The sequence below is a fragment of the Salvelinus alpinus genome, chromosome 8 (assembly GCF_045679555.1).
Source record: "Salvelinus alpinus chromosome 8, SLU_Salpinus.1, whole genome shotgun sequence".
NCBI lineage: Eukaryota > Metazoa > Chordata > Actinopteri > Salmoniformes > Salmonidae > Salvelinus > Salvelinus alpinus.
Window position 1 is genome coordinate 65,053,044 of NC_092093.1, and position 105,513 is coordinate 65,158,556.

General features: G+C 44.5%; 1 protein-coding gene and 1 pseudogene across 1 annotated transcript; both read left to right on the forward strand.

The window, feature by feature from the left end:
- The first annotated feature begins 6,314 nt into the window (after positions 1-6,314).
- LOC139583517 (TRAF2 and NCK-interacting protein kinase-like) lies at positions 6,315-74,049 on the forward strand (annotated as a pseudogene).
- Positions 74,050-74,706: 657 nt separating this feature from the next.
- LOC139583518 (eukaryotic translation initiation factor 5A-1-like) lies at positions 74,707-86,264 on the forward strand. The gene is made up of 5 exons (XM_071414690.1): positions 74,707-74,986; positions 82,085-82,273; positions 82,563-82,667; positions 84,719-84,850; positions 84,939-86,264. Exons 1-5 carry the CDS (start codon positions 74,855-74,857, stop codon positions 85,005-85,007), a joined length of 627 nt encoding a protein of 208 aa, XP_071270791.1. The 5' UTR covers positions 74,707-74,854; the 3' UTR covers positions 85,008-86,264.
- Positions 86,265-105,513: the final 19,249 nt, after the last annotated feature.

Here is a 105,513-nt window from a genome sequence, read left to right on the forward strand (position 1 = left end):
AGGCTAGCTTTTTCAAACAGAAATTTGCATCCTGAAACACAAACTCAAAAAAGTTCTGGGATACTGTAAAGTCCATGGAGAATAAGATCACCTCCTCCCAGCTGCCCACTGCACTGAGGCTAGGAAACTCTGTCACCACCGATAAATCCACTATAATTGAGAATTTCAATAAGCATTTTTATACGGCTGGCCATGCTTTCCACCTGGCTACCCCTACCCCGGTCAACTGCCATGCACCCCCCACAGCAACTCGCCCAAGCCTCCCCATTTCTCCTTCACCCAAATCCAGATAGCTGATGTTCTGAAAGAGCTGCAAAATCTGGACCCCTACAAATTAGTCGGGCTAGACAATCTGGACCCTCTCTTTCTAAAATTATCTGCTGAAATTGTTGCAACCCCTATTACTAGCCTGTTCAACCTCTCTTTCGTATCGTCTGAGATTCCCAAAGATTGGAAAGCTGCCGCGATCATCCCCCTCTTCAAAGGGGGAGACACTCTAGACCCAAACTGCTACAGACCTATATCTATCCTACCCTTCCTTTCTAAGTTCTTCGAAAGCCAAGTTAACAAACAGATTACCGACCATTTCGAATCCCACCGTACCTTCTCCGCTATGCAATCTGGTTTCAGAGCTGGTCATGGGTGCACCTCAGCCACGCTCAAGGTTCTAAATGATATCACAACCACCATCGATAAGAGACATTACTGTGCAGCCGTATTCATCGACCTGGCCAAGGCTTTCGACTCTGTCAGTCACCACATTCTTAACGGCAGACTCAACAGCCTTGGTTTCTCAAATGACTGCCTCGCCTGGTTCACCAACTACTTCTCTGACAGAGTTCAGTGTGTCAAATCGGAGGGCCTGTTGTCCGGACCTCTGGCAGTCTCTATGGGGGTGCCACAGGGTTCAATTCTCGGGCCGACTTTCTTCTCTGTATATGTAACGGATGTGAAATGGCTAGCTAGTTAGCGGGTACGCGCTACTAGCATTTCAATCAGTTACGTCACTTGCTCTGAGACTTAAGTAGGGTTTCCCCTTGCTCTGCAAGGGCCGCGGCCTTTGTGGCGCGATGGGTAACGATGCTTCGTGGGCGACCGTTGTTGATGTGTGCAGAGGGTCCCTGGTTCGCGCCCGTGTCGGGGCGAGGGGACGCCGTAAAGTTATACTGTTACATTGATGCTGTTGACCCGGATCACTGGTTGCTGCGGAAAAGGAGGAGGTTGAAAGGGGGGTGAGTGTAACGGATGTGAAATGGCTAGCTAGTTAGCGGGTACGCGCTAGTAGCATTTCAATCAGTTACGTCACTTGCTCTGAAACCAATATGTAGTGTTGCCCCTTGCTCTGCAAGGGCCGCGGCTTTTGTGGAGTGATGGGTAACGACGCTTCGTGGGTGTCAGTTGTTGATGTGTGCAGAGGGTCCCTGGTTCGCGCCCGTGTCGGGGCGAGGGGACGGTCTAAAGTTATACTGTTACATTGGTGCCGTGACCCGGATCACTGGTTGCTGCGGAAAAGGATGAGGTTGAAAGGGGGGTGAGTGTAACGGATGTGAAATGGCTAGCTAGTTAGCGGGTACGCGCTACTAGCATTTCAATCAGTTACGTCACTTGCTCTGAGACTTAAGTAGGGTTTCCCCTTGCTCTGCGAGGGCCGCGGCCTTTGTGGCGCGATGGGTAACGATGCTTCGTGGGCGACCGTTGTTGATGTGTGCAGAGGGTCCCTGGTTCGCGCCCGTGTCGGGGCGAGGGGACGCCGTAAAGTTATACTGTTACATTGATGCTGTTGACCCGGATCACTGGTTGCTGCGGAAAAGGAGGAGGTTGAAAGGGGGGTGAGTGTAACGGATGTGAAATGGCTAGCTAGTTAGCGGGTACGCGCTAGTAGCATTTCAATCAGTTACGTCACTTGCTCTGAAACCAATATGTAGTGTTGCCCCTTGCTCTGCAAGGGCCGCGGCTTTTGTGGAGCGATGGGTAACGACGCTTCGTGGGTGTCAGTTGTTGATGTGTGCAGAGGGTCCCTGGTTCGCGCCCGTGTCGGGGCGAGGGGACGGTCTAAAGTTATACTGTTACATATACATCAATGATGTCGCTCTTGCTGCTGGTGATTCTCTGATCCACCTCTACGCAGACGACACCATTCTGACGACACCATTCTGTATACTTCTGGCCCTTCTTTGGACACTGTGTTAACTAACCTCCAGACGAGCTTCAATGCCATACAACTCTCCTTCCGTGGCCTCCAACTGCTTTTAAATGCAAGTAAAACAAAATTCATGCTCTTCAACTGATCGCTGCCCGCACCTACCCGCCCGTCCAGCATCACTACTCTGGACGGTTCTGACTTAGAATATGTGGACAACTACAAATACCTAGGTGTCTGGCTAGACTGTAGACTGCATCCTTCACTCATGCTGCCAAATATACCCTCCTAAAACTGACCATCCTACCAATCCTCGACTTCGGCGATGTCATCTACAAAATAGCCTCCAACACTCTACTCAACAAATTGGATGCAGTCTATCACAGTGCCATCCGTTTTGTCACCAAAGCCCCATATACTACCCCCCACTGCGACCTGTACGCTCTCATTGGCTGGCCCTCGCTTCATATTTGTCACCAAACCCACTGGCTCCAGGTCATCTACAAGTCTTTGCTAGGTAAAGCCCCTCCTTATCTCAGCTCACTGGTCACCGTAGCAGCACCCACCCGAAGCACGCACTCCAGCAGGTATATCTCAATGGTCACCCCCAAAGCCAATTCCTGATTTGGCCGCCTTTCCTTCCAGTTCTCTGCTGCCGATGACTGGAACGAATTGCAAAAATCACTGAAGCTGGAGACATATCTCCCTCACTAGCTTTAAGCACCAGCTGTCAGAGCAGCTCACAGATCACTGCACCTGTACATAGTCCATCTGTAAATAGCCCATCCAACTACCTCATCCCCATACTGTATTTATTTATCTTGCTCCTTTGCACCCCAGTATCTCTACTTGCACATTCATCTTCTGCACATCTATCACTCCAGTGTTTAATTGGTATATTGTAATTACTTCGCCACCATGGCCTATTTATTGCCTTACCTCCCTTATCTTACCTCGTTTACACACACTGTATATATCCTTTTTCTACTGTATTATTGACTGTATGTTTGTTTATTCCTTGTGTAACACTGTGTTGTTGTTTGTGTCGAACTGCTTTGCTTTATCTTGGCCAGGTCGCAGTTGTAAACGAGAACTTGTTCTCAACTAGCCTATCTGGTTAAATAATGGTGAATTTTTTAAAATAATTTTTTTAAATCCCCTTACAGGGCTAGAGAGACTAGTGGGTCATAAACTGTCTCCCCAAACTCCAGTGACCTCTGTGACCAGGCCACTGATAGGTTTCTGGGGTCAGGTGGTTGGTAGGGGGCTGGACACCTGATAGTCCTCTTGCCTGCTCAGGTCAGATCTGCCTCAGTCTCTCTCCAAGTGGACATGTGTGATGGGGTGAGTGGACAGAAGTGAGTTGGTGTTAAGAGTCAATGTGCAGCGGGTGGGACGGAGTCAGGCGCAGGACACAGAGAATGAGTAATAACGGACTTTACTCAACAAAACAACAAAATATTCCACGCAGGGAAAATATACCAGCTCACAAATATAAGCGACCGCTTAACACAGAACAAACACGCACAAAACCATGGGGGGAACCAGAGGGTTAAATAAGGAACATAATTATGGGAATGGAAACCAGGTGTGTACAATGAAGACAAAACAAAGGGAAAATGAAAAGTGGATCGGTGGCGGCTAGAAAACCGGTGACGTCGACCGCCGAACGCCGCCAGAACAAGGAGAGGGACCAACTTCGGCGGAAGTCGTGACAGTTGGTGCTACTTTTGTAACTTGTGCATTTACTTTGTACAGTTACAATCTCAGTGTTGTTGTTCATAGTCGTTGGGCTTTGTCTTATACAGCCCTTTGCTTATGCCACTATCACTTTATACAGTCCATATTATTATTGCTCTTCCACTATCGTATCTGGTTAACCATGCATTGCCATGCTATGTTTATTATGTATAGTATTTTCATTCATATCACTCTTTGTAGGTTGGCAGTTATTGTCATGAATCTTGTTCTGGAGGCAGTTCTGCAGAGTGGTCACTAGCTGGCACAGCCACAGTCATAAAATCTGATTTTAAACCTAACCCTAATCTTAACCACACTGCTAACATTAACATTACATTTTGACTTTGCAGCTGGCCCAGCTAGCTGAAATCGCCCAGTTCTGCCTCCAGCGCAAGATTCATGACAATAAACGTCAACATGCGAACCACGTCCATATCATATGCCCTCTGGAAATAAAGTTCCTTCTTGTGTGTAAATTCTCTGTGGGGTTACCTTGTTCCTCTGACGGGGAGAGTTGTCGGTGAGTCACAGACCAGCCCAACTGGAGAGCCGCTCTATTTTAGATTAGTTGGCGTTATTCTTCACAGGTGCTAATAGACAATCAGCTCTCGTCTCTTTCACGGTCCCTCTCCCCCTCTGGGCTAGCTGGCCCAGTTTGACAGATTAAGCATTGGTTTCTGAATTAATGCTCCGGATTACATAACTCTGACTAGAAATTAATATACAGTATAAAGGATGTCACACAGACACATATATCCTTAACAACCACAGATCTAGGGTCAGGGTTTACTGTCATTTCTAATCATGGGAGGTGATCAAATGGACTTCTGATCTGCTGTGTGGGGCAATTGCTAGCCAAGCATGGCTTCAAATCCCATACCCTGTCTCTTTCTCTATTCTTCCCTCTTGTTCTTCTCCTGTCCTTCATCTGTTTCTTGCTCTACTAATTATTTATTGTTTATATCTTTTATTTATTACACAGGTATACAGAACCTAAATAAATAAATAAAATAACATGATAATGGACTTCAGAGCAAACTGTAACAATTTACTCTATAGCTGTAGACATTGATATTGTGTACCTGAAACTCCCTTTAAATTTCCTTATATACCCCTCTCTCCCTCCCCCTAATTACTATGCCCATATGGATTTCCTGCTAAGCCCTCACTCCAACAAGAATTCTACATGACCCAGCTGTGCCCATATTTGCAGCTCCTACCAGATTAAGACACAGAAATTGACTCATACATACACACACTCACAGACACACCTGATACAGTCACTCCTCTGGAATATCCCTCTCCGTGTGTGTGTGTGTGTGTGTGTGTGTGTGTGTGTGTGTGTGTGTGTGTGTGTGTGTGTGTGTGTGTGTGTGTGTGTGTGTGTGTGTGTGTGTGTGTGTGTGTGTGTGTGTGTGAGTGTGACTGAACACTGACAGTGTACTGACTGTTCCTCTCAGGAGGATCTTGTTCAACCTCTCTCTTCAACATCTTATCTCTGCTTTGCATCTAATTCCCAACATTTCTCACTCATCCACTCAACCTCACTCTCTATTTCACCCTTTTACTCTCAGCTCTATTTGTGGCCTCTTCTCTCTCTCTCTCTCCCTCTCTGCCTCTCTTTCTCTCTCTCTCTCTTTCCTCTCTCTCTCTCTCCTCTCTCTCTCTCTTTCTCTCTCTCTCTCTCTTTCTCTCTCTCTCTCTCCTCTCTGCCTCTCCTACTCTCTCTCCTCTCTCTCTCTCTCCTCTTTCTCTCTAACTCTCTTTCTCTCTCTCGCTCCCTCTCCCTCTCTCTCTTTCTCTCTCTCTCTCCATTCTCTCTTGTCCCACTTTCCTCTCCTACTATTTCTTCTCTCCACCAGAGGATGCCAGTGAACATCTATCTAGTTCATGTAGCAGGATATTCCATTCAGTTTATCATCTTTCATAGGAAAATAATTTTGCATAAAGAAAGACCTGCTCACAGTTAATGCTGCTTTATTCCTGCACAGCAATGAACAAAGTGTTTTTGGCCAAGCATTATTGTGGTTATTTAGGACTAGAATTCGTTTTACAGTCAGGAATTGAGAATACAGACTTCAGCAAACAAGACACAGTTGATTGATGATAATGGTGAAGATTGTGATGCTGTTACTACTATTTAGGATGAACTTGATGAAGATGGTGGGTGTGATGGTGATGATGATACACAGTGATGATGATGATGATGCCCTAGGTTACCATGTGAAGAGATGCAGCAGGTCATTAAGTACTTATAGAATATAAAGACATTCTTCGTTTTATGGCACTTTAGCCTGAAGATACACTAACACTTAACCTAACCTTGGATGGAGTATTTTTTTTCTCTCACTCACACCAAGTGTGCGTGCGCGTGTGTGACATTGTGGGCGTCCCTGTTTCCAGGAGAACCGCCCGCCGCTCGTGCTGCTAGGCCACTCCCGGGGAGCGCGAGACTACACTGTTTCGGGCGCTTTGCTTGGCTCTCTCAGTGTGTATGCGAATGTGCTCACTGCTCTCTCGTGGAGTGTGTGTGCGTTTTCACCATTCGCCCGTGCAGGGGGCCACTATAAAGCATGTAGTACCTGGATCACCTCGGGGTCTCGAGAAGTATTCCCACCGGGATCAAACGGAAAAACGGATTATATTACCCATTGTGGAATAGTATTAATGGACGCCTAACAGGGATATAACGGGGGACTTTAACGGCCGGAGGGGAGAGAGGATTTCTCTTCTCGGTAAATGATCGGAGAGGAAGCTTCCATTTTGAGAGAGAATCATGGCGAGCGACTCCCCTGCCCGGAGCCTGGATGAGATAGACCTGTCAGCGCTACGGGTAAAGAGAGCGTGTGTGTTGAATGAGTGTATGTGTGTGTGTGTGTTCGTGATAAAATGGAGACTGTATGAATGAGACACGGCGTCTCGAGCACCTGCCCCATCCCCCGTTAACGACAGCCTCTCTTCACCTTACCGACTGTGTGTGTGTCTGTGTGTGGTTGGCGTCCTCGAGCCATCGTTAACGGCCATGCACGCGACATCCGCTGATCAGATATAATTAATCTGGATCAACCGACGTCTGCTATAGTCTACTACGGCGATGCGACATAACAGCGATGCGACATAACGAGGGGAGGGGGGATACAGGGGTATAGAAAAGGAGTTGATCATTTGATCCTCGTCTCTCCTCGGTAATGGCAACTCCCTCCCACGGGCTTTAGAACCTCGGAAAGCTTTTTTTCTCAACAATTGGAACGTGATGTAATGGAGCCCTGGGCCTGTGTACTGTAGTATAGCCCCCTCTGTATTTGAGGCAGATGTTAAACTGTCAGTCGTGCAGCCTCACGCTGCCCCTGACACACACACACAGCCTGCCTACACACACACACGGTTGAATAATATTAGAGATATCAGCAGAAGCGGTTTCCGCCATTTCGTGACATTGTGGGGAGTCAGTGACAGCGGCCTCATAGCACTAGTGTCTGTTGACAGCCTTTAGTCTTGCTGGGTGAGATGAGAGGCTCATTACAGGCAGGTCATTACACAACATGATCATACCTGCAGTACCTGGATCAAGCCCCAACATGACCATGGCAATGCTGTGTGTGTCTGTATGTGTGTTTGCTTGCATTTTCCCTAATATGGCAATGGCTGTGAATGATGCACATACTATGCAAATACATACACATTTGCGGAATCTTTGGACTGTGGAAATCTGGCACATCCAACAGCACATTGACTCATTCATCCTCTCTCTTGAGAAATGTAGCCAAACAATTTGCAAAGCTCTCTTTCTCCCAGCCTGTCTCCCTCACTAGTTATCTCTCTATCTTCTCCATCTACCTCTGATAGATGTATGACAGTTATTACACACGCACACACACACACACACACACACACACCTGGCCTCTCTCTCTGAGCTCTTGTCCAGAGTCTGCGGCGCGACTGGAAATTAGGTCACAGAGAGGCAGAAAGCTGGGGAGGATTTCAGTGTTGTGCACACTACCCATGATAGATGGACATTTACTCTTCCTGTATGCCCTGGTCGGTCTCACTTCCCCTTAGACCAGGGATGTCAAGCAAGACCTGATGAGAAGCCCTAGACAACCACGCAAAGGCACTATGGAGTTATTTTCCCTGGTTGACACAGACATGCTCAGGAAAGTGATATCACAACTTAAGCCTTTTACCTGCCTTCTCAATTCTATCCCCAAAACTGTTTTTCAAAACTGTTCAAAACTGTTTTTAATTGCATATCTGAAGAAGTGCACGCTATTATTATTATCTGACCCTGCTGGTCGTCTATGAACGTTTGAACATCTTGTCCATGTACTGTTATAATCTCCACCCGGCACAGCCAGAAGAGGGACTGGCCACCCCTCAGAGCCTGTTTCCTCACTAGGTTTCTTCCTAGGTTCTGGCCTTTCTAGGGAGTTTTTCCTAGCCACCGTGCTTCTACATCTGCGTTGCTTGTTTGGGGTTTTAGGCTGGGTTTCTGTACATCACTTTGTGACATCGGCTGATGTTCAAAGTGCTTTATAAATACATTTGATTGATTGTTAACTAATCCCTTTTCACAGGCACTTTCCCCTCTGCACTAAAAACGGCTTTGGTGAAACCAGTTCTGAAGAAAAGTAATCTAGAGTCTTCAGATTTTAGCAATTTCTGGCCAATCTCCATCCAATCAGTTCAGTTTATATATATTACCCCTTAGTAGCGTTATCAGAAAGCACAGCATTGGCCTCCCGAGTGGCCGAGTGGCCTAAAGCACTGCATCACAGTGCTTGAGGTGTCACTACAGACCCGGGTTTGATACCAGGCTGGTTCACAACTGGCCGTGACCGGGAGTCCCATAGGGCGGCGCACAATTGGCCCAGCGTCGTCCGGGTTAGGGGAGGCTTTGGCCGGTGGGGCTTTACTTGGCTCATCGCGCTCTAGCGAGTCCTTGTGGTGTTTTCTTCAACACATTGATGCAGCTGGCTTCTGGGTTAAGCGGGCAGGTGTTAAAACTTCTTAGTTATAGCCCTTTTTCTTTAAATTTTTGCCTAAATGACATACCCAAATCTAACTGCCTGTAGTTCAGGCCCTGAAGCAAGGATATGCATATTCTTGGTACCATTTGAAAGGAAACACTTTGACGTTTGTGGAAATGTGAATTGAATGTAGGAGAATATAACACAATAGATCTGGTAGAAGAAAATACAAAAGAAAAAAACAACCAGTCTTTTTCAACCACCATCTTTGAAACGCTATCCAGCACTCTGGTTGTAATTCCGATAGTGTCCACAAGATGGCAGCGGTGTATGTGCAAAGTTTCAGATGGATAATTTGAAGTATGGGTGAACTACAATACTTTTAGTGTTAAGTCCTCAGGTACATTTGGGCAAATCGTGAAGGAGACATTCACATTCATATTACATTTTCCTGCAAGGATATCGTCAAATCTGTATACTTGGACTTTGATTTAGCTTTCCAAGTATTAGTAGCCATATTATAAATTCAACATTTGCAAAACAACCAGTTTTCATAAATTCATAACTGAATTAGAGGTCGACCGATTATGATTTTTCAACACCGATACCGATTATTGGAGGACCAAAAAAAAGCCGATACTGATTAATCGGATGATTTTATTATATATATAATATTTGTAATAATGACAATTACATCAATACTGAATGAACAATGAACACTTTTATTTTAACTTAATATAATACATCAATAAAATCTATTTAGTCTCAAATAAATAATGAAACATGCTCAATTTGGTTTAAATAATGCAAAAACAGAGTGTTGGAGAAGAAAGTAAAAGTGCAATATGTGCCATGTAAAAAAAGCTAACGTTTAAGTTTCTTGCTCAGAACATGAGAACATATGAAAGCTGGTGGTTCAATATTCCCAGTTCTTCAATATTCCCAGTTAAGAAGTTTTAGGTTGTAGTTATTATAGGAATTATGACGCGTCAACTATTTTTCTCTATACCGTTTGTATTTCATATACCTTTGATTATTGGATGTTCTAATAGGCACTTTAGTATTGCCAGCCTAATCTCGGGAGTTGATAGGCATGAAGTCAAAAACAACGCTGTGAAGCAAGCATTGCTAAGAGCTGCTGGCAAACGCAGTAAAGTTTGAATGAATGCTTACGAGCCTGCTGCTGCCTACCACCGCTCAGTCAGACTGCTCTATGAAATACCAAATCATAGACTTAATTATAATATAATAAACAAAGAAATACGAGCCTTTGGTCATTAATATGGTCAAATCCGGAAACTATCATTATCGAAAACAAAACGTTTATTCTTTCAGTGAAATACAGAACCGTTCCGTATTTTATTGAACGGATGGCAGCCCTAGGTCTAAATATTGCTGTTACATTGCACAACCTTCAATGTTATGTCATCATTATGTAAAATTCTGGCAAATTAGTTCGCAACGAGGCAGGCGGCCCAAACTGTTGCATACATATACCCTGACTCTGCGTGCAATGAACGCAAGAGAAGTGACACAATTTCCCTAGATAATATTGCCTGCTAACATTAATTTACTTTAATACACTTTCTTTGCAAATTGAACGAGTGGAAATACAAAATCGATCGTGCATGCTATATGGACCATTTTAGGATATGAAAAATGATTTTATCTAACAAAACGACCCTTCATGTTTTCTCTGGAACCCTTTGGATGATAAATCAGAGCAAGAATTCAGAATGTACATTTGAAGTCGGAAGTTTACATACACCTTAGACAAATACATTTAAACTCAGTTTTTCACAATTCCTGACATTTAATCAGAGTAAAAATTCCCTGTCTTAGGTCAGTTAGGATCACCACTTTATTTTGAGAATGTAAAATGTCAGAATAATAGTCGAGAGAATTATTTCTTTCAGCTTTTATTTCTTTCATCACATTCCCAGTGGGTCAGAAGTTTACATACACTCAATTAGTATTTGGTAGCATTGCCTTTAAATTGTGTAACTTGGGTCAAATGTTTCAGGTAGCCTTCCGCAAGCTTCCCACAATAAGTTGGGTGAATGTTGGCCCATTCCTCCTGACAGAGCTGGTGTAACTGAGTCAGGTATGTAGGCCTCCTTGCTCGCACACGCTTTTTCAGTTCTGCCCACAAATTTTCTATGGGATTGAGGTCAGGGCTTTGTGATGGCCACTCCAATACCTTGACTTTGTTGTCCTTAAGCCATTTTGCCACAACTTTGGAAGTATGCTTGGGGTCATTGTCCATTTGGAAGACCCATTTGCGACCAAGCTTTAACTTCCTGACTGATGTCTTGAGATGTTGCTTCAATATATCCACATAATTTTCCTCCCTCATGATGCCATCTATTTTGTGAAGTGCACCAGCCCCTCCTGCAGCAAAGCACCCCCACAACATGATGCTGCCACCCCCGTGCTTCACAGTTGGGATGATGTTCTTCGGCTTGCAAGCCTCCCCCTTTTTCCTCCAAACATAACAATGGTCATTATGGCCAAACAGTTCTATTTTTGTTTCATCAGACAAGAGGACATTTCTCCAAAAAGTACGATCTTTGTCCCCATGTGCAGTTGCAAACTGTAGTCTGGCTTTTTTATGGCGGTTTTGGAGCAGTGGCTTCTTCCTTGCTGAGCGGCCTTTCAGGTTATGTCGATATAGGACTCGTTTTACTGTGGATATAGATACTTTTGTACCTGTTTCCTCCAGCGTCTTCACAGGGTCCTTTGCTGTTGTTCTGGGATTGATTTGCACTTTTCGCACCAAAGTACGTTCATCTCTAGGAGACAGAATGCGTGGTCCCATGGCCTTGGCTGATTTCTTTTGATTTTCCCATGATGTCAAGCAAAGAGGTACTGGGTTTTGAAGGTAGGCCTTGACATACATCGACAGGTACACCTCCAATTGATTCAAATGATGTCAATTAGCCTATCAGAAGCTTCTATAGCCATGACATCATTTTCTGGAATTTTCCAAGCTGTTTAAAGGCACAGTCAACTTAGTGTATGTAAACTTCTGAACCATTGGAATTGTGATACAGTAAAATAATCTGTCTGTAAACAATTGTTGGAAAAATTACTTGTGTCATGCACAAAGTAGATGTCCTATCCGACTTGCCAAACTATAGTTTGTTAACAAGAAATTTGTGGAGTGGTTGAAAAACAAGTTTTAATGACTCCAACCTAAGTGTGTGTAAACTTCCGACTTCAACTGTAAGTATACATTTCACCTTCAGAGGTGAATTTATCAAACTTATCGCAGTGAAAAAAGTGTTTTGTTGTTAGGAGCTTTCCTCAAACAATAGCATGGAATTTTTCCACAGTAATAGCTGCTGTAAATTGGACAGTGCAGTTATATTAACAAGAATTTAAGCTTTCAGACGATATAAGACACTTATATGTACCGACGTTTGTTGTTTCTCTAAAATCTGCGATCTTGACATAACGTGCTGAATGATTTACATTCATTTTTCGCAATTGGATATCACGAAATTAGGGAGAAAAAGGGGGTAAAAAAATAAACACAGCATTAATTATCACTGCTACGCAGCTGATACACTACTTTGCATTTCTGTGTCACCAGAGGATTTTAGCTCCATTGATAAATGATTAGACTGTATTAGTGAATGAAATACTTAGATGGCTCACAACTTCAGCTAAATCAAAACAAGACCGAGATACTTATTGTTGGAGTGAAAGCACAGAGAGAGATTCTGGCCACACATTTTAATTTGTGGGCAATAAAGATAAAACGCCAAGCAAAAAACCTAGGTGTCATTTTGGATTCTGAACTCAATTTTGAATCACACATAAGGAATTTTTCCAAAATAGCTTTTTACCACCTGAGGAGCATTGCAAAGGTGCGTCTGTTTGTCTCTCAGGCTGATACAGAGAGACTCATCCATGCTTTTATTACAAGCAGGCTTGACTACTGTAATGCTCTCCTGTCTGGTCTGCCCAAGAAAGCCATTGGTCAACTGCAAAACATACAGAATGCTGCAGCATGGGTACTGACCAAGACCAGACGGAGAGCACACATTACACCGGTTTTAAGGTCTCTGCACTGGCTGTCTGTTAGTTTTAGAATTAATTTTAAGTTTCCTCTATTGGTTTAAATCCATGATTGTGCACCCCAAAACATATCAGACATACTTTTAAGTTATGTACACAGTAGGTCCCTCAGGACTTCTGGCACTGGCCTTTTAACTATCCCGAAGCCTAGGACCAAGAGGCATGGAGAAGGCAGCGTTTAGTTACTACGCCCCCAGCCTCTGTAATAGCCTGCCAGTGAACCTGAGGGAGGCCGAAACTGGACATATTTAAAAGAGATCTTAAAACACACCTTTTTAGCTTGGTTTTTCTTAGGGTGCATTTTAGTCGTTCAGTTTATATTGTAAATCTTTAGTTTTCTATCCTATTATGTTTGTTGTGTCGTAAACATTTTTATTTATAGTTTTTATTTATTTTCCTGGGTGTGTCGAGTTTTGGCCCCTCACTGCCCAATCAGAACGTGCTCCATGGCCAAGTGTGGTTGCTTTAAGTTGTGTATTTACAGTCTTTTATGTATTGTCTTGGAATCAACTTCAATTCTAAGTTTAGTCCATTATAGTTTACAGAAATTAAGTATCAAAATGTAGACCTATCTTTGCTAAATATGTTAACTTGAACCCATTTGCAGTCTACGTAATTGCATGGCTTCAATAGTCCTACTGTACATTACATTATGGCTGAGCAGGGACATGACAAACATTGTCAATAAGCAAGATTACGGGCCTCCCGGGTGGCGCAGTGGTCTAGGGCACTGCATCGCAGTGCTAGCTGCGCCACCAGAGTCTCTGGGTTCGCGCCCAGGCTCTGTCGCAGCCGGCCGCAACCGGGAGGTCCGTGGGGCGACGCACAATTGGCATAGTGTCGTCCGGGTTAGGGAGGGTTTGGCCGGTAGGGATATCCTTGTCTCATCGCGCTCCAGCGACTCCTGTGGCGGGCCGGGCGCAGTGCGCGCTAACCAAGGGGGCCAGGTGCACGGTGTTTCCTCCGACACATTGGTGCGGCTGGCTTCCGGGTGTTAAGAAGCAGTGCGGCTTGGTTGGGTTGTGCTTCGGAGGACGCATGGCTTTCGACCTTCGTCTCTCCCGAGCCCGTACGGGAGTTGTAGCGATGAGACAAGATAGTAATTACTAGCGATTGGATACCACGAAAATTGGGGAGAAAATGGGATTTTTATTTTATTTTTATAAATAAATAAAAAATAAGCAAGATTACATTCATTATTAATAAGGCCTAAAAAGAGAACAAATAATTAGAATTAAATTCTTAACAAAACAACTTTTAAAAAATAGGCTATGTCACACTTACAGGTACCATAATTTCTCCCCGTGGGCATATAATATTAAAACAACGCAGACTATGGAGGGTTTTACGCACATCCAAACTTTCACAGTAGCTGGACAAAGATCCAATATAAATAAAATGGGAGAATGTCCACACACCGTTATACTGCTTCCAAATAGGCCTATGTTTATTAACATAATCTGAACCATATTACAGATCACGTTCACACATCTCCAGAAGTTGCATTGCAAGAGCGCCGCGGACGTTGTCACCATAATACCAGGAAGGGGAATCATTCTAATAAGTTTGGTTGTAATGAAATTAAACGATTTTTTATTTTTTATTTTTTAACGACAATAAATACATTTTAAATGTAATGATATCATTAAACCGGCAGGATAAAAAAGACAGTCATTGCTGTTGAACCAGCCATCTTTATTGTAGGCCTAAGGGAGGGCTTGGGTTTTGAACATATGAAACGGAAAACAAGCCTTTTTTTTTTCTTTTTTACATGTTATAGATAATTTATAAATAAGGTTCTCATCTCTCCTTTCATGATGGGCATTGACACGTAGCCTACATCATGGTTTGGGGGGATTTATGCATATCCGAAACGGGACCTCGCTGGCTGAAATAATGTGGGGCTGCCTATAATGGACAGATAAAAAAGGAATGTCGGCTCACTGTTTTACTCCTCTCAAACTTTATATTTTAATAAAGCTTTGGTGATGAACAGTTATTTCCAAGCGGTCTCAGGAGCCAAACCCTTTATCAACAGTCTTGACTATACTTCGCGATTGCATTGGGCAGACAAAAAAAAAAGCCTTCATTGGGCCTCCAGAGTGGAGCAGGGGTACAAAATTAATGAATAAAATAAAAGCCTTCATTGAGAGGGGAGACTATGCATGGTTTTTAATCAAATAAAATACAAAAAAATCTAATACCATGTACATCAGGCTACTATAGTTATATGGGCAGTGTACGTCACAGCAGGTTAGGCTGCGTTTCCTCTGTCAAAATTGACCTCTAAAACCAGATTTTGGTTGGTCTTAAACATCCCCATCAGCGCTGCCTGAAATTACCACTTTGGATCATGTTTTTAAGGACAAATATTTCCGAGCTGATATAAGACAGGTAAATTAACAAACCTGGCATTAGGGCTAGAAAATGCCAGTGCGGCAGTTTTTACATGACGAAATTGTAAACTAACGTGCGTTTGATGCTAGCGCCGCCTTAACGCCAGCCGAAAATAGCACCCATAATCTCATATTTACGGTTTAATATCTAATGCTCTCATCTAGAGGGGTTAGTGACCATGTCCTATGGGAAGTGTCTGGGGCTTCACTCCCTGATAGTTGTTTATATCTTGAGACATATAGAGATCAAAGATTAAATGAGGAGACTAATACATGAATCAACTTCCAGACACCCTCATAACTTGAGTGGTATGAAGCAAGAAAATTTGCACAATATTCATATTGACATTGCTATTAACGTACACATACACACACATATGCACATACACTCACGCCAACCCATGACTCCAATGCTTTCTCCTTTCTCACACACACGTGTGAGGAGACATCTATGTGTGTGGTGGTGCTAGTTAAAAGACAAAGAGGTTGTGTGTAGATGTCAACCTGTCTCTAGAGCAGTGTTCTAGGTTTAGAAGTGCTTCTGTTTGACCTTGAATAAAAAGGAATGTCACTTTTTTTTTGCAAATCCCATCTGGGAGTATGTGGCTGATTTTCAACACCACTATTCCCTGCTCTACCCCTATCTCTCTCAATCTCTCTCTTGCTCTCTTCCCCTCTCTCACGTTCACATACACACACTCTCTATGAGTCTATGTAGTCACAGTGTAGCGCTATAGATCTCAAGTCCTACTGTGTGTGTGTGTGTGTGTGTGCGCTCTTACTGTGTGTGTGTGGGGGGGGGGGGGGGGGGGTCAGATTCCACAGGGTCTGAATTCTTGAGTAAAGAGTTTCAATGCTTGACTAACTTCTCTCTCTCTTCTCTCTGCCCTCTCTCTCACTCTCCCTCTCTCCCGCTCTCTGCTCTCTGCTCCCTCCAGGACCCTGCTGGTATATTTGAGCTAGTGGAGTTGGTGGGAAATGGAACCTACGGGCAGGTCTACAAGGTAAGACACACCCCTCACCACACTCTCAACCTACAGTGTGCCTGAGGACTCCTCCCACTTGGGCTCTGTCACCAAAGACAGTATAGTATGAAGATAGGCACAAACTGATTTCCAATAGAAATCCCAGATCCCACTTGTAGGCGATGTTATGGCAATGTTGGCTAACTAAGCTCGTCCGTAGAAACTAGATGTCGACCGATTATGATTTTTCAAAGCCGATACCGATTATTGGAGGACCAAAAAAAGCCGATAGCGATTAATCGGTCGATTTTTATATATATATTTGTAATAATGACAATTACAACAATACTGAATGAACGCTTATTTTAACTTAATATAATACATAAATATAAATCAATTTAGTCTCAAATAAATAATGAAACATGTTCAATTTGGTTTAAATAATGCAAAAACACAGTGTTGGAGAAGAAAGTAAAAGTGCAATATGTGACATGTAAAAAAAAAAAAAATAACGTTTAAGTTCCTTGCTCAGAACATGAGAACATATGAAAGCTGGTGGTTCCTTTTAACATGAGTCTTCAATATTCCCAGGTTAGAAGTTTTAGGTTGTAGTTATTATAGGAATTGTTGGACTATTTCTCTCTATACCATTTGTATTTCATATACCTTTGAATATTGGATGTTCTAATAGGCACTTTAGTATTGCCAGCCAGATCTCAGGAGTTGATAGGCTTGAAGTCATAAACAGCGCTGTGCTTCAAGCATTGCGAAGAGCTGTTGGCAAACGCAGGAAAGTGCTGTTTGTATTAATGTTTAGGAGCCTGCTGCTGCCTACCACCGCTCAGTCAGGCTGCTCTATCAAATATCAAATCATAGACTTAATTATAATATAATTAGCACACAGAAATGCGAGCCTTAGGTCATTAATATGGTCAAATCCGGAAACTATAATTTCGAAAACAAAACGTTTATTCTTTCAGTGAAATACGGAACTGTTACATATTTTATTGAACGGGTGGCATCCATAAGTTTAAATATTGCTGTTACATTGCACAACCTTCAATGTTATGTCATAATTATGTAAAATTCTGGCAAATGACTACGGTCTTTGTTAGGAAGAAATGGTCTTCACACAGTTCGCAATGAGCCAGGCGGCCCAAATTGCTGCATATACCCTGACTCTGCTTGCACTGAACGCAAGAGAAGTGACACAATTTCCCTAGTTAATATTGCCTGCTAACATGAATTTCTTTTAACTAAAGATGCAGGTTTAAAAATATATACTTGTGTATTGATTTTAAGAAAGGCATTGATGTTTATGGTTAGGTACATTGGTGCAACGATTGTGCTTTTTTCTCGAATGCGCTTGTTAAATCATCACCTGTTTGGCGAAGTAGGCGCATCGATTATATGCAACGCAGGACACGCTAGATAAACTAGTAATATCATCAACCATGTGTAGTTAACTAGTGATTATGTTAAGATTGATTGTTTTTTATAAGGGAAGTTTAATGCTAGCTAGCAACTTACCGTGGCTCCTTGCTGCACTCGCGTACATTGCGCTCCTCGTGGAGTGCAGTGTAATCGGCCATAATCGGCATCCAAAAATGCAGATTACCGATTGTTATGAAATCGGCCCTAATGAAATCGGCCCTAATTCATTGGCCCTAATTAATCGGCCCTAATTAATCGGCCATGCCGACCTCTAGTAGAAACCCGTTATCTGGTCTAATGGTCGTCTCACGTCAATATGTTAAGCTGTCTGTCCTGCAGCCTTATGCTGACACACACAGCCTGCACACACACACGGTTGAATAATATTAGAGATAACAGCAGAAGCGGGTTCTGCCATTTTGTGTGTGTGTGTTTTGACAGCCTTTAGTCTTGCTGGGTTAGATGAGAGGCTCATTATAGGCAGGTCATTACACAACATGATCTTACCTGCAGTACCTGGATCAAGCCCCAACATGACCATGGCAATGCTGTGTGTGTCTGTATGTGTGTTTGCTTGCATTTTCCTCATATTCCTCATATCATGAATGATGCACGTACTATGCTATACTAAACTAAAGTTTTAGAACGCCTACTCATTCAAGGGTTTTTCTTTATTTTTACTATTTTCTCCATTGTAGAATAATAGTGAAGACATCAAAACTATTAAATAACACATATGGAATCATGTATTAACTAAAAAAGTGTGAATCAAATCAAAATATATTTTATATTTGAGACTCTTCAAATAGCCACCCTTTTCACTGATGACAGCTTTGCACACTCTTGGCATTCTCTCTATCAGCTTCATGAGGTAGTCACCTGGAATGCATTTCAATTAACAGGTGTGCCGCCTTAAAAGTTAATTTGTGGAATTTCTTTCCTTCTTAATGCGTTTGAGACAATCAGTTGTGTTGTGACAAGGTAGGGTTTGTATACAGAAGATAGCCCTATTTGGTAAAAGACAAAGTCCATATTATGGCAAGAATAGCTCAAATAAGCAAAGAGAAACGACAGTCCATCATTACTTTAAGACATGAAGGTCAGTCAATACGGAGCATTTCAAGAGATTCTAAAGTTTCTTCAAGTGCAGTTGCAAAAACCATTGAGCGCAATGATGAAACTGGCTCTCATGAGGACCGCCACAGGAAAGGAAGACCCAGAGTTACCTCTGCTGTAGAAGATAAGTTCATTAGAGTTACCAGCCTCAGAAATTGCAGCCCAAATAAATGCTTCACAGAGTTCAAGTAACAGACACATTTCAACATCAACTGTTCAGAGAAGACTGTGTGAATCAGGCCTTCATGGTCGAATTGCTGCACAGAAACCACAACTAAAGGACACCAATAATAAGAAGAGACTTGCTTGGGCCAAGAAACACAAGCAATAGACATTAAACCAGTGGAAATTTGTCCTTTGGTCTGGAGTCCAAATTTGAGATTTTTGGTTCCAACCGCCGTGTCTTTGTGAGACACAGTGTGGGTGAACGGATGATCTCCGCATGTGTATTTCCCACCGTAAGCATGGAGGAGGTGGTGTTATGGTGTGGGGGTGCTTTGCTGGTGACTCTGTCTGTGATTTATTTAGAAATCAAGGCACTCTTAATTAGTATGGCTACCACAGAATTCTGCAGCGATACACTATCTCATCTGGTTTCCGCTTAGTGGGACTAAGTGGGACTATCATTTGTTTTTGAACAGGACAATCACCCAACACACCTCCAGGCTATGTAAGGGCTATTTTACCAAGAAGGAGAGTGATGGAGTGCTGCATCAGATGACCTGGCCTCCACAATCCCCCGACCTAAACCAAATTGAGATGGTTTGAGATGAGTCGGACCGCAGATTGAAGGAAAAGCAGCCAACAAGTGCTCAGCATATGTGGGAACTCCTTCAAGACTGTTGGAAAAGCATTCCAGGTGAAGCTGGTAGAGAGAATGCCAAGAGTGTGCAACGCTGTCATCAAGGAAAAGGGTGACTACTTTGAAGAATCTCAAATATAAAATATATTTTTGTTTGTTTAACACTTTTTTAGTTACTACATGATTCCATATGTGTTATTTCATAGTTTTGATGTCTTCGCTATTATTCTACAATGTAGAAAATAGTAAAAAATAAAGAAAAACCCTTGAATGAGTAATTGTTCTAAAACTTTTGACCGGTAGGGTACCGCTAATACAAATTAGCGGTATCTTTTGGAGTGTGGAAATCGAGAAAATGAGTAACTAAGGAAGACTTTTTCACTTCTCTCATTGACTTCTCAAACCCCAAACCACTGTTTTGTCTTCTTTGCAAGCATTCCCGGAAGTATTGCGATGTTGCACCTGTGGGTTTACAAACTTTGTGGTGCCACCTTCCACTGACCTGTTAGAGCTTAACAGTGAGGAGCTGAGAGCTGATGAGTTTTATTTGCCGACATGTTTTTCACTTCAGGGCCCCTGGCCCCTAAACCCAAGCACTTGTGTAGATCTGAAAACACAAAGTGTAGCTAGTATTTCTTACCTCTTCAACCTCCAAGAAACAATGGGTTTGGTGCTAGGGTTTGTTTTTGGACAGGGCCCAGGTATCGATGCACTCGGTTGCACTTTAAAAAAAATTATACCTTTATTTAACTAGGCAAGTCAGTTAAGAACAAATTCTTATTTACAATGACGGCCTAGGAACAGTGGGTTAACTGCCTTGTTCAGGGGCAGAACGACTGTTTTTTACCTTGTCAGCTCGGGGATTCGATCTTGCAACCTTTCGGTTACTGGCCCAACGCTCAAACCACAAGGCTACTTGCTGCCCCAAAAGTATTTGCTTTCTCTGCCAGTGACTTTTCACGTCAAATCGCTCTGATGCACTTGTTGTAAGCTAACTTGTGGGATTACAGCCAGGGTTGGCTGTACAGGGAGTCTGTTGCACACTGTTTGTCAGACAGAGATGGGTAGGTTTGTGTGAAGCTGTAGGCCTATTTGTTTCCATGTTATCTATCTTTTCACTGGAAGACACATTTGTAGGTCTTCAGTCCTTCTCTCTTCCTCTATCTCTCCATCTCTCCATCTCTCCATGTCTCCGTCCGTCTGTCCGTCTGTCCGTCTGTCCGTCTGTCTGTCTGTCTGTCTGTCTGTCTGTCTGTCTGTCTGTCTGTCTCTCTCGTGTGTTGGGTCTAATCAGTAGAGTAAATGTACTCCAACAGATCAGGAATGCGAGGCATGTCTGCACCAATGAGTGTTTTTATGCCTCAGGACACCTATAAAGGGAGTATTCTGTCCTTTTCTCTCCACACACACATATCCCTACACACACATATACCTACACACACACATACATACCGCTACACACACACACACACACACACACACATTACCACTCTATCCAGTTCAATTCTGTTTTATCCATTTCGATGTCTATTGATTCAAGTATTATTTTATCTGTGTTATACACTGAGTGTACAAAACATTAGGAACACCTGCTCTTTCCATGACATTGACTGACCAGGTAAATCCAGGTGATGCCTTATTCATTTCACTTGTAATATCCACTTCAGTCAGTGTAGATGAAGGGGAAGAGACAGGTTAAAGAAGGATTTTTAAGCCTTGAGACAATTCAGACATGGATTGTGTATGTGTGCCATTCAGATGGTGAATGGGCAAGACAAAAGATTGTGCCTTTGAACGGGGGTATGGAAATAGGTGCTAGGCGCACCGGTTGCTGGGTTTTTCACACTCTACAGTTTCCCATGTGTATCAAGATTGGTCCAACACCCAAAGGACATCCAGCCAACTTGAAAGAACTGTGGAAGTCAACATGGGTCAGCATCTCTGTGGAACACTTTCAACACCTTGTCGAGAACAGAAGAGTGACTTTTAACAGTTTGGTTCAGCTTCTCTGCCTGTCAAATACATTCAGTGTGTCTGATGCAATACTAGGAAACAGATACGGTGTTTGTGTGTGTTGTAACCCCAGCTCACATGTCTGTCTGTCTGGACCACAGTGTAAAAATCCCTGTGACTAAACAACGTGCCAGGCCTGTTGCTAGGCTACCATGAGGAAGTGTTTCTATGTGTTATGGCAGTGATGTGGGAATTCTTCCTCACTATAAAGGCAAACATTCAATCCGCATCTTATCTTACGTGATGTTTTTTGTATTATTTAACTTCCCTACTGTAAAGTAGCTGCCTCTGCTGGCAGCTGATATACAGCAGATCTAGATGGAGCCTTGTCAATGCGCATCAGAGGCAGGGGTTTGTGTCGGCCTGCTGGCGGTCAGCCATCTTGGTCAGGCTGAGAGCTGGGTGACAGGCTGAGAGCTGGGTGACAGGCTGTGGCTCTGGGACCAAAACACACAGATTACAGGATGGTAATGTTGGCAAAACTGATTTATTTCAGATTCTCTCTCTCTCTCTCTCTTTCAGGGTCGGCATGTCAAAACAGGCCAGCTTGCGGCGATCAAAGTTATGGACGTCACTGGCGTAAGTCACATGCACGCACGTGCGCACACACACACACACAAATATAAAGAAAGCTATCCCAAATTGTTTTCATCTGTGTTTGTATCACTATAAGGTGTGTGTGTGTTCCAGGATGAGGAAGAGGAGATTAAAGCAGAGATCAACATGTTGAAGAAGTACAGCCACCATCGGAACATTGCTACCTACTACGGTGCCTTCGTCAAGAAGAACCCACCTGGTATCGACGACCAGCTATGGGTACGTACGTGTTTGCATGTGTGTATGACTGTCAGTTCTGTTCAGTTTGGTGTGTGTTCATCTCTCTCTGTCTCTGTAGTTGGTGATGGAGTTCTGTGGGGCGGGCTCGGTGACAGATCTGATTAAGAACACCAAGGGGAACTCTCTGAAGGAGGAGTGGACTGCCTACATCTGCAGAGAGATCCTCAGGGTACCACCCTCTATATAGAACTCATGCAATCAACACATTTGGAATGAGACCTACTGAAATAATGTCTTCTAATTACCAACCTCTATTTCTCTCTATTGCTAGGGTCTGACCCATCTCCACCAACACAAGGTCATCCACAGAGACATCAAGGGTCAGAACGTCCTGCTGACAGAGAACGCAGAGGTCAAATTGGGTGAGACAGACTTGCAGGCAGACAGACAGGCAGACAGACAGCAAGCAAACTGTTTAAACGTGTGTGTGTGTGTGTGTGTTCCAGTGGACTTCGGTGTGAGTGCTCAGTTGGACCGTACTGTGGGGAGGAGGAACACGTTTATAGGAACGCCCTATTGGATGGCTCCTGAAGTCATCGCCTGCGACGAAAACCCTGAGGCCACCTACGACTTCAAGGTACCGTAGCAGACTGTGTGTGTATATGAGTGTGTTTGTTTCAGGGTTTAGGGTATTTTCCCTTGTCATCTCCTCCGTCCCTCCTAACTTCTCTCTCTCTCTCAGAGTGACCTGTGGTCTCTGGGTATTACGGCTATAGAGATGGCAGAAGGAGCACCGCGTAAGTACCAGCGCCAACCACAACACAGGCTGGCACAACACCGTGACATTAGACACTATCAGACGTTGTGTGCGTTGGTTGGAGGTGTTGTGGTTTGTTATTGGGCTATCTTGAGATGTGTGTTTGTGTCAAAGCTCTGGTGTTAACCCTTTCTTTTCCTCTCTGCAGCACTGTGTGACATGCACCCAATGAGGGCTCTCTTCCTGATCCCCAGGAACCCCGCCCCCAGACTCAAGTCCAAGAAGTGGTGAGTTACCAAAAACACACACACACACACACATTCACACAAGCATTCACTATGTTGTCACTGTGTGCGTTCAGGTCTAAGAAGTTCCAGTCGTTCATTGAGAGTTGCTTGGTGAAGAGTCATGGTCAGAGACCCAACACAGAACAGCTGTTGAAGCACCCCTTCATCAGAGAGCTGCCCAACGAACGACAGATCCGCATCCAGCTGAAGGACCACATCGACAGAACCAAGAAGAAACGCGGAGAGAGGGGTGAGACATACAACAAAGGGCTCAGATCCCACTCTGTCTGCCATTGACGTGTGTTTGTAACTGCTTAATGTGTGTGTTTCTAACCGTGTGTTACAGATGAGACAGAGTATGAGTACAGTGGCAGTGAGGAAGAGGAGGAGGAACGGGACATGGGGGAGCCAAGGTAGGGTTGTTGTGTTTATTTTCTGAGCTTGTGCCTACATGCGCTGGTGTGTGCATGCGTTTTTGCTTCCAAATGAGATTTACGCTCATCAACCTTCCCTCTCCTATCTCTTCTCTCATTCGTCCTTGTCCAGCTCCATCATCAACATCCCTGGGGAGTCGACGTTGAGGCGGGACTTCCTGCGGCTGCAGCTAGCCAATAAGGAGCGTTCTGAGGCTCTGAGGAGGCAGCAGTTGGAGCAACAGCAGAATGAGGAACACAAACGCCTCCTGTTGGCAGAGCGGCAGAAACGCATAGAGGAGCAGAAAGAACAGAGGAGGAGACTGGAGGAGGTAGAGCGCTGTTGGGAAGAGCAGCATGATCTATGATGCACACCTGAACCGTACTCTGCTAACTCAGATCCTTTCTGTTCACGTTGCATTTTCCAGCACAGCTCAGCTTGATAACATATCTGGTGCCAGCTTTGAAAACATATATAAAAAGATGCTGACCCTATACCATTCATTCATTCTCTGTCTGTCTCTCTCTGTCTCTCTCACTCCCTCCATCTCTCTCTTTCTCCAACAGCAACAGCGTAGGGAACGTGAGATGAGGAAGCAACAGGAGAGAGAACAAAGGAGACGCTATGAAGAGATGGAACAACTACGGAGAGATGAGGAGAGGAGGCACGCGGAGAGAGAACAGGTACACACACAGGTAACACTCAGGTGCGCACACACCCTCTCTCTCGCTCTCTCGCTCTCTCGCTGTTTCTCTCTCAAACACACACACACATTAAATACACACATCAACTAGGATTCACCCCATTCTGCCAGAGCTCTTTTGCAGACCAGATATAGACTTAACATAGACCAGTCATGAGGCTGACGTTTAGGTGTTATGAAGCTACATGTCCCAGGTGTAGGAAGGGTCTGGGTCAAGGATCCGGATGGTTCTGTTTCACTCTGTGTAATTCTCAGTCTCTAAAACATCTTGTTTTTCTATCTTACACACTTGATTCAATACTAAATACTAAGTTTCTTTTTTTGGTAATGCCATTTTCTTTTCTTACTGCTCTCTCTCACCCTCTCTCTTTTCTCCCTTTTCTCCCTCTCTTACCACGTCTCCTCTCTTCTATGTTGGTTTTAATCTTTACTGCTGGTTCTTTCTCTCTTTCAGAAAATCTTCTCCTTAATCTGTCTGTGTACAACCTCTCACTCTTTCTTTGTCCCTCTTCTTTTCTCTCCTTTCTCCTCCTCTCACCACGTCACTCTATTTCTGCCTCCTCCGACTGCTCTGATGACTTACATGGCTGCTCTCCTACTGCTCTGATTGGCTGATATCCTGGCTATCTGGCCTGTGATTGGTTAGGAGTATATCCGTAGGCAGCTGGAGGAGGAGCAAAGACAGCTGGAGATTCTACAGCAACAACTACTCCAGGAGCAGGCTCTACTGATGGTAACCTCTCACCCTTGGTCTCAGCCTATCACTGCTAACCCTTCACTCAGTGGCGTGTCCAGAACATTTTAAATGGGGTGGCCAAGGTGGGGCACAGACCCAGTTTAGGGGGGCCATAACATTTTGAACCTTAATCAATGCGAGGTGGATTTTTTCCAATATAATTAGAATGGTTCAACACCAGTCGAGGCAGGTGAAAAATTGAGCAGGACGCAACTCACAGACTGCAAAGCTTGTTTGAAAAACTGTCTAAGACAAATCATTTTAACCTAAAACATTTATTAACGGCATTTATAGTAAAATATTTTGGGGAATGGGATAAGGAAAGTTTGTCTAGGGAGTAGCAGTGCAGGACAGGCTCATCATGGATGGTGATGAAGACGAGCTCAACTCTTCCACTTATGACAGGGCCGTGGGCCTCCCTCTAGACATGCCACTTCTTCACTATGGCTATCTAGCTCTCTACTCCTACTCCACATCTCTGTGTAGCCTCCACAGCAACCCCATAGCTCTCTGCTCCACATCTCTGTGTGGCCTCCACAACAACCCCATAGCTCTCTACTCCACATCTCTGTGTAGCCTCCACAGCAACCCCATAGCTCTCTACTCCACATCTCCGTGTAGCCTCCACAGCAACCCCATAGCTCTCTGCTCCACATCTCTGTGTAGCCTCCACAGCAACCCCATAGCTCTCTGCTCCACATCTCTGTGTAGCCTCCACAGCAACCCCATAGCTCTCTACTCCACATCTCTGTGTAGCCTCCACAGCAACCCCATAGCTCTCTACTCCACATCTCTGTGTAGCCTCCACAACAACCCCATAGCTCTCTACTCCACATCTCTGTGTAGCCTCCACAGCAACCCCATAGCTCTCTACTCCACATCTCTGTGTAGCCTCCACAACAACCCCATAGCTCTCTACTCCACATCTCTGTGTAGCCTCCACAGCAACCCCATAGCTCTCTACTCCACATCTCCGTGTTGCCTCCACAGCAACCCCATAGCTCTCTACTCCACATCTCCGTGTAGCCTCCACAACAACCCCATAGCTCTCTACTCCTACTCCACATCTCCGTGTTGCCTCCACAACAACCCCATAGCTCTCTACTCCACATCTCCTTGTAGCCTCCACAACAACACCATAGCTCTCTACTCCACATCTCCTTGTAGCCTCCACAGCAACCCCATAGCTCTCTACTCCACATCTCTGTGTAGCCTCCACAGCAACCCCATAGCTCTCTACTCCACATCTCTGTGTAGCCTCCACAACAACCCCATAGCTCTCTACTCCACATCTCTGTGTAGCCTCCACAGCAACCCCATAGCTCTCTACTCCACATCTCTGTGTAGCCTCCACAACAACCCCATAGCTCTCTACTCCACATCTCTGTGTAGCCTCCACAGCAACCCCATAGCTCTCTACTCCACATCTCCGTGTTGCCTCCACAGCAACCCCATAGCTCTCTACTCCACATCTCTGTGTAGCCTCCACAACAACCCCATAGCTCTCTACTCCTACTCCACATCTCCGTGTTGCCTCCACAACAACCCCATAGCTCTCTACTCCACATCTCCTTGTAGCCTCCACAACAACACCATAGCTCTCTACTCCACATCTCCTTGTAGCCTCCACAGCAACCCCATAGCTCTCTACTCCACATCTCTGTGTAGCCTCCACAGCAACCCCATAGCTCTCTACTCCACATCTCTGTGTAGCCTCCACAGCAACCCCATAGCTCTCTGCTCCACATCTCTGTGTAGCCTCCACAGCAACCCCATAGCTCTCTACTCCACATCTCTGTGTAGCCTCCACAGCAACCCCATAGCTCTCTGCTCCACATCTCTGTGTAGCCTCCACAGCAACCCCATAGCTCTCTACTCCACATCTCTGTGTAGCCTCCACAACAACCCCATAGCTCTCTACTCCACATCTCTGTGTAGCCTCCACAACAACCCCATAGCTCTCTACTCCACATCTCTGTGTAGCCTCCACAACAACCCCATAGCTCTCTACTCCACATCTCTGTGTAGCCTCCACAGCAACCCCATAGCTCTCTACTCCACATCTCTGTGTAGCCTCCACAGCAACCCCATAGCTCTCTACTCCACATCTCTGTGTAGCCTCCACAACAACCCCATAGCTCTCTACTCCACATCTCTGTGTAGCCTCCACAACAACCCCATAGCTCTCTACTCCACATCTCTGTGTAGCCTCCACAACAACCCCATAGCTCTCTACTCCACATCTCTGTGTAGCCTCCACAACAACCCCATAGCTCTCTACTCCTGCTCCACATCTCTGTGTAGCCTCCACAGCAACCCCATAGCTCTCTACTCCACATCTCTGTGTAGCCTCCACAGCAACCCCATAGCTCTCTACTCCACATCTCTGTGTAGCCTCCACAGCAACCCATAGCTCTCTACTCCACATCTCTGTGTAGCCTCCACAACAACCCCATAGCTCTCTACTCCACATCTCTGTGTAGCCTCCACAGCAACCCCATAGCTCTCTACTCCACATCTCTGTGTAGCCTCCACAACAACCCCATAGCTCTCTACTCCACATCTCTGTGTAGCCTCCACAGCAACCCCATAGCTCTCTACTCCACATCTCTGTGTAGCCTCCACAACAACCCCATAGCTCTCTACTCCACATCTCCGTGTTGCCTCCACAACAACCCCATAGCTCTCTACTCCTACTCCACATCTCTGTGTAGCCTCCACAACAACCCCATAGCTCTCTACTCCACATCTCTGTGTAGCCTCCACAGCAACCCCATAGCTCTCTACTCCACATCTCTGTGTAGCCTCCACAGCAACCCCATAGCTCTCTGCTCCACATCTCTGTGTAGCCTCCACAGCAACCCCATAACTCTCTACTCCACATCTCTGTGTAGCCTCCACAGCAACCCCATAGCTCTCTACTCCACATCTCCTTGTAGCCTCCACAGCAACCCCATAGCTCTCTACTCCACATCTCCGTGTAGCCTCCACAGCAACCCCATAGCTCTCTACTCCACATCTCCGTGTAGCCTCCACAGCAACCCCATAGCTCTCTACTCCACATCTCTGTGTAGCCTCCACAGCAACCCCATAGCTCTCTACTCCACATCTCTGTGTAGCCTCCACAACAACCCCATAGCTCTCTACTCCACATCTCCGTGTAGCCTCCACAACAACCCCATAGCTCTCTACTCCACATCTCCGTGTAGCCTCCACAGCAACCCCATAGCTCTCTACTCCACATCTCCGTGTAGCCTCCACAGCAACCCCATAGCTCTCTACTCCACATCTCCTTGTAGCCTCCACAACAACCCCATAGCTCTCTACTCCACATCTCCTTGTAGCCTCCACAACAACCCCATAGCTCTCTACTCCACATCTCCTTGTAGCCTCCACAACAACCCCATAGCTCTCTACTCCACATCTCCTTGTAGCCTCCACAGCAACCCCATAGCTCTCTACTCCACATCTCTGTGTAGCCTCCACAACAACCCCATAGCTCTCTACCCCACATCTCCGTGTAGCCTCCACAGCAACCCCATAGCTCTCTACCCCACATCTCCGTGTAGCCTCCACAACAACCCCATAGCTCTCTGCTCCACATCTCTGTGTAGCCTCCACAGCAACACCCTAGCTCTCTACTCCACATCTCCGTGTTGCCTCCACAGCAACCCCATAGCTCTCTACTCCACATCTCTGTGTAGCCTCCACAACAACCCCATAGCTCTCTACTCCACATCTCCGTGTAGCCTCCACAGCAACCCCATAGCTCTCTACTCCACATCTCTGTGTAGCCTCCACAGCAACCCCATAGCTCTCTACTCCACATCTCCGTGTAGCCTCCACAGCAACCCCATAGCTCTCTACTCCACATCTCTGTGTAGCCTCCACAGCAACCCCATAGCTCTCTACTCCACATCTCCGTGTAGCCTCCACAGCAACCCCATAGCTCTCTACTCCACATCTCTGTGTAGCCTCCACAACAACCCCATAGCTCTCTACTCCACATCTCTGTGTAGCCTCCACAACAACCCCATAGCTCTCTACTCCACATCTCTGTGTAGCCTCCACAACAACCCCATAGCTCTCTACTCCTGCTCCACATCTCTGTGTAGCCTCCACAGCAACCCCATAGCTCTCTACTCCACATCTCTGTGTAGCCTCCACAGCAACCCCATAGCTCTCTGCTCCACATCTCTGTGTAGCCTCCACAGCAACCCCATAGCTCTCTACTCCACATCTCTGTGTAGCCTCCACAGCAACCCCATAGCTCTCTACTCCACATCTCTGTGTAGCCTCCACAACAACCCCATAGCTCTCTACTCCACATCTCCGTGTTGCCTCCACAACAACCCCATAGCTCTCTACTCCTACTCCACATCTCTGTGTAGCCTCCACAACAACCCCATAGCTCTCTACTCCACATCTCTGTGTAGCCTCCACAGCAACCCCATAGCTCTCTACTCCACATCTCTGTGTAGCCTCCACAGCAACCCCATAGCTCTCTGCTCCACATCTCTGTGTAGCCTCCACAGCAACCCCATAACTCTCTACTCCACATCTCTGTGTAGCCTCCACAGCAACCCCATAGCTCTCTACTCCACATCTCCTTGTAGCCTCCACAGCAACCCCATAGCTCTCTACTCCACATCTCCGTGTAGCCTCCACAGCAACCCCATAGCTCTCTACTCCACATCTCCTTGTAGCCTCCACAACAACCCCATAGCTCTCTACTCCACATCTCCTTGTAGCCTCCACAACAACCCCATAGCTCTCTACTCCACATCTCCGTGTAGCCTCCACAGCAACCCCATAGCTCTCTACTCCACATCTCCGTGTAGCCTCCACAGCAACCCCATAGCTCTCTACTCCACATCTCCTTGTAGCCTCCACAACAACCCCATAGCTCTCTACTCCACATCTCCTTGTAGCCTCCACAACAACCCCATAGCTCTCTACTCCACATCTCCTTGTAGCCTCCACAACAACCCCATAGCTCTCTACTCCACATCTCCTTGTAGCCTCCACAGCAACCCCATAGCTCTCTACTCCACATCTCTGTGTAGCCTCCACAACAACCCCATAGCTCTCTACCCCACATCTCCGTGTTGCCTCCACAGCAACCCCATAGCTCTCTACTCCACATCTCCGTGTAGCCTCCACAACAACCCCATAGCTCTCTACTCCACATCTCTGTGTAGCCTCCACAGCAACACCCTAGCTCTCTACTCCACATCTCCGTGTTGCCTCCACAGCAACCCCATAGCTCTCTACTCCACATCTCTGTGTAGCCTCCACAACAACCCCATAGCTCTCTACTCCACATCTCCGTGTAGCCTCCACAGCAACCCCATAGCTCTCTACTCCACATCTCTGTGTAGCCTCCACAGCAACCCCATAGCTCTCTACTCCACATCTCCGTGTAGCCTCCACAGCAACCCCATAGCTCTCTACTCCACATCTCTGTGTAGCCTCCACAGCAACCCCATAGCTCTCTACTCCACATCTCCGTTTAGCCTCCACAGCAACCCCATAGCTCTCTACTCCACATCTCTGTGTAGCCTCCACAACAACCCCATAGCTCTCTACTCCACATCTCTGTGTAGCCTCCACAACAACCCCATAGCTCTCTACTCCACATCTCTGTGTAGCCTCCACAACAACCCCATAGCTCTCTACTCCTGCTCCACATCTCTGTGTAGCCTCCACAGCAACCCCATAGCTCTCTGCTCCACATCTCTGTGTAGCCTCCACAGCAACCCCATAGCTCTCTACTCCACATCTCCTTGTAGCCTCCACAGCAACCCCATAGCTCTCTACTCCACATCTCCGTGTAGCCTCCACAGCAACCCCATAGCTCTCTACTCCACATCTCCTTGTAGCCTCCACAACAACCCCATAGCTCTCTACTCCACATCTCCTTGTAGCCTCCACAACAACCCCATAGCTCTCTACTCCACATCTCCGTGTAGCCTCCACAGCAACCCCATAGCTCTCTACTCCACATCTCCGTGTAGCCTCCACAGCAACCCCATAGCTCTCTACTCCACATCTCCTTGTAGCCTCCACAACAACCCCATAGCTCTCTACTCCACATCTCCTTGTAGCCTCCACAACAACCCCATAGCTCTCTACTCCACATCTCCTTGTAGCCTCCACAACAACCCCATAGCTCTCTACTCCACATCTCCTTGTAGCCTCCACAGCAACCCCATAGCTCTCTACTCCACATCTCTGTGTAGCCTCCACAACAACCCCATAGCTCTCTACCCCACATCTCCGTGTTGCCTCCACAGCAACCCCATAGCTCTCTACTCCACATCTCCGTGTAGCCTCCACAACAACCCCATAGCTCTCTACTCCACATCTCTGTGTAGCCTCCACAGCAACACCCTAGCTCTCTACTCCACATCTCCGTGTTGCCTCCACAGCAACCCCATAGCTCTCTACTCCACATCTCTGTGTAGCCTCCACAACAACCCCATAGCTCTCTACTCCACATCTCCGTGTAGCCTCCACAGCAACCCCATAGCTCTCTACTCCACATCTCTGTGTAGCCTCCACAGCAACCCCATAGCTCTCTACTCCACATCTCCGTGTAGCCTCCACAGCAACCCCATAGCTCTCTACTCCACATCTCTGTGTAGCCTCCACAGCAACCCCATAGCTCTCTACTCCACATCTCCGTGTAGCCTCCACAGCAACCCCATAGCTCTCTACTCCACATCTCTGTGTAGCCTCCACAACAACCCCATAGCTCTCTACTCCACATCTCTGTGTAGCCTCCACAACAACCCCATAGCTCTCTACTCCACATCTCTGTGTAGCCTCCACAACAACCCCATAGCTCTCTACTCCTGCTCCACATCTCTGTGTAGCCTCCACAGCAACCCCATAGCTCTCTACTCCACATCTCTGTGTAGCCTCCACAGCAACCCCATAGCTCTCTACTCCACATCTCTGTGTAGCCTCCACAGCAACCCCATAGCTCTCTACTCCACATCTCTGTGTAGCCTCCACAACAACCCCATAGCTCTCTACTCCACATCTCTGTGTAGCCTCCACAGCAACCCCATAGCTCTCTACTCCACATCTCTGTGTAGCCTCCACAGCAACCCCATAGCTCTCTACTCCACATCTCTGTGTAGCCTCCACAACAACCCCATAGCTCTCTACTCCACATCTCTGTGTAGCCTCCACAGCAACCCCATAGCTCTCTACTCCACATCTCTGTGTAGCCTCCACAGCAACCCCATAGCTCTCTGCTCCACATCTCTGTGTAGCCTCCACAGCAACCCCATAGCTCTCTGCTCCACATCTCCGTGTAGCCTCCACAGCAACCCCATAGCTCTCTGCTCCTACTCCACATCTCTGTGTAGCCTCCACAGCAACCCCATAGCTCTCTACTCCACATCTCTGTGTAGCCTCCACAACAACCCCATAGCTCTCTACTCCACATCTCTGTGTAGCCTCCACAGCAACCCCATAGCTCTCTACTCCACATCTCTGTGTAGCCTCCACAGCAACCCCATAGCTCTCTGCTCCACATCTCTGTGTAGCCTCCACAGCAACCCCATAGCTCTCTGCTCCACATCTCCGTGTAGCCTCCACAGCAACCCCATAGCTCTCTGCTCCACATCTCTGTGTAGCCTCCACAGCAACCCCATAGCTCTCTGCTCCACATCTCTGTGTAGCCTCCACAGCAACCCCATAGCTCTCTGCTCCACATCTCTGTGTAGCCTCCACAGCAACCCCATAGCTCTCTACTCCACATCTCTGTGTAGCCTCCACAGCAACCCCATAGCTCTCTACTCCACATCTCTGTGTAGCCTCCACAACAACCCCATAGCTCTCTACTCCACATCTCCTTGTAGCCTCCACAACAACCCCATAGCTCTCTACTCCACATCTCCTTGTAGCCTCCACAACAACCCCATAGCTCTCTACTCCTACTCCACATCTCTGTGTAGCCTCCACAACAACCCCATAGCTCTCTACTCCACATCTCTGTGTAGCCTCCACAACAACCCCATAGCTCTCTACTCCACATCTCCTTGTAGCCTCCACAACAACCCCATAGCTCTCTACTCCACATCTCCTTGTAGCCTCCACAACAACCCCATAGCTCTCTACTCCACATCTCCGTGTTGCCTCCACAACAACCCCATAGCTCTCTACTCCTACTCCACATCTCTGTGTAGCCTCCACAACAACCCCATAGCTCTCTACCCCACATCTCCGTGTTGCCTCCACAGCAACCCCATAGCTCTCTACTCCACATCTCCGTGTTGCCTCCACAGCAACACCCTAGCTCTCTACTCCACATCTCCGTGTTGCCTCCACATCAACCCCATAGCTCTCTACTCCACATCTCCGTGTTGCCTTCACAACAACACCATAGCTCTCTACTCCACATCTCTGTGTAGCCTCCACAACAACCCCATAGCTCTCTACTCCACATCTCCTTGTAGCCTCCACAACAACCCCATAGCTCTCTACTCCACATCTCCTTGTAGCCTCCACAGCAACCCCATAGCTCTCTACTCCACATCTCTGTGTAGCCTCCACAGCAACCCCATAGCTCTCTACTCCACATCTCTGTGTAGCCTCCACAACAACCCCATAGCTCTCTACTCCACATCTCCGTGTTGCCTCCACAGCAACCCCATAGCTCTCTACTCCACATCTCCGTGTAGCCTCCACAACAACCCCATAGCTTTCTACTCCACATCTCTGTGTAGCCTCCACAGCAACCCCATAGCTCTCTACTCCACATCTCTGTGTAGCCTCCACAGCAACCCCATAGCTCTCTACTCCACATCTCTGTGTAGCCTCCACAGCAACCCCATAGCTCTCTACTCCACATCTCTGTGTAGCCTCCACAGCAACCCCATAGCTCTCTACTCCACATCTCTGTGTAGCCTCCACAGCAACCCCATAGCTCTCTACTCCACATCTCCGTGTAGCCTCCACAGCAACCCCATAGCTCTCTACTCCACATCTCTGTGTAGCCTCCACAACAACCCCATAGCTCTCTACTCCACATCTCTGTGTAGCCTCCACAACAACCCCATAGCTCTCTACTCCACATCTCTGTGTAGCCTCCACAACAACCCCATAGCTCTCTACTCCTGCTCCACATCTCTGTGTAGCCTCCACAACAACCCCATAGCTCTCTACTCCACATCTCTGTGTAGCCTCCACAGCAACCCCATAGCTCTCTACTCCACATCTCTGTGTAGCCTCCACAGCAACCCCATAGCTCTCTACTCCACATCTCTGTGTAGCCTCCACAACAACCCCATAGCTCTCTACTCCTACTCCACATCTCTGTGTAGCCTCCACAGCAACCCCATAGCTCTCTACTCCACATCTCTGTGTAGCCTCCACAACAACCCCATAGCTCTCTACTCCACATCTCTGTGTAGCCTCCACAGCAACCCCATAGCTCTCTACTCCACATCTCTGTGTAGCCTCCACAGCAACCCCATAGCTCTCTGCTCCACATCTCCGTGTAGCCTCCACAGCAACCCCATAGCTCTCTGCTCCACATCTCCGTGTAGCCTCCACAGCAACCCCATAGCTCTCTGCTCCACATCTCTGTGTAGCCTCCACAGCAACCCCATAGCTCTCTGCTCCACATCTCTGTGTAGCCTCCACAGCAACCCCATAGCTCTCTACTCCACATCTCTGTGTAGCCTCCACAGCAACCCCATAGCTCTCTACTCCACATCTCTGTGTAGCCTCCACAACAACCCCATAGCTCTCTACTCCACATCTCCTTGTAGCCTCCACAACAACCCCATAGCTCTCTACTCCACATCTCCTTGTAGCCTCCACAACAACCCCATAGCTCTCTACTCCACATCTCCTTGTAGCCTCCACAACAACCCCATAGCTCTCTACTCCACATCTCCGTGTTGCCTCCACAACAACCCCATAGCTCTCTACTCCTACTCCACATCTCTGTGTAGCCTCCACAACAACCCCATAGCTCTCTACTCCACATCTCCGTGTAGCCTCCACAACAACCCCATAGCTCTCTACTCCACATCTCCGTGTAGCCTCCACAACAACCCCATAGCTCTCTACTCCACATCTCCGTGTAGCCTCCACAACAACCCCATAGCTCTCTACTCCTACTCCACATCTCCGTGTAGCCTCCACAACAACCCCATAGCTCTCTACTCCACATCTCTGTGTAGCCTCCACAGCAACCCCATAGCTCTCTACTCCACATCTCCGTGTAGCCTCCACAGCAACCCCATAGCTCTCTACTCCACATCTCCGTGTAGCCTCCACAACAACCCCATAGCTCTCTACTCCACATCTCCGTGTAGCCTCCACAACAACCCCATAGCTCTCTACTCCACATCTCTGTGTAGCCTCCACAACAACCCCATAGCTCTCTACTCCTACTCCACATCTCCGTGTAGCCTCCACAACAACCCCATAGCTCTCTACTCCACATCTCCGTGTAGCCTCCACAGCAACCCCATAGCTCTCTACTCCACATCTCCGTGTAGCCTCCACAGCAACCCCATAGCTCTCTACTCCACATCTCTGTGTAGCCTCCACAGCAACCCCATAGCTCTCTACTCCACATCTCCGTGTAGCCTCCACAACAACCCCATAGCTCTCTACTCCACATCTCCGTGTTGCCTCCACAGCAACCCCATAGCTCTCTACTCCACATCTCTGTGTAGCCTCCACAGCAACCCCATAGCTCTCTACTCCACATCTCCGTGTAGCCTCCACAACAACCCCATAGCTCTCTACTCCACATCTCCGTGTAGCCTCCACAACAACCCCATAGCTCTCTACTCCACATCTCCGTGTTGCCTCCACAGCAACCCCATAGCTCTCTACTCCACATCTCCGTGTTGCCTCCACAGCAACACCCTAGCTCTCTACTCCACATCTCCGTGTTGCCTCCACAGCAACCCCATAGCTCTCTACTCCACATCTCCGTGTTGCCTTCACAACAACACCATAGCTCTCTACTCCACATCTCCTTGTAGCCTCCACAGCAACCCCATAGCTCTCTACTCCACATCTCTGTGTAGCCTCCACAACAACCCCATAGCTCTCTACTCCACATCTCCGTGTTGCCTCCACAGCAACCCCATAACTCTCTACTCCACATCTCCGTGTTGCTTCCACAACAACCCCATAGCTCTCTTGTGGCGCCAGCATATACATTGTGTCATTGCGTTCCTCCCCTTGTAAACCGTGTGTGTGTGTAACTACAGGAGTACAAGCGTAAGCAGATGGAGGAGCAGCGGCAGGCGGAACGTCTCCAGAGACAGCTGCAGCAGGAGAGAGCCTACCTGGTGTCCTTACAGCAGCAGCAGCAGGAGCCACGGCCACAAGACACCAAACAGCTGTACCACTACAAAGACACAGCCCCCAATAACGACAAACCTGCCTGGGCCAAGGAGGTACTGTTGATACACACAGCACTTGTACATGGGTTCAGTTCATGTGGTTACACCAGCAGTATAGTTTGCAACATTGACATGGTCTCCTACAATGATCTCTCTTTCTCTTTCTCACTTCCAAAAGCAGGATTGATGTTTTCTGAAGAAGTGGAGCCCTGTAGCGTTGCTATGTCTGAACTTTAAGATATCTGACAACATCTCTCTCTTACTCAGACACACACAGCGTCTCCGTCATGGACAGATCCTCTACTGGTTTATGTGGTTGAAAAGTTTTTTTCAGGTTCTGCCATGGTAATATGTGTGTGAACTGACAGTATGTCCACCTGTATGTGTGTGTGATGTTCTGTATGACGCCCCCTGTCTCTAGGTGATGCGTCGAGCCCAGAGTAACTCCCCTCGTATACCTCCCAAGAAGCACCACTCCTTTAACCTGCCTGGAGACGCCAGCCTATCACACCTCCTCCTGCTCCCTGGTTACAAACCCCGCTCCCGCCCCCCCTCCTACCCTGCCCAATCAAGTCACTCCAGGGAGAGGCTCCTCCAAACAGAAGGCAATAATGTGACTGTTCCGTGTATACATGTGTCCTGCGCCTCTGATCCTGCCCCTGACTCCTCTTATCCAATCCTGCATCATCCCGAGGCCAGAAGAAGGAGCCCTGAGGGAAGAGTCCAGGAGTCTAGGGGGAGGAGTCCAGGTCGACTGGTCAGTCAGGGAGACATACCCACTTCCTGTTTGTCTAACACACTTCCTCCCCCTCTCTCTCCAGAGGTGGACTAACATTACTCGACTGGTGTGTCTGGGGAAGCTCTCTCTTTTCCTAACCTCCTTTCTTCTGGACGTGACTCTCCTGTCCCTATTAACCATTTTCTCTTCCCTTGCACCAGGAGACGCACTCCTGAAAAAAACCCTGCCTGGAATGTTCTATGTTCTAGAATGGTGGCTGGTGTTTTCTACAACAACTTTTTCCCCTCTCTACGTTCTGGAATGGTGCCTGGCATCTTTTACAATGGTCATAGATGTACTTTCAGAGACTAACAGGCTTGTCATTTCTAGATTATTGTCTGTAACTGTGCCATGAACCCCTTCCTCCCATCTCTCTCTTCCTCTAGTCTTTACACCCGACTGATCGGTCTCCTTCAGAATCTCAGCTCTTCAAACTGAATGTTTTAGTCTGCTTCATGTTCAGGCACCAGGCTTCTCTCAGGGACACACTGCAGCTCCTGATTTAGCCTAGATCCAGGCCACACACACCACCAGGCTTGCCCCCCAGTGGCCACTGTGGGCTGATGTAGGCCAGCCGTGGCTATATCTGTCAACACACATGGGTGTATCTGCTTCCCTATGGACACACATACACCAGTACATACACCGGTACACACACACACACCGGCACGTACACACACACATGCACACTGTAGCCAGGTTTGTCTCTAGGCTTCTCCTCCATGGTAACGGCTCTGAGGGAAACTGGAGGTTTGACACACGTCACACAAGACACACAAACATACATTGAAAAATCTGTCACTGACGGCCAATATAAATGATTGTGCTCTAACTTTGTGTGCTCTTGTATGTGCGGGTGGGTGTGTGTGTGGCAGGTGGAAGAGCGTTCCAAGCTGAACAGACAGAGTTCTCCAGCGCTGCAACATAAAGTGTCCAACCGTATCTCTGATCCATCCCTGCCCCCCCGCTCAGAGTCGTTCAGCAGCGGGGGCATACAGCAGGCCCGAACACCCCCCATGCACCGCCCCGTTGAACCACAGGTGTGTGTGTGTGGGGGAGTGGAAGTGTGTGGGTGCATGTGTACAGTATATGTAGTTGCACGTTTACCCTTTATGATGTTTGTTTCTCCTCCTTTCATTTTTCCTTCCCCTCCCCCTCTACTTTCCTTACCTCCTTCCCCTCTCCCCTCCCCCTCTACTTTCCGTATCTCCTTCCCCTCTCCCCTCCCCCTCTACTTTCCGTACCTCCTTCCCCTCTCCCCTCCCCCTCTACTTTCCGTACCTCCTTCCCCTCTCCCCTCCCCCTCTACTTTCCGTACCTCCTTCCCCTCTCCCCTCCCCCTCTACTTTCCGTACCTCCTTCCCCTCTCCCCTCCCCCTCTACTTTCCGTACCTCTTTCCCCTCTCCCCTCCCCCAATACTTTCCTTACCTCCTTCCCCTCTCCTCCGGCTCCTCCTCTCTTCCTCCTCTACACCTACTCCTCTACCTGCCTGGTCCTGATGTGTGATCCTGCTCCTCTACCTGCCTGGTCCTGATGTATGAACCTGCTCCTCTACCTGCCTGGTGCTGATGTATGAACCTGCTCCTCTACCTGCCTGGTGCTGATGTATGAACCTGCTCCTCTACCTGCCTGGTCCTGATGTACGATCCTGCTCCTCTGGTCTGTTATGATCTGGTCCTGGTCTGGTCTTGTCAGATGGCCCACCTGGTGCAGGTGAAGTCCCATGGTCTGTCTGGGTCCCAGTCTCTCCACGACCCTGCAGGGGTCACAGGCCTGTCCCCCTCCCCATCCTCCGGCCGCCCCCCCATGCCCCGCCAGAACTCTGACCCTACCTCAGACACCCCTCCTTCTATACCTCTCCCCCGCCTCGCTCCCCCCCTCGACAAACTGGACCGCAGCTCCTGGCTACGAACGGACCTAGACCTACCTCCTAAGGTCTGCATGACAATGTCTGTTTGTGGCTGGAATGCAATGTCTCAGAACTTTTGGGGCACCTTACGATTGTTTATCTCAAATCACTATGTAGAGTTGAAGTCAGAAGTTTATATACACTTAGGTTGGAGTCATTAAAACTCATTTTTCAACCACTCCACAAATTTCTTGTAAACAAACTATCGTTTTGGCAGGTTGGTTAGGACATCTACTTTGTGCATGACACAAGTAATTTTTCCAACAATTGTTTACAGACCAGTTTATTTCACTATCACAATTCCAGTGGGTCAGAAGTTTACATATACTAAGTTGACTGTGCCTTTAAACAGCTTGGAAAATTACAGGAAATTATGTCATGGCTTTATAAGCTTCTCATAGGCTAATTGACATCATTTGAGTCAATTGAAGGTGTACCTGTGGATGTATTTCAAGGCCTACCTTCAAACTCAGTGCCTCTTTGCTTGGCATCATGGGAAAATCAAAAGAAATCAGCCAAGACCTCAGGAAAAAAAATTGTAGACCTTCCCAAGTCTGGTTCATCCGTGGGAGCAATTTCCAAATGGCTGAAGGTACCACGTTCATCTGTACAAACAATAGTAATCAAGTATAAACACCATGGGACCACGCAGCCGCCATACCGGTCAGGAAGGAGACGCGTTCTGTCTCCTAGAGATGAACGTACTTTGGTGTGAAAAGTGCAAATCAATCCCAGAACAACAGCAAAGGGCCTTGTGAAGATGCTGGAGGAAACAGGTACAAAAGTATTTATATCCACTGTAAAATGAGTCCTATATCGACATAACCTGAAAGGCCACTCAGCAAGGATGAAGCCACTGCTTCAAAACCACCATAAAAAAGCCAGACTACGGTTTGCAACTGCACATGGGGACAAAGATCGTACTTTTTGGAGAAATGTCCTCTTGTCTGATGAAACAAAAATAGAACTGTTTGGCCATAATGACCATCGTTATGTTTGAAGGAAAAAGGAGGAGGCTTGCAAGCCGAAGAATACCAGCCCAACCGTGAAGCACAGGGGTGGCAGCATCATGTTGTGGGGGTGTTTTGCTGCAGGAGGGACTGATGCACTTCACAAAATAGATGGCATCATGAGGTAGAAAAATTATGTGGATATATTGAAGCAACATCTCAAGACATCAGTCAGGAAGTTAAAGCTTGGTCGCAAATGGGTCTTCCAAATGGACAATGACCCCAAGCATACTTCCAAAGTTGTGGCAAAATGGCTTAAGGACAACAAAGTCAAGGTATTGGAGTGGCCATCACAAAGCCCTAACCTCAATCCTATAGAACATTTGTGGGCAGAACTGAAATAGCGTGTGCGAGCAAGGAGGCCTACAAACCTGACTCGGTTAAACCAGCTCTGTCAGGAGGAATGGGCCAAAATTCACCCAACTTATTGTGGGAAGCTTGTGGAAGGCTACCTGAAACGTTTGACCCAAGTTAAACAATTTAAGGCAATGCTAACAAATACTAATTGAGTGTATGTAAACTTCTGACCCACTGGGAATGTGATGAAAGAAATAAAAGCTGAAATAAATCATTCTCTCTACTATTATTCTGACATTTCACATTCTTAAAATAAAGTGGTGATCCTACCTGACCTAAGACAGGGAATTTTTACTTGGATTAAATGTCAGGAATTGTGAAACTGAGTTTAAATGTATTTGGCTAAGGTGTATGTAAACTTCCGACTTCAACTGTACATACAGTTTAGCAAACTTAGTTTGCGATTGAGAATACAGTATGTGTCCCACTTAGACCTTTTCTAACTGATTTTTATTGGTTCTCAGTGTGTGTGTGTTTTTATTTTTTTACTATTCTTGTGGGGACTAGAAGTCCTCACAACGATAGTAAAATTCAGACAAGTGGGGACATTTTGCCGGTCCCCACAAGAAAAAGGCTATTTTAGGATTAGAATTAGGTTCAGGGTTAGTGGTTAGAGAAAATAGGGTTTTGACGGGGAATCAATTGTTTGGTCCTCACAAGGATAGTAAAACAAACCTGTGTGTGTGTGTAGGTGCCCCAGAGGACCACGTCTATCTCTCCAGCCCTGGTCAGGAAGAACTCTCCTGGGAATGGACCTGCGGGCCTTGCTCCTAAAGCTGGAGCACACCTGATACGGGCCAGGTACTCACACACACACATATACTATACACACACTCCATGTTCCTTTGTGAATCAGGCAGTTTAATGTTGTTTGTGTGTGTTGCTGTAGTAATCCAGACCTGCGGAGGACTGATGTCCCAATGGAAACTCCCCTGAAGAGGAAGAGCAGTGGCAGCTCCTCCAGCTCCTCTACCCCTTCCTCCAAGGGGGGCAGCAACGAAAGAGGTACACACACACACACCACCACACACAGATTCCCATGTGTGTTCCTGTAAATGTTTCAACCCTTAACACTCTATACAGTCAGAGAGAAGATGTGATTTGTTGACTATTTAGTGAGCAGAATGTGATTGGTTGACAGGGGCAAATCAAGCCGAGGGTTCTGGGGCACCGGCCCAGGAGACCAAAGAAGAAAACAGAGATGTGACGCTGACACGACCTAGCAGGCCCGCGGTAAGTACAGACACACAGAGAAAAAACAACCCATTCTCTTCTCTGAACTAACCAATACATGTCTCATCTCTCTTTCATCTTTTCTCGTCTCTGTCCCTCCCACATTCCTTTTTTATTGTCTCCCTCCTCTTTCCTTTCTCTGCGTTTCTCTCCAACATCTTTAGAGCTATAAGAGAGCTGTAGATGAGGTTAGTGGCATTTCTCCTCCCCCTTTCTCCATCTCTCTCACCCATTCACTTCCTAGCTCTTTCACTCATTCACCCACTCAGGTATTTACTTACTCTCCACCCCCCATCTAGGGCTGTTGAGGTGACCGTATTACCACCATACCGGCAGTCATGAGTCATGACGGCAGTAAAATTGAGTCACGGTAATCTCCTCTTGTGCACTCAGGACATGCGTTGTTAGTACCCAACTCACTAACGACCATCAGGTCCTAATGGTCTGGTTCTCAGGGCTCTGTTGTCCATCGAACCACTCTGACAGCAATGCTAATGCAATCGAAAATCACATCAAAAATACTTATCATCAAAACAGTATTGTCCTTTTAAAACTCACTTCATGGTGCCTCCCGAGTGGCGCAGCGGTCTAAGGCACTGCATCGCACGTCACTACAGACCCGGGTTCGATCCCAGGCTGTGTCACAACCGGCTGTGACCGGGAGTCTCATAGGGTGGCGCACAATTGGCCCAGTGACATCCGGGCTAGGGGAGAGTTTGGCCGTGGGGGGCTTTACTTGGCTCATCGCGTTCTAGCGGCTCCTTGTGGCAGGGCGGGCGCCTGCAGGCTGACTTTGGTCGTCAGTTGAACAGCACATTGGTGCAGCTGGCTTCCGGGTTAAGCGGGCGGGTGTTAAGAAGCGCGGTTTGGTGGGTCATGTATCGGAGGACGGATGACTCAACCTTTTTATTTTACTCTCAAAATTACAATTTCTCACAATTTCTTTATGAATAATGACTAAACAATGTCTACATTTAGATAAAACTATAATTAATTGAACTCTACCCTGTATTATTATATCTGATTAATAATGTTAATTCATAAGGAAGGGGTTATGTAGCATGAACAAGGAGTAATTAAAACATAATAAACACCATTCCAACTTAGTTGGAGAGGTATGTGCTGTGGGTTATTAAGTAAGCAAAAAGGATTGTTAAACTATGGAGAGAAAGTAGCGCACTAAGAAGCTGAGGAAGATTTGCAGGGGAGAAGGGTGCCTATTTGAAAGCTAGAAAAAAATAAGTAGCTCACAACATGTTATATTTTTTTGAAGTAGCTCTCGTGCTAGAAAAGGTTGGAGAACCCTGGTCTATCGCATATTACGCACAGCAGAAAAACATTTAAAATATTACTGATTTAAGATGTCTTTGGTGCATAATTGGTCTAGCCTATACTCCTAAATTGAACATATTCTAGTTATCGGCTTTGAGTGTGGAATCTATTAGTATGCATACTGGATGGACTGGTTACCTTGTGCTATGCTCCAAACTTTCTATCCATGAGTCTGGGAGAGAATGTATAGGCCTAGACAATGCTTTTAGTTCATTGATTGTGCAGGGCAGCTTACAGTAGCTTGCAGCTTACAGCCTATAGTGAATATGTATTTAATTTTTAATAGCCTAGTAATAAGGTATTTTCATAATAGATTGACCCATTACCTTTACACCTGCATTGCTTGCTGTTTGGGGTTTTAGGCTGGGTTTCTGTACAGCACTTCGAGATATTAGCTGATGTACGAAGGGCTATATAAAATAAACTTGATTGATTGATTGATTGAACTACGGAATATCTCACCATGCGTTTCCATCTCCTCCCCTCTCTCCTTCATTCCATTCTCGAGTGTGCAGAGAGAGGGGCTGTTAACAGTTTAATGAAATATTTTTCGTTGTGAAACAAGCTACTATTGATGTTCCCCAACAGATTTCACGTGGTTTCCCAAAATAAGCATTAGATAGCTGCAGGAACAGGGTTGGAGAGCCCATGGCATAGAGAGCACTAGATAGCTGCAGGAACAGGGTTGGAGAGCCCATGGCATACAGAGCACTAGATAGGTGCAGGAACAGGGTTGGAGAGCCCATGGCATACAGAGCACTAGATAGCTGCAGGAACAGGGTTGGAGAGCCCATGGCATATAGAGCACTAGATAGCTGCAGGAACAGGGTTGGAGAGCCCATGGCATATAGAGCACTAGATAGCTGCAGGAACAGGGTTGGAGAGCCCATGGCATACAGAGCACTAGATAGCTGCAGGAACAGGGTTGGAGAGCCCATGGCATACAGAGCACTAGATAGCTGCAGGAACAGGGTTGGAGAGCCCATGGTATACAGTTTGGGAGGAATATCACTTGTCGCCCAGCGAGAGGCTGCATGCTCCTCAAACAGTGGTTGATGCCTGGAGTGAAATAACCAGAATAGCCTGCATGATTGAAAAACGAACAGGCGAGAAATCGGCCTCCATTCGTTATTCGAGTGCATACTGTTGTCGTCTTTTTCCCACCTGTCCTTGTTCCTGCACATTCTAAATCGAAACCACTTTTAATATATGAGTAAAGACAACATTTAATTGATAATAGTCTGATGGGTGAAAATATGATCACTTGATGAGAGAACAGCGTGAGCAGCCGGAGGCAAGGAATGGAAGGCAAGCTTATTGTTTGTGACTTTCTCAATTCATCAATAGCCAGATGCATCATGCAGCCCATATATGTTTTGATTTATAAGATATTCTAAGGTTTGTATCATTCACAAATAAAGTTGGCAAATAACTCTAAATAACGTATAGGACCTGTTTCAAATGATCACTTTTACGCTCAACATAGCCACTTCATATGCACACTCACTACGGAATGGGAAAATATACTTTCTATTTTATTCAGCTAAGTTATTATATTACTTACTATAAAATCATATAATATATAATAATGGCACGGGACTTATAAGCATATCTTGTCTGCTAAATGAACAAGTCTACAGCCTATGGCATGGCGCATAGCCAGATAACATACAGTAGGCCAACTCATATTCTGTTCTTCTGAAATACACTGAACAGAAATATGAACGCAACATGTAAAAGTGTTGGTCTGATGTTTCATGAGCTGAAATAAAAGATTCCTGAAATTGTCAATTTTGACCCCCCTTTGTTCAGGGACACATTATTCAATTTCTGTTAGTCACATGTCTGTGGAACTTGTTCAGTTTATGTCTCAGTTGTTGAATCTTATGTTCATACAAATATTTACCCCATGTTAAGTTTGCTGAAAATAAACACAGTGACAGTGAGAAGATGTTTCTTTTTTTGCTGAGTTGATCTTTATTCCCAGTCAAGGTGCACCTGTGTAATGATCATGCTGTTTAATCAGCTTCTTGATATGCATCACCTGTCAGGTGGATGGCTTCTCTTGGCAAAGCAGAAATGCTCACTAACAGGGATATAAACAAATGTGTGCATTTATTCGACTTTTTAAACTGTAGATGTTCCAAAGGCACACATCTGTAGCTTGTATACGTGAAGGCCTGGAAATGCTAAACATGTTTGTTAAATAACAGTCAATTTTTCTTTTGCATGACAAACGGCTGACAAAATGTCATAACCGCCACAGCCCTCTCTCTCTCTCTCTCTCTCTCTCTCTCTCTCTCTCTCAATCTTTCTCTTGAAGTACAAAGGTTTGTGTATCCCTGCAGTAGTTATAGCTTCATTCTTGCCTCTCTCTCCCCTTTTCTCTCTCTTATTGCCTCTCTTTCCCACTCTGTCTTTCTCTATTTTCTCTCCCCCTCTATCATCCAGGAGGAGTTGGTAAGATATCTATTGATCCCCATGTGCACGCTCATATCCACACTGTCCCCTCTTTTCACATGCACGCCCAGGGCCGGATTAAGAAATCATTGGCCCCGAGGCTTTTAATTTATTTTTATAGCCCCCTTTTCCCCTTCCCGGCACACAAATCATTTGGTGTAAACAAGTCTGTGCACCAAGATGCAATTCGATGCGTGTTAAATTTGCTGTTGAAGAAAAATACCCTTTATAAATAAAGCCATACTAACGTTTGCCATGTGGCATAGGCTATTAATTGAGCAGAGGCATTTTTGGGATTTCCTCACAAGATTATTTTTGTTGTTGCATGGGCCCAAAAAAATCGGCCTTTTTAAATGACGCATTTCATGCAATTCGTCATTTACATGACAGAAGACATTGACTGAACATTTTTTAATACCACACAAATGACAGAAATGAGTGGCTACTCTGACACTGACAAACTGAGATCAATCTGGTCTTTAATTCAGACAAACAATAGCCCAGGTCAATGAAGCGACACACAGATTGTACAATATTAGGAGGCAATATACATTACCAGTCAAAAGTTTGGGCACACCTACTCATTCAAGGGTTTTTCTTTATTTTTACTATTTTCTACATTGTAGAATAATAGTGAATAGATCAAAACTATGAAATAACACATATGGAATCATGTAGTAACCAAAAAAGTGTTAAACAAATCAAAATATATTTGAGATTTGAGATTCTTCAAAGTAGCCACCCTTTGCCTTGATGACAGCTTTGCACACTCTAGGCATTCTCTCAACCAGCTTCACGAGGTAGTCACCTGGAATGCATTTCAATTAACAGGTGTGCTTTGTTAAAAGTGAATTTGTGGAATTTCTTTCCTTAATGCGTTTGAGCCAATCAGTTGTGTTGTGACATGGTAGGGGTGACATGGTAGGGGTGGCAATAGCCTATCTCAAGATAAGCTACTTTGAAAACCAGTGCTGCTGTTAGCTAATGAATGTTTATATTGGTTCTACAGACAGACTAGTCATCTTTTTTCAGCAGTAGGCATTTTCTTTCCAAACTACGTTTTTCCTGCCATTGTATTTTGAAATCTGCAAAAGGCAAACCGACAGCTGCAATCAACCATAGAAATATAATCCATAGATGGCAGTTCCCATTCAAGGCAGGACTGGCATCCATTGCTATTGTACCCATGAGTTTAACAGTCAAATTGCCAGGGTAAGAGGTTACAATACCCTTCTATGGATTATATGTCTATGGCCACAACGCAACAAGCTGTAACCTATATTTGGCTTGCATGCTGCCCAAACTGTGGCCTTGCCGACTGTTGGCATACTGATAACTGCCAAAATTGAGTAAACAAGGGATACAAAGTATATGTTATGGTGTGGGGGCGTGTTCCTGGCATGGTTTAGGTCCACATGTAGAATCTATGCTGAAGCTGTTCTAGCAGCTCGTGGTGACGCAACACCCTTTTAAGACACTTTATGTTAATACACTTTGTGTTGGTTTTTCCTTCATTTTGACCAATACCTGAATGTGCTTGTGATAAAGTTAACCACCATTATTTAAAAAACAATAAAAAATCCTTTGTGGCTAAATGATTCTTTCTGATGTATTTTGAACATTGAGAGCGGACTTCTTTGGTTGGATAAAATTATAATAATAAAAACAATAACGTTTAAGCCCCTACATTAATCCGGCCCTGTGCACGCCCCTCTCTCCTCTAGCTCACCTGTTTTGCTCTACCTGTGCCGTGTGACAGAGGCAGACTGGGGAGCATTGGAGCTGTGTTTCCCCTTAAACAGATAACAAATAACCTCTAACCACTGACCATAAGGGTTGAGTTCCCAGAAACCTAACCCTTCTGTTAGTGACCTTTCCTGACTGCATCCTGACTGAATCCTCATTGTTCCTCACTCACACTCTGAGGAAGGAGTTAGCTGCTGAAAAATGTATGTTTAAAATGTTGTGCCAATAAAATGTTCCCCATAAATCAAAGCAACTGTTACTGCACCCACGACGTGAGTGCTGACCTTTTATAATATCCTCTACTTACCTTTGACCTCCTCACCTCCAGGACCTGACAGCTCTAGCCAAGGAGCTGAGGGAGCTGCGTCAGGGGGAGGAGCCTAATCGCCCGCCCGTCAAGGTGACGGACTACTCCTCATCCAGTGACGAGTCCCAGAGTGACGAGGAGGGAGAGGGAGGAAGTAACGACGGCTCTGTGTCTGTCAGCGACACCCCACGCATCATGTGAGTGTGTGTGTGTGTATTTGCATTTTAATATATGCATTTATTTTATTGTAGCTATGTATTTTAAATCTGTAATATGTAACTTTTGGGCAACCAGACCAAATCCACATAGAAATGTGAGTTATAGATCTGTAATTCCATTGAAAGCAAGTCTAAAAAGCGGCAGATGTGTTCTACAGTATGTGCACTATTTGCTTCTTTTACTTTGGGTTTTGTACACCAGTTTCAAACAGTTGAAAATACAATATTATTGGTTCTGGAAACCATATTTCAGTGGTTTAAATGTGACAATGATTCTCTACACTATACTTGCTTGTTTTGTCACATAAACTTAAATTACTATTAGAATTTTAGCAACCAGGAAATGGCAGAGCGATGTCTGCATAGTGCATGTTTTAGTATTTTAAACGTGTGTGTGTGTGTTGTGTCAGGCCGGCTGCGGGGCAGAGTAGTGGTGAGGTGTACGGTGTGATGGGAGGACATAATGATTCCTACGGCAACAGTTCCCAAGACAGCACCCTGATGATGAGAGAGGTCAGTCGCCTTTCACTTTTAACCCCTGACCCCTGGGCTTCGCTCTGCTTGCTTAATACACAACTCAGCATCCTGGCATGCACTCGGCTCTGCGTGTGTCTGTCTGTGTAGAATGAGTCTCTGCATTGTCACCAGCCGTCGCTCAGCTTCTTCAAGTCTTTGGGTTTACCCACCTTCCACATCAGTGGCAGAACATCCCTCTTAACCACAGATCCAGATGAACCTCCAAACCCTAAACCTAACCTTAACCATTAGATTCCAACCTTAACCTTACCTTCAACACAAATCTAGAATCATCTTACCTTTCCCAAATCCTACCCATCACAAGGAAATACATTAATCTGAACTTACATCAGTGTGTAGAGTGGCCCTCACTCTCTCTCTGTTCCAGACCTATGGGGACAGGAGGCGGAACTCCGCTCTCGCCGACAGCAACGGTTTCCCCCGAAACGCCAATCTGCCCGATCTGGTGCAGCAAAGCCCCTCCCCCATGGTATCCCCTGGCGATGGCTCTGGGCGCAGCCACCCCAAAGTAGGTTCACTAGACCCCTACACCCTTATTTGCTAGCCTTCTACACACAAACCCCCTACATTCTAGCCCTGTACACACAAGCTCCCTGCACCCTAGTCAACAGATCCGACCCTCTTGCTTACAGCTGCATTAAGGCCGGACAGGCTTCCTGTGTAGATTAAGACACCATGGAGCCAGTGCAAGATATGGCTCAGAAACGTAACTCAATCCAGGGATGAGAAATGCGTTGTACTCCAAATTGTCCCATTATCCCAACTAGGGCCGACCCCTTTTAGTCGACTGGTCGATTATTTGGTAGATAGGCTGTTGGCTGACCAAGATTCTTTAGTCGAGCAGAAAAATATATATAATAATAATCATGGTGTACAAGACACCTGTCTGATTCGCGCTGTGTGGACTGATCCATTGTGGAGGCCGTGGGGATGGCACAGTCCATCGCTCACAGTCCAGTGCTACTGAAATTGTATATGCTTATATTACATAAACAATGGTGCAACACTAATAAAAATAATATTATTTTATAACAAATGCGCTTTCTCCCACGTTGGATAGTGGTCGCCGGCAGCGGTTAATTCAAAGCGCTGTTGAATTGCCGCCTTTTCCTAGACCATGTTGCTATGTGCATAATAGCAAAGTTAACCAGCATATTGGTTTAGAGAACAATGCCGGAGGCAGCAGCAGAATGAGGAGATGACAATACAGCCCTTGCCTTTTTGCCTAAGAAAAGTGAGGAGAGAGGAAACCAGAACTTAAGTAGGTCTATAATCAATAGCCTAACTGTTAAATGTGCCTGTCTTTATAAATCATCAATATATATACAGAAGTAAGACAGATTCTGCTTCTCTTGCCTGTTTGTGTGTGTTTAATAGCCTACTGATTCCGTGAGCACCATGCTTCACACAGCAATTTCATAAATTCGGCTGTTTTTGATCTTGTAATATTTCTAATTTATTTAGTGTTTACACTGTTTGAAATTGTTTGAAAAATAATATTTATAATAAAAATAATGCATATTTTTCTTGATCTCCTTGAATAATTAGCTAAACAATAAATATACCGTTCCATTTCGGAAATTGCATTCATGAATGAATGCGACTGTTTAGTCTTTGCTGTAATAAAGGCTTAACAAAAAAACAACGTTTTAACAGACTCTCTGGTACACTTATACTTTATTTAGTGTTGTTTACATTGTTCCAAATGGTCAGAAAAATTCTACTGTAATCTATACAACACGTGTTAGTCACATATAATATGCACGCAGTGCTTGCTCCTTATCTTATTTTTCTTGAGCTCCAGTATTTTCCACAACTAGTCACATTTATTCCACACATCGGACTTCCCTTTTACCTCCTGAGCAACCTGGAAAATATTCCCGTTTCGAGTTTATTTGTCACGTCCTCCGCATCCATTTTGAGTTCATATGTGTTACGGTGTTCAGAGTTTGTTATAACCAATTTATTGATGTGGTTAGGATATGTTATAGGCACGGCCTGCCCACTCATTAGGCAGCAACAACACATCCAACAACAACACAAAACCTCAAATTCTGCACAAAAACAATGACAATTTCTCTCAACCAGTGACATATGGGCTCTTTTGGTGAGGGCTGATGCCGATCTTTGATAAGCATTGCCCACTTTGTCAAGGGCAGGGACTCAAAATATTTTGCTTGTTCATTTTGCCTCTCCAGGGTGCTGTTGGAGAGACACATCTCTGCAGCGCTGCACCAACGTTCAGTAAAAAAATTATCTAATATAAATCATGTAGCAGATACAGGATATGGAAGAAAGAGTATCAAATCAAATTGTATTTGTCATATACACATGTTTAGCGCCTTTTCCTAGACCATGTTGCTATGTGCATAATAGCAAAGTGGTTTCAAGTATGTATATGTCCATTTTTTGACAAGCTGATCATAGTGAAAAAGAAAATACTTCGGTATTTCCCGCTGTGTAAACACATTGCAAATAGGCAGTAACTCCTAATAAAGTTTGATTGCTGATATTCAGAGCTTAAATAGCCATTGACTGATTAGTTACAGGAATCAGGACTAATAAAGCCAATGCTATGGCCTGTTTTACAAACGGAGGGCCTACCACAATGATGGGCATTCATAACATTCCATTGAGGGCCGACATGGTAGGCTACACTCTAGTAAGCACGAGCCGACTTCTTTTGGATGTCTTTTTTTTGTCCTGTCCGGATGTCGTTTTTTGGTGTTTTACAAACAGTAGGCTTACCACATAGACGGGCATTCATAAAATTGAATTACAGGCAAGACTGTAGGCTCCGTAAGCACAGACCAACGCTGTTGCCTTTTTGGATGTGTTTTTTTGGTGCAGTTCCGGACCGGTTTTGATTTCCACGGACATTGGCTTTTGGTCCGGTCTGGACCAACTCTGAATCAATCATAGACATCTATGCTTGGTTCAGATTTTCCTCTATGTTTTGACCAGCCTTGATTTGGTACGAACATAGATGTCTATAAATAACATATATTTTCAACTTTCATTCAGAACCAAAATTGAGCCTGATTTCAACATCTGAAAAAAGAATATTTTCAATGCCTGTGAAATCCGTATTTTCAACATCAGGAAAATAAGGATTTTCAACTTTCATTAAGAACCAAAAATTAAACTGATTTCAACGTCCGGAAAAGATACCTTTTCAGCATCCTGGAAAATATATATTTTAAACATACAGAAAATACCTTTTCACCTTTCATTCAGAACCTAAATTGAACCTAACATGCTGACCAGACCGGACACGTCGCGTGCGCGAGCGTCGCAAAATATATTTAGAAATCCATGTTATTCAATTATTGCACCCACACTGCTCGCGCGTGCCAACGGTCTGCGATGTCAAGGGCTAAAATAGAACTCCTTTCTATTTCTGACGCAGATCGCGCTGCAAGTCCTGCCTCTCCCATCTCCTCATTGGTTTATAGAAGCAGGTACCCACGTGCCATCTCCTCATTGGTTATACCCACGTGGGTGATTGAAAGACGAACTGTTTTGCCGGTCGTCGTGGTAATACTATGAAAGTTTAGATGCCGATCACCATATGAATTCAAAGATGAAAAAGCCTGGAAGGAGGAGAGTTGACTAGAAACTATTCGGTTGGCCGTTTTATTAAAAAAAAAAAAATATTTCACCTTTATTTAACCAGGTAGGCAAGTTGAAAACAAGTTCTCATATACAATTGCGTCCTGGCCAAGATAAAGCAAAGCAGTTCGACACATACAACAACACAGAGTTACACATGGAGTAAAACAAACATACAGTCAATAAAACAGTAGAAAAATAAGTCTATATACAATGTGAGCAAATGAGGTGACATAAGGGAGGTAAAGGAAAGTAAAACACTGGAATGGTAGATTTGCAGTGGAAGAATGTGCAAAGTAGAAATAGAAATAATGGGGTGCAAAGGAACAAAATAAATAAATAAATACAGTAGGGGAAGAGGTAGTTGTTTGGGCTAAATTATAGATGGGCTATGTACAGGTGCAGTAATCTGCTCTGACAGCTGGTGCTTAAAGCTAGTGAGGGAGATAAGTGTTTCCAGTTTCAGAGATTTTTGTAGTTCGTTCCAGTCATTGGCAGCAGAGAACTGGAAGGAGAGGCGGCCAAAGGAGGAATTGGTTTTGGGGGTGACCAGAGAGATATACAGTGGGGAGAACAAGTATTTGATACACTGCCGATTTTGCAGGTTTTCCTACTTACAAAGCATGTAGAGGTCTGTAATTTTTATCATAGGTACACTTCAACTGTGAGAGACGGAATCTAAAACAAAAATCCAGAAAATCACATTGTATGATTTTTAAATAATTAATTTGCATTTTATTGCATGACATAAGTATTTGATCACCTACCAACCAGTAAGAATTCCGGCTCTCACAGACCTGTTAGTTTTTCTTTAAGAAGCCCTCCTGTTCTCCACTCATTACCTGTATTAACTGCACCTGTTTGAACTCGTTACCTGTATAAAAGACACCTGTCCACACACTCAATCAAACAGATTCCAACCTCTCCACAATGGCCAAGACCAGAGAGCTGTGTAAGGACATCAGGGATAAAATTGTAGACCTGCACAAGGCTGGGATGGGCTACAGGACAATAGGCAAGCAGCTTGGTGAGAAGGAAACAACTGTTGGCGCAATTATTAGAAAATGGAAGAAGTTCAAGATGACGGTCAATCACCCTCGGTCTGGGGCTCCATGCAAGATTTCACCTCGTGGGGCATCAATGATCATGAGGAAGGTGAGGGATCAGCCCAGAACTACACGGCAGGACCTGGTCAATGACCTGAAGAGAGCTGGGACCACAGTCTCAAAGAAAACCATTAGTAACACACTACGCCGTCATGGATTAAAATCCTGCAGCGCACGCAAGGTCCCCCTGCTTAAGCCAGTGCATGTCCAGGCCTGTCTGAAGTTTGCCAATGACCATCTGGATGATCCAGAGGAGGAATGGGAGAAGGTCATGTGGTCTGATGAGACAAAAATAGAGCTTTTTGGTCTAACTCCACTCACCGTGTTTGGAGGAAGAAGAAGTATGAGTACAACCCCAAGAACACCATCCCAACCGTGAAGCATGGAGGTGGAAACATCATTCTTTGGGGATGCTTTTCTGCAAAGGGGACAGGACGACTGCACCGTATTGAGGGGAGGATGGATTTGGCCATGTATCGCGAGATCTTGGCCAACAACCTCCTTCCCTCAGTAAGAGCATTGAAGATGGGTCGTGGCTGGGTCTTCCAGCATGACAACGACACGAAGCACACAGCCATGGCAACTAAGGAGTGGCTCCGTAAGAAGCATCTCAAGGTCCTGGAGTGGCCTAGCCAGTCTCCAGACCTGAACCCAATAGAAAATCTTTGGAGGGAGCTGAACCTCCGTATTGCCCAGCGACAGCCCCGAAACCTGAAGGATCTGGAGAAGATCTGTAGGGAGGAGTGGGCCAAAATCCCTGCTGCAGTGTGTGCAAACCTAGTCAAGAACTACAGGAAACGTATGATCTCTGTAATTGCAAACAAAGGTTTCTGTACCAAATATTAAGTTCTGCTTTTCTGATGTATCAAATACTTATGTCATGCAATAAAATGCTAATTAATTACTTAAAAATCATACAATGTGATTTTCTGGATTTTTGTTTTAGATTCCGTCTCTCACAGTTGAAGTGTACCTATGATAAAAATTACAGACCTCTACATGCTTTGTAAGTAGGAAAACCTGCAAAATCGGCAGTGTATCAAATACTTGTTCTCCCCACTGTACCTGCTGGAGCACGTGCTACAGGTGGGTGCTGCTATGGTGACCAGCGAGCTGAGATAAGGGGGGACTTTACCTAGCAGGGTCTTGTAGATGACCTGGAGCCAGTGGGTTTGGCGACGAGTATGAAGCGAGGGCCAGCCAACGAGAGCGTACAGGTCGCAGTGGTGGGTAGTATATGGGGCTTTGGGGACAAAACGGATGGCACTGTGATAGACTGCATCCAATTTATCGAGTAGGGTATTGGAGGCTATTTTGTAAATTACATCGCCGAGGATCAGTAGGATGGTCAGTTTTACGAGGGTATGTTTGGCAGCATGAGTGAAGGATGCTTTGTTGTGAAATAGGAAGCCAGTTCTAGATTTAACTTTGGATTGGAGATGTTTGGATGTGAGTCTGGAAGGAGAGTTTACAGTCTAACCAGACACCTAGGTATTTGTAGTTGTCCACATATTCTAAGTCAGAACCGTCCAGAGTAGTGATGCTGGACGGGCGGGAAGGTGCAGGCAGCGATCGGTTGAATAGCATGCATTTAGTTTTACTTGTATTTAAGAGCAGTTGGAGGCCACGGAAGGAGAGTGGTATGGCATTGAAGCTCGTCTGGAGGGTTGTTAACACAGTGTCCAAAGAAGGTCCAGAAGTATACAGAATGGTGTCGTCTGCGTAGAGGTGGATCAGAGACTCACCAGCAGCAATAGCGACATCATTGATGTATACAGAGAAGAGAGAAGGCCCAAACATTGAACCCTGTGGCACCCCCATAGAGACTGCCAGAGTCCCAGACAACAGGCCCTCCGATTTGACACACTGAACTCTATCAGAGAAGTAGTTGGTGAACCAGGCGATGCAATCATTTGAGAAACCAAGGCTATTGAGTTTGCCGATGAGGATGTGGTGATTGACAGAGTCGAAAGCCTTGGCCAGGTCAATGAATACGGCTGCACAGTATTGTTTCTTATCGATGGCGGTTAAGATATCGTTTAGGACCTTGAGCATGGCTGAGGTGCACCCATGACCAGCTCTGAAACCAGATTGCATAGCGGAGAAGGTGCGGTGGGTTTCGAAATGGTCGGTAATCTGTTTGTTGACTTGGCTTTCGAAGACCTTAGAAAGGCAGGGTAGGATAGATCTAGGTCTGTAGCAGTTTGGGTCAAGAGTGTCCCCCCTTTTGAAGAGGGGGATGACCGCAGCTGCTTTCCAATCATTGGGAATCTCAGACGACACGAAAGAAAGGTTGAACAGGCTAGTAATAGGGGTTTGCAACAATTTCGGCAAATAGTTTTAGAAAGAAAGGGTCCAGATTGTCTAGCCTGGCTGATTTGTAGGGGTCCAGATTTTGCAGCTCTTTCAGAACATCAGCTGACTGGATTTGGGAGATGGAGAAATGGGGAAGGCTTGGGCGGGTTGCTGTTGGGGGTGCAGTGCTGTTGACTGGGGTAGGGGTAGCCAGGTGGAAAGCATGGCCAGCCGTAGAGAAATGCTTATTGAAATTCTCAATTATAGTGGATTTATCGGTGGTGACAGAGTTTCCTATCCTCAGTGCAGTGGGAAGCTGGAAGGAGGTGTTCTTATTCTCCATGGACTTTACAGTGTCCCAGAACTTTTTTGAGTTTGTGTTGCAGGAAGCAAATTTCTGCTTGAAAAAGCTAGCCTTGGCTTTTCTAACTGCCTGTGTATATTGGTTTCTAACTTCCCTGAAAAGTTTCATATCACGGGGGCTGTTTGATGCCAATGCAGAACGCCATAGGATGTTTTTGTGTTGGTTAAGGGCAGTCAGGTCTGGAGAGATCCAAGGGCTATATCTGTTCCTGGTTCTAAATTTCTTGAATGGGGCATGCTTATTTAAGATGGTGAGGAAAGCATTTTAAAAAAAATAACCAGGCATCCTCTACTGACGGGCTGAGGTCAATATCCTTCCAGGATACCCGGGCCAGGTCGATTAGAAAGGCCTGCTCGCTGAAGTGTTTCAGGGAGCGTTTGACAGTGATGAGTGGAGGTCGTTTGACCGTTGACCCATTATGGATGCAGGCAATGAGGCAGTGATTGCTGAGATCTTGGTTGAAAACAGCAGAGGTGTATTTAGAAGGCAAGTTGGTCAGGATGATATCTATGAGGGTGCCCGTGTTTACGGTTTTGGGGTGGTACCTGGTAGGTTCATTGATAATTTGTGTGAGATTGAGGGCATCAAGCTTAGATTGTAGGATGGCTGGGGTGTTAAGCATGTCCCAGTTTAGGTCACCTAGCAGCATGAGCTCTGAAGATAGATGGGGGGGCAATCAGTTCACATATGGTGTCCAGAGCACAGCTGGGGGCAGAGGGTGGTCTATAGCAGGCGGCAACGGTGAGAGACTTGTTTTTAGAGAGGTGGATTTTTAAAAGTAGAAGTTCAAATTGTTTGGGTACAGACCTGGATAGTAGGACAGAACTCTGCAGGCTATCTCTGCAGTAGATTGCAACACCGCCCCCTTTGGTCGTTCTATCTTGTCTGAAAATGTTGTAGTTAGGGATGGAGATTTCAGAGTTTTTGGTGGTCTTCCTAAGCCAGGATTCAGACACGGCTAGGACATCCGGGTTGGCAGAGTGTGCTAAAGCAGTGAATAAAACAAACTTAGGGAGGAGGCTTCTAATGTTAACATGCATGAAACCAAGGCTATTACGGTTACAGAAGTCATCAAAAGAGAGCGCCTGGGGAATAGGAGTGGAGCTAGGCACTGCAGGGCCTGGATTCACCTCTACATCACCAGAGAAACAGAGGAGGAGTAGGATAAGGGTACAGCTAAAGCTATGAGAATTGGTCGTCTAGAACGTCCGGAACAGAAAGTAAAAGGAGCAGGTTTCTGGGGGCGATAAAATAGCTTCAAGGTATAATGTACAGACAAAGGTATGGTAGGATGTGAATACAGTGGAGGTTAACCTAGGCATTGAGTGATGATGAGAGAGATATTGTCTCTAGAAACATCATTGAAACCAGGTGATGTCATTGCATGTGTGGGTTGTGGAACTGAAAGGTTGGATAAGGTATAATGAGCAGGGCTAGAGGCTCTACAGTGGAATAAGCCAATAAACACTAACCAGAACAGCAAGGGACAAGGCATATTGACATTAAGGAGAGGCATGCTTAGCCGAGTGATCATAAGGGTCCAGTGAGTAGTGAGGTTGGTTGGGGTCACGGCAATTCAGACAGCTAGCCGGGCCATGGGTAGCAAGCTGGCAGAGGATGGAGGTCTGTTTTTAGCCACCTCGTGCGTTTCCGTCGGTAGATTAGTGGGGTTCCGTGTGGTAGAGGGGACCAATCCAATTGGCAAAATAGATATAGTTATAGTGACCCAAGAAAATTGTCCGATAGACCTATTCAGATAGCAGCCGATAAGACAGCTAATGATTAGCGGGCCGCAGATGGGCGTTCAGGTTACGTCGCGACGGAGGGGCCAGTTGGATAATTCCTTCGGGCAGATAACGTCGGTAGTCCAGTCGTGAAGGCCCGGTGGGGCTCCGTATCAGCAGTAAAACGGGTCCGGATAGGTGATTGTAGCCCAGGAGTGGCTGATGGAACTCTTCAGCTGGCTAGCTCCGGAATAATTGATGTTTGCTCCCGGACCGACGTAAGCCAATAGTCACTCGGATAGCAGCTAGCTAGCTGCAAGATCCAGGTGTAAAGGTCCAGAGCTTGCGGTAGAAATCCGGGGATATGGAGAGAAAATAGGTCCGGTATGCTTTGGTCTGAGTCGCGTTGTACAAAACTGGCGATAGCTTTTCGAGCTAAAGGATAGCTGATGACCGCCAACCGTGGTTAGCTGAATACTAACGTTAGCCCGTGAACTGGCTAGCTTCTGGCTAGCTTCTTTATGTGTCGATTAATTGTCGGAGTAGAGGACCTTGTGCATTTCAGGTAAAATAACAACTCAATGTTTATATCCCAGGACAAATTAGCTAGCAACAGCAAGCTAGCTAAATAGGACAAATTAGCTAGCAAGTGCAAGTTAAATAGCTAAATTACCATACATGTTTAATGCTTTTAGACCTGTCCCCAAACTAATGTCATTGGTTCAGAGTTTGTTTTGATATTTTAACCTGCGTGTCGTGATCGCGTTTGGTGTAGTGGGACAAAATAAATGAATGCACGATAGCGCACGATGGCGCACGCGTGTAGCCGGTTTGGGTTCCGTGTAAGTTCAAAGTCTGGGAAATACTTATTTTAGATGTCTTTTCAACTTCATTTTGCTTACTGGGATGAGTCTAGTTTTGCAGGGGGTTTCATCTTTTGGGCTCGCCTATGTCGGCAGAATGGCAAAGACCGGCCCTGGCTATAGGTCAGGCTCTATTGAGCCATATTCAGACGGAATTAGTTTTACTGGGGGGGGGGTCGGGTTATGTATTTATGTGCACGAGCACAAAACACCACATCCCGTCCTAATCTGCCGTGGCAGTAATTTTTACATGGCAGGAGAGTAAACTTTCCAACCAGAATAACCTATTGTTTTTTTGGCAAACTCCAAGGTTCTCTGATAATACTAGTCCGGTGCGAACACAGACAGCGCGATAAACACTTTGATGTTCTGTGGTGGTCGCTGCAGCACGGAGGAGAGAGAGACAACGGGTGCTAGTCACAGTAGCAGTCGTTTAATCTTCTCGGAGTAACATTTGGGATAATGGGACAATTCGGAGTACAACGTATTTCTCGTTCCTGAATTGAGGCACTGTCCGAGCCATATCTCGCACCAGCTCTGTGGTGTCTTAATCTACACAGGAAGCCTGTCCAACCTTAATGCAGTTGTAAGCAAGCGGGTTGGATTTGCTGGCTACCTAGCCCTGTGGCTCTGTGCCCTTGTGCTATCTCTGCATCCTGTACTAAAACAAACAAAAAAACTCACCCTGTCAAGTCTGACTTGGACCTAGACGCTGAGTCTGTCTGGCTCGCGATTAAACCCACTCTAACCTAGTTTAACCCAGTCCATAACCATTTCTTCCATACATTGCCTTCCTTTTTTGCTGGTCACATTCTCTGCTCTCTCTCCTCTGCATGCTGTGTGTTTGCATGGTAAACCAAGCCTAATGTTGCTCAACACACTTTCTGCTCTGGCAACCCGTAAGTGTATGCTGAAAACTCTCACCACCTGGCAACCTGTTACCTCAGGACAGAAATTGGGGCCTGGAGTTTTTCTTATTTAGATGGTCAGGGAAAACTCTGAACCCTACCTATAATGCTCTGAGGTCCTGATCCCACCCCCTCTCTCTCTGATTTGCAGTATGGCATGGGCAGTGGGAGTGGCTCCAAGTCCTCCTCCTTCACGCCATTCGTTGATCCACGAGTCTACGGAACCTCCCCCACCGATGATGATGATGAAAACTCTGCCTCTGGTGAGTCAGTTATCTTGTCAATCTTCTGTCATCTTTGCTCTAGCTCTTGTTGCCAGTAAATTGCTTAGGAAGGAGGAGGTTGCATGAATGTTGCTCTAAGGTTGTAATGTTGTGTGAACATACTGTACAGGGTGTCCTGTTGTTGTAAGTTTAAAAGGTTGTGTGAACATTAGTATAATGTTATCCTGTGGTTGCAGCTCTCTTTGCAAATGAGCTGCTGCTTCAGGAGCAGGAGCAGGCCAGACTGAACGAGGCCAGAAAGATCAGTGTGGTCAACGTGAACCCGACCAACATACGACCTCATAGCGACACGCCTGAGATACGCAAATATAAGAAGCGCTTCAACTCTGAGATACTGTGTGCTGCTCTCTGGGGTAAGACACTTCAAATATATGTTATATATGTTGACACGTGTGTGTGTGTGTGTGTGTGTGTGTGTGTGTGTGTGTGTGTGTGTGTGTGTGTGTGTGTGTGTGTGTGTGTGTGTGTGTGTGTGTGTGTGTGTGTGGTGCTTTCTCTGTCCATATATCCATGACTTTTGTATCTATAAGTGTCCATATATCCATGACTTTTGTATCCGTAAGTGTCCACATATCCATGACTTTTGTATCCGTAAGTGTCCACATATCCATGACTTTTGTATCCGTAAGTGTCCACATATCCATGACTTTTGTATCCGTAAGTGTCCACATATCCATGACTTTTGTATCCGTCAGTGTCCACATATCCATGACTTTTGTATCCGTAAGTGTCCACATATCCATGACTTTTGTATCTGTAAGTGTCCACATATCCATGACTTTTGTATCTGTAAGTGTCCACATATCCATGACTTTTGTATCCGTAAGTGTCCACATATCCATGACTTTTGTATCTATAAGTGTCCATATATCCATGACTTTTGTATCTATAAGTGTCCATATATCCATGACTTTTGTATCTATAAGTGTCCACATATCCATGACTTTTGTATCTGTAAGTGTCCACATATCCATGACTTTTGTATCTGTAAGTGTCCACATATCCATGACCTATGAAATCTTGGAATTGTTCTTGACTGTAATGTGATTTGTGGATTCAAATAAAGTATTTTAAATGTGTGTGTGTGTGTCTAGGTGTGAACCTGCTGGTGGGGACAGAGAACGGTCTTATGTTGCTGGACCGCAGTGGTCAGGGGAAGGTGTATAACCTGATCAACCGCCGCCGCTTCCAACAGATGGACGTTCTGGAGGGCCTCAACGTCCTGGTCACCATATCTGGTAGGACTGATTGCAGCAAGACAGCTACTTGAACACAGTTAGACTTTAACAAAGGGTTCTGTGGCCCCATCGAGGAAGATTTATGGTGTGTTTCTGTTTTTGACTTTGTGGTTTTTAACTGTCTGGCCCCAAAAGGCAGTCTTGTGTTTCCTAAAGAGCTGGAGGCCTGTAGCATTGCTTTGTTCAGATTCTATGATCACTCTCAAATAGCCAACAGGCTTAAGACCTTTCCCTCCCTCCCCTTCCCTTTACTCTCCTTTCCCCTCTCTCTCTCTCTCCCTTCTCCATTCACCTCTCTCTCCCTTCTCCTTTCTCCTCTCTCTCCCTTCTCCTTTCCCCTCTCTCTCCTCTCCCCTCTCCTCCTCCAGGGAAGAAGAATAAGCTGCGTGTGTACTACCTGTCCTGGCTGAGGAACAGGATATTACACAACGACCCCGAGGTGGAGAAGAAGCAGGGCTGGGTCACTGTAGGAGAGCTGGAGGGCTGTGTGCACTACAAAGTCGGTACGTGTGTGGACTGGGGGCATGACGTTTAACCCTGGGTGTCTGTGTGTTGCATTAGCCCATTAAGCTAAAGCCAAGGCATTATCACCGGTACTAATACAAGTGATTGACTCCTGTGTGTGTGTGTGTGTGTGTGTGTGTGTGTGTGTGTGTGTGTGTGTGTGTGTGTGTGTGTGTGTGTGTGTGTGTGTGTGTGTGTGTGTGTGTGTGTGTGTGTGTGTGTGTGTGTGTGTGTGTTTCCAGTGAAGTATGAGAGGATCAAGTTTCTGGTGATTGCTCTGAAGAACTCAGTGGAGATCTACGCCTGGGCACCCAAACCCTACCACAAGTTCATGGCCTTCAAGGTAACACACAGAAATATTATCTTATTATCTTATTTCCTCCCCTACCAGTGTGTAGCTCCCACCTGGGTGATGCCACAGCAGTCATTTTGTAGCTGAATGCTCTCTACAGTATCTCTCTCAATAATGTCTCTGTTCCCCACTCTCTGTCTGTCAGTCGTTCACTGACCTACAGCACCGCCCCCAGCTGGTTGACCTGACAGTGGAGGAAGGTCAGAGGTTAAAGGTCATCTATGGCTCCAGCGTTGGGTTTCATGTAATCGATGTCGACTCTGGCAACCCGTATGACATCTACATCCCCTCCCACGTAAGGCTGCGTGTGCATGCGCGTGTATGTGTGTGCGTGCGTGGTCAGAGAAGGACTACTGAACCAGGTAACATCTGATTTCTGCACTCTGGTGGTGAGAAGATGGTTTCCCTCTGAACTACTACCTTTTAAATGGTAACCGTACCTACCGTGTGGCGGTTCTGGTTTCAGGGCTCAAATACCATGACGGTTACCATTTATGTTGTTGAAACCATGACAAGGCTGTTTTGTTGACATTGTGTGTTACCATGGTGATTGTGTGACTGATGGAGCGGGAGATTCCGTTGTTGCAGCAGTTTCTCATCGCACAGGGGGGTGGGGAGCTGGCCACAAGACAAGAAGGGAGGGAAAGAAGGGCGAGAAAGAGAGATTTGGAGGTAGAGGAGTTGCGGGGGTCGTGTTCTGTGCCAGCCAGGCTGACACCAGCCCCCCACCCCTCCACTGTGTGGTATCTATCGCCCCCGGCAGATTCAGAGTCAGGTGACGCCCCATGCCATCGTGGTGCTGCCGCGGACCGACGGAATGGAGATGCTGCTGTGTTACGAGGACGAGGGCGTCTACGTCAACACCTACGGACGCATCACTAAAGACGTGGTGCTGCAGTGGGGAGAGATGCCTACATCTGTTGGTAGGTCACACACATACTATATACACAACTCTCACTGCCACCCTCACAAACACTTCTATGCCTCTCACTGGTTCATAAAATACACCCCTCAATACCTCTCACTAGTCCCTCTCTAACCTTGGCTACCCCTCTCCCTCACTATTCCGCACAACCATGCACTACCCCTCACTACCCCTCTATACTCCCTCTCTATCCCCCTCTGATCCACTAGTAAGGCTAGGACTCCGAGTCTTTTCAGCTTCCAACCCCAGACTCAACTCTAGCCCCTGCTCCCCAACTCCAGCCCCTGCTCCCCAACTCCAGCCCCTGCTCCCCAACTCCAGCCCCTGCTCCCCAACTCCAGCCCCTGCTCCCCAACTCCAGCCCCTGCTCCCCAACTCCAGCCCCTGCTCCCCAACCAGGACCAGAACGAATCAGTTTCTAATGGCGGGCACATTTTTTCACTGGACCTCCTATATGTGCATGCGCTTGCATATTCACAATTTTTTAAGGAGTGTTATAGTGAAGACCATAGGCAGCTTGTGAATTTCAAGGTTGGGGAAGCTACAGTTTATATTACCATCTCTACCGATCTGCATGCCAGTTATGATTCTTTTTATATGCGCATTTTCGTGGAACAGTTTCATTTCACTAATAACGTTTTTGTTTCTCAAAATCAGTGTTACTTTGTTAATCATGAATCTGAAGTAAAACAATAAAAAAGTCAAAGTAAAAACTCAACTAAGGCGAGAGAATCAGCCTCTGCCATATAGACACATTGATACACTGTGATCCATTGGTGGCTGAAGAAATGAGAGCATAGAACTCAGAGATAGCCTTCAGGCCAATGCAGTAAGCCTATAACTTAATCGTCAACTAAGTAAAATACATTGGCCAAAAGTCGACAATTAAACATTTTCGAAAATATTTCACATTCATCTCTCTACTCCGCCTCTCTGCCTCCCTTTTTATCTGTCTTGACTTGAGCTATTGCTGGTGAAGTGCAACATTGTATCAAATCATCAACTGGATCCAGCCCCAAGCTGTCTCTGGGGAACGTGCAACATTGTATCAAATCATCAACTGGATCCAGCCCCAAGCTGTCTCTGGGGAACCTGCAACATTATATCAACTAGCCTATTCCAGGTCTTCAGAGTTTCCTGTGCCATTGAGCTCGGGACAGACAGCTGTTTTTTTTAATGACATTTCCACTGGATATATTATTATATATTTTTATTTATTATTTAACCTTTATTTAACTAGGCAAGTCAGTTAAGGACAAATTGTTATTTACATTGACGGCCTACACCGGCCAAACCCGGACGACGCTGGGCCAATTGTGTGCCGCCCTATGGGACTCCCAATCACGGCCGGATGTGATAAAGCCTGGAATCGAACCAAGGACTGTAGTGACGCCTCTTGCACTGAGTTGCAGTGCCTCAGACCGCTGGGCCACTCGGGATCCCATGGACAATATGGAATAATCAGATCAAGATATTCTGTTCTTTTACACCGATGCGTGATTATCAAGGCCAGGAGTGTTGGAAAGATTTTTCAAATACTGAGGAACTGTCATTCACAAAAACAGACTTTGTTGACTTACTGTGTGAGGTGAAGAAAAAATGACTGAGAAGCTCAGTTTATTAGTGGTGGATGTGGTGAGCTATAACGATCAAAAATCAGACATTGCCAAATGGGTACTTAACTACTTTTGCACGCAGCAGGCCAGGTAGGCCTATTTCTGTGTGTGCTCAGGCACGTGCGCTCCCTCAACTTTATCAGGAAATGGAAACCAGACACATGCTCATTGCTCACATGGAGCACTCCAAACAAAAGACAATGAAACAATTGACAAATCTGGTAATTGTTATGAAATAAACCAAAACTTGTTTCTCACAAGTGTAGCAGGTTGTGAACTCTGCAAACAACGTTTCCTGTCTGATAATGAGTATGGTAAATGACTGTAATTAATACATTAACAGAAATTCATGTAACCAAATGACAGGGGATTAACGGTACATCTACTAGAGCTGCTGATGATATGTTATGGAGAATTACTCAAAAAATAAACAATCAGGCTCCCGAGTGGCACAGCGGTCTAAGGCACTGCAGTGCTTGAGGCATCGGTACATATCCAGGTTCGATCCCGGGCTGTGTCGCAGCCGGCTTTGACCGGGAGACCCATGAGGTGATGCACAGTTGGCCCAGCGTCGTCCGGTTTAGGGGAGGGTTTGGCCGGCCGGGATGTCCTTCTCCTGTCGCGCTCCTGTGGCAGGCCGGGCGAATGCACACTGAGGGGTAAAAAGTAAAAAATATATAAAAAATGTATTAGCAAAGGGCAAACAATTCATACAATAAAACTATAAATCCACAGAAATTGGTGGGAGACAGCTGAGCGCTTTCTGGAGAGCTGAGTGCATGCTTTCTGGAGAGCTGAGTGCATGTTTTCTGGAGAGCTGAGTGCATGCTTTCTGGAGAGCTGAGTGCATGCTTTCTGGAGAGAGATGCGCCATATTGTTGCCACACCCCTCCCCTTCTTGTTGCAACATTTAATTATTATACTAAAGACACATTATCTTCTAGAATCTAGATGCTTTTCACTGACAGCCGCAACTCAATCAGCTAGACCTATTGCCAGAGGCAATAGCCAAATTGCGGGCTTCCCAAATAGGCCTAGGTCAACACACACGTGATTTGAAACAATCCACAGCTAGTTCTTTTTTTTTAAGAAGCTAATGATCCTCTGTGGCTAAGTCATGCTCTCTGGTGAAGTATTTTGAATGATTTTATTTAGACTGGAATAATTATAGCCTATAATTTTAGCGAAACATCAATTTACTTTAGGGGAATCCAGCATCCTAACAGTGCACTTGTGCACCTGCCAATGTTCCTACCCAATTTGCAAGAGGCTGAAACCAGAGATCTGTATACAATGATGAGGTGCTCATGTCTCCGCCCTAACAATGGGAGTCTTTGTCCTTAAGGTGCGAAGGAAGGCGACAAGCTTAAGGCTGCATATTATGCCCGTAGAAACGCATTGTGCTTATTCTGGACAGATTTTGGTGAGAGTAAACCCTCTCGCATCGCCTCTTCCTCTCTGCTGAAACTATATCACCAGAGAAAGCATCTTAATGAGCAAAACAGTGCCCCAATATATGTAGCCCAAGTATCTGATGCTGTCTGGACAGAAATATTATGACATGCCATACTCTTTTGGTCCAGACAGCATCAGATACATGGTCTACACATACTGAGACAGAGGGGCGCTGTTTCACTGTCCAGACAGCATCAGATACATGGTCTACACATACTGAGACAGAGGGGCGCTGTTTCACTGTACAGATAGCATCAGATACATGGTCTACACATACTGAGACAGAGGGGCGCTGTTTCACTGTCCAGATAGCATCAGATACATGGTCTACACATACTGAGACAGAGGGGCTGTTTCACTGTCCAGACAGCATCAGATACATGGTCTACACATACTGAGACAGAGGGGCGCTGTTTCACTGTCCAGACAGCATCAGATACATGGTCTACACATACTGAGACAGAGGGGCGCTGTTTCACTGTCCAGACAGCATCAGATACATGGTCTACACATACTGAGACAGAGGGGCGCTGTTTCACTCGCTCGGATGCTTTACCTGGATTCATGTCTTTCTGTCGGTGCGCGTCTCATTGAAATATTAATAATTTCACAATTTTATTTGGACGGGCAAGGAGATGCGGTAGGGTGGGCCAGGCCCCCTAAGGCCCGCCCATAATGCCGGACCTGCACACCAACCCCTGCTCTCCAACCCCTGCACACCAACCCCTGCTCTCCAACCCCTGCTCTCCAACCCCTGCACTCTAACCCCTGCACTCCAACCCCCACCAAATACCTCATAGTAGTTTTACATGTAGCATTCCCCTTCCAAATGCAATATAATAACACACACACTTGCAACCCATAGATCGACAGTTACAGACACTCTGCATGCTCCTACAAGTGATGCCCCTCGACCTGGACTTCTCACTCCTTACCCCTAGAGTACTGCCCCCCCCTCAGCACAGGGAGGAATGTTTGTGTGTCTGTTTGTCTGCTACTTTATGTTATTCATGTTATTTTTGTGTCGTTTGATTGACAACCAGATGAGACTGAAATCTAATGGATATCTACCTGTACATGAATCTATCTACCTGCCTCTCTGGGTCTAGGATCTGTCTACCTGTCTCTCCGGGTCTAGGATCTGTCTACCTGTCTCTCCGGGTCTATGATCTGTCTACCTGTCTCTCCGGGTCTATGATCTGTCTACCTGTCTCTCCGGGTCTAGGATCTGTCTACCTGTCTCTCCGGGTCTATGATCTCTCTACCTGTCTCTCCGGGTCTATGATCTGTCTACCTGTCTCTCCAGGTCTAGGATCTGTCTGTCTCTCCAGGTCTAGGATCTACAGTTGAAGTCGGAAGTTTACATACACTTAAGTTGGAGTCATTAAAACAAATTTTTCAACCAGTCCACAAATTTCTTGTAAACAAACTATAGTTTTGGCAAGTTGGTTAGGACATCTACTTTGTGCATGACACAAGTAATTTTTACAACAATTGTTTACAGACAGATTATTTCACTTATAATTCACTGTATCACAATTCCAGTGGGTCAGAAGTTTACATACACTAAGTTGACTGTGCCTTTAAACAGCTTGGAAAATTCCAGAAAATTATGTCATGGCTTTAGAAGCTTCTGATAGGCTAATTGACATCATATGAGTCAATTGGAGGTGTACCTGTGGATGTATTTCAAGGCCTACCTTCAAACTCAGTGCCTCTTTGCTTGACATCATGGGAAAATCAAAAGAAATCAGCCAAGACCACAGAAAACAATTGTAGACCTCCACAAGTCTGGTTCATCTGTGGGAGCAATTTCCAAATTTCTGAAGATACCATGTTCATCTGTACAAACAATAGTATAAACACCATGGGACCACGCAGCCGTCATACTGCTCAGGAATGAGACGCGTTCTGTCTCCTATAGATGAACGTACTTTGGTGCGAAAAGTGCAAATCAATCCCAGAACAGCAGCAAAGAACCTTGTGAGGATGCTGGAGGAAACGGGTACAAAAGTATCTATAGCCACAGTAAAATTAATCCTATATCGACATAACCTGAAAGGCCGCTCAGCAAGGAAGAAGCCACTGTTCCACAACTGCCATAAGAAAGCCAGACTACGGTTTGCAACTGCACATGGGGACAAAGATTGTACTTTTTGGAGAAATGTCCTCTTGTCTGATGAAACAAAAATAGAACTGTTTGGCCATAATGACCATTGTTATGTTTGGAGGAAAAAGGGGGAAGCTTGCAAGCCGAAGAACACCATCCCAACCGTGAAGCACGGGGGTGGCAGCATCATGTTGTGGGGGTGCTTTGCTGCAGGAGGGACTGGTGCACTTCACAAAATAGATGACATCATGAGGAGGAAAATTATGTGGATATATTGAAGCAATATCTCAAGACATCAGTCAGGAAGTTAAAGCTTGGTCGCAAATGGGTCTTCCAAATGGACAATGACCCCAAGCATACTTCCAAAGTTGTGGCAAAATGGCTTAAGGATAACAAAGTCAAAGTATTGGAGTGGCCATCACAAAACCCTGACCTCAATCCCATAGAAAATTTGTGGGCAGAACTGAAAAAGCGTGTGCGAGCAAGGAGGCCGACAAACCTGACTCAGTTACACCAGCTCTGTCAGGAGGAATGGGCCAAAATTCACCCAACTTATTGTGGGAAGCTTGTGGAAGGCTACCTGAAAGGTTTGACCCAAGTTAAACAATTTAAAGGCAATGCTACCAAATACTAATTGAGTGTATGTAAACTTCTGACCCAATGGGAATGTGATGAAAGAAATAAAAGCTGAAATAAATAATTATCTTGACTATTATTCTGACATTTCATATTCTTAAAATAAAGTGGTGATCCTAACTGACCTAAGACAGGGAATTGTTACTCTGATTAAATGTCAGGAATTGTGAAAAACTGAGTTTAAATGTATTTGGCTAAGGTGTATGTAAACTTCCGACTTCAACTGTATCTACCTGTCTATCCAGGTCTAGGATCTATCTATCTGTCTTTCTGGGTATAGGATACGTCTACCTGCCTCTCTTTAGGATGGAGACACTTTCTGTTTGTTTTTATGTACGCATGTCAAATACATTGTCTTTATTTACTGAGTGTACAAAACATTAGGAACACCTGCTCTTTCCATGACAGACTGACCAGGTGATCCAGGTGAAAGCTATGATCCCTTACTGATGTCTCTTGTTAAATCCACTTCAATCAGTGTAGATGAAGGCAAGGAGACAGGGTAAAGAATTATTATATATATTTTTTGCCTTGAGACGTTTGTGTATGTGTGTCATTCAGAGGGTGAATGGGCAAGGCAAAATATTTAAGTACCTATGGTAGTAGGTGCCAGGCGCACCGGTTTGTGTCAATAACTGCAACGCTGCTGAGTTTTTCACGCTCAACAGTTTCCCATGTGTATCAAGAATGGTCCACCACCCATAGGAAATCCAGCCAACTTGAAAGAACTGTGGGAAGCATTGGAGTCAACATGGTTCAGCATCCATTTGGAACGCTTTTGACACCTTGTAGAGTCCATTCCGTCGAATTGAGGCTGTTCTGTGGGAAGTGGGGGTGGGGGGTGCAACTCAATATTAGGAAGGTGTCTTTAATGTTTTGTACGCTCAGTGTACATACGTCAAATACTTTCAAGTACATGAGTTGCGCTTGATCAAGTTTCCTCTGCCATGGACTAGCTCCAACGGCGTAAGGTCCAAGCTAAATCAAGCTCACCAAGTATTTGAAAGTATTTGACCCAGGTCTATTAACGACGCCCATCACATCTTTAACTAATTAACAAAGCTCAGGGTCAGTAATAAGGATCTTATTGCTTTAATCCCACTAGATCTAGAATGGGTATTGATAGATCCCTCTGATCCCTTTAGATCAGCTCTGCTTCTCTTCTCTCTCTCCACTCTTAATACCAAGCCTCAGTTTATCATGTCTGTCTGGTTGACTAGTTCTGTTTTCATTTGGCTCGTTCTGTCTTTGTCTGAAACACTGTGTTTGTGTTGTTGTATTTTGAGACTGCACTCAGTCCTAGGAGCTTCTACCCCTGAGTTTGTCTCGTTCTATTAAAGGCATCTCCGCCCCGGCCCCAACACACACACTATATAAACACATACAGCCCCAAGCCACCCAATACAAACCAGTACAAACACACACATTCACACACGGACTGGCACACACACCCACACACTAACACTCCAGTCCGTTGGCCAGCTCACTCCGAGCACAAAGGAGCTGGATGACAGAACTGGGAGGTAAAATCACCCAATCATCATCATGCTGCTACTACTGTAACCATTCTCACAGCATAGTCATCAGTCACCTGCAGAATCTCTGCTACAGTACAACCACCCAGGGGTAAACCCAGGGCAGGGTTACCGTCCACGTCAAACCACAATACCATAGTCATCACAATAGACCCTCAGATGGCCTTCTCTCCCAGTAGCGCTCTACGGTTGACTTTGACTATGCCCCCATAAATCTGGGCATCTCTCTTATTAGTGTTATCCCTGGGTCTGTATGAAACTGTCCTCCCCATCCCCCCTCGGGGTGGACAGCTCAGGTGTTTGATTTTTATCCATCGTTCAGAATCAGATACAGAAACTGCTGCAATGATTTCCTCCCGGAGGCGTGGCCTAGGGGTGTGATCTGTGACTGGTTTGAGTGAGTGCTCTCCTGTCCAATCCCCTGTCTGTGTGTCCCTGTCCCTCCCCCAGCCTACATCCACTCCAACCAGATCATGGGCTGGGGAGAGAAGGCCATTGAGATCCGCTCCGTGGAGACGGGACACCTCGACGGAGTTTTCATGCACAAGCGAGCTCAGCGACTGAAGTTCCTGTCGGAGAGGAACGACAAGGTGTGTGTTAGCACGAACACATGTACATGTATACAAGCACACACACATGCTGCAAAGCCTAAATTTATAAGCCAACACACATGCTTACTCTCCTCACTTCCCATGATGCTTTGTGCTGTGTGCAGGTGTTTTTCGCCTCTGTGCGTTCCGGCGGCAGCAGCCAAGTCTTCTTCATGACCCTGAACCGGAGCTCTATGATGAACTGGTAACCCTGGCAACCCCTCCTTACATCCTCCCTCCATACTGTACATGCCTAACCAGAGGACAGGATGGAGGGATGAAAAGAGAGAACTGAGACAGATGAGTGAACACAGAGCGGCTGCGGCTCAGTGGAGACGGGAGGAAAAGAAAAAACGTCTTCCATCCAACTCTCATCGCCAGCCAGCCAGACGTCTGCAGTACTAACCTCCCTCCACCAGAGGAACTAGAGAGGAGCTCTCCAACAACTCTCCAGATTACGCTCAGGCAACACTCTCTCTCTGTGGTGCGTTTCGTTTCTCTCAGGCACCGTCCAAGATGGCCCATATTCCCTATACAGTGCAATACTTTTGGCCAGAGTAGGGAATAGCGTGCCGTTTTGGATGTAGCCTCAGTGTTTTGTTTTTGGGAGGTGATGACAAGAGGTGCTGGTGTAGTCTCCCTCATGGGGTCAGGGGTCAGTGACTGAGGGTGTTGTCATGACCCCTGACCTGTGTGCGTATATACGCGGTGGGGCTGAGTGTAGATTCTTGACTGCAGGATCACTTGAAAAAATACAAATATTGAAACAGTGGTCACAGAAAATATATATACTCTTGCCATTCTTGTTCTAGTTCACCTGCGCTCCCCTCTTTCTCTGTGCTCCCCTCTTCTATTTTACATTCAATCTATTTGCCATATTTATATTCTGTGTTTCACATCTGTAAATACACATTCTATGATCTGAAACGGAGCTGCTTCCCTATCAGACACTCTTACACTGAGACGGAACAACGGAGGACAGAGAAAAGGAGGAGATAGAAAGAGAGAATGATGAGAGCAGTCTGAGTTTGTTTAGTTCATCTTCCTCCTGTAGAAATTTCATTTAAAAAATGTGACATGCTTCTTCATGTTAAAGACTGCGAGAGAGGGAGAAGTGATGGAGAGACAGACGTTTGGGTTGGTTAATTGTCAGGCTTCCTCCTACACCACCTCTTCTCTCATCTCTTCCCCCCTTCCATTAGTTGACCTGCTCCTCAACATTTGCATAGTGACACATATTCCACTTGTCATCATCACTTTTGACTTCTAAACTAAGGCAATACACAGGTGTGGTCTGACTGGACAAATGCGTGGTTGGAAAGATTTAACTTTCCAAAATGAGACCCACCATGTTATAGTCAGTTAATACCTTAAACTGGGGGTGGGGGTGTAAATGTACTCGAAATAGCTTTAGATGGCCAGGTGGAATGACCACATTATGAATCTCAACCGTTAAGTTTAATCACATTTAGTCTTCTAGGATACTGTGTCTGACACTACCTGCAAAGGTAGTAGAAAGTTGAGGAGGGTGTCTGTGTTTACTGAACCAATGATGATAGACTACTGATGTGGGTTATATGTAATAAAGGGTAATAGAAATGAGCCTACTCCATCCACTAATCCCATACCTCTTCAGTCATCATAGATCTGAAATGACTGGTTAAATATAAGTGTGACCGACTGGTGTTTGAACCTGGGTCGGCAACCATCTTGCTTTCTCCTATCTAGTCCTGTCAGATCTTTGAACACTGCAGGGGTATAAGTTAGAGGAAAATGGGGTTGTTTCCAAGAAACCGTAGGGTAAATATGATAAAGCATTTGATTATGATATCTAACGGATCATTTAGAGATAGACCACCATCATGTTCATAATATAAGGCTTTCTACAGAGTAGAGAAATGGTTTCTACAATATGTTTTTATCGTGTTTTTGTTGTTGTATCACACTTTGAACGCGTGCAAGAATGAAAGTGTGCGCGTGCATGTGTGACTTGTCTTCCCTGCTAACAGTACAGAATTAAACTGCCACTGTTAGGTGTGTGTGTGTGTGTTTTCACCTCTTCTGAATCACTGGAATCAATAACCCGCCCCCCAGACTGGTACTCCAGGCAACTATGTGTTGTTGAAGCGTAACTGTCCTTGTACAGAGACATGATTATGATTACATAGACGTCCTCCGCTGCTTTACTTCTCACTCTGTGTCTGGATGTCTGTGTCTGACATGTAAAGTACACGGCAGCCCTATCTCACACTGTTGGCCACATGGTTTCCCCCTGCCTCTTTGTCCCCCATGTTCAGCTCCATAACACACACACACACACACACACAAAGAAACAAGCACCTGTGTGACATACTAAATATTGGGATGATGTCCTGCTCTGCTGAGCGTCCATATGATTTCCTTGTTTGAGAGCTAATCTCAGTTGTGATTTTCATGTTCTTTTCTTGAATTAGAACCAATGTCAATACTGCTGTACGTAGATCTGGAGTCATAGAGGGCTCTGTCTTTGGCTCCATGGGATTAGCTGTGTGGTCGGCTGTGTATGGTAAACTACCCAAGGTGCTTCACCTCCATGATCTGTGTTTTTGTGACAAAGTGCTTGAAGTGGAATGAAATAGGTACCAGTACTTATTTAAATTCTACAGTACAGGTAATCTCGACACCCAGAACCAAATCTCAGCTGTGAAGGCTGTCACAAGAGACTATAGTACATGGGTCCATATTTTAGAGCCAATATTCTGTAAGAGGTGCCAGTACTCAAGCAGTAGCATATCAGAGGAGGCTGTTCTTCGTACCGATCAGGACCGGCCCACTGGTCTGAGAGCACTTCTCTAGCGTTCTTTTCTGTCTGTCTGCATGTGGAGGTGTGGGGAGAGAGAAGCAGGGCAGACTGCAGTAGGCCTACTTACAGCTTCTTTAGACTTTGGGCCTCCAACTTTGGCACATCACAAATATGTATGTTTTAAATATAAGTGAGTAGAATTGGATTAAACATTGATTATAAGGGAACAATGTTGGGATGGTATCTGTACACTGGATCCTAGCTTCCTTAGTGTTTAGCAATAAAGAGCACTAGCTACTGACTTCTTTAGTCTTCTACTGTTACTTCTCTGTGTCACCATGACAGACACAGAGGTGCAGAGGAAGGTAGGATGTATGGGTGATGAGCATGGATACATGTGATTATTGATGGTGATTAATTAATGTGACTGGAAGCATTTTGTTTATGAATTTTCCATGTAACCTATTCACACACCTCATGTTTCCAAATGACAACATGCATTAAAAATGTGCTGTTTTTTCTTAAATAAAATAAGTTAAACATGAGCAATGTGTGAAATATCTTGTCTGTACTCCTCTCTCTCTTATCATAAAATGATTTAGTTATTATGAGCCTACCAGGGCTGTGGTCAATTCAGAAAGTACTCTAAAATTCCAATTCTCTTCAATGCTTTTCAATTAGTATTTCATTTTTTTAAATTGGAGTTTGGTTCACTTTCTGAATTGACTGGAATCGAAATGGAATTAACCCCAGCCATGGAGCCTATATTCCCTTTCATCTAGTGTCATGCAGTGCCTTCACAAAGTATTCCCCTTTTTCCAAATGTTGTATTAAAATGGATGTAATTGTCATTTTCCGTCAATGATCTACACAAAATACTCTAATGTCAAAGTGGATGAAAAATTTGAACATTTGTATAAAATATATATATTTAATAAAAAATATATATCTTGATTTGATTAGTATTCAACCCTCTGAGTCAATGCATGTTAGAATCCCCTTTGGCAGTGATTACAGCTGTGCCTTTCTGGGTAGGTTTCTAAGAGCTTTGCACACCTGGATTGTACAATATTTTCACAATATTCTTTAAAAAATTATTCAAGCTCTGTCAAGTTAGTTGTTGAACATTGCTTGATAGCCATTCTCAAGTCTTGCCATAGATGTTCAAGCCTATTTAAGTCAAAACTGTAACTAGGCCACTCAAGAACGTCTTCAGGAAACAGTTATCATCCTAGTTAGTAGGTACTTTGCTGTTTTATTGTCATTAACCACACACTACTGAGCCAAATATGTTGCAGTATTGGCTGAACACTACATTAGGACCATAGCAGTATATTTTATTGTAGGGGTATGTTGGGAGAACACAGAAGAAAATCTTTGGACTACCGCTTTAACGGAAACCATATAAATGTTCCTCTGTCTACGTATGCCGCAGTTAAATTGGTCGCGCTTGCGCAGTCCTATTCTTCTTTTTCTTGGAAGGTAAGTGGTGCATGCAGCGTGCGTCTGTTCACGGGGGAAAATTGACAACTTTTAGTAGTTTTATGTCAGTTTATTTTTGACTGGACAGATTCCTTTTAGGTTTTGGTAGTGGAAAGCAAAGGTCAAATTTAAGTTTGCTTCACGAGTGTAGGTGCATTCGGCGATAGGGTGTGGGTCCCATGTTTCTGAATCCACCGATCTAACGCTAATGGAAAAAGAGGCATGAGGCCTTCTGCGCGCTTGTTGGAAGTTGCTAGTCATGTCTTGCTAGCCTAGCCTGCTAAACTAGCCGAATGTTGATAACTGCACTAGGAAAACTAACAATGTTTTAATGTACGTTACATTGACATGAGACGATTGAACAAAGAAGCTAACTGTTATTTTTTTTAAATGGTTATCACTTCTGAATTAACATTCTTTTGTTTAGACAAAGTATTGTGATGAGGTTGCCAATTCCAACGCTAGGTAACATTAGCTAATTGGCTAGGTAATGCAATGTGTTCGTAATACAAACCTGGGAGGTTGTGATGACTTAAAATTACCCCGAACGTTTCAACAATTAACTTCTCGCTAATGGCATGGAATTGTCGTCATACTAGTAACGCTAGCTAACCCTCACGTCTTTCAATCTAACGTAGGCATCTGGTTAGCTGGCTAATACATTATCGCATCTATTTATAATCCAATGAGTCTCTTGTTAATCAATTCTATTTGGTATGGTGGTTAACGTTGTCTTTTATAATCCGTCGTCAGTGTTTTTTTTTCTCTCCCAATGTTAATTCTCAAAGCTAGTTACAATAGATACACAGCGTGTAGGCCGGGCCAGTAGCTAACTAGCTTATTGTTAGCCTCTTTTTGCTAACCTAGCCAAACTTGTGAAGTTGGCTGAACGGTATCACTGGTGCTTGTGTGAATAACATTAGCAATCTGACGTTAGCGCAGAGGAAGTTGTCTAGCCAACAAGGGTAATAAATGTTGTCCGCTCGGCTACGAGCGTCCCGGGCCAGGCCTCCGTTATTTACCGGGGCACTTTAATGCGGCAGGTTCATCGTGACGTGAGGCAAACTCCCGTTCTGCCTCTCGAGCAAAGGCGCAGGCCAAACTGGGACACGTGGACAGGGCGTGGGGATGATCGTTAACATGACCAGGTCGGGCCCTGATCCAGTCTTTTGGGCTGATTTGTGAAATCGGTTAGCAGTCGCCTGTTAAATTTGACTGAGGTCCACGTGTGCTGGGACGTCCATTATTCCCACGTTGTCACCCACCACATGATGTTGGTTATAATGGGCATGAGTACGGGAACTGATGTCAACTATCTTTAACCAGACTAGTGAAACTGTTTAGTGGAATAGCTTTGTGGTTGCATGACCAATAAGTACAATTTTGACCCCACATTTTTTACATTGCGTTGACTAGTGTTTTTGTGATGCTCACCGAAAAAGCCAAGCATTTCCCCGTCTCACGCCTCTTGTCCACCAAATGTGTCAACTCTGCGTTCTGACGGAAGTCATTCATTGTCTATGGAGCAGTCCGCAATGCGGGTCATTCCGAGTACCGCATGCCTTCAATATTTTCAGCTCCGTTTTATTTGCTGTTCAATGGTACAGAAGTACAGACTCAAACTAACTAGGTTAAAAGTTATTCACATGTGCGACAAGCACGCAAATGCAGGCTGGTCATCCTGCAAAACAAAACGCATATGGTGCCACTCGCTCCGTTGCAACTGCTCCCATTAGGCCTACGGATAAGATACCCAAGCTACATTCCATGCCAAATTCAAAATGGACTGTTGAAGTAGGGAAATGTTCCAACTAGCTGCAGTTCTGGAATAAATGTGTCCTGTCTATTCCACTTAGGTTATTTGTGAACTGTTAGTGGCATTTAGAATTGGCTAGGCTATAACCCCAACACACTGAAAATATTCCGACATTAGTTTAATGAAGACAGTACATTCATCAGGATCATTTTTTTTTACCATTATTTAACTTGGCAAGTTAATTATAAACAAATTCTTATTTACAATGATGGCCCAGCGTAGTCCAGGTTAGGGTTCGGCCAATTGTGAAATTGAACCAGGGTCTGTAGTGACGCCTCTAGCACTGAGATGCGGTGCTTTAGACCGCTGCACCACTCGGGAGCCCAGGGCCTACTCACCAAACGGATGTTGTGGCCCTAAATCATCACCATGCAGTGTTAAATGTGGAGTAGTCAATCATTTAGCAAAATTCCAAATGGGCAAAATAAAATGCGTCTGTATATCGAGGGGGGTGGTATTTATTTGTATTACCCTGAATTCTTTCAACTCGCCAAAATGAGCCCTGTTTTTAAAGGATCACTAAATAACTGTTCCAGGCGTGAGATGCGTATCACTTCACACTGGCAGATTTATTTCATTTGGATAATATTATATTGTAAAATGGCTGTCTTGACTTTTGATAAGGGCTTGGGAAGTAAGTCTTGTCTGCTAAATTAACAAAACAAGGCTATGCCATATGCTTCTACAAGCAAGCACCACTGCTGAGGTAACTGTCTTTTTGAAGATTGTGCTGCGTAATATAACAAATTGATATTACGGTTTTAATAAATGGTACTTTTTTACATTTACATTTAAGTCATTTAGCAGACGCTCTTATCCAGAGTGACTTACAAATTGGAAAGTTCATACATATTCATCCTGGTCCCCCCGTGGGGAATGAACCCACAACCCTGGCGTTGCAAGCGCCATGCTCTACCAACTGAGCCACACGTAAGAACGTATATAATTTCTACTTAGCAATTAGGATCTATCTGTAATGTGCTCTGCCATTTCCTCATTGCCCAAGTTATGGTAGGTTGCCTAATTTCTGTTTGACGTAAGTATAGTGTAGAGAATCTTTTTTATTTAACTAGGCAAGTCAGTTAAGGAAAAACCTTATTTACAATGACGCCCTGCCGGGGAACAGTGGGTTAACTGCCTCGTTCAGGGGCAGAAAGACAGCTTTTTATCTTGTCAGCTCGGGGATTCAATCCAGCAACCTTTCGGGTACTGGCCCAAAGCTCTAACCACTAGGCTACCTGCCGCCCCTACACAGCTGTGAATTATCTTTACCATTACCAAAAATATTGTGTTTTCGTCTGTTTGAAGCTGGTGTACTAAACTGATCAGATCTACCGCATCTTAGACTTGCTTTCAATGAGTGACATATCTATAACGAATTTCTGTGTATTTGGTCGGGTTGCCCATGAAGTTACATATTTCACCATTTTAAACATGTCCAACAATGTTATCTTGTGAAATTAATAACAGGGCAGCCAGGTCTAATTCTAGACTAGGCTACTTATCATGTTCTTTATCAAGAACTAGTCACAAGCTGCTACTGCTAGAATTGGGACCATTTGCTTATCTTTTGACCTGAACTACAACAAACACTAGGTAAATGTAATGGCTGTAATGTTTCTAATTAAAATGATTGCGGAAAGTTACTGTAAATTGATACACTAGCAATATTTCTTGCAACTGAGTTGGGTATGAGACTGGAGCATTGAGCAACATGAATAGATTTCATATGACTCCAACTTAATTTCCACATTTCTTCACTCATCTCCTATAGCTTGACTACCGCATCTGTACTAGAGGTCGACCGATTATGATTTTAACGCCGATACCGATTATTGGAAGACCAAAAAAAGCCAATACAGATTATTCAGCCAATTTTTGTTGTAATAATGACAATTACAACAATACTGAATGAACACTTATTTTAACATATAAATCTATTTAGTCAAATAAATAATGAAACATGTTCAATTTGGTTTAAATAATGCAAAAAACTAAGTGTTGGAGAAGAAAGTAAATGTGCAATATGTGACGTGTAAGAAAGCTAACGTTTAAGTTCCTTGCTCAGAACATGAGAACATATGAAAGCTGGTGGTTCCTTTTAATATGAGTCTTCAATATTCCCAGGTATGAAGTTTTAGGTTGTAGTTATTATAGGACTATTTCTCTCTATACGATTTGTATTTCATATACCTTTGAATATTGGATGTTCTTATGGGCACTTTAGTATTGCCAGTGTAACAGTATAGCTTCCGTCCCACTCCTCGCTCGAACCAGGAACACATCGACAACAGCCACCCTCGAAGCAGCGTTACCCATGCAGAGCAAGGGGAACAACTACTCCAAGTCTCAGAGCGAGTGATGTTTTAAACGCTATTAGCACGCACCCCGCTAACTAGCTAGCCATTTCACATCGGTTACACCAGCCTAATCTCGGGAGTTGATAGGCTTGAAAGTCATACAGTGCTTGGCAAACGCACGAAAGTGCTGTTTGAATGAATGCTTACGAGCCTGCTGGTGCCTACCATCGCTCAGTCAGACTGCTCTATCAGATCATAGACTTAATTATAACATAATACACAGAAATACGAGCCATAGGTCATTAATATGGTCAAATCCGGAAACTATCATCTCAAACAAAACTTTTTTATTCTTTCAGTGAAATACGTAACCGTTCCGTATTTTATCTAACGGGTGGCATCCATCAGTCTAAATATTCCTGTTACATTGCACAGCCTTCAATGTTATGTCATAATTACGTAAAATTCTGGCAGATTAGTTCACAACGAGCCAGGTTGTCCCAAACTGTTGCATATACCCTGACTGCGTGCAATGAACGCAAGAGAAGTGACACAATTCCACCTGGTTAATATTGCCTGCTAACCTGGATTTCTTTTAGATAAATATGCAGGTTTAAAAATCTATACTTCTGTGTTTTGATTTTAAGGCGTTGATGTTTATGGTTAGGTAGTTGTGCAACGATTGTTCTTTTTTCGCAAATGCGCTTTTGTTAAATCATCCCCCGTTTGGCGAAGTTAGCTGTCTTTGTTAGGAAGACACACAGTTCGCAACGAGCCAGGTTGTCCCAAACTGCTGCATATACCCTGACTCTGTTGCAAGAGAAGTGACACAATTTCCCTAGTTAAAAGAAATTCATGTTGGCAGGCAATATTAACTAAATATGCAGGTTTAAAAAAAGATATACTTGTGTATTGATTTTAAGAAAGGCATTGATGTTTATGGTTAGGTACACATTGGAGCAATGACAGTCCTTTTTCGCGAATGCGCACTGCATCGATTATATTTAACGCAGGACACGCTAGATAAACTAATAATATCAACCATGTGTAGTTAACTAGTGATTATGATTGATCGTTTTTTATAAGATAATGCTAGCTAGCAACCTACCTTGGCTTCTTACTGCATTCGCGTAACAGGCAGGCTCCTCGTGGAGTGCAATGTAAGGCAGGTGGTTAGAGCGTTGAACTAGTTAACCGTAAGGTTGCAAGATTGAATCCCTGAGCGGACAAGGTAAAAATCTGTCGTTCTGCCCCTGAACAAGGCAGTTAACCCACCGTTCCTAGGCCGTCATTGAAAATAAGAATGTGTTCATAACTGACTTGCCTAGTTAAATAAAGCTGTGTAAATTATTTGATTAATCGGTTGACCTCTAATCTGTACTGGAATATCAGCTAACAAACAAGCGACTGAGTCGTTGCCTGGGCCTTGTTCATCTGCTCGACCTACTGCCAGTCAAGTCATTGGCAAGGCAAACGTAAGAACAACAAAATTTAGCCAGTGTTTTACTTAACCTTTCTAAGCAAACCATCTATTTAAACATACCAAAAGCTATTTAACATCTCTGGGATATATGGGAAGCTAGCGTCCCACCTAACCAACCGCCAGTGAAATTGCAGGGCGCCAAATTCATAACAACAAATCTCATAATTAAAATTCCTCAAACATACAAGTATTATACACCATTTTAAAGATAAACTTATCGTTAATCCAGCCACAGTGTCTGATTTCAAAAGGGCTTTACGGCGAAAGCACACCTTGAGATTATGTTAGGTCAGCGTCAAGTCACAGCAAAACATACAGCCATTTTCCAAAGAAGGAGAGGTGTCACAACTCAGAAATAGCGTTATAAATATTCATTTACCTTTGATCTTCATCGGAATGCACTCCCAGGAATCCCAGTTGCTTAATAAATGTTTGTTTTGTTCGATGAAGTCCATTTATGTCCAAATACCTCCTTTTTGTTCGCACGTTTAGCCCAGTAATCCAAATGCTCAATGCGCGATTACTTAGTTCAGACAAAGTCAAAAGTTATATTACAGTTTGTAGAAACATGTCAAACGATGTATAGAATCAATCTTTAGGGTGTGTTTATTAAATCTTCAATAATTTTTCAACCGGACAATTACTTTGTCTTTAGAAATGAAAAGGAACAGAGCTCGCTCTCACGGCTGTGCGCCTGACTGAGCCCATGGCATTCTGCCAGACCTCTTAGTCAAACAGCTCTTATTCTCTCCCCCTTCACAGTAAAAGCCTGAAACGAGGTTCTAAAGACTGTTGACATCTAGTGGAAGCCTTGGGAAGTGAATATGACCCCATAGACACTGTATATTGGATAGGCAATGACTTGGAAAAACAACAAATCTCAGATTTCCCACTTCCTGGTTGGATTTTTCTCAGGTTTTTGCCTGCCATATGACTTCTGTTATACTCAGACATCATTCAAACAGTTTTAGAAACTTCAGATTTAAAAAAAATAAATAAAAAAAACTACTAATTATATGCATATTCTAGCTTCTGGGCCTGAGTAGCAGGCAGTTTACTCTGGGCACCTTATTCATCCAAGCTACTCAATACTGCCCCCCAGTCCCAAAGAATTGGTCCGTTTGTCCCATTGACATGGCATGGATATCAGTTGGCCTGCTAAACATGACAAACTGAACACAGTAAGGTATCATGATCTAACATTGTAATGAAGCAACATATGATATGCGAATATGATATCCGCCATTTCACTCCATAATGGATGTGAGACTGAGCTCGCTACATAACAGCACCTGCCGCAGACTGCACACTTGTGGAAGGATGTGCGCTTAAAGGGTCCGTACATTGAAGAAATGGAGATGCGCTTAATTAACGGTGTCCAAAAATGAATGCCGTTAATGTTTTACTCGTTGACTTTGACAGCCCTAGTATTCATACATGGAATTAATTTGGCGCTGCTGTAATTGCCTGATCCAACCGATACATGTGTTCCTCTGCAGTACCCCCTAATCCATCGCACCATGGCAGATCCCGAACTTGACTTCACCACCGGAGAGTCTGGTGCCTCCGCCACCATTCCTATGCAGTGCTCTGCCCTGCGAAAGAACGGTCACGTGGTGTTAAAGGGACGCCCATGTAAGATTGTGGAAATGTCCACCTCCAAGACCGGAAAGCACGGACACGCCAAGGTAGGAGATTGCCTAGACACGCATACAAATACTACATGCCCTAGGGATGCCTCTGCTAGATAGTGGCAACGTCCAACAGCATCAGTATTAGCGAATTTGCCGGGAACAGACTTTTGGTGTACATGCGTTGTCCACGTCTAAAGTAATTGACCCCAAAATGCGTTGTCTGAATTCTCCAAGCATAACTTGACTCATCAAATTAGGTTTTACCTAACTTGTTATGACTTTTATTAGTTGTATGGTTAAACTCTGTTCTCTAAGTTGATGTTTATCCCTTTTCCTCTTTTAGGTTAACATGGTGGGCATTGACATCTTCACCAACAAGAAGTATGAGGACATGTGCCCCTCTACCCACAACATGGATGTGCCCCACATCAAGAGGAATGAGTTCCAGGTCAGTGTGACCAGGGTGGGAAATGAACACCTGCCAAAAGCGGGTAGATTTTTGGCAATGTCGTGATGCCTATTTCACCAGCCACAATCGCGACCGTTCCTTTTATTAAAAGCCTAAATGTAGAAATTGGTCGACTTGCCCTGAAAGAGTATTAGTGGAACTTTGTCCTTGTGTTTCTTGGCTATTTGCATTGTTTTGTACACATGCTAGGTTGTTCAATATTAGTTTGAGTTGGCTGCAATGGTCTGCTGATGAGGAGATACTCAACTCTGATGGACACTGCGTTACCATGGTAATGGCCCTCCGCTCAAAAGGGAGCAGCTGAACATTTCTTACCTTGTGACTCAAATATTTGGGGGTTACATTGTGCTTGTTTTGAGCATGGAACACAAATGTTTTGATTAGCGTTCAGTCATTTCTTATTAAAACACTCCAATTTAATTGTTCTAAATATCACCTTAAGTACTCGTACTAAATGTCATTGTTAGAGCCCTGAACTAATAAATCTGTATCACTCAGCATTTTGTGACAGTGCAGGCACTTGGATGTTCAGTTGTAGAACATCATTCAACTTCTTACTATTTTAGCATTGGTTAAGACTGGGATCAAAATGAAATTGACTTGAGCAATATACCTCATTACTACTTTCGGTGTTATTATGACAAAAATATTTTGGCTGGTAAATTGGAATGGCTTGTAAAATCTACATCTACCTGCCACAGTGGCTGGTGGACCAAAGAGTGTGACCTCACTTCCTGTCAGTGCACATTCCCCTATGCCAGGGTTTCCCAAACGTGTTGGGTGTACATTTTGGTTTTTGCCCTAGACAGCTGACTCAAATAACCAACTCATCAAGCTTAGATATTTTTAAGCGGCTGTGTAGTGCTATGGCAAAAGGTGCACCGAGGTGGCCAAGACAGATTTAGGGAAACATGCCCTATGTCACAAGGGTTCACTTATCCAACTTGTTCCCACATAGTTGGCATGATACCAGTTGACTGTACTAATTCAGAATGTGAATTAGTCATTACTATCAGGACAATACTTTCCAAGAGACTAGAAAATCCATTCAACACTATTCAGTCACTGGCTGTCAAACCAACCACCGTCATAAGGCTAGACACTTTCTTAGAAGGCTCCCTGGGCAGTCCTGTAGTTGGTCAGTTTTCAGTGTGGAGTAGTGAGACAAGCTGTAGTTGGTCAGTTTTCAGTGTGGAGTAGTGAGACAAGCTCTACACGCTCCCAGTCTGGCCTGCTTTCACCTGAGAGGTGGCGCAATGTGATTGGCCAGTGTCTGTCCCCCCCCCCAAGGTCATATGGTCTTGATCTCCCAGGCATGATGTCATCCTTGTCCAGGGAGCTTGTATTCATTGAGCTTTAATGCTCTGATAGTTACTGTTAAGGCATTGAAGTTACTGTCCACGACCCTTTGTTTATTGACGTGTTGACTATGTTTACGTACTGTGCTACATTTCCTGGGGGTAGACTTGGGCCTCAAAGCAGGATCAAATGCGCTTGTATGTGTTAGAGCTTAAGCCTGGTCAATTGGGTGACCTCATAGTTTCTTGGTACATAATTCAACTGCCTTGGGAGTAGCGCTGTTGTGCTGATCACAATGGCTTTCTTTTTCTGGGAACCATGTGTGCACAGCTTGTTCCTCTGCTGTCAGCACTGGGCCCTGATTGGGTCACAGTAATATTCCCCTTTGCAATGTCCCTTTTTATAAACACTGATTACATTCAACTGTGAATTTGGTGTGTTCCCCTGTGTTAATGCATGACGATCACCCAGCACTGTGCCAATACCCGTGGCGTGAGTGTGAATGGTTCATGCTACAGAGATCTCCTTGGAGATGGCTGTTACACCAGAGTGATAAGATCACAAACCTCTGATGCGATTGCTAACAAAACAAATGCACATTTTCTCTAACATACTCATCTCACACATCGTCATGCAGTTTTCTGCTTATTTGCTTCTCATCTGCACAGCCTGACTGACATTAAGACCACCTGGAGTGTGCCTTTGTCTGACTGTAACCTGTTTGTTTTCAGCTGTTGAACATCACTGATGGGTTCATGTCCCTCATGGGTGACAATGGTGATGTGAGGGAGGACCTGCGTGTGCCTGATTCAGACCTGGGCAAGGAGATCGAGCAGAAGTTTGCTGCCGGTGAGGATATCCTGGTGAGTGTGGCTGGCACAGTGTTGGCTGGGGTGTTGTGTTATTTTGAGTGGTGCCTATGAAGAATATTAACCATCTCTCTGCCTGCAGGTTTCTGTGCTGGCCGCTATGGGGGAGGAGTGTGCTGTGGCCGTTAAGCAGATGACCGGTGGCAAATAGAAAGACCAGACTGGGCTGCCCAGGCAACAAACTCCACCCACAACCAGTCTAGCATTCTTATTGGTTCTTCTGTCACCAAAGCGACGGCCTTCAGACAACTTCAATCATTCTGTTGTGATTCCTTTTTTCTCGTTTTTTGGTTTTCTCTCTCCGACGCTGTCGGACTGTCCCACCGTTACAGCGGCTTGCTCGCTGTTGGGTGGCATTCTGCCGGATCACTGAGGTTTAGTTATACATAATCTACTATATAAAGAAAAATACTTTAAAAAAAATATAGATTTTCTTTTTTGACTTCCTCATTCCTGTTTATTTTTGCCTTCGAGATGTTTTGGTCTTGCCACATACATTCCAGAATGTTTAAAATAATGATGGGATCCAGCTTTTTGTATGATTATTTTTTTATATTACTTAGATTGAATAGAACAGGTCTGATGCCTTTTAGGGGGGGGGCTTTTTGACTGGTGGGAGGAGGGGGCTGGAGGCCCCTTTTACTGACCAACTCCGTTGGGGTTGTCCCTCTCTGGCCGCCTTACTGCTGCTTCCCAGCATGGCCTCTGCTCTGGCAGATCAGACAACTCCGATGCTTTTTTCCCAAGCCACGGGAACGATGGTGGCTAGTGCTTAACTAGCGGTCTTAACAGTCCCACCCCAGCATTTAAATAAACCTTCGATATCATGAAAAAGAGAACATTAGAGAAGATGCTAAATATGAAACCAAACTTCAGTGATTTCTCTTGTCAATGCCGCTCTGTCTGTTTAGGAAGCTGAGGGCCCTGTGCGCTTACCTCTATTGTCACCACGGCAACCTGGCCCTGCCCCGGCTGCCCTGGGCATCCCATAATAGTCGAGTCTGAGGTGTTGGTGTGGCAGCGTGGGCTTCCGGAATGTTCTGGAAGGCAGTGAGGTGTGTATGAGGGCAGGGGGGGTGGAGTTGCAAACTTATTTTGTTCACTCGAGGCCTTTGTCACCTGACTGGAGATGGCAAAAAATAAAGTTAAAACAAATAGAAAAAAGTTTTCTTAGTTGTGGTGGTTTTGTTTTCTCGCTATAATGTTCCACTGTCCAATGCCTGACTGAAGTAAAATAATGATACGGGAATGGATAGGTTTGAGCTTTGGTTGGGAACTCTGCACTCCAAGTTGCTTGGAACCATATGGTATGCTACTCTGTATATGTATAGTACACTGAACAAAAATATAAACGCAAAATGTAAAGTGTTGGTTTCATGAGCTGAAATAAAATATCCCAGAAATGTTCCATATGCACAAAGCTTACTTCTCTAAAATGTTGTGGGCATTTCTCCTTTGCCAAGATAATGCATCCATCTGACAGGCGACATGTCAAGGGTACCTTGTGCTGGGAACAAAGGCCACTAAAATTTGCAGTTTAGTCATATGCTACAGAAAATGCAAATGGCATGCTGATAAGGAATATCTACCAGAGACTTGATTGTCCATTTCTCTACCATAAGCCAAGTCAATGACTTCAGAATTTGGCAGTATGGTGTACCGGCCTCACAACTGCAGAATAAGTGGAACCATGCCAGCCCAGTACCTCCACGTCCAGCTTCACCTGCATTATCGTCTGAGACAACCACCCGGACCGCTGAAACTGGGTTTGCACAACCTGAGAATTTCAGCACAAAATGTCAAACCGCTTGCCCTAACTTGCATTGTAACTAACTAAAGTTGGTAGTTGGCCACTGACACGTTGAAGAATTGTGCTCATCACGGATGATTCCAAGTTTCACCTGTACCGGGCAGGTGGCGTGTATGGTGTGGGTGAACGGTTTGCTGATGTCAACGTTGTGAACAGTGTGCCCCGTGGCAGTGTTATGGTATGGGCAGGCATAAGATATGACACAATTGCATTTTATCGATGGTAGTTTGAATGCACAGAGAATTTGACCAGATCCTGAGGCCCATTGTCGTGCCATTCATCCGCCACCGCCATGTTTCAGCATGATAATGCATGGCCCCGTGTCGCAAGGATCTGTACACAATTCCTGGAAGCTGAAAATGTCCCTGTTTTTCCATGGCCTACATACTCACCAGACGTCACCCATTGAGCATGTTTGGGATTCTCTGGATCGACGTACGATAGCGTGTTCCCATTAATATCCAGCAACTTCACACAGCCATTGAAGAGTGGGAAAACAATATATATATATATATATATATATATATATATATTTTTAAAGGTATCTGACCATGTGAAATCCATAAATTTAAGCCCTAATGGATTTATTTTAATTGACGGTTTTCCTTATGAACTAAGTAAAATCTTGGTAGACTGCGTTTATTTTTGTTCAGTGTATCAATTTGATTCCTGGCAACTGGCACATCCTGTAATGTGGATTTGTCTTCAATTTGCTGGGTCTGGTAAGCAGAATGGTGTAGTCTTTGATAGAGGAAGCCTCACTGTTGACTGCTTGACCTTTATCCTTTAGGGCAGTTTGCTAAAACTGTTTTGAGGCACTTGTACAGCCTGGGTTTGATACCTGATGCCCAGTGAAGTACTCACTCCGCTGCTTCTTCTGGTCTCTGGCCCATTGCCCGGACTAGAGTACGCTGCAACAGAGGCAAATCACTGCAGATATTAGTGTTCAGGGCTCAGCTAAGACTCAATGACTGAGCGGAAGTGTCTGGGTTTGAGCCAGGATGAAGCCCTGTCCGTGCAGGGGCCTGTATGGCTGTTAGAGCCACACCTTGCCTGAATGCCTGCCACTGCAGTGTGAAGATGACTCATTCATTCTCTTCACACAATGCATACTCACGCAGACAATTGTACACAACCCATCTGCATGCTCTCAAACCTGGACAATGAGTCGGATCAGTCTAACACTAGACTAATACATATAGAAGAATTAGGTAAAGGAAAGAAATGTAAGGTTGGTGTGTTAAGGTCACTCAGTAAGCATATTGGCAACAATACAGACCCATTACATCAGTAAAGCCACGACCCTGCTGTTGTGTCAATCGGATTAATGCAGGTGCTTAACAGGGCTCAATTTCTGTGGGGGGCCCAATAGGAAGCTAAAAAGGACATTATACATTATAACCTGGTTGGTTTGAGCCTTGAATACTGATCGGTTGACAGCTGTGGTATATCAGACCATATACCACGGGTATGATGACATTTATTTTTATTCTAATTACATTGGTAACCAGTTTATAATAGCAATAAGTTACCTGAGGGGTTTGTGATATATGGCCAATATACCACGGCTAACGGCTGTAACCAGGCACTCTGCGTTGCGTGTAAGAACAGCCCTTGGTCGTAGTATATTGGCCAAATACCACATCCCCTCGTGCCTTATTGCTTAACTTTTGACCAGTAGTGTATATCGTTAACACCTACTCATTCAAGGGTTTTTATTTTTTACTATTTTCTACATTGTGCAATAATAGTGAAGACATCAAAACTATGAAATAACACACATGGAATCATGTAGTAACCAGAAGTGTTAAATTTGTTTAAATAGATTTTGTTTGAGATCCTTCAATTAGCCACTCTTTGACTTGACGACAGCTTTGCACACACTTGGCATTCTCTCAACCAGCTCCACCTGGAATGCTTTCCCAACAGTCTTGAAGGAGTTCCCACATATGCTGAGCACTTTTTGGCTGCTTTTCCTTCACTCTGCGGTCCGTCTCATCCCAAAACATTTCAATTTGGTTTAGGTCTGAAGATTGTGGAGGCCAAGTCATCTGATGCATCACTCCTTGGTCAAATAGCCCTTACACAGCCTGGAGGTGTGTTGGGTCATTGTCCTGTTGAAAAACAAATGATAGTCCCACTATGCCCAAACCAGATGGGATGGTGTACTAGCCATGCTGATTAAGTGTGCCTTGAATGCTAAATATATCAGTATGACCAGCAAAGCACACAATAACACCACCTCCATGCTTTACGGTGGGAAATACACATGTGGAGATCATCGGTTCACCCACACTGCGTCTCACGAAGACACTGGTTGGAACCATAAATCTCCAATTTGGACTCATCAGACCAAAGGACAAATTTCCACCGGTCGAATGTCCATTGCTCGTGTTTCTTGGCCCAAGCAAGTCTCTTCTTATTGGTGTCCTTTAGTAGTGGTTTCTTTGCAGCAATTTTATCATGAAGGGCTGATTTACGTGGTCTCCTCTGAACAGTGGATGTTGAGAATTGTCTGTTACCTGAACTCTGTGTAGCAATTATTTGGGCTGCAATTTGAGGCTGGAAACTCAACTTATTCTCTGGGGCTTCCATTCCTGTGGGGGTCCTCATGAGAGCCAGTTTCATCATAGCGTTTGATGGTTTTTGTGATTGTACTTGATGTCACTTTCAAAGTTCTTAATTTCCGTATTGACTGACCATGTCTTAAAGTAATGATGGACTGTCGTTATCCTTTGCTTATTTGAGCGGTTCTTGCCATAATATGGACTTGGTCTTTTACCAGATAGCCCTATCTTCTGTATACCCCCCTACTTTGTCAACTTTTAACAAGGCACACCTATTAATTGAAATGCATTCCAGGTGACTACCTCATAAAGCTGGTTGACAGCTTTGCACTCTTGGCATTCACACATCAAGGCAAAGGGTGGCTACTTTGAAGAATCTCAAATATAAAATACATTCTAATTTGTTTAACACTTCTTTTTTTTTGTTAGTTACTACATGATTCCATGTGTTATTTCATAGTTTTGATGTCTTCACTATTATTCTACAATTTAGAAAATAGTATAAAAAATATATATATAAACCCTGGAATGTGTAGGCGTTCTAAAACCTTTGACCGGTAGTGTATAGACACACATGTGTACCCCCCCCCCCCTTGAAATTTGTGGATTCGGCTATTTCAGCCACACCTGTTGTTGACGGGTGTATAAAATCAAGCACACGGCCATGCAATCTCATTAGACAAACATTGGCAGGAGAATGGCCTTACTGAAGAGCTCAGTGACTTTCAATGTGGCACTGTCATAGGATCCGACCTTTACAAGTCAGTTTGTCAAATTTCTACCCTGCTTGAGCTGCCCTTGTCAACTGTAAGTGCTGTTATTGTAAGTGGAAATGTCTAGGAGCAACAACAGCTCAGCTGTGAAGTGGTAGGCCCCACAAGCTCACAGAAGGGGACTGCTGAGTGCTGAATGGCGTAGCGCATAAAAATAAGACTGTTTTCAGTTGCAGCACTGACTACTGAGTTCCAAACTGCCTCTGGAAGCAACATCAGCAGAAAAACTGGAGTTTTTTGAAAGGGGTTTCCATGGCCAAGCAGCTGCACACAAGCCTAAGATCACCATGCACAATGCCAAGCGTCGTCTGGGGTGGTGTAAAGCTCACCGCCATTGGACTCTGGAGCAGTGGAAACGTGTTCTCTGGAGTGACGAATCACGCTTCACCATCTGGCAGTCTGACGGACGAATCTGGGTTTGGCTGATGCCAGGAGAACGCTACCTACCCCAATGCATAGTGCCAACTGTAAAGTTTGGTGGAAGAGGAATAATGGTCTGGTGCTGTTTTTCATGGTATCAGGCTAGGCCCCTGAGTTCCAGTGAAGGGAAATCTTAATGCTACAGCATACAATGACATTCTAGACAATTCTGTGCTTCCAACTCGGTAACAGTTTGAGGAAGGCCCTTTCCTGTTTCAGCATGACAATACCCCATGCACAAAGCGAGGTCCATACAGAAATGGTTTGTCGAGATCGGTGTGGAAGAACTTAACTGACCTGCACAGAGCCCTGACCTCAACCCCATCAAACAGCTTCGGGATGAATTTGAATGCAGACTGCAAGCCAGGCCTAATCGCCCAACGTCAGTGCCTGACCTAACTAATGCTCTTGTGGCTGAATGGAAGCAAATCTCCGCAGTAATGTTCCAACATCTAGTGGTAAGCCTTCCCAGAAGAGTGGAGGCTATATTGTAGCAGCAAAGGGGGGACCAACTCCATATAATATCCGTGATTTTGGAATGAGATGTTTGACGAGCAGGTGACCACATATGGTTGTTGGGGGGGGGAAACAAAATATATACTACATACTGTGTACACCACATGACCAAAAGTATATGGACACCTGCTTGTTGAACATCTCATTCCAAAATCATGGAATGAAAGAATGAATGCACAGGAATTGGCAGGAGACAGCTGAGCGCATTCTGGAGAGAGACGTGCCATATCTTTGCCTCACCCTTCCCCTTTTCTTGTTGCAACATTTAAATATTATACTCAAGACACACTATCTTCTAGAATCTAGATGCTTTTCACTGACAGTCGCAACTCAATCAGCTAGACCTATTGCCAGAGGCAGTTTGGAACTCGGTAGTGAGTGTTGCAACCGAGAACAGACGATTTTTTACATGTTATGTGCTTCAGCGGTCCTGTTCTGTGAGTATGTGGCCTACCACTTTGCGGCTGAGACATTGTTTCTCCTAGATGTTTCCACATCACAATAACAGCACTTACAGTTGCCCGGGGCAGCTCTAGCAGGGCAGAAATCTGACGAACTGACTTGTTGGGAAGGTGGCATCTTATGACGGTGCCAGGTTAAAAGTCAGCTCTTCAGTAAGGCCATCCAACTGTCACTGTTTGTCTATGGAGATCACATGGCAGTGTGCTCGATTTTATACATCTGTTAGCAACGGGTGTGGCTGAAATAGCCGAATCCCCTCATTTGAAGGGGTGTCAACAGACTTGTGTACAGCCGTGGCCAAAAGTTGAGTGTCACAAATATTTATTTCCACAAAGTTTGCTGCTTCAGTGTCTAGATATTTTTGTCAGATGTTACTATGGAATGCTGAAGTATAATTACAAAAATAAGTGTCAAAGGCTTTTATTGACAATTACATGAATTTGATGCAAAGAGTCAATATTTGCAGAGTTGACACTTCTTTTTCAAGACCTCTGCAATCCGCCCTGGCATGCTGTCAATTAACTTCTGGGCCACATCCTGACTGATGGCAGCCCATTCTTGCATAATCAATGCTTGGAGTTTGTCAGAATTTGTGGGGTTTTGTTTGTCCAACCGCCTCTTGAGGATTGACCACACGTTCTAAATGGGATTAAGGTCTGGGGAGTTTCCTGGCCATGGACCCAAAATATCGATGTTTTGTTCCCCGAGCCACTGAGTGATCACTTTTGCTCCATCATGCTGGAAAAGGCATTGTTCGTCACCAAACTGTTCCTGGATGGTTGGGAGAAGTTGCTCTCGGAGGATGTGTTGGTACCATTCTTTCTTCATGGCTGTGTTCTTAGGCAAAATTGTGAGTGAGCCCACTCCCTTGGCTGAGAAGCAACCCCGCACATGAATTGTCTCAGGATGCTTTACTGTTGGCATGACACAGGACTGATGGTAGCGCTCACCTTGTCTTCTCCGAACAAGCTTTATTCCGGATGCCCCAAACAATCGGAAAGGGGATTCCTCAGAAAATGACTTTACCCCAGTCCTCAGCAGTCCAATCCCTGTACCTTTTGCAGAATATCAGTCTGTCCCTAATGTTTTTCCTGGAGAGAAGTGGCTTCTTTGCTGCCCTCCTTGACACCAGGCCATCCTCCAAAAGTCTTTGCCTCACTGCGTGCAGATGCACTCACTGCTGCCATTCCTGAGCAAGCTCTCCTTGAACTTCTTGATGATGCGATTTAGGTGCAATCTTACTGGCAGCAATATCCTTGCCTGTGAAGCCCTTTTTGTCCAAAGCAATGATAACGGCACGTGTTTCCTTGCTGGTAACCATGGTTGACAGAGGAAGAACAATGATTCCAAGCACCTTTTGAAGCTTCCAGTCATTCGTACTTAATCAGCTTGGTAGAGTGATCTCCAGCCTTGTCCTCGTCAGTACTCACACCTGTGTTAACGAGAGAATCACTGTCAGCTGGTCCTTTTGTGGGAGGGCTGAAATGTAGTCAATGTTTATTGGGGGATTCAGTTCATTTGCATGGCAAAGAGGGACTTTGCAATTAATTGCAATTCATCTGATCACTCTTCATAACATTCTGGAGTATATGCAAATTGCCAAAATACAACCTGAGGAAGCAGACTTTGTGAAAATGTATATTTGTGTCATTCTCCAAACTTTTGGCCACGACTGTATATATACTGTATCTGCCAAAATAAAGGAAACATAAAGTGATGTTGGGCCACCACGAGCTGCCAGAACAGCTTGAATGCGCCTTGGCATAGATTCTACATGTGGGCCTAAACCATGCCAGGAAAATGCACCCCACACCATAATATATACTTTGTATCCCTAGTTTACTCAAGTATTTACTTTATTTTGGCAGTTACAGGTATACAGTTGTGTTGTGGCCATAGGCATAATCCATAGAAGGGTTTTGTAACCTCTTACCCTGGTAATTTGACTATTAAACTCAAGGGGTACAGTAGTAATGGATGCCAGTCCTGACTTGGAATGGGAGCTGCCATCTATGGGTTATATTTCTATGGTTGGTTGCAGCTGTCTGTGTTTTTCAGATTTTAAAATACTAAAAAATGAAGCCCTGGGGCCTATGATTTCTGGTCCTGCTGTCAATGATTGACCACTCTCTCCAGTCTGGGTGGGTGCTGTCTGGCTGCTCTTTGAACCCAACTTGGCCTTTTGGAGTGGATTTAAAAATAAAAATAAAATGCACCGCCATGACAACCAATAACCAGTGAAAGCCTCCGTTTTTCTAACTAATAGTACATTAGTAGATTTATCACAATAGATGTAAAGGTAAAATATAGTATCTCATTCATGGTAAATGACAATGGTCAATTTCACAACTATAAAACACGAGTGATCTATGAATAAAAAATGAAATGTATGGAATAGTATTTCATCCATTATATAAGTGTACTGCAGAATACTGAAAATGGAATTGTAGAACAGGGTCCCCCAACTGACTGATTTCCCCGCAAGCTTTCTGAGCAAAAAAAAAATATTCATATTTGTTTGGTTGGACATGAAAGACCTTTAAAAAAACACCAGGAAATCTGCTCCAAGTCATTTTAATTCAAGTAATCTGTTACCAAGTATTGTTCACGCCTAGAGAGAGACACGTGATCACATACAAACGTAAGCAATGTTTAAAAAGATTATGTTTCAGTCAAACACATATGTTTTGGCGTCTTGCGGTCCATTTGCAGTCTACAAATTATTTGTAATTTTGTTCCGGTCTCCTGATCATCCGCCCACGTCTGGCGGCTGAATCTAGTTGATGATCCCTGCTGTGGAATATACCACATTCCAATTTGGAATGCCATTCACAGAACGATGACCATATTAGGTAAGGGGCCTGCGTAACTAGGTGTAAGATCACCGCAACTTCCTTTATACTCCGATCACTCAACATGGCACCGGTATGTGAAAAGAGATCTTCTGAACTTTTGTTTTTTTATCGTTAATTTCACTTTTACTAAACAATGTGTTAATTACTTTACATTGTGCTATATAATACATTTCATTGTGATTTCTGGGTTTATATTATTAAAGTATAAAACTCCCCATTCATTTGTAGTCAAGGTTTAGCTAGTTTACGTTAGCTTGGCTTTCTAACGTTAAACATGTTCAGTTTCAAAGATGGCAATTACTGTAAAGTAAGTTCAAAGCATAGATTCAAGATGGGTATTTGTTTTAACAATTGATACCATTTAAAAAAAAAAATTACAAGTATGCAATTTGCAGCCTCTTCACTAACAATGGCATACATACATTTTACCTAATTTTGGATTGTCGGTCAGTGTGAAATGAATTGGATCCATTGTGCCTAATCAGAAAGAGGGTGAATTTGGTATTTCAATACTTCAGTCTGGGGACAGCTGAATCATGTGAACTAGATTCCTATTCTAATCTCAGAGACGTGGTTCAGGAGAAACATTAGATCGAGGAAAACCTCTCATGGCGATCTGACCCATAGTGGCTCAAATTGAATTTGTCACATGTTTCAGTAGACGAACTGTGAAATGCTTACTTACGAGCCTTCTCAACATTGCAGAGAGAAAGAAAATATAGGAATAATGAGTAACGATTACTTGGCTATATACACGGGGTACCAGTTCAGAGTCAATGTTTTTTTGTTTGTAATGTAACCTTTATTTAGCTAGGCAAGTCAGTTAAACTTCTTCGGGATCGGTGGGTCCCCTGGGGAACGGTTGAGCTAACGTAGGCTAATGTGATTAGCATGAGGTTGTAAGTAACAAGAACATTTCCCAGGACATAGACATATCTGATATTGGCAGAAAGCTTAAATTCTTGTTAAGCTAACTGCACTGTCAAATTTACAGTATATATTACAGTGAAATAATACCATGCTGTTTGAGCACAGTTTTGAACATGAAAAGTTATTAAGAAAAATGCTTATTTACAATGACTGCCTACCCCGGCCAAACTCGCTGGGCCGATTGTGCGCCGCCCTATGGGACTCCCAATTACGGCCGGATGTGATACAGCCTGGATTCAAGCCAAGGATTGTTTTTGAATCCACTTCTTGCACTGAGATGCAGTGCCGTAGACCGCTGCACCACTCAGGAGCCCATATGAGGTAATTGAGGTAGATATGTACATATAACTAGGAATAAAGTGACTTGGCAACAAGATGGATAATAAACAGTAGCTGCAGCGTATGTGACAGGGCCGTAATTATAATATATATTTGGGGAGGGACCCCCCACACACACACAATATTCAAATATGCTCAAATTGTCCCCCCACCAATATATTGACATACATTTGCTACGGTACGACGGAACCACGCACCGCCATCCGATATAATCATTAGCAAATGTAATCATAACTAAATTTAACAAATTGCCATTATTATTACGGCCGGTTCTAATATTACGGTGTACTGCAGTTCTGCGTGTGGTTTGTCCAAGTAGTTTTGCCGTACCCCAGCAGAAGCCGTTGCTCGACTGCTGTGGGTAGGTACAATCAATGTCAAACATGTGTATTAAACATTTGAAAACAAGAATGTAATATTAGTGTTATGTAGGCTATATCACTCTCGATTGTGATAGTTTTAAGGTCAACACGTCGTTGTGCGCTGGAACGGTAATTGTGGAAATAATATTTTTATCAAAAGTCAATGTTTGCATGGAGTGGAAACAAACGTTTTTGGTGGAAATGGGCCGATTTGCGAGTGCTAATCAACCACCACTAACGTTAGCTATCATAGCTAAATTACCTGGAAAATTAATTAGCCACACATTCACCCATGGACCAACAATGGGGCTCACGGGTGTATTCAACTAATGTTAATGTCGTTATTACGTTATATTTGTCAGAAATCCCAAGTGAAGTCTGAGTAAAGTGTCAATCATTTATGTTGCGCTGCATGTGTAATTTATGTAGACGGTAGTAGCTTTAATTTATTGCATATTAGTATAGTGTACTGTACTTGCTTATGATAAATATAATTATTAGTGTTTGATTAAAGTGCAAGCCGTTTTATTACAGTCAGCTTTCATTCACAGTGATGTCATCATGAGCAAGAGGAAGGGTGGCAGTGACATTCATCAGTTTTTTGGGCAGTCAGAATTAATTTTTTTATTTAACCAGGTAGGCCAGTTGAGAACAAATTCTTATTTACAACTGCGACCTGGCCAGGATAAAGCAAAGCAGTGCGACAGAAACAACACAGAGTTACACATAAACAAACATACAGTCAATAACGCAATAGAAAAATATATGTACAGTGTGTGCAAATATAGAAGATTAGGGAGGTAAGGCAATAAATAGGCCTTAGTGGCAAAATAATTACAATTTAGCATTAACACTGGAGTGATGGATGTGCAGATGATGATGTGCAAATAGAGATACTGGGGTGCTAAAGAGCAAGAGGATAAGTAACAATATCGGGATGAGGTAGTTGGTTGTGCCATTTACAGATTGGCTGTGTACAGGTACAGTGATCGGTAAACTGCTCTGACAGCTGATGCTTAAAGTTAGAGAGGGAGATGTAAGACTCCATCTAAGGTGATTTTTGCAATTCTTTCCAGTCATTGGCAGCAGAGAACTGGAAGGAAAGGTGGCCAAAGGAAGTGTTGGCTCTGGGGGTGACCAGTGAAATATACCTGCTGGAGCGGTGCTACGTGTGGGCGTTGCTATGGTGACCAGTGAGCTGAGATAAGGCGGGGCTTTACCTAGCATAGACTTATAGATGACCTGAAGCCAGTGGGTTTTGCGATGACTATGTAGTGAGGGCAAGCCAACGAGAGCATACGTGTCGCAGTGGTGGGTAGTATATGGGGCTTTGGTGACAAAACGGAATGCACTGTGATAGACTATTTTTATTTCACCTTTATTTAGCCAGGTAGGCCAGCTGAGAACAAGTTCTCATTTACAACTGCGACCTGGCCAAGATCAAGCAAAGCAGTGTGACACAAACAACACTGAGTTACACATGGAATAAACAAATGTACAGTCAATAACACAATAGAAAAGTCTATATACAGTGTGTGCAAATTAAGTAAGATTAGGGAGGTAAGGCAATAAATAGGCCATAGTGGCGAAATAATTACAATTTAGCAATTAAACACTGGAGAGATAGATTAGCAGGAGATGAATGTGCAAGTAGAGATACTGGGTTGCAAAGGAGCAAAAAAATACAACAATATGGGGATGAGGTAGTTGGGTGGGCTGTTTACAGATGGGCTATGTGCAGAGTGCAATGCTCTGTAAGCTGTTCTGACAGCTGATGCTTAAAGTTAGAGAGGGAGATATGAGTCTCCAGCTTCAGTATTTTTGCAATTCTTTCCAGTCATTGACAGCAGAGAACTGGAAGGAAAGGCAGCCAAAGTAGGAGTTGGCTTTGGGGCTGACCAGTGAAATATACCTGCTGGAGCGCGTGCTACGAGTGGGTGCTGCTATGGTGACCAGTGAGCTGAGATAAGGCGGGGCTTTACCTAGCAAAGACTTATAGATGACCTGGAGCCAGTGGGTTTGGTCACGAATATGAAGCGAGGGCCAGCCAACGAGAGCATACGGGTCGCAGTGGTAGGTAGTATATGGGGCTTTGGTGACAAAATTGATGGCAATGTGATAGACTGCATCCAATTTGCTGAGTAGAGTGTAAATGACATCGGTTGGATACTCAGTTTTACGAAAGAAGAATAAGTTGAGAGCAGTGAGGAAATGAGTACCAGTCAGATGATAGAAGTCTACAGTAGTACAAGAGATGAGTCAATGTTTCTTGATATAATAATCATTGCCATTCAGATCAGAAATGGTTAGTAATCCATTCCTGAACATCATAGCAAGAAACACCACTTGTTTACTGATAATATTTATTTCATGTTCAGGGTAAGGAGAGAGCATGAGGATGCCAACAGGGCAGGGAAAGCAGGTGAGTGAGAAAAGGAGTAAATATTGATGACTGATCTGATATCGCTGTGTTGGTGTTGTTCCTACGACATAATAATTAATGTTGCTCCAGGACCATCATTATAACTGACCTGTAGTTAGTTGGTTACGAAAAAGGACATCACAACAGTCTAATCCTAATGTACAGACCAGACTCCTGTTGGCCTCCATATGTGTATCAACATTCTTTCTAGTCATTAGTTTACTGATAATATTTCTTTCATGTTCACTCTCCTGCGTTCAGTGTAAAGAGAGAGAGAGAGAGCATGAGGATGCTGACAGGACAGGGAGAGCAGGTGACATGGAGGTGAGTGAGAAAAGGAGTAAATATTGATGGTTAAGACCGAATAATGACATAACAGCAGTCTAATCCTAATGTTAATTTAAACAGATATTCCTCTAAGTATGGCTTCTCATGTGTATTTCAGATAATACATTCAAGCAGTCTTATGAAGATTGTTGGGGGTGTGAAGTACTTGGTGCGGCAAGGTCAGGCTTTTTGAGGCGTTGATAAGGAAAGTGGGAATTTCAGCAAGCTTCTAAAGTACAAGGCAGAGGGCGATGCAGAGCTGACCACCTGGCTGAAAGGTCACTTTGATTTCACCAGTCCCCAAATGCAAAACGAAATGTTGAAGCTGGTGGGCAATACAATCGTCAAAGAATTTCTGTCGGAAATAACATCAATGCCAGTGGTTCAGTTCGCACTTATCATTGATGGCACCCAGGATATATCAGGAGTCAATATGTTTGAATACACCCAGGATATATCAGGAGTTGATCAGGAGTCAATATTAGAGGTCGACCGATTATGATTTTTCAACGCCGATACCGATTATTGGAGGACCAAAAAAAGCCTATACCGATTAATCGGACGATTTTTATATATATGTGTGTGTGTGTGTGTGTGTAATGACAATTACAACAATACTGAATGAACAATGAATACTTATTTTAACTTAATATAATACATAAAATCTATTTAGTCTCAAATAAATAATGAAACATGCTCAATTTGGTTAAAATAATGCAAAAACACAGTGTTGGAGAAGAAAGTAAAAGTGCAATATGTGCCATGTAAAAAATAAAAAAGCTAACGTTTAAGTTCCTTGCTCAGAACAAATGAAAGCTGGTGGTTCAATATTCCCAGTTCTTCAATATTCCCAGTTAAGAAGTTTTAGGTTGTGGTTATAATAGGAATTATGACGCGTCGACTATTTTTCTCTATACCATTTGTATTTCATATACCTTTGACTATTGGATGTTCTAATAGGCACTTTAGTATTGCCAGCCAGATCTCAGGAGTTGATAGGCTTGAAGTCATAAACCGCGCTGTGATTCAAGCATTGCTAAGAGCTGCTGGCAAACGCAGTAAAGTTTGAATTAATGTTTACGAGCCTGCTGCTGCCTACCACCGCTCAGTCAAACTGCTCTATCAAATATCAAATCATAGACTTAATTATAATATAATAATCACAGAAATATGAGCCTTTTGTCATTAATATGGTCAAATCCGGAAACGATCATTACGAAAACAAAACATTTATTCTTTCAGTGAAATACGGAACCGTATTTTATCGAACGGGTGACAACCCTAAGTCTAAATATTGCTGTTACATTGCACAACCTTCAATGTTATGTCATCATTATGTAAAATTCTGGCAAATTAGTTCACAATGAGCCAGGTGGCTCAAACTGTTGCATATACCCTGACTCTGTGTGCAATAAACGCAAGAGAAGTGACACAATTTCCCTAGTTAATATTGCTTGCTAACATTAATTTCTTTTAACTAAATATGCAGGTTTACAAATATATACTTCTGTGTATTGATTTTAAGAAAGGCATTGATGTTTATGGTTAGATACATTCGTGCAACGATTGTGCTTTTTTTGATTATATGCAACGCAGGACAAGCTAGTTAACCTAGTAATATCATCAACCATGTGTAGTTAACTAGTGATTATGTGAAGATTGATTGTTTTTTATAAGGTAAGTTTAATGCTAGCTAGCAACTTACCTTGGCTCCTTGCTGCACTCGCGTAACAAGTGGTCAGCCTGCCATTTAACTAACAATTTAGCAGTCTTATGGCTTGGGGGTAGAAGCTGTTCCTGTTGCTTTCAGACTTGGTGCATTGGTACTGCTAGCTGTGCGGTAGCAGAGAGAACAGTTCAGGGCTCTACATTCTGAACATTTTACTCGCATATGCGCCTAAATATTTTGCTGTGCGACCAGGCCCCAAGAAATTAATGATTCTAGCTTTATTACCTCAAATATTTGTCATTGTGCGCCTAAATTACTTTGTGCGCGCTTCCTTTTTTTCAATTTAGGCGCACACGTGCTCCTTTAAAAAAAAGGTCAGCATTGAGCCCTGCAGTCTAGGACTTGGTGGCTGGAGTCTGACCATTTTTAGGGCCTTCCTCTGACACATCACCTGGTATAGAGGTTCTGGATGGCTGGAAGCTCGGCCCCAGTGATGTACTGGGCCATACGCACCACCATCTGTAGGACCTTGCGGTCGGATGCCAAGCAGTCGCCATACCAAGCAGTGATGCAGTAGGGCTGAGCGATATGGCCTGAAACTCATAGCTCACCTTTTATTAATTTTTCTTATGAGTGATTCACGATAACATCTTGATTTAAAAAAATATATATGTGTGTGTTTTCTCTAAGCTTTGTTGTACAATTTAAAGGTCAAATCCAAACGGTCAACAATAATTGAATTCAGAGCTTTTACCTTCCACAACCATAAGACCCACTAATAAGTTAATCAAAATAGTTGTACCTGCTTTTTTTTTAGCAATAATCACTGATCTGGCTTTCAGGTTTGTCTATAATGTAGCAAGCATTATAGAAAATTAACACTCATAAACAATTTCTCAAACACAAGCCCACATGCTAGTGTAACAGGGTTGGTTATGTTTCCACTTGCCTCTAAAGAAATGTGTATTTAATGTTCAGGCATTCTTATTGGTTAGTTCAACTCTGATGACAATAAGGTGTGTTGTGATTGGCCCCGCTTGCAGATAGGGGGAGATCGCGAACGTCAGGTCTTCCCAGTATGAAAATGTGATGCAAGGGGTACGTCACGTTCTGAATACTGTTTTCTATTTTCTATTTTACAATGTGTACAAGTTTGCTGTACGTTACTGATTTATACATATGTGGGTATATGGTACCTGTTAGGGATTGAGGGGCTTTCTGGGATGTGCTTTGGCATATGACTGCTGTAAATAAATGTGTTAGCTAGCATACACCGATGTCATGGTCACATAAGCCACTGCTAACACAGTTGTCTTCATGCTACAGATTTTGCCATCAACAGCCATCAATACCGTTAAGCCCTGCACAACTAACGTGCTGTTTCCCATTTAACAACATAAATAAATGATGCTCGGGGCGAGGGGACGGACTAAAGTTAAACTGTTACATTGGTGCCGTGACCCGGATCACTGTTTGCCCGAGGCAAAGGAGGAGGTCGAAAGGGGGGTGAGTTTAGCCGATGTGAAATGGCTAGCTAGTTAGCGGTGGTGCGCGCTAATAGCGTTTCAATCGGTGACGTTACTCGCTTTGAGACCTTGAAGTAGTGGTTCCCCTTGCTCTGCAAGGGCCGCGGCTTTTGTGGAGCGATGGGTAACGATGCTTCGTGGGTGACTGTTGTTGATGTGTGCAGAGGGTCCCTGGTTCGCACCTGGGTCGGGGCGAGGGGACCGACTAAAGTTAAACTGTTACACTAGTGAGTAGCCAGCTAATATTTATATTTCAAGTTTAGCCAACTTGGATCTAGGTATAATTTCACAAGCTCTGATTTCAGCTAGCAAGGCAAAACAGTTGAATTGTTATGAACACACCCTTCTGTCCGTCTCCAACTGTTTGAACAGCATGCTAGCCTGTCCACTTTGTTCCCTTCTGTCCGTCTCCAACTGTTTGAACAGCATGCTAGCCTGTCCACTATAAATAAGGCTTACCTTATTTCTCAGAATGAGAACGAGTTGCCAATTCCTTTATAATTGTTTTAAGTTTATTGCACATTTATAAAAGACTAAACAGCTAGTATAACAATCTTTATTTGACTAAAATGCTGCTAGCGATATGTGGTACCATAATGCGCGTGTGACAAACTGAGCATTTTCCAGAATGAATGTTCATTGGTACATCTGTTTTAGTATATTCTGCTCTGCTTGAATTTTGAGGAGTTTAAACATAAACAGGGTTGGAAAGGTCAACTTCCCCTCTATTACAGTAAAATAATGTCTCCATGTGTTTTGGTGTCTATATGACCCATTCTGTTGGTCCAAACCTGAAATGCGAATAGCGAGTTGAAACTGTTTGTCATAGAGGAATAAGTGATCTCTCATCTTTGTTGTTGTGAGTGGTAGGGGGAGGGGCTTGGGTGAAAGAGGTGAATTGAAATCTGTCCAAAATAAGCACACCGCGCCTATTTTGAACCTTAACTTGTCACCTGCCTTCCCGCCATTGGGAAAACGACTCACATAGGGAGTTAGGGCGGAGACATGAGCATTATATACAGATTTCTGGTGTAAATGGGAAGCTATTCAGGCCCCTTTATAAAATGTTGTTATGTTACAGCCTTATTCTAAAATGTATTAAGTAGTTTTCCCCCCCTCAATCTACACACAATACCCCATAATGATGAAGCAAAAACAGTTTTTTAGAAATTGGTGCAAATTTATAACTTAAAAAAAAACTGATATCACATTTACATAAGTATTCAGCCCCTTTACTCAGTACTTTGTTTAAGCACATTTGGCAGTGATTACAGCCTTGACTCTTCTCGGGTATGACACTACATGCTTGGCACACTTATTTGGGGAGTTTCTCCCATTTCTCCGTTCATCTTTCCCTCGATCCTGACAGGTCTCCCAGTCTCTGCCGCTGAGAAACATCCACACAGCATGCTTCTGGTGGATGTTGGTGCCAGGATTCCAGGTGCCAGGATTCCTCCAGACGTGGCATTCAGGCTAAAGAGTTCAATCTTGGTTTCATCAGACCAGAGAATCTTGTTTCTCATGGTCTGAGAGTCCTTTAGGTGCCTTTTGGCAAATTCCAAGTAGGCTGTCATGTGCCTTTTTACTGAGGAGTTGCTTCCATCTGGCAACTCTACCAAGAAGGCCTGATTTGGTGGAGTGCTGCAGAGATGATTGTCCTCCCATCTCCACAGAGGAGCTCTGTCAGAGTGACCATCAGGTTCTTGGTCACCTCCCTGACCAAGGCCCTTTTCCTCCGATTGCTCAGTTTGGCCGGGCAGCCAGCTCTAGTAATGATGGATGCCACTTAGTTGGTGGGGACCTTCAATGCTGCAGAAATGTTTCAGTACCCTTCCCCAGATCTGTGCCTCGACACAATCATGTCTCGGAGCTCTACGGACAATTCCTTCGACCTCATGGCTTGGTTTTTGCTCTGACATACACTGTCAACTGTGGGACCTTATATAGACGTCTGTGCCTTTCCAAATCATGTCCAATCGATTGAATTTACCACAGGTGGACTTCAATCACGTTGTAGAAACATCTCAAGGATGATCAATAGAAACAGAACGCAACCGAGCTCAATTTTGAGTCTCATAGCAAAGGGTCTGAATACTTGTGTAAATAAGGTATTTCTGTTTTTTTTTTATGTGCAAAAATGTCAAAAATCTGTTTTTGCTTTGTCATTATGGGGTATTGTGTGTAGATTGATAATTCATTCAAATATTGAATCCATCTGAGAATAAGGCTGTAAAATAACAAAATTTGGAAAAAGTCAAGGGTCTGAATACTTTCCGGATGCAGTGTATATCGCCCAGCCCTATAATGCAGTCAAGATGCATTATAGGGTGCAGCTGTTTAACTTTTTGAGGATCTGAGGGCCCATGACAAATCTTTTCAGCCTCCTGAAGGGGAAGAGGTGTTGTTTTTCCCTCTTCACATCTGTGTTGGTGTATGTGTACCGTGATCAATCCTTAGTGATGTGAACACCGTGGAACTTTAAGCTCTCGACCTGCTCCACTACAGCTTGTCGACGTGAGTGCTCGGCCCTCTGTTTTTTGTAGTCCATGATTAGCTCCTTTGTCTTGCTGACGTTGAGGGAGACAATCATTACGCTCCTTTATATTTCTATGATCTGAATGTGTCCCCTAGCTGAAGCAGAAGAAACAGACTGTGGTCAAGCGCGCCAAGAAGGGGGTTCACCCTGGACCTGACCCACCCTGTGGAGGACAGCATCCTGGACTCGGCCAACTTCGTATGTTACCGGCCCCGCTTCACCGGACACCATAGGGCTACTGCCCATGGTCTTCATCATTAAACAGGCTAGGGATATTATGCTTTATCATTGTGTAATGTTTGTCTAACTCTGTGTGTGGACTATGGTAACATTCCCTAGCTGACTAGGGTTCTCTTCCCTAGTCACTGCTCTTTCCAACAGGAAACCTTTCTCAACGAGAGGGTAAAGGTCAATGGCAAGACAGGAAATCTGGCAAATGTAGTCGAGATCAAACTTCTGAAAAACAAGATCCATGTCACAGAACCAGCATTCCAAGAGGTAAGCTATTGTTGTCGATAGTCTACTACTAATAACTCCATTGAGTGTGCCTTTTTTAACTAGGAGTAGATTTGAGGAACTCCCTGGCCTCAACCCTTTAGGACAGGTCTGAGGTGTACTCCTCCCCTTCTTTGACATCAAACTCCTCCTTTCCCATTGGTCCACAGGTACCTGAAGAAGAACAACCTCCGTGATTGGTTGAGAGTCGTGTTGTCAGACAAGGAGACCTACGAGCTGAGATACTTCCAGATCAGCCAGGAAGAGGAGGAAGAGGACAATGACGAGTAGAGCCAAGCTCCGCCCACCTGCCCCAGCATGCAGGACTGGAGACTGGCCAGTCCCTCACACTTGTCACTTGTTTGTGAGAGGGAAGTCTTCTGTGAGAGACATTTGTATTTGTCAGTGGATAGACTGTAAACTTCAGTGTGTCATCATGTCTCTAGTTTTGATGGGAGAATAAATTAGATCAACAAAACAGCCCTGGTGTGTTCTGCTTGAATATTTTGTGGGTGCATGACTGTTTCAATGAAGTATGAAGTTCAGTGAGAAATGATTGTCACAGAACTTCTCAGATGACTATCATAGGTGTAATTCCCAGTATGTCCACGTGATGTCACCAGACGCTGTGTTACTGCGTCCTGCCCT

Coding starts and splice junctions, on each gene's coding strand:
- LOC139583518 (XM_071414690.1), top strand. CDS start 74,855: ATGTTGGGAGAACACAGAAGAAAATCTTTGGACTACCGCTTTAACGGA. Junction 82,668..84,718: donor TCAAGAGGAATGAGTTCCAG/GTCAGTGTGACC, acceptor GTTTGTTTTCAG/CTGTTGAACATCACTGATGG. Junction 84,851..84,938: donor CTGCCGGTGAGGATATCCTG/GTGAGTGTGGCT, acceptor CTCTGCCTGCAG/GTTTCTGTGCTGGCCGCTAT.